Below are 144,179 nucleotides of genomic sequence, written 5' to 3'. Positions count from 1 at the left end.
GAATTTACGGAAGTCCACCGGCAGTGGTTTTGCCAGGCAGTGGTTGAGACCGGTGACTCGGTGGGAGCAGAAAAATTCAATTAAACTTTTGCAAGAATTTATATTGTCTGAGAACTGGCGGTGGCGGGTACGGGTCGTCCGTTTGCCTTATCTCGTTACCGTGGGTGAGAACGTGGCGACGGGTTAGGGGTGCGAGCAACATGTTGGGAATTGAAAATTAGTAAACTCATAGCGGCCGGTCTTTTGAAATAGATCTGAGTTCGTTTTTTTTGTTGTTGGTATAAGTTAAATAGCACGGAAGTCGTCTTAGGAGCTGGATGCAAAACCGGGGAAGCTTTAATAGATGGAATGGTCATTCTATTAAGATTTTGCAAACAAATTGAGCAAAAAAAAAACACGCAAAAAAAGCTCACTAGAATGCTATGAGAATGAAATATTAAGAAAATAATACATTCCGACGGGAGTTTATTTTCATTTCCCATCTGTGTTTTGTTTCATCCATGGTCTGCGCTTATCCAAAAAGCTAATAAGTTAATTTCGTTCCAGAGAATGCAATGCAAACAAGGGCGCAAAAGGAAATTGCGTAAATTCAGCTCTATAAAGAATGCAGTCCGCTTTATTCCTCCCAAGTGCATAGAGCTGGCTCCATGTGTGCTTCATTTTTATCGTTACGATGCTCTATTTGCAACACAACAAAAAGCAACAAAAAACGCTCCCTGTGAGGATGAGCAAGAGACAAAAACAAGCCAACAATTTGTACGGTTTAAAAAAAAAACAACAACACTGACAAACCATTATCCAATGAACCATTTGGGCTGTGTTCCCGGGTGCGTGTCTGCGTTTACGGTCCATCCGGCATCACACACACACGCAAACACACACCCACCGATGGTGTACCACCCCAATATCCCATCCGCAGTCGAAACCGTTCTCCATAATGATGTCGTACCGTTGGCCAATTGCCAGAACAGAATCGTGTCCACGGAATTTTTTCCGATGCTGGTCAATATTTTACCAGCCCTGCTGCCGCTGGGCCCGCCCGACAATCCCTGTCTGCACCCCTGCATTCAACGGACCGTTATCCAGGCTCGCTCGAGCACGATACGGCTTATGGAGAGGGAGCCTGTGCTTCACTTTTTTTTTGTTTTGTTTTTGCTTTGGGGTATGTTTTTGGGTTTTGTGTTGAGCGTTCTGCCCACTTTCCGGCAGCCTGCCCAATCGCGCGCGCTGTTGTTTGTCTCTAGCTGCAAGGGCTCATCCTTCGCGAAATGTCGATGCACGTTTTCGGCTGGTGTCGCCGGCTGAAGCCCCATATCCAAAAGAGGGCCACGCCAGGCCCAACTCTTCGGGGAGCTATTTTCGTACCCGTGTCATGCGCGACGAATGATTGCAGCATTATATTCAATAAAACATTTTACTGTTGAATTTTTTAATCGTTCTCGGGGGTGATTTTTCCTTTTATTTTATTGAAATAAAAGCGAATAAAATACGGCCACCCATTTGGCGGGCGAGAGAGAGAGAGAGAGAGAGAGAGAGAGAGAGAGAGAGAGAGAGAGAGAGAGAGAGAGAGCGAGATATCGAAGGCCTTGCAGAAGCGAAATTGAGGCACGATAAAAAAAACAGAACCGAACGGGTTGGTGTGGGAGAAGCATTTGGGAAATGTGTTGCATTCACAGGAAGGTTCGTGTTGTTGGCAAACGGATGATGAAAGTAGCTGAAAAAAAAAGATAAACAGTATACAAATCGAGACACAAACAAGGAGAGACATTGTTGATGTAAATTGTTTATAAAATTATTATTAAATATCATTTACCCATGAGCGGTTTCGATGCGTTGTAGTTGCAGGGTTGATAGTTTAATGACAATTTATTTAGAAAAGCATACATTTTCAGGAACAGCGATGTTGAATCTCTGTAAATTATGATGGAAAATGTAAGCAAAACTCAACGGGTGATAGTAACTGAAGGTTAACCAAAGCCAAAACTAGGAAATTTGATTGAAATTATAGAGAAACAGAAATATTTCAATGCAAATCAAACGACAAAAAGGAAATAGTTGATGGAATGGAATGGAATTGAGTGGAATTATGCATGGGTAAACTCATATATTTGTCCATTTTCTATTTATAACGCGTTTAAAAAACCAAACAATTTTCGATGAAAAAACATCTTTTTCCGACTACTTTGCTACTATTATGGCAGTAACCAAGAAAACCTACCAAAACTATCTGTAATTGAAATGTAATAGAATTTAAAAACCTGTTCAATAGGAATAGCGAGGATTTATGATGTAACATTGCATTTCGGTATCATTCAAGTGCCAGAAATATATAATTTTGACTGATAAACATATTCAACGTAGCATTGTAACAACAGTGTACAGAATTTTGATGCGATGTCGTTAATTAATTATAATTATATTGCGAATTTTGGTCTTTGTTTGATAAATAACGAACGTCAAATTCATTTCATTGGCTTTTGTTTGAAAACAATACCGGTGATAAAATATTCTGCTTTTTCTGCTAATTTTATAACGATCTCAACTATCCGAACATGTCTGTTCTGTGTATGTATCATGAAACGATTATAAAAAGAAAAGCCCCATGAAAAAATAATCTCTAATTACAATATCTTGAAGTCCAAATCCAACACGATTGATGATAATTATTGTGAAAAATCGTTGATTGTCTTGTTGTTGATGTTAACAGGATTAATACTACAATTAATACATTAATGCTACATTGGTGCGTTTACCTTAGTGCATTCCGACTGGTGTTTTATTTATAAAAGATATGCGGAAAAACTGATGCTAACAAACCCACTCTCCATGGCTGTAAAGTAAGATTTCATTCAATTGCAATCCCTGTGTTCAAATGTGCTTTACGTTTGAGATTAAGTGTAATTTATCGTGCCCATACACGCACGCTCTAACCGCATTTGTGCAGAAGTGTGTACGACACCGATGCTGCGAATGATGAAAAACGAACATTCACGTTTCGCGGGGGGATAACACCGAGACAGTGACCGGGGTCGAAAAAGGACCTGCATGAATCGCGGAAGCGGCAAACCAGGGTGGAGAAATATGCACATTCGCACGTATTTATCTTCGATCTGACAATACAGAATCGGGCCGGGCAAACAAGTGTGCATCGTTTGGTCAGGGCAGGCCAGCGCTAAAGGCCCAAACTATGCCCAGGTTCCGCGTAAGCTGGACCCTAGGAATTGGACGCGCTTCGCACTCCTCGACAAGCAAAACGGCACGATGCAGCAGGGCCGCAAAGGTTATCTCACCTGCCGCTCGTAGCAATGAGGCGGAAAGAAATCTCAACTTCAACGGTTCCAACAGTTATTGATTTAGGGCAGATTGGGTAGAAGAGGCATGCTGCAGCTGACGTGACGTGAAATGATTCTTCTGCAAGCCGGGAATTTTAGCATGTTTTGGGAATTGATTTTAGCGCGTGAAAAACTTTTCTCCATTCCCCCATTAATGGAGTGCGTTTCGGAGTGAAACGGCCTGTTTGGTACCGTAAGCAATCGATTGCAAGCCCTCCCCTGATTGGTTGCAGACAGCAAGGTTATCTTGCTGTGACGCACAGACACAAACACACACGGGATATCTGTTTATTATTTTGCAAATGGTGTCGGTGTGCATACGGCAGGCGATGGAGGCTGTGGAAGGGATATTTTTCCCTCGATCGCCTTGTCTGCATGTACATGTCCATAGGACGGCTGCGCTGGACAGAAAATCGAACGGGTACGGGCCGCTTCTCATTTCCACCCAGTTTCGGACTCTCTCTCTCTCTCCATTTGCGTGGCGATTGCATTATCAGAGAACTAATGTGTTTACTGCAACGTACGGGGCCCGGAGGGTAGTGAGCAAAATTTCAACAGCGCTAGCGTACGATAGAGGCTCCCGACCCGAGATGGTGTGATTGCTGCAGTGAAATTTGGAAAATGCTCGCCCCCCGGGGCGACTGTTGCAAAACTGTACTACAGCGTTCGTTCGTTCGTTCGTGCGTTCGTTTGTTACCGGGAGCTTTGGTGCTTAGATGAGCCGATAATGAGCGACGAACGTGTTGGAATGTTGTGTACCAGCGTGCGTAAAACGGCTCTCGCTACTCGTTGTCAACACTAATTATTGCATGGTTTGTAACTAATGCCCAAATTGTTACGTTGGAAACGGAATTATAAGTGTAAAATAATGATTATATGACCATGTGGGTTGCAAACTCTTCTTCGTTATCTACCTATTTATAACTACACAATTAGCTAAGGTCATTAAAATTACGTGGACATATTTTTTGATGGAATAGAACTCTTACATGCAAATATGATTTTGATAAGGGATCATGTAAAGTGCTAACAAAAAACAGGAAGCCAAATTTTGTTCAAATTATGTTGATTCTCAACGCAGCGAACTGCACTAGAGGGATTCACTTCGATCGGATATTTTTACATCTTTTAATTTTTGCTCTGCCTCGTCCAATAAAAAGCGTAAATTGTAAAGCTCTCCACAATCCAGCAAGGAATCAACTCTAAATCTAAATTTTTTCTAGATCTACCTGGGTGTTTGATTTTTCTCTAAATTTCTGTACCACAACACTGTCTGCTCAAGCATGCAGAGTGGTAGAAAATGATTTAAACAAATTAATGAATAAACAACGAACAAATAATAAACGAAATATCTTTAAAATATTGAAGTCTTAAGACCTGTTTTTAAATTACATCACAAACGTTCCTAGAAGTGATGGGAAAAGTTGTCGAAAACCTGGAGCCGACTCCGGTCCGACTAGGACAATTTCGGAAACGACTCGAAAGGATGCTTACAGCATTGGCTGGAGCCGTTCGAAATCGTCTGAAGCTGTTCAGAGTCGTTCAAAATTGAAGTCGTCTGGAGTCGCCCGAAGCAGGAGTCGTCCAGAGTCGTCTGGAGTCGCCTGGAGTCGTCCGGAGTCGTCCAGAGTCGTCCGGAGTCGTCCGGAGTCGTTCAGAATCGTCCGGAGGCGTCTGAAATCGTTCTGACTCATTCGGTGTTTTCCGTAGTCGGGGCCGTTCGTTGTCGGCCAGAGATTTGTGGTGTTTTTTTTTCGCTTTGCACTTCTTAAACAAACCTTTCTTTGTACAGACGGCCCCGGCTCCGGGCAACAACGAGACGATTCCGTACGACTCTAGACGATTCCGGCCGACTAATGACGACACCGACCGACCCTGGAGTCGCACTAGCTATAGCGGGAGTCGGAACAGATTCTTGGCTGCGCTCTAGAGAGCACATCACTAGTTCCCAACGTTGTTTTACCACACGATAAAATACTTGCAATGGGTTGCCATCGTCTTAAGATAAAACAAGATTATGTGTAGCACTCATAGCACTTCAGATAGTCTCTAAACACTTCAGTAAAGCCTCTTGTAACTACAACTTATGTTAATCCGGCTGAGCAATGAGCTTATGATTATCAGTAGTTGGTCCTGTTTAAACGTTGGACTCGTGGCTGTGTAAACAACATTTTCTATCCTGGAATTATCGATTCACCTCATTATAGATGTGAATTTCTCATTCAAAGGTTGCTCAAAAACTCATTAAAATATTATGAATGAACAGCTAGCAAAAAAAAATCTTTCAAACTAAAAAAAACGGATTATAGTAATACCAAAAACAACCGTTTCAATTTTCATCCTCACGAAACGTACAGTGTACCTGTTTCTCACACATAACGAGATGCACCTTTTTTTGCTCCTTTCGCTCCAATATCAACATGTTCTTGGTGGAATGTTCACCGCAGCTTCGCAAACCATCAGACCGCAGGGCTTCGATATACCTCTACGTTCCCTCCTGTGCGCATATACACACATACCACGGCAAAATAGATTGCATTTGCACTTTTGCACCGTACCTTCTACTGCCACCGTGCAGTCACGCTACCCCATAATTCGGAGGGTTTAGACGATTTGATTCGCCTGTCACCCCTGGAGCGCAACGAGATGTTTGCGATTTTTTGTCTATGTGTGTGTGAGTGTGTGTGTGTATGTGTGTTGGATCTAACACTCACCTCTTCCCCCGGTGTTCCCCTTATCGATCGCCCCGGTGTTGGTGATGCACTTCATCAATCTAATAGAAAAGCTATTGCCTAAATTGCAGCCACCGTGCCACACGAACAGAGAGTAGTATCATGCTGAAGTCCACCATTCCATTCCATACACACAAAAAAAAACACACATCGTCCACTGCCCTCGAAGTGAATCGGCTGTTTCGGCCCGAAACCCCGGTGATGGACATTTCTCATGTGCCTGATGGTGCGATGGTGCACTCGCGTTGCAACGTGAGCAACCGTCCGTCTGTCTGTCTGTGTCTTTGGCGAATGTTTTGGGATAGAATTTCAATCATGGCCATTTGCCGGCCCGACACGGCTACCAGTTCGGTGACACACACACACACACATACACGATAGGGCGCGGCAGTCGGTGGCATGTTATGGAAATGCAGTGCACATCTTCTTCTGGTCGCATCTTCTGCCATTTTCCCATGTCCCTATTTGATTGAACGCTTCCGAAGTGTTCCGGCCCGGCCCGTCGTCAGCCCCGGAAGGAAGAATCACACGCGAGTGGTGCCAATCCGACCGCCGGGCTTTGGCTGGCGTTTAGATCACCTGTTTTTTTTGTCGCTTTTCTTTTTTATTCGAGCGGGGAGAACTATCTCACCTTTCTTCCTTTGCCCCAGCAGCCCGAGTTTGCATTGGCGCGGCCGAGTGAGTGTGGACGCGGAACAAATAAACCACCGATCGGTATTTATGGTACCGGGGGCGGCCGGCACATCCTGCGAAATAGAAAAACATCACTTACATAAAACACACTCCACACTCACACATATGTGTGTACTGCACAGAACACTCCTCGATCGTTTCGAAGTCGAACATTTACCAAATGGCATCCATTTGCGCACTGTGGCGCTGAATGTGAACGTTCATTTTGCTGCTGTGTCTATGTGTATTTTTTTTACTCCACATACTCCTCTTCCGTGTTCCGTGCCACTGTGTGCTGCGAGAGCTGAGAGTGTTGCAGAAAAAAATGGGAAAAACAGCCCCACCCGCCGGAAAAAGGTGTACGGTTGCCAGACGGGATGGTAGGTTAGTGGTCGACGGGGCAAACCGCAATGCTCTCGTAATTGATGGGATTTATTTGATCCCACGGCGGATTACCCGGTACGTCGGTATTCTTCGATTTCCTGTCGACTGATGATCCACATCGAACGATGCGAACGAAACTCGGCCGACCAGACGGAAGCCACACCACAAACACACTCCACACACACACATACACTTCATATATTCCTATCGATTGGATGTTGATTTTTGATTTGTGCTGGTTTTTTTTATCCTTTCTCCCGCGCTCTGTGGCCCAGTTTTTTTGTGTACATGTGCTGTACTGGTAATGCTGGCCGGAAAAGCGCACGGCAAAGAGGAGTGTGTGTGAAACGGTGGTGTGCAGGTGTTAAGTGGTTCATTGTGGAGCTTGTCTTACGTTGATCGTTTATGCGTTCATCCTCTTATAGCGGTGGGTATTAAGCGGTGCGAATTGAAACTTAACACACTGCACACTGCGAAGAAGTGTTTGCAATTACACGAGCATAAAGACATGTTTTTTGGTTCGAGTTGGTATATTATTATCGCTAGCGATGATTTTAGTTAGTTTTGGTAGAAGATAGGCAGACACAATATTTAATATTCTATCTTACTCGAACTAAACTGCTCTTTTCATTAGGTGGTACGATCACAACTAACTTACGTGCTTTACTTATTCAAGGTTGCGATATTTATATACTGATTGTTATTCATCATTTCTCTACTCACTTTCCCTGTTTGATGGGTTATCAAGCCTTAGTTTTGAAGATATCATTTTGCATTGCAAAAAATGGAATCTTTATTGGTAGTTTACTGTTTTTGTAAAAAATTTGTATTCGTCGTACATGACCATTTGCACATGTTTTGCATTTAAATCATATACTTTTGAAGCAATTTTATATTAAAATTAACTGAAAGTACACATTTTTAGTTGAATACAATTTTAATACATTTTTTATAACAAAATCTAATGAAAATTGCATACATTTTCTAATAGTTTTTCAGTGAATGTTCAGTGTTTTTTGGCCTTAAGCTGTCTTCCATAATGCAAGCGCCTATTTATACTAATAAATAAATAAATAAATTTCCAGTGTACCAAAACGGGATGGCTTTTCTTACAAAACAACACTACACATCGTGAATAGTACTTCATGGATCAGAGGAGCAATATGAATTCTCGCTGCTTAAGCGATTTTTTAATAAAACAATCACAGTTCGAGCAAATGCTTACTGTACAATATGGCTCATAGATATGGTTAAATGTGCATAATTGACCTCAATAATAAAACAGTACAGGAAATGCAATGTAATAGCTTTGAAAATATATGTCCTGGAAATAAAGACAATGAGCAATTTTAAGCATTGAATTTAGGTCGACGGAATTTAAATGCAAAGATCACCATTACACTAAATGATAACTGCATATAGCACTTTAAACAATATTGTCTATCTTAAAATTAGTAGATTATCTTAAAATAATTCTTTGAGTTACATATTGGCAGTCAGATGCTTTCAGTAATATGTTTCAGTATTTTTATTTATTTATTTACTCGTTCGCCAGAACTATGTGTTTTCTATGATGTCAGTTTCAGTTAGGTTCATTGTTATTTAATAATGTAGGGTAGCCTAGGCTAGATGTCCTTTTTTAATAGATGAAAACAATAAAAATATTAAAAAGAAGTGTTAAAATAACAATACTAATTATAGTAATCATAGCTGATATTGTTATTATTTGAAAAAAAAAATGTATTGCATGGTCTTAAACTTCTTTAACACGATTTTTTTGCTAAATTTTCTCCCCATTCCCAGGCTAATGAGTATGCCTCCTACCAGAACACGCTCGGGCGCCGGTCGACGCTCGTCGGACCGTACACGCACATGAGCAAATACTCCTATCCGACGGACGTCAGCCTCAGCAGCCACTACGGCTACACGTCCTGGGGGCTGTGGCGGGACAGCCGCAACCTGTCCTCCTCGCTGTACGCGAAAAAGCAGAAGAACATCAAATCGTTCTCGATCCTGCTGATGTCGGCCGCGTTCATCGTCGTGCTGGCGGTACTGTGCGTCGCCGGGCTGGCGTTCTACTTCAGCACGTTCAAGGCGGATCTCAGCGAAAGTAAGTAGCTGCAAGTGTGTAGTCATTGAAAATTCCGTTGTTTTGTCTCAAAAGCAAGTGTATAAAAAAAGTGTAAAAAGAAAAAAAAAGATTGAGTAAGCAGTGGAATTTATATTTAGCAAATTATGAACAATTTCTGGTAGGTAACGGCTGTGGTGCTATCTAATAGCTTCTCTCTTCAGCATGAAAACGTCACTTTTTCCAGCACTTCCCGTACAACCATTCCCGTTACGCTGCGGATAGCACAAAACTGCACAAACATAATGGATCACATTAGCCCGCCCGTTGACAGGTGTGGGCAGCGTGAAACACCTGGCGCATCCATCGTGTCCTCTCGTGATATGATTCCTACAGTTGTGTTGCCCTTTTTTTTGTGATACCCCACTTCCGCGGTACGGTATACATGGGCTGAAACAACGGCACGCCACGTCCACTGCACGACCCATGCATGGTTGGATAAGTTGCAAAACTACTCCCGGCATTCATTATGTCATGCCGGGACTTGATGCATCAACTGATTTAATACCACTCCTTCCGGCAGCTCAAAGATAACCGTGGCACACCAGGGTTGAAGGGAACACTGCCCCTGGTGGCAGGCGGTGTATATGATGCTTTTTTGGTTCGGTTTTGTCCCCATACTTGTCTAGCAGCATCATCATCATCATCATTCCCATCATCACGGGACCCTGGCTATGAAGCGCATATCCTTTCCCCCCTGCTCGCTTTCCACGCGAGGGGTCTCTTTGTTGTGGATTTAATGATAGTCCCTGCCGGTGGACAAATGGCGGGCGGTACCGGTGCATTTTTTGCCAGTGCGCGTTTTGGCTTGCTCACCCACTACACTGCGCGGTAGGGGTTGTCAGTCTATCGACTGACCATCGGAATGACTTTTTTGCACACCAACGTGCCATCACACACACAAGCAGTGAGGAGGACCGGGGCGGTTCTGCGAACCATAATTCAACAGTTTTCCACCGACCGACGTCGGTTCGGGTCACCGAAAAACAAACTTTGCACTGGAGCTTAATTAAAGTCAGCTGATCAATAGATGAGCCGTTCTGTGATGTGTTTTTTGTGGTGCTCGTTTTTTTTTGTCGTGTTGCCCGTTGTCGTCATCCTGCGTGTGCTGTTGCGCACGGCAGAAGGTTAGCCAACTCGGTGGTTGGGCTGGCTGGCCGAATGATATTGTGCTGCACTATCGTATTATGCTCATCAATCTTCAATCAAAAAACCACAGCGACGCATGATTAAAAGCGAGAGGCGGTGTCCGGTGCGTGTTTTGGCGTTGTGTTTGCACAAGAATAGAACAAGCTGCGGGTGTGAGTGGTTTTACGATGTACTTGACTGTGCTGGAGTGTTGTTTGAAGTTCAGAGAGTTGTGGTGTTTTGTCGAGTGTTGTTGCATTGGCTGCACTTTTTGCTTCACGGTTACTGTAAAGAATTTTTACACAAAACATCATGTGTATTATGATGTACAGTCTGTAGATCGGTTAATTGGTTAACAATTTATGGTTCAATTAATGGTAGAGATAAGTTCAAAGAAGAAATTATTCGTTTTAATTTTTATATTTCGCATTGATTTTTACATTGTATAATATATAAAAAAGAATACTATATTACTGATTATGCAACACCAAAATACATAAATATATTTATCATTTTACCAAAAAATTCTCGATCGATGGGATACTTATGATTGAAAAAAGGGAATATATTGGGAAAAATATATTTGTAATCAAAACATTTTAAATTAAGAGATCATTTCCTTTGATGTTTTATGCTTACTGTGTTGATGTGAATTTTGTGATATATCATTCAAGGTGCCTAGAAGTACTACAGGTGGGTTCTTATCTAATTTTGGTAGCCATGAAGGATGAAGGTTTTTATGGAGAATGGCAGGTAGAGATTTTTGGTTCCCAAAGACATTTTTTGAACCTTAGACCTAACTATGACCGATCTGTAGTAATATATGAACCTTGATACAATAAAAAAAATCATTTATTGTTCACTTTCCCTTGGGCTCTAAATGGAGTTTCATGGGGATTAATACATTCATACTGAATTATATAATATTTTGTTGTCAATTTCAACGCTTTGATCTCAACAGTTTAGCTTTTCTTCATTTTTATTTTTTTGCTATTTTATCGAATGATAAAATTAGAATAAAGTTAAAAACTTTTGGGTTGGTTCGGTAGTCAGTTTCGTGAAAGTTTCGGCTCCAACAAGACCGAACAGGATCGATCTCCTACATGACCGTCTCGTAGTAACAAGGATTGATCATCAGGCGACGTCACATTAATAACGCTCGAAAGCCTGTATTAGAAAATAAGTTAAGGTATTTAGAGCCAAAAGAAAGATGCAAGATTATCACGGATGTTCAAGTAACGCTCTTCTTCGAAACGCATTCATATCACATATCTCGACAACACACTGCAATTTATCGAAAAGTGGTACACAAGCCGCATAAATACAAAACCGACCGCATATTGAAACGTAATTTGTTTAACCTCTTCCTTCCCGCCCTCCCGTTAACACCAGCAATTCTGGCCTTCGACTGTACGTTCCGGGTCGCACGGGGCGACATCTACACGACCGGGTTGCGCACGAACAGCACGCCGGTGTACCGGCAGAAGACGGCATTCTACGAAAAGCTGATCGAAACGTCGCTCGAGCGCAGCGGTCTCACCGTTTCCCGGACGGAAATCATGAACTTTGGTGACGGCCCAACCATAGCGCTCAGCTTCCGGGTGTTTCTGGACATGCGGAAGATAAAGATGTAAGTAGTTTGCCACTGCAGCACGCTCGCTCCGGTTTTGGAGAGCTCAAACTTATCTGCTGCGCCATTGTTTGTGATTGTGTAACGTCCACGATACATTCTAACTCCATGCACTCCACTTTTTTTCATGTCATCATCGTTGGCCACCGTGCAGCACCATCAACAACGTGGAGGAGCACATCCGGACCGCCTTCCTGAGCGAAGTGCTCAACCCGAGCTCGGCCTTCAAGAACATACGCATCGATCCGGACAGCATCGAGATTAAGCGGCTGCTCGACCAGGAGGTCCTAAAGACGGCCCTGCTCACCCGGCATGAGGTAAGCACTTTCGGGCGGCGGCGGCGGTGCTGCCACAGTCCGACAAACCCACCCTTGGATTAGATAACACTGATGATGATTTGTTTTTTCCCGTCCTCCATCTTTTTCCCCTTTTTCCTTCATTTGCTGCAATCGACCGACGCACACTATCACTCATGGCCACCGTGATGACGTTGCTGTATGCCCGTGCTCGCTCAGCCGGCGTTTCCGACCGTGGTCAAATCGTCGTCCGGCGGAACGGGCCCACCGTCCGACCAGGACCAGCGGCACGTCACGAAGAAGACGGGAGTAATCGAAAAAACTATCCACAAGTTTACACCGCGCGTCACGCCGGCCCCACCAGCCCGTGCCGGCGACGCCAGCAAGGGCGGAATCGTCGAGGCGGAATCTGACATTGACATGGATAATTTACCGGTTATACAAGGATCGTTTGAGATAACGAAAACAGATGCCGACATCACGCAGAAGCGAACCGGCAGCAGCAGCAGTACGGATCCGGCCGGACGTGTGCCGGTCGCTGCCTCGACGCTCAAACCGTTCGCCGTCAGCCCGGCCCAGATAACGATTAGGGGGAGCGACCGGACGAAGGCGACGGACGCGATCAAGGCGGACGGTGAAAGCCCATCAACCGGTGGCTACCGGTTCGGGCAGCAGGCGGCGGGCGGCGGCAAGCCAAAATATGAAACGGCAACGGCTAAGATTGAAAAAATGGATAAGCTGCACGCTGCAACGACGAAGAAAATTAAAACGACTTCACTCAAACCACCGTCCAGCCCGGTGGGTGGTGGTGGAGCAGGACGTCGGTCAACAACGGCAAATGTCGGTCGAAGCACCACCACAACAACGACAAGGTCACCCACCACAACAACTACCACTTCAACGACGACAACGACAACGACGATGGCACCTACCCAGCCCGTTCGTAGCAGGACACCTACGCAGGTCGGCAGTACGACGACCAGCCGGTTGACAACGCTCCGCTATCAGGTATTGCCATCTCAGGGCATCGGCTCAAACGAGCAGCCATCATCATCGTCCTCCACGGAGGACGACTCGGCGGACGACGAGGAGGACGAGCTGGTAGGCGAGCCGACCGACGCCGATTCGCATCTCCCCGTCGTGGTGGATGTGATCGGGCTGCCGGGCGACACCGAGAGCGAGCTCAAAAACGACACCCTGCTCGAGACCATCTTTCAGGCCATCCTTAACGACAGCATCCCGGGGGAGCTGGCGCCGGAACGGCGCCGGATCGGCACGGTCGAGCCGGACAGCATACCGAAACTGGACGTAAATCTGTTCACCTCCGCCCCGGTGCTGGATAAGCAACCGTGGCACCCAATCAATCCCAATCAGCAGCAGCAGGTGAAGGCCGACCAGCGCACCGGTCTGCCCGCCCGGAAGAAGCCCTCCCTGGCGGAGGAAATACTCTACCGGAACCGGCCGTCGGACATCGAGAGCGTGCTGGCGTACACGGAGAATCCCAACGGGCAAATTTACTACCAAAGCTACACCAACCCCAGCTTCGGCTCGTCCACGCTCGGCATCGAGCCGCTCGGCGTGGCGGACGTCCGGCCGTATCCGCTGCCGGTGGACAAAATCCACGAGGAGGTGATACCGGACTTTAAGTACCTAACGCCGACGGCAGTGGATGCGACCGAGCAGCTGCTCAACCTGACGCTGGACGACCAGCGGTTCGAGCACCTGGGGGATGGCGTGATTGCCAAAAAGCCGGACCAGTCCGGGCCACCGGATGAGCTGGCAGCACCGTCGGTGACGACGACGACGGAAAAGGTTGGCGACAGCGCGACCACTCTCCAGACGCCGATGAGTGGCAGTTCCGGCGAGGAAAGCCAATCGTCCGATGAAAGCTCCACCGAGGCTGATGGAGAGGCATCCGCGACGGAAGCCATCGATCCGGTACTGTCCGGGGGATTGAATGGGACGCACGATGAGGCACTGGTGGACGTGGGGATGGACCTGGAGTCACGCAACAGTCCGGACGATGCGGAACAGGCGGCGATAACTACAACGCCCAGTCCGGCAATCGTCACAACCGCCGGTGGATCAACGGAGCAGCTTGAGGAAGGCACGGAGCAACCCTCCACCACGACCCTGCCGACCACCACGTACAGCTCGAGCGAGGAGATTGAGCGGGACGCGGAGGACCTGCTGATCACCAGCACGACCGAAACGATGCCACCGAGCTCGGAAGAAAGTTCCGTGGAGCTTACCACGGCGGTTGCCCCTGCCAGCAGCGCACCGAAGCGGCCCGCCTACGTCGAGGTGGAAACGTTAAAGTACACACCCTCCACCCTGCCGCCACCCACCACCAACACACTGCCGGAGCTGTTCCCCATCACGAAGTGGGAGTTTGTGAACGGAACGCGACGCACCACGGCCGAAAAGCCACCCACCAGGAAGGTTTTCAACGAAACGCTGCAAGCCCTGGTGGTGGTGAACGTGCAGCACGATGGGACGACAGCACTGCCCCGCCAGCCGCTCACCCCCGACCTGGACGACCTGAAGAGCAACCGGCCGAACGGCACCACGCACCTGCAGAACCTGTCCGACATATTCGACACGCTCGCGTCCAAGCTCGGCATCCAGCCGGAGGTTTCGAGCAAGCTGCCGCCGTTCTCGTCCTTCGCCAAGATCAAGAACCAATATCGCAACACCGCCAACCGGACGGCCAGCCGGCCCACGACCACCCGGCCGAAGCGGAAAAAGAACCGCCCCACGAAAGTCCCGAGCAGCACCACGACGACGACGACGGAGCAGTACCCGGAAACGACGACACCGATGGCACGGGTCATTCCGACCGTCATTAACGACGAAATTGACGACGTCGTGCCGGTGATGCTCGAGACATCGTCCGAGCTGTCCGCCGAGCAGGCCGTCGTCGGCCAGGCGGAGGTGGAAGTGATCGATCCGAACCAGTACGAGGAGATGCTCAAGTCGATGGCGCTCGGGAAGCACGCCGGGACGACGCCCTACCCACCGTCCACCCTGGTGACGCTGCTGCCGGTCAAGTCTAACTCGGGCATCCGCAACTTCCGACCGAAAACGAAGCGACCACCGCCCCCGGTCACCCGCGGACCGCCCGCCGCCCCGGGTGATAAAACGGAGAGCAGAAAAATGGACCCGGCCCAGGCGCTGGGCTTAAAATTAATGAATGCAAATAAAACCGCCGACGGTGACAGGCGCGCGGCCAGCGGTCTGACCGAGCAGCATCCGGTGGCGGTCGAGCAGCAGCAGCAGCAGCAGCAGCAGCAGCAGGGAGGTAGTAATAAAAATAACACAATGGTCGAAACGGTGGTGAGGGCCAGCATGCGCTTCGAGTCGTAAAGCTAACCGCCCCCGGGGGTCGCGGCTTCCGGGTCACGGGGGAGCAGTTCCGTTTCAAAGCGTTCAATCTACGGCAGCAATCGCTAGACAGAGAGATGACAAAAATAAGAGGGAGAGTGAGCGAGAGAGCGAAGGAAGCAAAAAGGTGATAATTGAGTGACGGCAAACGCGCTGGCCACAATGAGCGCGGTCACAACCATCGTTGTGCGTTCGGTGGCTTTGAGGTGATCCCAAGCACAATCGCTCCCCAGTGGAAACTCATCCCTCTCTCTCTCTCTCACACACTTGGCCTGATGATGGTTCCAGGTTTTGGAAAGATAAACTTATGTCTGGGAGTGAGACACAAAAAACAGTGAGATTCGTTTTTAAGACTACATCGTACCGGTTTGTCAGGATTGTAGGATTTGCTAAGACTGATGCCCGTGTGCGTGTGGACACTGGACAGCTTGGGAGGCTTGGGCAGTATCTGAAGCCCCAGCAGGTTCCCATGGTTTTGTTTTTACACGCATTGGCACCGACTACAAACTTAAACCTCGATCTGCTAAGCACACTGGTTAGTGTTTTTTTTAGGAAGTAAGTAAATATAGGTGTAAGTAAGTTACCTTACGAGCAGGCGGGCGGTCGCGCGTACTGCAGATAATTTATTTCTAAACTCGAAACAATCGTGTACGCGTTAAGTAACACTAGCAATGGAAGCTGCAAGATCGAGAGATGACACACGCGTGTGTGTGTGTGTAATCTTTCTCTCGCAGGCATCTCATACATTTGTACAGGAGTAGCACGCACGCACGCACAGGGTGTGCTGCACTAGTTGCTAGTACAGGTGCTCTAATTTATTTTCCGCATCATGCAGCAAACGATGCATCTAGCAGGAGCGGGCATTATCGCTCCCTTGGCTTTGGATGCGATTTGTGAGGGATGGTTTTTCTTTATTTTATAAGCAAATGTGTGAAAGTGACAACAAACAAAAATACATACAAAACACGATATTGGAATTGAATTTTAACTTGTACTGCCGGGCAGGTGCGCTGTATTTCAGTAATAAAAATTGACATGAACAAAATAATTGATGTATTGTTGTCGATGGTGCATGATAAAAGGATTGAGAAACGGTTCGAATAGACTAACATAAATCAGGAATCAATTTCAATAACTAACTACAGACTGGTAGGTGCGCTTGGATAAGGTAATGTATTACGCAGATGTAACCCATATTGGTCCATGGGAGGTTTAACGATTCTAGCCAGCTTATTATAGTGGATTTTGACACTTGACGGCCGAAATCATTTCAACACTCCGTACATAACCACACGCCAAACTGTACAAGCCTAAGATTTTCTGCCTAGATTTAAGTTTATACATAATTACATATCAGACCTTCTACTGTACTTAGAAAAATCATCATTGAACAGCTCAGTAACAATATCTCCCTATCTGCCAATATACATCTTCAAAAAAATCTTCATCCACCATGGCTACCAAAATCTTAGCTAAGAACCTACCAGTAGTCTATAATATGGATAAAAACACCGATTCGTCGCAGGCTCGATCAGGACATTGATCGCAGCTCATGAGACATTGATTTTTTTTGCATGAAGCAGAAATATTTTGATAAGAAACGATAGAAACTATTTGATTTATTTACTTTCTTCTATTTTTTTAGTTACTAAAAGAACTATAATCCATTTTAAGAAGAAAAAAGGCTTGAATTGTAGTAGAGGCCAAAATTGGGAAGCTGCGTGGCTATTCTGTGGAATGTAGATTGTCCGAAATTAAGAGAAACTCACAAATTTAATCAATTTATTTAAACATTTTTCCATGTTTTTTTTTGGTATATTTTTGGTATATTGGCATGCTTTTTTGCACTAGTTCAGGGGTCTCCCACGAACTGAAAAGTTTGGAGACCCCTGTACTAGTTAATAGTGAGGATCTTAGTTAAACCAGTTTTTCGTTGAGTTGCTTAAGCAGCTGGTCAGGAAGTTGAAGAGTCAGAAGATTGGTAAAAATAAAAATTACTCGATCGCGTAAAACAACTTCTTCCATTACCGCTTTGCCACTTTTTTCAAATCTGGTGTTGGGGCAGAGAGGGCCTACCTTAAGTAGTTGTAGTTAATCTGTTTGATGAAAATAACGTTTCCCATTTACATTGTACTTTCTGAGTACGTGCTGTTTTTTGTTCTATGGTATAGCATATTTGTAAGTATTTGAATCTTGATCTGTTCAATGAATACTTTAGATTAATTCATCAAGCTTTTTTGAATTACACATTCACTTAACTTCTAGGTAAAACAGGATCAGTCATTTAATATTGTATATATTCGAATGAATACTTTTGAGACGCGCCTTCGTTCTTGGAAAATGTTTGAACGATGTTCCCAGATCCAATAACGTTACGTTGTTCTTCTACAAAAACAATTATGTTGAAATTGACCATGAGCTCAAACTGAAGCACAAACTTTTCAAATGAGTCGTGATAAGAATGGTTGGAACGTCCATAATTTTATAACTGGAATCAATCAACACACTGATGTACGAATAAATTTGTAGAATTTCAATATTTCCAGAACCATCATTAACTGTCAAGCTACCAAAGTGCACTTTGTTGCATTATTGTCAACTTCCAATTGCAATAGCGTACAGTGTAGCAATAATTGAAATGGAAGCGATATCCCCGACATTTAATGGATTCATTGGAAAATGATTTTCACATTTGATTGCGTTGTAAAAATTTAAGTCAACCTTTACCCTTGACGATTGACCCTGCTTTAAAGCAATGGTTTGTTTAATTCATGAAAAAAAGTACTCACACCCATTAGCCGACGCACAAATACGTACACATTCGCCCAATTAACCTCCAATCAATCTGTTGAACTTTCTTCGCACCCAAAAGAACTTCAGCTGTGTCCTTGTTCGGTGAACCGTTCGGACTGTCCATTTTTAGAACCTGGAAGTATTTACAGCCCTGCTCTGCACAGGGATACCAGATTGAGCGTCAGGATCCACTTCCAGGATGGTTTTGAATGCATAAATATTCGTCGTGCCGTGTGCCGAGGCCAGCACTCCATCGTTTGCCCGTTGCCCTTGAAGGCAATGCATGAATGAACTGAATCTTGAATGAAATGGTCGGATGAGCAGCTCCGACTCGAGTACGCATCAGCCTCACCAGTCTCCAGCAAGGGACCGACGGGACACTGTCAACCTCCCGCACGGGACGGCTCCTGTCCGTTCTCCAGCCGATAACAGGAATTGAATCGAGGCAGACGCAAAGCAAACGGACCGGGCTGGGTTTGGCCGCCGGAGATGCTATCAATAATTTAACACATTTCTTCGCTTTCGTCGGGTGTCAACGATGAAGCTTGGATAAAAGCTGACAAAAGTCACCGCCAGCAGTAAAATAACGCTTTGCTTCCTGGGAGCGGTCCCGTCGTCTGCTAGGCCCGGCGTGTGGCGGTGGGTTGAGGACCAATTCCGACTGGCTGTAATTACTTGGAGTTCAGAAAGATAGCAGTGAGTGCACATGGCACTCGATCCCCCGCGAGCCGTCTGCTCTCATAACCTTTGACCCTCGCTCCATCGCTTTGTTGGAGGACTGACTGCTGCGGCCCGACGGGGTCAAGCTCGGGCGTTTTATCTTTGGAAGAATCTTTTGCCATATTTCCTGAAGATTGCTTTTTTGCCCGCTCCCGCACCCTCACACTCTTACCACACAACTCCCGAGCAGAGGAGGGAGAGTCGCTTTTTGCATGGAAATGTTTGCCTGCTGGGGGCCTTTTATTTGCTTTCGGTGCGTATGGGTCTATTAATGACGGCACGGGCGGCGAGTTGATGTAGCAACTGAAGATTCATTTTGTGTCACATATAGGATCGGTATTGCTTGCCGGAAACTGTGCCGGCAGTACGAGATGTACTGTCGGTTTGATCTTCCCGTTCTGCTGAACGGCCGAGTGGATCGAGATTGTATTTACACTGGTATATGCACTCGTATCGTACAATCAGCTCACAGTTTAGGAGCGGCTTTTTTAAACGTTCCGGTACTGTAAGGTAAACAACATGTTTAATCCACACTGTCGAAAGGAATTAAATGAAAGTCTTGCAATAAAATGAAATCAACTTTCAGCACCGATGAAACGATATGTAGGCATACAAGGGATTCAAATAAAGTTCTTTTGAAAGGTGTATGAGTTACAAGAAACTAATGTAGATTACTAAAACTGATTTGATCTTCATTCACTATGGTTTGCTCCAAGCTTGTTGCTTTATCGATTGATCAAATTTGTTAAATAATTATGAAAAATATAATTTTTAATATCTCTACTTTCAAAAGCGTTGATCCAAAGGTTAGCCTCATATAAGACAAGCTACAACGATTTGCAGCAGTAGCAAATTAAACCATTCGATGGATCTATTTATTAGACTGCTCTCGTTCGAGTGATCCAAGTTCATAATGTTGTGTCGCCCTTAGTAAAAGGTCAATCGATTCAAATTTGGTATGGAATGTGAATAAGTTTTGATGGCGTAGATGTTCTTGAATGCTTTTAATTAGCATAAAGCAAGTATCAAGTCGATTTGTGACCCACTAAATTACGATTTTCGTTTGTGGTAAAACTGTTTCGAGAAGAGCGAACCTCAATTCAAATTGTGTGTTTCTTTCTAATAAAATTGGCTATTAATTTATGGATTGAAATTCATCACCGCTACAAATCATAATCGTTTTTTATTCATTTATGCATTTTAAGCCATTTAATTTAGAATACGCTTATTTTCTTTTTATTACAAGCTTTTCTCGAACAACCATTTTGGAGCTGGCAATTTGTTACTCCTTTTGATCGTGTGTTTACATTAGCACGAACACCCGCAAGTGATACAATACCGATTAATTCAGCTTATCGAACATTGACTCATCTAGCTTTTACGTTAGGCTTTAAAAAAATCCGCATTGTTCGATGAATTTATGATCTAAATTAAATTTAATTAAATAAAACCATCCAATATGGTTCTAATACAGCTATCAAAATTTGCAAGCCAAATATGTACTAAATTGAGGTTTCGTAGCGAGTAAGTACCCTTAACTTTAAACAGTTACTTCTTGGTAAACTACCCTTGTGATCAGTCCAATTTTGTCTAGGCCTTCAGAAATGTTTGGATCACACTAGGATGGTCTTGTTTCGTTCTTGAAAGACGTCTTTGGAGTGAAAAAGTAGCTTATCCTGCTACTTAATATCTAATATCTTTAGATATTGCATAATTAATCTTTGCACATTCGTCAAGTTAACAGGTTTTCTATTTTAGATTATTTTAAATCGGTAAGTCATTGTGGCGAGCAATGTTTATTTCACAACTCTAGTACCTTTAAGTTTAAACAGATATTATCATTTGATATTTTTCATGATGTGATAAAATGAACAAAACTAAACAAAACAATCCATTGTTGCCCATGATCATAACAAATAATTCTATACCTACTGAACAGTGCAGGATAAAATACCACTCCATCTAATATGTTCACTCGCTTCTTGTGCAAAATCGATCCTGGCGACGGCCACACTTTAAAAATCCCGACCTCAGCACCATACGTTCCTTAATCTTTCACTCGGTTCGCCGGCACTCACTGGCGGCACTAGCACTCCCGCTCTCGGATATGTATATTGTAGGCCTACATTATTTAGTAGGATCGGCTACATTAAATTTCATATTCATGACAAAGTGGTATTATTAAAGTTAATTACAGCGAATGAGCTTTTTAGTGCGTGCTCCAGCCCGGTTCGGGCCGACGCGGCAATTCCAACCCGAAGAGACATTTAGCCTCACTGCGTTGGTCGGTGGATTGGACACGGGACCGTGTAGCCGTTTTAGCTGATGCTGGGCACACTTTCCACACAGCTGCTGCTTGTGCTGTCTTGTGCTTTGTTGGATGAGTTATTAGAACGAAGCCCTTTCCCTTTTCGGGTTTAGTGCCGCTTTCTAGCACGATTTTGAATGCACACTGCCGGGCGGCACACGTAAGAAAAGGGCTTATTATGATGGTTCCGTTCTTTGCTGTGTAACGCTTTCTCGCCAAATTGGAAGGCGTTCTATCCCTCCAAGAGGGCAGGTCATGATGATCTTGGGTTAGAATTTATAAGACACTGCTCTCGGGTGGATGGGTTGAGTGTGGTCTTATGAGCTACTTCTAGTTTCCATTCAACCATACCATCAGCAGCTGGATGAACACGAGTTTGTCGGTGTTAAACACTACATGTCCCCAAGAATAAATATTTATAAACCCAACCTTACTATAAGTTGATTTATTTTCATACGAAATGGAGTGTTTGGAGTGCATTGAATCAATTCAGCCTTTGCGCTCCGTTTTTGAAGCCATTAAATCAATGTTCCATAAAGTTATCACTTGCCGTAAAATGTGCCAGTCAGAGTTAAAAGGGTATAATTGCTTCCCAAACCTTCAACGTCAGTATCTTTAAATGCACTTAGTCTTTAATGAAAGCTTTACCAGTGCAAAGTGCATATTTTTCATTGCAAATCGCTTTTAACGTTTTATTGTTTCAATTAGTGCATGAGTGATGTTGTTTTTTTTCTTCCTGGCGTTGCTGCCCACATTGCCTCGCAATGCTTTCGAAAGCTCTTCGTTTTGTTTGGAAGGAAGTGAATGGAGATGAATGGGACGTGAAAAATGACCTAAAGAGACAGTTTGTGAGTGTGAGCGGCTTCGAGCGTTGCTGTGCGTTTAAAAGCGAAGCTTTAATTCTGACAGATGAAAAAATGTTTCCATTGTTTTTAAGTTGCTAAATGTTGCCACCGGAAGCTATGTTTTAAAGACATCCGATTTTTTAAGGAGCTTGGATATAAAGATGTAGGGTTTTTACTAACCAGCAAAACACAGAATAATGTTTTACAGAAAAGGGTAGGGTGATACTCTGGATTCAGAACACACTTAAACTGGTTTTAGGAAGTGTCAGGAAAGAAGGACGAATAAAAGAAGAAATCTATTAAAATGAATCACATTTTTTGTTCTATTGCTCTCTGGTACGTTTTTTCATTCTAAGTTTTTAATTAGTTTTTGCATTTTTGACATGAAACTGGCTCGAAGTCAACCATCATCTATTCCGTAGGGAATAGTTTTTGTTTTCAGATGTATTACAAAGCTTATTGCTTACTCTCGGAATACACGATACAAACTATTGATTGTGGAATGTTCGTTTCAATTTGCCAACAAATGGAAGAGAACGATTAACAGTGTTCTAAGCTGTATCACACATCTGATATTTCTGGCATGTTAAGAAAGTGTTATCATTGTCCGAGATGGGTGCCGTTTAAACTATGCAACTTTAGAATTCATAAGACTGTGACTATAAAATGCTAGAATGTTTACAATGCTATCTGAACTTCTGATCAAACACTTATAATGTATTCAACGAATGAAAATAATTATATGCAATGCGTTCATCAAATTATATTCTAGAAAATCGTTCATTTGTGGAAAATTAGAATGCTTACGATTTTTGCTCGCTTTGGATTCTAGAATGTTCTTGGAAAATCCATATTTGTGAAATGATTTTCTTCTTTCACAAGCTTGTACAATCGCTGAACAATTTGCAGTAAAGAGTTCTTGTCTAAAAGTAGGACAGGGTACTATTGTTGGTGTGGAATATGGATGAGTTCCAGCATCGGAATCGATTTAAGATCATGTGCAGGCCCTGTATAGGTTCAGGATCTGTTCTAAGACCGATTCGGAAAAAAATCAGGTACATAACCGATATTAGGTAAGTGTTTAGTTAATGGGTAAAAGTTATGTGTTAGTTGTAGAACAGAATTTGAGATCTATTTTTGGCCCGCATTTGGGACCAGCTTCCGGTATGATATGGCCTGAAATGACCTACTCTGAGACTGAATTGAGTTTTATATAAATTCCACGTCTGCATTGGGTTTGTTTAGTATTACAGGATCGGTATGTGATCGGCATTTGTACAAGGCTTGGATTCCGTACTAGTTCCAGGACCAATATGGAAACGGAATCAGTAAAAAACAACTGACATTGAAAACGGTTTATGATCTGTTCATTCAGCGTTGTGGTATGGGTTTATGAACAGTTTAAGTATCGCTATGGGTTGAGTTTCACTGCCAGAGCTGGTATAGGTTCATAATCTGTTTCTCTTAATATTTAAATTTATAATCAGAAAATTTCTAGGAAGCTTCAGAAAATGGTTAATTTGGGCAATACATCATAGCTTATATTTTTACATCTGAAAGACATCGTTCATATTTACCATTCAATAGAATCCAATAATACATACGATAGCACATTTTTTGAAACGTGCTTAGCCTAGACCGGTTTTATTAAATGTTTGTTCATGTAAAAAGTAGAATCTATAATAATTTCTTTTTAAAATACCCGTTAAGTTGTGTTGATTGAACTTTATCAGAATTTTGAACCATGTTCATCACAGACGAAATAAGCTTTTTCCAAATTGAAACATAGCAATGGTTCGTTAGCTTGATGTGTATTTAAAATACATAACAATTGATCGGAATGAAAAAAGTAACCATCAATGTGCACGAACTGTTCACTGCGGTAGGAATGTTTCATTCGACTCAATACATTGCGACAATGCTAGATCATACAAGTATTATTCACTCTAAAAATCCAGTTTTTTTAAATTCCCATTTCCCTGTGAATGAGCACGCAGTGGTAAAATGCATTGTGGTGTCCCACTAGCTGTGCATAGCATTTTTCATACAGTATGTGTTTTGTTCCTGTATATGTCTCTCCTGCTTTGCTCACATCGACTACACCCATACAAACAGTCCCCTCCCCATATCCCGTCCTGACTCGCATGCAGGCTGCAGCCCAATGGGTCCCATTTTACGACTGAAAAGTAGCATTAAAATTCAATTGAAATTTGCATATTAAATTATTATGAAATTGGAAAACATATTTCCAATTTTTATCGCATTAATAATGAAAAATACTAAAATGCTCGCACCGAAGCGGAATGGTACTAGACCCTTGCCTGCCCTGCCCACGCTTGTCCTGTCCACCTGTCGACCCATGGCCGGGGACTGGTTGCTTGTCACCGCAACGCTACGATCAGGTGAAAAACGGCAATCGCGCGTTCGTCCGGGCTGATTATTTACTCAACCTTCGTAGGCGGCACGTGACGGTGTTACGCGTTACGAAGCACCAAAAGGGAATACACATACATACGCGAGCTGTGTAACGTTGGGCAATTTCAAATGAGCTGGCAACTAAAAACCCTTTGGACGCTCTCTCCCCCACCTTGGTCCTGCACTATTATTATTTAGCGGGTACGCATAAATGAACAGTGTATTTGTTTTGAGCGGTTTGGGCTGCGACTACACACCAGCATTTTAGACACGTTTCATTTGTTTATGTGTGCTTTGGTGCTTTGGCGGAAAAACCACCAGCCCACCCTGTTTTTGTTCTGCTGCTGCAACTGCTGCTGTCGATGTTTCCCTTCCGTTTGATTACAGCTATTTTTTCACGCCAGCTCGCTCGAGTACGGCAGTTGTGCAGTTGGGCATCCGTGGGTGAGGAAATGATTGGTTTCTGCGCGCGTGTGCGCTTGATTACGTGCGCGAGCAAAGCAAACCCAAAATGGCACAATGGTATGGCAATTGGCTTAATAGCGCTCGGCAAGGGGAATACAAAAAAAAAACATCCCTGACAGCGAAACCAGCAATAGTCATAATTATTATTGCAGCTGTTGACTTTCGCCCGTGGAGTGGTGGATTCGCGGGGCAATGCAAGAATGCAGAAGGCTGCAGCTGGGTTGCAAACTGTGATGCGGGTCGGCTGTTTAATTCGACTGTTTTTACGGCCCCGAACAGTGAGCAGACCCTGCCCGATGACCCACCGGCGGAAGTACGGTGGGCAAACTGCTGTTGCTAAAGGTTTTGCATTAGCGCACTGCCACAGCACGACCGACAGCGCCGTAATCAATGATGCGTTGCAAATAATCAAATTTATGCATGAAAAATTTGTTATTTAGATTGAGCCGGGTTCTGTTCGGTTTGGAGCTGGGCGGGAATTAGCTTTCCCAGGTTTCGGCTCGATGTATGTGTGTGTGTGTCCCCTTGGGAAGAGTGGCCGGCATTTGACCTCACTCCGCCCCAAGGGAGGAACGGCAATAACATCCGGGACTAAAGTGATCCACCCGGCTTGGACCCGGAGTGGACTCGGAAGGCTGTTTTCAAAATTCTCGGCACGCCTGACTGCCACGGCTTTGCTGAAGGGAGGCAAAGCCGAAGGGAAGAGATACAAAGGGAATCGACCGTATGCACCCGATCGTGCGTCCGCGTGTGCACTGTGGTGCATTTAATTTTCGGCTTTCTTTTTTCCCCGTTTGTTCCTCGGTACACTTGATACTGCCGCCCGTTCCGTCCAAATGTTTTCCGGAGGCTCCGTACGGCGGGATGATGATGAATTCCGAAATCAGCCGAATCAGCACCGCTCCGCGTACCCGATCGAACCAAACTCACCTGGGACCTGGCTAGACCCGGGGTGATGGGTAGACTCCGGCCCGAAGGGGGTTTTATAAATTTTCCGCCTAATTAGATTACGCTTCATTTAAATTTGCAATCCGGCCATCCATTGATTTCCACGGGCACGGCGGTACGGGCTGGCGGCAAGAAGAAACAAAAAAGTGGATGAAATTAAGCAGCAGCAGCATTTTGCGATGGTATAGTGCATACAAATTATCGCCGTAGCCTTCGAGTTGCGGCCGCCCCGGGAGGTTTGGTCCAGTTTTCGGGCGAATGAAAAAAGTTGATTTGTTGGGATTGTTTGCTGAATGTTTTTTTTGGAGAGAAAAATTAATCATACTTTGATAGCAAAGCATGATGGAACACATTTCAGTAACTTCCTTCGCATACCTTCTTGTTGCTCATTACAGTCTTGGGGGTCTAATAGGTCTGAAGAGTTTGAAGTTGTTCACAGTTTAGAGGCGTCGATTATCAAAGTTTAGTAGTTTAAAAAAGCTGTGTTCAAACCCTCAAGCCTTCTCAGGTTGGGCCTGCCAATCGTAGAGATCTTTTAAAATTTACTTTCTTTTAGCGTTTAGTTTTAGTTGAGTTCAGTATTGAGACTCACTCAATTGGCTTGTCAGTTGTGAGAGAGCTGGGCATTATCAAAGTCAGCAAAGCTTGGCTTGTGCGTCGCATGCAATTGTTTACTGATCTAGATCATCCCTCTTTCGAATGGTTTCGGAGGTTAGTTATTGTATACTTTATCCCGCAGAAATTTAACAGTAGTTTTCATACGAGTGTAAAAAGCATATACATATAATCAAATGAGCGATTCTTAATGTAATTGAATCAGATGACCATTCCCTATAGATGAGCTGACCAGCATTTATGAAAGCCTGTTGTAATGAGCAAAATGACTCTATTTTTACTTATCACACGTAGAATCTTCTGAACAGTTAAGCGCTCAGTAAATGTTGAAGGTCGATTATCATGGATCCTCACTAAGCTTTAGCGATTTTATCGTTACATTCGAAAGAAAGAGTAACTTAGTACAACCGGCCTATAAGGATTTCGAGAGACTTATTAAGAACCACGCACTGTCGGATAATCAATCCTTTTTACAGGACTATGGTCCATTCTATTATATTCTATTCTATACATGAACCCACGACGGGCATGTTGTTAATTCTGGCGAGTTGACGACTGTTACGCGGGACCGATCCAAGAGGCATGAGCTGAATCTCCAAATAGATCTACACTTTGACGAGTATATTCTCTTTCTCAGCTCTTCAGCATAAAGTAGTTATCCAAACCACAAGTTGGAACAAGCTATTATTATTGAGATATTTAGTTTTTCAAGAGTAATCTGTAACGAAACCGTTGCTCAGGCAAGGACATCTCAAAATATCGGATTTTTTTTTTATCTTTTCAGTTTACAATACTTCTTGAAGCTCTTAATTTATAGGAAATTAATCATTAATCGTAATTTAAACATCCACTGTTTATCGAAGGTAAAGTATGATGGTAGCTGAGTTGCGCGCAAGGATGCTGGTTACCAACCGGTCATTCTACAACCTGAAAAATCAGTTCACCTCAAAGAACCTGTTGCGACGGACGAAGCTGGGACTATATAGCATCTACATAGTACCGGTACTCACATACGCCTCTGAGACATGGACACTGTCCAAATCTGACGAATCCTGCTAAGCCGCGTTCGAGAGAAGATGCTCAGAAGGATACTTGACCCCGTATGTGTGGAAGGACAATGGAGGAGCCGCTATAATGACGAGCTATACGAGATGTACGGCGACCTCACTGTCGTACAGCGTATAAAGCAAGCCAGGCTACGGTGGGCTGGCCATGTTATACGCATGGAAACGGACGACCCAGCCCGTAAAGTCTTGTTAGGCTGTCCACAAGGACAGAAGAGGCGTGGTAAGCCCAAATTGAGGTGGTAAGATGGCGTGGAGGCGTCTGCCATTAAGGCTGGGATAATGGACTGGCAGACGAAGGCATGAGACCGTGAGCAGTTTGGACACTCCTGAGGCAGGCCAAGACCGCAAAGCGGTTGTAGCGCCGGATAAGTAAGTAAGTAAGTAAAGTATGCTAAAGTAAGATAGCTACATCTGTGAAGATTCAATTCAGCATGATTCGGATTGGGATACATTCCGTATTATAATTTTGTGGATGAACTTCTCCTCTTCTTACAATAAGTATAACACAATCTCCTTTTTGTGATCATAACTTTTTTGTTTATTTATCTTTTTCTCTGTTTTAATATTTTCAGTCATTCGATACAACAACTAACAACAACTTGATGCAAATATCGCCAAACGCGCCACCTGTGGTCGTTCATTTCGCCCCGATCGGTAACGGCTCCAGCCAAATGCACGCACACATCTTCCCAGTCCTTTAGTCAGTGTGGCTGCATCTGACCGGAGCAGTTAAGGCTGCGATATTTCTCGATCCATGCAGCTCGATTGGTGCATCCGAATATTTCAAGATTTTTTTTTGTTTTCATTGACTCTACATTCCCAATTTTTGCGCTTGCTTGCGTCTGGGTCAGTTCTCTTTTGGCAAAGCCGGCTGACTCGCTGACACACTGGCTGGGGCTAATCTTAAACAGTAAAGCGTTATACATAAACACGAGTCGCGCGAAACGAAGGACTCTTTCGATCTTGCGGACGGAGCAGGTAGCGACACCCGTTCAGTCGCGGCACAACCGATTCTGTTTGTTTGCTGCAAAGCGTCACGAGGCAAGGTATATGTACTTCTTAGAATTAAGGCGAACAGTTTATCACATCGTCCGGATTGTCGGTCTGGCACGGGGGATCACGCATCACCGCCCTTTAGTGCGATTCGTAGTGCTGCTGGTGATGGTTTTGCTCCTGCTGCTGGTACTGCTGCTGCTGGTGAGCGTTGTAGATCTGCTGCTGGTGCTGCTGGTACTGGTGGTACTGCTGCTCCTGCTGGTGATGCAGCTGCTGCTGCTGCTGCTGGTGCTGCTGGTGCTGCTGCTGCTGATGGTGCTGGATCTCCTGATGGTAGGCAGTGTGGGCTGGCGCCTCCTGATGGTACACAACCTGCTGCGGTTCCGCGTGGTAAGCCAGGGCCTGCGGCTGATCGTGGTAGTATTGTTCCTGCTGGTGCTGCTGATGCTGCTGTTCGTACTGGACGAGCTGCTGCGGCTGCTCATGGTGATGCTGCTGCTCCTGGATCAGTTCCTGGTGGTACTCGGCTTCCGGCTTCTTCTCGCTCACGTGCACCGGCACAATGACCTTCTCCTTCACCGGCACTGGCACCTCCTTGTGGACGGCAAACTTCACCTCCTTGTAGACGGGCACTGGGCGATCGATCGGCACTTTCACCTCGTACGGCACCGGCTTCTCCACCGTGTACGGGAACTTCTTCTCGACCGTGTACGGCACTGGCACTGGGACCTTAACGGCAACCTTCACCGGGCGTGGCACCTCCACCTCATAAGGCTTGTCCACCGGCACCTTCACCTCATACGGGACCTTCTTCTCCACCACCACTGGGTACGGCTTCAGGACCTCCACCTTGACCGGCTTCAGGACGTCCACCTTGTACGGCTTGTCGACCGGGACCTTCACCTCATACGGGACCTTCTTGTACACGGTGTACGGTTTCGGGACGGCCACCTCATACTTCACCTCGTACGGCACCTTCTTCTCGACGGTAACTGGGACCGGCACTGGGACCTTCACCTCGTACGGCACCTTCTTCTCCACGATGTACGGCTTCGGGACGTGCACCTTCACCTCGTACGGCTTATCGACCGGGACTTTCACCTCGTACGGGATCTTCTTGTACACGGTGTACGGTTCCGGGACGTGGACAGCGTACTTCACGTACTCCTTGATGTGCACCGGGACCTTCTTCTCCACCAGGTAGGGCTTCGGGATCGGTACCTTCACCTCGTACGGCACCTTCTTCTCGACCGTGTACGGGAAGTGCTTGTGCACGGTGTACGGCACCGGGTACTTCTTCTCGATCGTGATCGTCTTGATCGGTTCCTCGTACTTGACGTGCTGGTGCTGGTAGTGGTGCTGCGGCTGTTGGTGATAGTGCGCCTGCTGCGGCTGATACTGCTGGTAGCCGTGCTGCTCGGCGTATCCGTGCGACAGGTGGCTCCATTCGTCCAGCGATGCTCCTCGTTTCTCTAGACGTTGAGAATCCTTTGACTCAGCTTCTACGCTTCTCTGTTCGGCCTGCTGCTGCTGCTGCTGCTGCTCGGCAGCATTCTCCGCAGTGGCCAATGCCACCAGCAGGGCCAGGCAGCATGGGATAATGAACTAAAGAGAGGGAAAAGGTGGAATTCGAAGGGGAACCATTAAGACATCTTGTTGACTGTTTGTGTTGGATTGGTCTTATGCAAGAGTGATGAAATAAGATGATCGTTTCGATATATCTTTTTTCTTTTCTTCAAACATCTATAAACTGTCATAATTGGCGCCAGCAGCAGCTGTTACATGATCGGACGAGAAGGAAAAACCTTTCACATCGGATCGAAAACCCCACAAAATGCCATAACCATTCGATTCAGGGGGAAACAAATCTCCATAATCATGTTGAAAACGAATTCGCAAAACTCGAAAACAAAAATTTCAAACCATCCGATCAAATTAGTGCTCGATCCGCGCTGAAATGCACATCATTTCATAATGCATAATTGCAACTGCTCGCGATTGGATGCACATTCCGGAAGCAATTCCTTGTACGCGCTGCTTCGGTGTATGTAAAAACGTGGCAACGTAAGAGCGACCGAGTGCGATTTAAATTGTTTCCACTTAGCCAAACTAATGTGGGGCACCACTTTCGATCGAATTTTCACCCGGCCCCGGGACGATGTTTCGGCGGTGATGTTTTGCGCACAAAACAAATAGAGAGACTGGTGGAAGCTGGTGCACGCTGGTGCCCGGCGATCAATCACGATTTCGATTTTTACGGCCCATTCGATCACGTGCCCCCTTTCGAAAAAGGGGTTCATTATTATACACGCGTTATGGGCGTGTGTGCGGAATGGGAGTTCAAGCTTACGCGTGGGGCAAAAACATGACGCGCTTTTTTTGTATGAGCCAAGTAATAAGGTACGGCATGCGTTTCACTTTTTGCTCTTCTTCACCCTTCTTCGCTTCTCTATCGATCACTTGATCATTCTCGAATCGCAATAGCGTCCGAATCGATCGAGCCAGGCAGGAAAGAAAGTGAAGACACACACACGGAGAGACGTTGAGTGCCGTTAGGTTTTCACTGGTTCTGCAATTATCTTATCAGATGCACCCCCTTTTCCCTACGCCTGCTGTCCGGTAGTTGAGCGTAGAATGCTCGCCCGGCCCTGCTTGGAGCCACTTTCACGCATCACCCCCAAAACTCATCACAGCTGATGTTCACTGCTTTGCAGTAGATTCACCACAAACTCTTCAATATGAACCTGTACACACACTGTAGTTATATCTCTATATATTGTTCACAAACTCGTTCACGTACCATACGCATTGTGGTGCAGTGTCGATGCTCGACCCAAAACGCGCTGATGGTTGCGTACACTTTATCTTCGCACCAAAAAACTACTACCAGAGATAGCGAGACCAGAGAAAGAACTGATTTTCGAAGACGCCGGCCAGTGGCTTTTATACCGCGGAGTGGAGTAGGAAAATTAAGATTCGGGCAAGTCCCCCTGCCCGAAAGGCGCCCAAGCGGCCAGCGACCCTCTCGCTTGGTCGCGGCTCAGTTCGGCAGCGAGCTGTTGTTGTTGTTGCTGCTTGTTGCACGGAAGTGATGCGTGAATCTTCCAAGATTCGGACACCGGTGGATGGTGGTGGTGGTAGGCTGCAACAGCACCGAAAATGATTTCAACCCAACGCCGTTATGAAGTTCACCCGAATTGTAGTCGTCGTCGTCGTCGTCGTCGTCGTTTCTTTCCCGTGCGGCCGTTTAATGACGCAAAATCACTGACGGATATCGTACACGGGGGGTGTGTTAGGAAATTCGGAAAAGCCCCGCCAACCTTACGAGGAGCCAGCCGTGTATCATGACGGCAAATAAAAGTTACAAGTTTAATCAACTTTTCGATGGAATTGGTAATTTTTTGTTTGCTGTTGTTTCGCAGTGTGTAGTTGCTTCAATCCCTGAAAAGAAAAAAAAAGCATCGTAAGTGCTCTACATTATTGGGAAGGCGTCTCATGGATGGCTACGGAAGGGTTTGCAGTGTGTGCAGGTGGATATTGTACATGCAGCAAAGGTGAGAGAAAAGTTTACAACCCAACTTCATACAGGTGTGGGCCCTCGTAATGCAGGAGAAACTTTGGCTACGCTTTTAGTTTTACTTCTCGCTCGGTCGGTGTTTGGTAGCTTCAGCTTGTGCTGTAGCTGAATTAATAAGCTGACATCTCTGTTTGAACGTTGGAACATTTGATACATTTCATGTATTGATCTTGATTATGTCCATTTTCTTCTTTTTTTTGGTGTGTGTGGATTTGCTTTATCTCACAAGATCCATAAAAAAACATCCAACCCAGCACACACGCTCAGCCTGAAGGCACCCTCTCTCCGCTACCTAATTCGACACGGTTCAAGGAGCAGTGTGAGTAATTAATCCACTTGTGATGTTTTCGAAATCTTCGATCGGGCCGGACTTTCGGACACTCTGTTGCAGGGTGAAAATCAACCCACAACAAAACAACTATATCATCAAGGTGCCTCTTCGACTCGGTCGGTCTGTGGCCTCGCCGATGCAGCCTTGTTCGATAAGACTTGATGACCGGAATGAAAGATTGCACGGTTGCACACGGTCCCAGAGGTCATGTGGCGCAATGGGCAACGGTGTACGGGGTTATGCAATAAACCTAATGGGTGTGCAACCGAGCACACCCCAAACGCATATTATTATAAAGATTGACCAGAGGCTTGAGCTATGCTACATTTAAATCCCGCCATACATTTAGGTCGATTTTTGCCGTAACATTATGATTATTTTGCCTAACCGACATGAATAATCATCACATCAGGTGGGCATGAAAGTGAAAGACTGTTGTACTACATTGGTTATCATGTAACTGGTTGCACCCTTTCTGTGGTTGTCTTCCAAGGAATAACCAATTGCGAAGAAAAAGGAGAGAGTTTGCTATCAACGTACAACAGGAAAGATTAAAATTCATTATAAACGCTCAACGATACCGTCCTCCTAGCAATCATAGCAAGCCATGGTCGGGAAAAGTGTAGCTACGACACGGCGACAACTCAACCATCTTCCTTCAGCAAGTGAGTGTGTGTGTGTGTGCGAGTGCGTTTTGTCCACGCCCGGGAAAGCGAAATTCATCCAAGCAAACTTTGCAGCTCATTTTAATCAGCCTCAATGGGGTTAGGTTACGCTTTGGGCGTGCGGGTTTGGTGCATGTGCGCGGGCGCGCGCCCACCTGCCGGCCTGAAGTCTTATTTACTGTCATAAATATTCATTGTCATATTTGGCATTTAGATTGATGCTAATGTAAAATGTTTGCAAACTAACCCCAAAGTCCCGGCGGGAGGGTGAGCCGTGCAGTGTACAAACTACATGCAGCTTCCACCGACAGTTCAAGCAGTTCAAGGAGCCCAAAGAGAGGGCGGGGAGGAGCATGGAGAGTTCGTAAATCCCATTTCCGCTGCCAACTGTGAGTGATGCAAGGGAATGGGGAAGAAACGTTTCATTAAATCATAGAAGTTGATCATTGTAGTGCCGTGCCACAGTGACGCGAGCCTTGTAAAAGGTGAGTAAGCGAAACAGACACCTGAGTGCAGTTCATTCCGATGCCAACCGGACAGTGCAGTGCCGGGGATCCTCCTTATCGCCGGCTGGCAGAAACCGAACCAAAGCCCATCGCACAGTGATCAGTCGGCGTGAATAGTGGCGATGATACCGTACGTATCGTCTTCTAATTGTGTGACTAGCGGGCGTTCATAAATTAACAAACAACGAAATCCGGATGGCAGAAACCAGGGGCAGCACGGGGCTTAGCAGCTGACGATTGCATCGAAACCGGGCTGCAAGGCACAAGTAATCCATTCCGTGTACACACACAGAACACTGCCGGTACGCATTCAAAGATATACTTTATGTGACTGTACACATAATAATCAGCGCGTTTGTATCGATTCCAGGTGCCACAGTGAACCGGCTGAAAGGTCGGTATCATGTATCATGTCGAGTGGGGCATACGAGTGGGACCGTTGAAGCTGGGCCCCTTTCCTGGCGCTGGACAAGCGTTAGCTTTCAATATTTAATTAACGGAGTTTCGTGTGGATGATCCGTACGCGTGTGTCAGTGTTTGTATCGGAACGTTTGATATGATGCATTAAGGGCCTTGCTTCGTATGATATCTCGTCACCGGCCGGTGCGTTCCGTAGGTCGTTCGGGACCGTTAGAAGCCGCACACCATCCCGGAAGGGCCGGAGTCTTGGTGTGGTTCGGACGAGCTCGGACGATATCAAAGAAATCATCACACCGAGCATCGTTATCATACACAGTGAGAGATAGAGAGAGCTATCAATGTGGCTTATTGGAGCCGGTGGATGCAATGTCGTGAAACGCTATTGGCGTGTAAATAATGTATGATTTATGATTCATTATTTAAAATACTTCAATATGACACGTGTGTTTCTGTGCGCAAGTACATCCAACAGTGCGGACGCTTTTGATTTATCCTGCTGAAGTAGGTATTGGAAAACATAATTGATACAGGGGCATTGATAACACGGAGACACGGAGCATGTGAGCACAGTGTTTGAGAGGTTTACTTGAACAGATCTTGATAACACCTCAAACCTAGTACCGATACATTGCGTTGCTTATCACGTCCTTACAATCACACCTTCAGAAAACATGCTTTTCGATTCAAAATCTCGATGAAAAGCTTTCCCAAATAACCTCCCACCCAGCTGGCAAGATGCATTGATAGATCCAATTGTACCACACCCTGGTTCAACATTTAGCTCCAAAAGGCATCACCGAATCTCGAGCTACGCAACCAACCAAATCCATTCATTCCGGTTAGTTTGTTTTGGTTTGCTCAAGCACGCTCCTATGCTCGGGGAGGCACGAACTGGAAGAAAAAATCAAAACAACAGATTTATGTGCCTCCCTAATCACATGTAATCAACCATGGAGCGACGGATAACGAATAGATAAATTTCCCGAACCAACTGACGAAAAGCCTAGCCACGTTGGGGAAACCTATACACCTTCCAAACCGTTCTAGTATGCCCAATTGATTGGTTGCTCCGTGTCGGGTGTATAGCTGCGATGTGTGCGAATTGTGTGTTGTTTGAGGGAAGACGAAACCCGACCATGGAGCATGGAAGTGAGTGTATATAATAAATTCTTCCCTCAGTTTAGGTATCCCTTTCCGTAACTGGGCTGATTTGTATCGGGGAATGGAACTGTCAATATGTAAGATTTCGTAAGATCCTTTCTCTCCGTTGCCTCACATCCGTCCGCTTCTTGCAAAACCCATCTCCATTCCATTCGAAGGCCAGGGATGTCAGTTTAAATTTAAGGATAATAATTTTTCTTTCTTCTCCACTTTTCTCATGATATCGTTGCACGAGCCGGGCATCAGTTTTGGGAGGTTTGAAAGGTTTTCGGACGTGAAGAGTGGGAAAAGAAAAATGCTTCCCGTAACTTGATAACATATCAACAAGGTTGCATATGTGTTGTTTGCTCCATTTGCTCAATCTTTCACTCATTTCACACACACACACACACACAGACACGGGGCGGGTGGGTTTGGGATGCTCACGCGGAAAGGGTTTTTGCTTCGAGTGATATAGGCTTAGAAGCGGACCGGCGCTCAAGCCGCTTGGCCGGATGAATCGCTTTCGGAAGCGAATTTCCAGCAAAGCATGCCGATAGAAAGGCAGAAGCGGATCAATGTCATCGCTTGATGGAAGCATGTAATCCGACAGGGAACCCCGGCCGTTGGCTAACTGGTTGAAATTGAACTTTTGCTAGAACACCCTCCTGCCTCCCTCGCTGATTTGTTTAGACAGAAAATGTAAACTTTGTACAAATGTGCAAGCCAGCAGTGAAGAAAATAAATTAAGCTCCAAACTTCATACGGGCCAGCAGTTTCAGGATGTCGAATGATGTATGGGTTAGTTTTGGCGAATGTTTGTGCTGGGACGCACCGGTTAGAGAGCGATCAAGTGGAAGATGAGCTCTGGTTAAACTTGCCGGCGCCACTTATCACTCATTGGTTGAGACTGAGTTGGATAAGTAAATGCTTGGGATGCTCCATATGACTACTCTGAAATTTATCAATCAGCTAGTGGGTATGGTTTGTTGACTTATATGATAGTGGAATCCATTGAAGACTAGGTTAATGACAGATATTGATTTAAAATTCCAGGAACACTATGGATGTTCAGTTCGTAATCAATTCCATCCCGCTATAAGTTCAGGATAAGTTACAGGAACAGGACATGTATGGGTGCTGTAGAAGTTCCTGCACCAGTATAGGTACTGTATTAATTCCAAGAATTGTATAGGTTTAGTACCAGTTCCATAATCGGTATGGATTCTTGGACCACTCGTGGACCATTATGGGTTCAGGATCTGCTCCAGTACCGGTACGGGTTCAAGACCTGTTACAGAACTGGTATTAAGTTTCGGATCACTTCCAGGACTGTTATGGGATAGGGATCAGTTTCAATACTGATATGAGTAAAATTCTTTTAAAAAATTACAGAATTAAAATGAGTTTGTACTGAATTCCAGGACCAGTACGGATGCTATCAGTTTCTCTTTATGTTTCTGTTTGATATAAGATGCATATGAAATTTTCGTCATTTTTCCCGTAGCCGCTTAAAATTACCATGTTAGTTTACTTTTATTGGCGCCCTTTCCGTTTTAAGTTCGCATGCTGAAATTTCAGCCTGTCAGCTGTTTGCATTGTATAGCAGTTTTCGAGCCGCTATCTAAGTGGGTATAATATACAGGTGGGCTTGTCCCAAGGTGTATGAATTTATAAGGCAGATTTTAATCGCTTCTGCTTCAGAATGAAAATTTTAGTATTCGTGTATTAGTATTAGTATTTTAGTATTAGTATTTTAGTGTTTTCAGTATTCGTCAAGCCTCCAGAAAGCTTTTTTGAACAAAAGTTTTCACCCGTTATGTCAAAAAGTGATATTCAAATTTGGTTATAAAAAACATGCTATGGACCACCTAGACTACATACATTTTGATTCTAGATTCCACCACCTAATCTCTTAAATGCTCCTTGGGATAAATGAAAACACCACCTTGTTTTGCAATTGTTCGAGCAGGTACTCGAATCTAATTCTAGCTTTGAGGCTAGAATAATCTAGACTGAAATTTTATTTATTCATTTATTTATTTATTTATTTATTTATTTATTTATTTATTTATTTATTTAGATACAAATATCTGCCATAGAGGGCTAAATAAAGGTAAACTTACTGACTAAAACTTAAAATTAATGATAACAAACAAATACTTAAATCTAACTAGACAAACATATACTAGACAACAAGCAATTTGTAACACAGCCAACACAAGTAAGATGAAAGAATTAGGATGGGCAAACAAAAAGTGAGTCAAAGAACTGAAGAAAGAGGGGGCGCAGGGATTGAGGGGAGATATGAAAATCAAACACACCAGAGGCACTGTTGAAGCGTTGGAGGGATCGAAGAAACGGATCATTGGTGCCATAAAGCGTTCTTCTCGACGGAATTTGAAGGAAATCGCGGCGTCGAAGAAAGCGAGCAGGCGCGTACAGCGGTATTCTGTCAAGTAATGAAGGATAATCAATTTCGTTCCCAAGCAAACCGCTGATAAGCAAAGCTGGAGAAGCAGAGCGACGATCGTGCAGGCTCTTCAAACCAAGCATGCGACACCGGACTTCATAAGGGGGAAGAGAAGCACCCGATTGCCCTAAAAGACGCCTAATGGCAATACGGGTGAATCTGCGTTGAACGCTTTCAACCCTTTCAATCCATACCGAGCTGACTGGGCACCACACAACGCTAGCGTATTCTAAAATAGGGCGGACTAAGCTACAGAAAAGTGCTTTAAGGCACATAGGGTCACGCACATAGCACAAATCATTCCTAATACACTATTGGCATGGTTAATGATGCGCTCAATATGTTGATTGAATGACAACTTTGCATCAAAGAAATTGTAGGCTAGTTTTGTGTGTGTGTGGTATGGAGTGTTTACATGAGCCGGTCTCGTAGTACAGTCGTCAACTCGTACCACTTAACAACATGCCCGTCATGGGTTCAAGCCCCAAATGGACCGTGCCGCCATACGTAGGACTGACTATCCTGCTATGGGGGATCAATAAGTCACTGAAAGTCAAACCCACAAGTAGTGTGGTACAGGCAGGCCTTGACCGGCAACTGTTGTTGAGCCAAAAGAAGAAGAAAAAGAAGTTTACATGATTTCAGCCTTCAACTGTCAAACTCCATACAAAAAACTGACTAGAATCGTGAAGGGCCCCATTGTTTGTTATAAAACTCATATTCAAAGCGCATGATGTAAATTTCAGAATTAGTAAATGTTATAGCTAGGCAAATGTGGTTGCATATAACAAAATCAAAAGCAAAAAAAACAGAAACTTGCATGACTTACGTCCCATGCAATGTATTCTACACACAGTTGTTAGTTTCTTAATCCTCAATGGTATAAAACTATTTGTTGTTAATTTTTATTTCCCCTTTCATCTGCCAAAACCCCAATACTCGTTAGAAAAGGCATACAAAAAAAAAACACATACACCCGTTACTCTTAGAATTAATACTGCAAATGCTTATGCAATACAGGCATCCATACGACAACACATTCCCCGTCTCCCCGAGGGCATTGCATGGTAGCACTGCATTAAGGGAGGTAAGCTTGGCGAAACCGCAACACTACTGTCATCGCTAGGACTTCTTCAAACGGCTTATGAGTGGAACAAAGCAGCACAAATTTCGACTGCTCGTTACCATTGCACCCATGGGAGACTCACGGGTAACGAACCACCATCACCATCGCCAGCAGGAGGATACACGTTTGCAAATAAAGTCGTTTTGGAGCGCTTGCCGACCGGCAGCGGGTTATACGGGCTTAATGTCACCGGAAAGTTCAAACTACCACTAACACGAACGATATAGTTGGTACAGTTAACCGCACACCCGGTAGTGTTTTGCAATATGTACAGTGGCAGAAATAGTTCGGACAGTATGCAGCCGGTGCTGCTGTGCCAATAGCTGGCACTGGAAGCATATTTAAATTAAAGTTAGCACGAAGGCATGCAAAACCAATGGCAAGCATTAGTGAGTGGTCGAGGGTGAGGGTGGTCAACTGATTTCGAGGTTGAGAGTTTTTACGTTGAAATTGGAATCAACGAGTTTTATGACAATACATAGAGGATTATATTCATTCAAATTATCACAACAAAATTCCCAAGTTTACTACTCTAGTTTCCTGAAGTCTCTACAACTTTGGTCACTATTTAATTCATAGAAGTACAAATAATAACGTGTATTCGGTGAGTAAAATTTAATATTTTTTACTTACAAATTAATAACCATATAAAACAATTGATAGACATTCTCACATTACAATAATGGCGGATCACGACCGATTTTTTTAAACTTTATAAACCAAGGTACAAAGAAAACTAAAAATTAACATGTTTGGATTGTTAGTATCGTCAGCTTAATGAACACTATTTTGCTTCAATTTTATACAATGGTTTTTCACAAGAATTTCTTGTTTACGGGGGTTATTATCAATAGGGAAAAAGATAAAATATTCAATGTGAACGCTATGATTCAAACATTGAAACACATTTCCTGAACATAAAACTGTCTGCTTTGCAAATATCAAACAATATTTTGTTATTGATTCATTTTGGTAGGAACCCCAATTATTAGTTGTAGTGTTTAAATTACAGGGTTTTCCACGATTTATTGCTCAATTCAAAGATGTTTGGTTCGTTCCCATAGTTTATTGGTATTTTCCGATTGGATATCAATACAATTGGACCAAAAAATTATGGGAAACAACCAACAAATCGTGGGAACGCACCAAAAAAATATGGGAACCCACCAAAAATTGATGGGAAACCCTGTATTAGTTTTTTTAATTCAAACATCTATCTAATTCATCAAGTTAATCTTTTAGTTCTAAAGTTCTTTGTTATCAGTTTATTTTTCGTATTTTCTACAAATTTGTGATTAACCACTTTTTCTGTATAATTCACTTTTCTTTTTTAATGTTAACGGTGCCGTGAAATGAACTTATTTCACTTAAACCATGAAAAAAGGAGGAAAATTGTACACTGGCTTTATCCATTCGTTCCGTAGTGAAGTACACTTGACCCGTCGAGCAACGAGAAACACAAATATTTAATTGCTGTAATGATAGCTGTTAGCTCTCGGGAACACCACTTTTGATATTGATCTGTTCCTTCGTCATTGCAATGCAATACCTGCCCACTCAAGCCCTATCAGGACCGAACGCACGGAAGAGCACCCATACAGGGGTATCGTATCCAAAGTGCACTCACATTCGGGCTGTAAATTCGAATTGTTCGAAAAGTTCGTGACACTCGTGGGTTTGCCGGCTGGATGGATACGACTTTATCAATTTGCCGTTTCGTGCGGTTTTCCCTTCCCAGCACCGCATTTATGCAAAACCGCACACATGCACAGTTTGGCAAACACCGCAGTGCCCGATCATTGACCCGATCTTGACAAACTCTTTGGAAAAACCAAACTGGCAATGGTGGTGCTGCTGCTACCGGTGCTACTGCTGTCCCATCTCCATTGGTTACGAACGCACCACTGTCCTACAAAAACGTGAAATAGAGATGTTTTTAAACGTCTGTGTGAGATCGTTTTGGTTTTTTTGATCCCACTGTATGTCATCTCTCTTAGTTTCGTTATTGGGGGACTCCCTGGCTCCCCACAAACCCTGGCACAAACCCTGATCCCTGACGTGACAATGACGCTGCATACATGTCGTGTGCATGTGCATCTGTCAGTACTACCAGAGCCGCCCTGGCAGAGTGCACTTTGCACGCCGTTCGGACGCTGAGTAGGAACTGTGCAATTAAACTGCAGCCTGATTCATGCTCATGAGCTTCCCGGGCCCGTACCCGGGACGGTTGGCTCCGGTGAGTGTGGTTGTAACATTTTTAATTTACGGCATTCCTTGCTCGCACCGGTCTCCCCGGTAGATGAAGATGAAGTTTCCGGGCAAGAATTTCCTTTTTCGAGTGGCGTGTGGACCACCTTCTTCCCTTCACTCCACGCAAGTCACATTACTAGCTGGGTAATTGAAATATTTGTGGTTGCCGGTAGCTGGCAACTGGCTTCAGCTGTGGCTTCGGGGACACCGAGCAAACCGAAGCTGCACCGGTTGCAATTTACAAAATGCGAATCACACCCTCACTCTGGTGAAGAACGGTGGCACGCGGTAGTGGTGTAATGATCTATGACAGGTTCATTAGAAATGATTTACGGTAAGTGGAGTTTCTCGACGACGAACTTGCTCCTTAGGCCTGATCTGAACGGGTGTCTGTCTTACGGGCGAGGCTACCCCAAACGGGGATCGTGCCGTTGCTTGTGGAAAAAAGGGCCAAAAGGGCTGCAAACTCATCCGAACGTTTAGTCCGAGGCGATGTAAAACAGAGCAGCGTTATCATGTCCATTTTGGATGCTTAATCGATGGAAGGGAGCTTCTGTTTACTTGCTGAAAAGATGAATGAAAGGCTAGGGTAATTTATAACGTACATGACACCTCCGTGTCAAACATGGTGAGATTGTATTATGCTTTAGTTTGAGGATTACTTACGGTGTCTGGAAGTTGTGATGTGTCTGCAATATATCTTGTGCAGAAATATGAAGGGACAGTTGGGCTGGTAATGGTTTTCAATAGAAAGTCAATTGCTGATCATGATAGTTGCAAATTATTATTAATGGTCGATTCGCTGGCACAGTGTTATTTCTTGTAATTCCCGAAAGAGGGCGACACAGACAGTGTTTAGTGTGGTCAACGTCTATCACTGATCGGGTTGAGCATTCCCGAAGGATCCCGATCTAGGCTAAGCGAAAGATGCAAGGGAGTGCCCCCCTCAAAGCCCACGACAAGTGACGGATTTTTTAGCGTCTCTAACAAAAAATAAATAATAAGACAGCTTAAAAAACGCTTGTTTTAACTTAAAAATATTTACCAACTGGCGAAAGAAAGAGTCCTGTTGCCGTGTGCAACAATAGTATTTATTCTAATGATATCTTTTCTTTCGCAAGGTTGTAATAGATGCTTGTTTAAGACACGTTTTATTTTATCAAGGATTTATTATCTGCATCAGATTTGCTTTGTTTTTACATGGGAAATTTTTAAAATTTCCCCACCGAGAGTACGTTACACTCTGAGCTACTTGACGTGACGAGACTGCAGCAGATGGCCCTCATGGTAGTGTGTGCTAAAAAAAAATCAAGCATTAGAACCTTCACGCACATTTAGTATCGCGCTAGTACATTTCGTTGATTCTTTCTTCTTTGCTGTAGAGCTCTCTCCCCTTTTTTCTTGCCATCTGTCTCTCTATTCGCGTCTTTTAAATGTTGCTATCATCATCAACAATTTGACGATGCTGATTTGCTTGCTTTTAGTTTTGGGAAATGGATTTTTCATTCGCTCTCCGTTTGTAGTCAGTGGCGCACGGAGCAACTGTTAAAAACTCTATTACGTGCATGCTATCGATTCGCTCCGTGTATTGTTTTGCGGATGAAGTTGAAGTTGTCCTGCGCGTCTCCTCTCTCCATGCACATGAGCCGTTCGTCTACTGCTACAGATGCGTCTTTATAGGTAATGTCTAGTTTGTTGCCCCAAACTCATTGCCCGCAAAATGTCCTACGTACGTGTGCTGTGTGTTAGTATGCTAAGGGATAATAAAAGGTCATCCGCTCGGGAAGGTGTGAGAGGTGTCTTACTTTACATTTGGTGGCATTTTTCTAGTGTTTTGCTGTTTTTTTCTTCCTTTTCTTTTCTTTTGCAGACAAGCATTATCGATGATGGTGCAATTCCATCCTGCTGAGTGTGGTGTGCTTGGAGCGTCAAACAATAATGGCTCCACTACGACTTGTTTGTGTTTGTGATCTTTTGTTGTGTTTTATCTCAATCCTATCGGATCGATCGGTTCGGTGTATTTCTATAAAAAAAAACAATTCTATACTACTGTCACTAAGTGCGTTAGTTGGTTTTTGCTATGGTACGATCGTAAACTCTGCAGTGACTCTTATGCTTAAAACAATTTAGCAGCTTTTGCCTCAGTTTGCTTTCATTATCTAAAATCTTACGTTCGTTCATTATCTAGTTTCGTTAAATTTTTGCCCACCACTTTACAACGTTCACATCCAAATACAAAACACATTTAAGCAACGATAGACTATGGTTAAATTATTCACATCAGTCCTGATTGGTAGGGGGCTACACTACATAACAGCAATTAAATATCAAATGATAGTAAACATGTATACTAAAACTGATAATACTATCTCATTTATCTCATGTTGCAGGAACAAATAATCCTTTCCTTATCAACTATAATGTTTTACTTTGTAAATGTCTTTTAAACTAATTATACCGGTTAAAGATTTTTCTATGTTTTTGGAGAAAATGGATACAGATTGTAAGGATTTCAACATTATGATTAGTGTTTAATTCGATTTTCACTTTTAAATTAAACTTCTTTAAACTTATTAGATTCACCCAACTTTAGATACGTTCCAAAAAAAATGCAAATAAGTCATACTATCAATACTTTCATCCTTTCCTGTAGTTTGCTCTTCGTTGCCGTACACATTGAACGTTCCTTACAAATTGGCTACCGTTATGCTTTCTTGCTCATTCAATCACGCTGATTTTCGTATAAAAATATATCACAATTCATTCGTGTAGTGGATGCGTGAGTGTCCCGTACGTGTACGTCCTTAACGCGACTGACGAACTGGTTTCTGCTCTCTTTAGTAATGTGTTACCCTTCACGTTTTATCCTTTTCTTAGCTAATGCTTTGCTCAGAGACACGATGTATTTGTAAAAAACATTTTTTTTTTTTGGTAAAAGCAAATAGGAATTGAATTCAGGAAATGTTTGATGAATTCTCTCACTTTTCCCTTCAGGCAGATGGCATAATATAATGTATCCTACCTGTATGCTTATGCCAAGGTTAGACCTGGAGATTTATTAGAAAAAGATATAAAATCAACCTCCAAAGCGAGAAGCCTCAAAATTATAGATGGTAAAGGAAAAATAAGTATAAATATACTAAAACAGACCCGCGAAGAAAGATGAAAAGAAGCTACAATCTGCTTCTATTTAAGAAATGACTCCAATTTTTAACCTTTAGTGTTAAGTTGGCAATGATTAACTCTATACTTTCTGCTCTCAAAATTTCTTCCCATACTAGATCTATCGCTAGCATGATACAGTTGATGCAGTTCGTAGAACTTGCTCGCAACGCTTGACGTGTAATGCGATGCACTTCATGGGGCAGGATAATCCCACTGTGAATAGCGTTCACTTCACAACAGTCGACATTTACTGTGGGGACGTCATTTTCCACCAACTAACCGGCCCCGGTCTGGCCCCCACCCAACATGGGCTACACATTGAACCTGCGTGTTATAAAAGGGCGTCAAGAAGTACGGAGAAGTGTGTGTTGTTATGTGTGTGTGACAGCGAGAGAGAGAGAGAGAGAGAAATAGAGGGAGAGATAGAGAGAGAGAGAGAGCAGTGTGGATTAGGAAGGGAAGTGACGGGATCATGCTTCCTTGCTGATGGTTCATTGAAGCGTGGCACACCCATGATACCGTCTGGCACGGGCTGGCATTGAAATGAGTCCTGTAAGGTCAAAATACCACCACCACCACCACTACCACCACCTAGGGCGTCAGGGTTAGGTTTTGTGCTGTTTTGACAATGGTATTGAAGTCAAGCGCCCAAGCCCACGTCCCTTAACGTTGCCCGCCCGTCCCCATCTCAACCAAACGCGCCAGGATTACTCTGCCGTAATGAGTTTGAGTTTCGCTGTCTACAGGGCTTTAATATTTAATATGGGGTGTGTGTATATATTCACATTCCTTTTTTGTTTTGCAGGCACAAAGTTTAAGGGCTCCCGAGTACGCCAGCATTGCAGATAGTTTACGGGTGTACGACGCGAATCACACGCAGCAGGTTCGTAGGTTAGTGTAGTGCTGCTCCATTCCTTCCGACACCCGGGCCGTCGGGTGACTCGTTCCCTTTCCGTACGGGTGTCAGCTTGACGTAAGGAAATCAACCGAGTTGTTAAACCACTGTTGGAAATTTCCATTTCCGGTCGATAATTTGTTGAGCGTTGTTTGTTGCACCGCCTTTGGGAGTTCTGTACCGGGCGCTAGTACAAAGCACGCTGCATGGGTAGCGTAGGAAACAGTGTGTAAACTGTTTCCCATTGATGTTTTGTGATGCATTTATTCAGCAAATTAGTGCTCTTTTCACTTTGGAAAGTGGTTGCAGGCTTACGTCGAGAGCAGCGGTTTGTGGTCCTGATTTGGAGTAAAGTTCCTTGAATCGTTCAAGTTCAACTAATTTACATGCAGTGATGAAGTCTTCAGAGTACGTTTTAATATGCCTTGGTTTGGGGTGGAATATTTCTCCACCTTAAGTGTCTTTGTCTTGAGCACTGTACGATAAGTGTGGATAAGTTCTGTACGCTTGTGATAGTATGCACCACAAAGAGAAATAAGGCCACGCTTGTTGCTATAATCAACAATCAATCATCATTGCGAAAGCATACTGAAGTTTGTTTGTGCTGTTTTCGAGTTAATACTTCAATATTAAGTTTAACTAATTTCATAAATGGATATAAAACTGAGCTTTATTCAAACTAAACAAAAGCAAACTTTTATATCGTTCGCATACTGCGCAATAATTTGTAGACCTATTAGCTTCAGAGTAATGGTTCGGTTCTATTTTGTGTTGTAAGGTAGGTTAGCTCAGTCTTAGGAACAATATTGGGAACTCTTCCAAACATATCCCAATTATACCGGAACTTAAACTGAACCTGATAGTAGGACTTGTACCTCTTGCATACCGTCTTGTGCAGGGCTGCAAACTAATTCCGGAACTGGAGCTAAGACCGGACGTATTACAGTCTTGACGTTATGTTGGAACATGCATTAATCCCGAGCCTATATCGGTCTCAATCCTAAGCCGGCATTTCCCTCAAAAGCGGCCGCAGCAGTATCCTAACTTGTTGTTCTACGACAAAATGATTAAATAGAATAATGTTTACCAACATTTGCGATAATGGTTTGACATGGAAACCGATCAGGGCAAACGTTCAAAGTTTTTAAACGCACTCACTCGCACTCTCACAAAACCCCCCCGCTTTCGCTCAATATCCACTTCATCGAAGCACCTTATCGTGGGAAATCACATCCATTCACAAAAGACGGAAAAGACATGGCTCGGAACAAAGCGTATACTGGCACGCACGGCACGCAACCGCACACCGTCGTCGTCGTCGTCGTCGTCGTCTTCGTCCTTTTGCCTTAACAACAACATTCAAATACACGCGTACCGCCCTACACCGAACAACCGCAATAGATCTCTCTTTCTCGCCTGACCTTTCCCGGGGTCCAGCAAAAGCGTCCATTGTGTGCGGCCTGGTTTCGTGACTGAATGATTGGCAGGAGTACCGTTTTTTCGTACTTTCTTCCATTTCCCCCATTCGGCACAACAATGGATATGGCAAAGGGAGCATAATTTAGTTCTCCTTTCACTGACACGTACCCTACAATCCCACGAGCGCTCGTTCAGGGTGATTCGATTAGGCCGGCTGCGGAAGGAACCTTCCCTTGCCGAATGAACCACACATGATGGATGGTACGCCAAGCGTGCGGTAGGGGGGAATGGAGGCTCCAAAAACATCCAAAGATTAAAATTCACTTCGCTCCTTACGCGCCACAGGACTCGATTGCACCGGGCTTTTCCAGCGAGAGTTTTCAGTAGAGTATCTGGAGCATATATACTCTCACACACACACACACACACACACACACGTCTAAACCACATGTAGATGTCGGTTTTTACGATCGATCGATCGGCGCGCGACATGTCTGTCAAGGTGCGGTCGCTCGCTACGGGTAAAATGATTCATTGATCGACGCCAACCCTCCTGACAGGCGCTGGGCTCCGTTTGGAGAACAAAAAAAAAGGTAAAACCAAACAGCCAAACCTCTAGTCTAGACCGCGCGTTGGTTCGGAGCAGTTTCCTCTCGATGTTCCCCCCACCGACAGGAAGTGGTTCATATTGGAGATTTACCACTTTTTCTTTTGCGCCCATTTTCATACCACACCACATTTAGCCTTCAACCGCCACCGGAAACCCATCACCTGTCATTGTCACATCACACAGCCTTCACACATGCAAACCGTACGTGGCGTGGGGCAAATTTACCCCGTACCAATGGCGTGGCTGGTGTGCCATTTCGCATTCGCGGCAAATGTGCGATAGCATTTGGGGCAGACACACACACACACACACACATACAGGCTGTCGTCTGACGCAAACGTGAAGTTTATCAATTGAGAAATTTGTCGGTGATTTGTATTAATCAGAAATGTGACGCCATGCCACACGGTTGACAGCAATGGAACGGTGAAGCGAAGGGCGAAAGGAAAAAAAGAACCCCCCCCCCCCCCCCCCCTGTGACTGTCAACATCACCGTGCAAAATCGGAAGAAAATGAAAGTACAATCATCCACCAACGCGGTACGTGGCTCGGTCGAGTTGAAACGTTGAAAAATGATGATGGTTTGCACGATTTTAGGCTTTGCATGTTTTGGGTTTTCCTTCATTTTTCCTTCGTTCGTTGCCGCGTAAAAGCCAAGCTCGGTTCAACCTGACACCGACAAAGGCTCATATCGATGGTGTGTGTGTGTGTGTGTGTGTCTTACGCATGATCGAATTCTTAAAGGACGCCCGCCATAAACGGGACGCCACACGGAAACACACACGCGCCGCCGCTTGATTGATGGATGGAAAAGTGTTTTTCTTTGCCATTTGCAACCGCAAACCGTTGGGTTCGAAGGGAAGGCAGCGAACACATTATTCATTCATTATAAAACAATTCCCACTCCACTACGGGTGCACGGACACTTTCACCCCTTCCCGCGTCGCAGCATCTCGAGTGCTCGAGTACCTGGGACTGTGTGGAGAAGCGTTTTTTTTCTTCTTCTTGTGTGCTGCGCCATAATTTCGGTGCCCTACGCAACGGTAAACACGACGCCGTTCCGGGGCCTTTCATAATGGATGGAAAATCCATTTTCGAAATTTAATTATACTCACTGCAACACACACACACATATGAGGAAAACGTGCACGACGGAAGTAAATAGGAAGGTTTGATAGGTATGAAGTTATGAAATTATGTGCCGCTAAACGCCGCTGTCAATTGGGGGATCATACCGCAACACCGCACAACGATGTGTGAATAAGGTGTGGCGCTTTCGTGTGTTTATTGGGGGGTGGCAAACGTCGCTGTGAAAAAAGGGCTGCAAGTTTGCTTGATAAATTAAATAAGTATCAGATTGGTGACAACAATCTGCACCATCAATCATTGTTAGGCGAAAGTGATGTGATGTGGTAACAGTGTAATAGGCGAAATAATGGTCCAATCAGCCTTGGAAGCCCATCATTCAATTTAGGTGGGCAGGGAGGACACGTTTTGGCAAATGCTATGAATACTAATTAAGGAAATGTCCAGAAAACTTTCATATCGGTGTCTTCGGTCATTGTGTGTACTAAAAATAAGATTTATTCTGAAATAGGAAGTTTTGATTATGGGTTGGAAATTCGCTAAATATAACATGTTATGTGTAAATAAAACATGAAATAATTGGTTTCTTCATATTTCAATTTTTGGAATATGGAATATGCTGGAATATGAAGATCTTCTAGCCAGTCTTGTTTTGTACCCGAAAAATATGAGCTTTAGCAAATTAAACTCTTTCAAACAGAGATGTGCACACTAAATAGAGAGCGTGTGAGTTGAATCGTGCAAGCGAATATATAGTTTCAACTCAGCACGAAGAGTAAATGTGATTCTATTCACTTTTGATTCTGTTTTTATGGCTCAAACATTCCGCCTTTTATCAGAACTTATTAGGGAAGAACCCAACAAACAAAAACGAGTCCCTAGTAAGAGCAGAGAATTAGTTAGTTATTGTGAGTGATTGGAGTTAGAGTGAGTGATTTGGATGCAAAAAAAATAATGAATTATTAGTCCAATCGTTATGTGGTACAGAGATTTAGAAAGTTAGGTACCAAAAGAGCAAAGTTGAAAGGATGTTTGATTTTCTTTTATATTTAATTGTAAAGAGACTTTGAGCCTCAGATAGCGATGTTTTAAATGCATTGTTTTGCATAGATCTGTAAAGAGTGAATCAATGATTAAAATCTCTATTGCGACTTCATATTAATTGATTGATTCATAAAAATTAAATGATATTATCATCTCTACTTTCAAATCCTTTTTATAATTATTGTTTCTTTTTTCTCCATATTTTTGCGTGTGAAGTTATGAACAAAATTCTGGAATCCAGGTTGTTAAGAGAGTTTAATTTGGTGGTAAAGAATTATTTTTTCGCTGAGGAAATGAATTATTTCTGGTTTGGAGCATAACACATAACATTTCAACGTTTTAATTCTTCAGACACCCACATTACATTAAATGGTCATCTTCACTTCCATGCTGTCATTGAATCTATGTGGCTTTTAGAAACCTTAAAAAATGCAACAATCTATTATAGTATTCAATTAGCAGTTAAATCAAAGTTAATTATCATTGCTTAGTGGAATCACCGAAACAACAAGAACAAAAAACAGTAATCTACAGCAAAACAGTCCCATATACAGCGCGCTTCTACGGGCACAAAATGGCAGTAAAGTGAACGCGAGCGGCTCGGAAGCAATGGCAAATTAATTAACATCTCAGCCCATACCCCCGGATAAAAGCCACGGCCGTGCGGCTGTGCGGCCGGCATTATTATAATCGTACACACAGTGTGTGATAATAATTGTGTGATCATTATGAATATCAATCAATGGAATCCTTCCCCCGATGCTGCTATCTCTCTCTGTCTGGCTGTCTCTGTCTCTCTCTCTCTCTTTATCCACGTGTGCACGAACTGTGCAAAACTCCCGGTCCCATTCCGAGCGTCCTGCTCCCCGTACGACAAGGAAAGAAATGGGAAAGCTTTGAGGGGAGCGAGGTTTGTGTCCCGTTTGTGTGTTTTCGTAATTGGACTGAAAATTGCATAATTATGTCATTTCGCTGTGATCCGACACACATTATCGCGCCGCAGGGGGTATTGGGGGGGACAGGATGTGGGTGCTAGCGTGAGTGCACTACGGGTGCAATTCTTCTGGTCAGAACGGCGAGGTCATCGGGCCATCATTGTTAGCTGATTGACGGGGCGAAACGTGTCGGCTTATCAAATTCATTTGACAGGTTGTTGGCGCTTTTTTTTTGCCCACCCACTCACTCACCCGTGGGTATGGCTGAACCATTCAACCGTTTGTATGTACTGTTATGGCCTGTTTGTGAAGTGAAAGCACTTTCCTTACAATGGCATTATTCGCTGCGGTGAGCATATAGGTAGAATGTTTATCTACCGATAACTGCGCATTGTAACAGTTTCGCACAGGTGTGCATTGGAAGAGGTTTAAGCGGGCCGTAGCTTCAATCAATGCTTAAACATTGAACGAAAAGCAAATGAAATCTATAAATTATGTTAGTAATATAATGAAAAATAAAAAGATTTCAATACATCGTGTCCTTCGCATTCATAAACTTGCTACTTTAAGCCTCCGATTGGTTCAATTTGAAGGTACCATTACCTTCCTTTCTCACTCGAGTGCAAAACTGGTGCCCGAAAACTTAATATCCTACACTGAAGCTCCTACAATCGTGATGGAATGTGGTTTTGATTGGATGGGTTTCTTCGTCTGCTTGTTGCACTTTTTTTGTGTGTTAATATCTTACTATCGGAATTCATCAAAACGTGTGAGATACTGCGCTCTCTTACCTAGGTTCGTTTTGCTCAATTTACACATTTTACACATTGCGGGGAGGTTTCCTTGTTTGTTTGTTTTTTCGTACCCTACTGCTGCCATTTATCTGTGCTTAGTTCGTAGGACAATTTGTTTTTCTTAATATTTTTTTTCTTCGTGTTCTATATTGCTGTCTGTCACTCTCCGTCACGCACGCATCAGTTGGGGTTTTGTTTTATGTTTTGTTGATTTTTGGCTGCCTATATGCGTGACGTGTTGGAAATGTGTACTTCGTACAAAACGGGCGTTTTTGTTTTTTTACTTTGTTGTCTATAATTTACAATTCTACTACTATGTACAATCATGTACCACCAGTGGGACGATAAAAAATGCTTAAAATGAATGAACGTTGTTGTTGTTGTTACTGCTGGATGGCGTCGGTGCTGCTTCAGCACATTCACCCATCCGATGTCAAACATTAGTGAGCCTTAAATTGGCTTAGCAGTGGGCCAATAGGGACAGTTCTTAACCGATGCTTACCTACTCCTTGGCGCGTTGGCACTACGCGTACACATGTTGCCGCGGGAAGATAGTGATGAACCAGGGGAATGGAGAGGAGGGAGTGTATTCCGTGCTGTTACAAAGGGATGTGCGGATGTCCGGGGATGGGGGATGAAGCGCTTTTTGATACTGTCAGCCGAACCGAAATTACAGTACCAACGTTCGTGATTTGTGCAGCACCACTAGCAGCATGTTGAGACACAGCAACATAAACCGAAAGCGCAACTTCAACGCTAAACTACTCAGGGCACTGGCGTGGCACAGCAGATCCTCGGGGAAGATCTCCAGGAACGGCAGGCGCTTCCCGGTGAGCGGATCCGTGCAGGTACTCCTTTTAGCTCGCTTGAAACGGAACAGGAAGAGAAAAATGGAACGTTAGTACATCACAACATCTGAAACAACTGCTTTACATATTAACTATAAGCTTCCAAGAAAACCTCAAAACGAAATGTAACAAACTCCCATTTAACCCTTTTCAATCTCGGAGTAAAATAAGTTTTAAATTTAATGACTTGTGAACCGTGGGAACGCAAACAAAATGATGTTTTTGGTGAAGAGTCAATGAAAGTTTAACTTCCCAAAACTCTTCTGTCGAACTCTTGTGAACCTGTTCCCTTTCTGTTCCTATCCTACTAGTGCCATTGCCGTCGATAAGACATCAACCTTAGCTTTGCTTTGACAACAGCAGGGAATTAGCAGGGAGCCAGGTCGCCAGCCAGAAGTTCTTGGACAGAACTTCCACTCCGAAGCAAAAGGTAAACAAGCCGTGCAAATGTTGTCGTCGTATTGTGTGTGAGAGTTGGACAAACTTTCCAACGACGCTCACATGCTTTGCCTAATGCGTTGGCGAAAAACAGCTGGACGATGGAAACAGTGCGGGACGATTGCACCGGGTGAATGGGAATGGAAAACTTTTGCTAAAAGCATTCGAGCTAGCGGAGGCAGCAATCTTGGCCACTGTTTGGTGCTGTTCGGAAAAAGAGCAACGCTCCAATCCAAGAGCGACCCGGCTAAAGACAGGGTGAGAGTGATCGTGGAGCACTAACGTGGTATACATTTAAACGAGTGCGGACGAAACAAGCGGGACTATGCAGCTGACCTAAAAGGTGCCTAATTTTAGCATCATAACGTATGTCAACGGTTGCGTTCTGTATCACATACTCACAAATAGTATAACAGCTGTTAGCACGTTGGTTTGGATGTCGAAAAGCTTCCGGCAAGTTTTGTGTACGAAACACATTGCTCCCGGAGTGTGTCTACAGCTGGGATGGGTGTTCCAAAAAACTAGACTTGTAGTACATACACACCAACATCCATTTAGGAGCACGGTAGCAACAAAGATGAACAACAATTTCCTTTTCAGCTGCTATCAAGATTTTCCTTTTCAGGGGTAGAGTGTGAAAGCTCAACGGAAGATGTTGAACCGAAGTTCAGTTTCAATGCAAAGTCACTTACAAGCAATGGGCGAATTTCACACACTCACATAATAAAACATCGTGAAACGTCAACAAAAGCAATGAAATCGCATCAAATAAGTTAAACAATTGCATCAGCAGCATACACGTTTGCCAACATTGTTGCTCCAATCGTTCGGTGTCATTTCGGAAACGGAGAGCTTTGCAACAATTATTCACCCACAGCTTTCGTCACGTCACGGTACGGTGTTGTTAAGCGACTTCAGCCAACATCCGGCGCTGTTTATTAGCGTCTTCATTAATAAAACACTTGCAACCACAAGCACCATCATCACCACTAGCGGTAACAACTACAAAAAATGGGGGAAAGCAATATAACCACAATGCTAACTAGCTGCTGCGGCGACAGGGCGAACTTTCCCGCAAAAACGATTCTTTGAAAGCTCGAAAAATAAAGCACAAAAACGCATCATCAAAATAAAATGGCACCAGCGCAAAAGCATCATTACACGGAAGCGGGAAGCATAAATTATGGATGTCGTTTCGTATTAATCAACTTCCAGAATAAAAGAGTGAATGGTGCGCAGACAGGGGGAGCGAAACGGCACCGGTGGTACTGGTTCTATCCGAACAAAAACACAAAGTGTGGCGCCAGATTAGCTTTACATTTTGCAAGCGCTTTTTCTCCCCCCCCCCCCCACCCATTTCCCCGTTGCCGTGCACCCAGTTTGGTCTGATGTTGTGTTTTGTGCTGAACGGCGTAATTACGACAAAATACAACGATTGGCTTGGCGCGCCGGAGTGAGACTGTGTGAGTCGTTAGAGCTGTATGTTTTTTTTTTTGTTATCACAGTGCAACCAGACACCAGAGCATGGGGTGGAAAGAAACAGCACGTCATATCGATTTGCCTTATCGCGGGGCAGTGCTCGCCCCAGCGCTGCAGATGATTGAAGAACCAGCCAACGCTGTAATTAATCAACTCGCTACAGATGCAAAGGGTCCTTGCGGAGTGGGTGAATAGTGGCTTGGCTTTGGCACAGTTCCAGGAATACGAAGTTTTGGGTTCTGGAAGTTCCGACTGTGGTTTTATTTCTTTGGAGCGAAGCGTAGAGCTAATAATCAAAAGTTTACCTCTGTTGTAGAACATGAACGAAATCTCTCTGATTTTGATTTCGATTGATCAAAGAGATTATTTATAGATTGCAGTGCTTCGAAGAAATGAAGACTTGCTGATAACTGGAGATTTAATTTACGTAGAACCTCACCAGCTTAAATTACGACAGCCAAAATACGAGTAAGAAAACTATTTCAAAATTTGTACCAAAATGCTCTATTACTTACACGAATCATCTGCTTCATTTCGTCCTTAGGAATCAAGTTGACTTGCGCCGTCTCGCGCAACCAGCGCCGCAACCAGTGCCCCAGCCACACCAACCCGCACTCGCACTGCAGCGGATTGTTCGACACGTCCAGCCCGCCGATGACGCTGCGCGTCCCCACCGCATCCCACGAGCTGGCGTTCGGGTAGAAGCTGTCCGGTGCGAGCGCCGCCAGCAGATTGTCCGACAGATCGATGCTCAGCCGGGGGATGTACTTCAGCGCGTAGAACACGCCCGGCGGCAAATCGTTCACCATGGTGTTGCGTATCCGCAGCTTCAGATCGTGGTTCCGCGCCAACCCCTGGAAGGCATTGCTCGAGATGGACACCAACCTGCGGCCCGTAATTTCCACCACGTTTAGCTTCGTGTTGGCGTGCATGCGCGACGTAAACAGCCCATCGCCCAGATGTTCGTCGTAGATGGTGACGTACAGCTCCTGCAGACCGCGCAACTTCGACACCAGCTCACTGAAGTTGTGCTGTGCGCTGATGCGCAACTTTTTCAGATTGTGCAGCTTGATGAAGATGTCCGGGTTCACGATTTTAATGTCCTCGATGAACAGCTCCTCGAGCCGGCGAGAAAGTGCAAAATCGTGAAACGAGATCTTGCGGATCGGATTACGCGAGATGTCTAGCACGCGCAGGGCAGGGGGTAGATTGCGCAGCAGGTTCGAGATGTTGTTGACTTTGTTCTCCTGTATGTGCAGCTCGCGAAGGAAAAACAGCTCCTCCTGAGAGTCGATCTCCTGCAGGTTGTTGTTGCTAACGTCCAGCGAGGCGAGCTGGGGCAGCGCCAGAGTCGGCAATCGATAGATCCCCGTCGACCGGAGGCTCAACACTCGCAGGCGCGGCACATTCACGAACAGCTCGCGGAAGTTCACCGGCATAAGCTGATTGTAGCTCAGATCCAGCACTGTCAAATTGTTCAGATTTGCAAACGCATTATCAGGGATGAGTTTTATCAAGTTTCCAGCCAGATTTAGCTCCAACAAGAACTGTGTGCTGGTAAACATGTACGGATCTAGGAACTCCAGCAAATTGTTGTCGAACTGTATTGAACGCAGCGTGAACCCAATGTCCGCGAATGCCGTTGCCTGCCACGCCACAAACTGATTGTTCGAGAGGTCCAAAAACTCGATGCGCGTATTCAGGAACGTATCGCGCGGTATCGTACGCAATCGATTGTTGTTGAGGCGCAGCAGGCGCAACTTTTTCAGCGGTGAAAACTGTTCAATCTGCAAGCTTTCGATGCGATTGTGACTCAGATCGAACTCCTGCAGGTTCATCAGCCCGGCAAAGCTGCGCCGCCGCAGTGAGCTGATGTTGTTGTGCGCCAGGTTCAGTATTTCCAGTATCTGCAGGTCCCCGAACGCATGGTTGCCGAGCGTGGTGAAGTTGTTCCAGTTCAGGTAGAGTATACGGAGCGAAAAGGCCAACGCACGAAACACGGTCGTGTCCTGCAGCTGGTTGTGGCTGGCATCCAGCGAGTACACATAAAGCAGTGAGTTAACGTCTCCATCCAGAAACTCGATCGCGTTACTGCTAATGTTCAGCCGCATCGGAGTGGTTGCGTTCGACACTTGGCGAAACACTTTCAGCGACAGTGTGGCCAGCTCGTTATGCATCAGGTCCACGCTCAGCAGGCTGGGTAGATAGCTAAACGCTCCTTCGGTTATATTTTGCAGCGCATTGTAGGACAGATCCACGTACGTCAGGTACGGCAGATCGTGCAGTGCGTTCTTCTGCATCGTGCGCAGTTTGTTCGACGATAGATTGATAATCTGTATTAGCTCCAAACTGTCGAAGGTTGCGCTCGGCAAGTCTTCGAGCTGGTTGAACGAAAGATCAATCTCCACCAAGTTTCGATGAATGTCCGACCGGAAGAGCCATCGCGGTATGGCAACGATTCGATTGAACGCCAAATTGACGTACGTTAGCTGTCCCAACGTTGAGAGTGCACCGTCCGGCAGCGTCTTCAGATTGTTATTGTCCAACCCGAGCCACATTAGTTCAGTCAGCACGGCCAACGCTTCGCCCGGATACTCCTCACGGTAGATACCGAACGACAGCTCCAGAATCTTAAGCGTCGAGGAAACATTATCAAACACATTCGGATGGACGTAGTGGATGTCGTTAAAGCTGAGACTGATCTCTTTGATCGTATCCAGCCCATTGAACGCACCATAGTTGAGGCTCGTGATCTTGTTGTTGCGCAGCAGCAGCGTCTGCAAGTTCGAGCCCCAGCCGGCGAACGCATTCTCCTCGATGTCTGCGATCTTGTTGTAGCCCATGTTAAGGTACGACAGCTCGGTACAGTTCGAAAGAGCGTCCACCGGGATGGCGGTAAAGTTATTCCCGCTCAACGACAGCACCTTCAGCGTAGTGGGCAGCAGTGCCTCGGGCTGATCGGGAATGTGCGTCAGCTCGTTCGACGTTAAGTAAAGATAGCGCAACCGATTCAATCGCCCAATGGCGGCCGGCACCACCGTCAACCGATTGCGCTCCAGATCCAAATACTCCAAGCTGTTTTCCAGCGAACCGAACGCACCATCGTCAATCGACTCGATGAAGTTAAATGCCAGCACCATGTGCACGATGTTCAGCCCCTGGAATGTGTCGGCCTCGAGGTGGCGGATGAAATTTTTATCAAAATTAATTGCCTTTATACGCACGCTGCCGTTGAACAGCAGGGGTGGCAGTTCCTCCACCAGGTTCAGGCTAAGGTCGAGCTTCTCGAGCCGTATCCGGGTGGGGCCGGCCGGGTCGGGGCTACCGTCCAGCTTCGCTATCAGATTATCCTTCAGCGACAGCACGCGCAGATCGTGCAGATGCTCGAGGAAGGCGGTCGGGAATTGGGAAAGAATGTTCTTGGAAAGATCGATCGTTACCAGCGACTTGGGGAACGTGTTCGGGCTGATGTGCGCGATACGGTTCGAGCTGATATCGAGCCAGACGAGCTTTTTCAGCTTGGCGAACGGTTTGATGCCCTGTTGCTGCAGCCCGTTGAGCGCCGTGGCACCGGGTTGTTGCTGCTGCTGCTGCTGCTGCCCCATCCCTGGCGTACCGGGCGGGTATTGCGAGAACTGTTTCGCGTTGATAATCGATGCCTGCGAGTTCGGTGCCGTATGGTTCTGACGCTTCTCGTCGTGTGTGTAGAACGATACCTCGGAGATGGAGTTGCCCGAAATGTGCAGGCTGCGCAGCGAGTCTGCCAGCCCGCCCCAGTTCCCATCGAGATGGTGGATGTTGTTTCTGTTTTGGGGATAATGATTCGGGAAAAAAGAAATCATTAGACGGCGCTGTCCATTGTCAGTTCCAAGTAACGTTGGATGTAAAATTAGTTTAGCATTCAAATATTCCAGCCTTCATCAGCATGTTTCGGCAGAGTTGATTTTAACGTGAATTGTTTGCAAATACGCGAAGGATCATCTTCTCAACAAAAATAAAAAAAGAACCTCAACAATCAATCAAACTTCACTGCAGTGTGAACGATGTTGTTCTAGTAAACATTCTTGACATTCAATCAATCTGTTGAAATTGTGGGCAAACAGTTTCTTTGTGAAAATAAATGCAACCATCGAAATGGTTCTTAAGAGGTACCTTAATTTCAATTTGATTGATTCCTAAGAGCCACCCACAGTCTTTCGAAGCGTCAAAAAAAACATTCAAGCAGCTTCTGTTTGGCGTGCAAACAAATTCGTTCACACGGAAATAATAAAGGCCCAAAAGCGCTTTGTGCGCCGTAACTTCAGAAATGGTGTAAGATTGGTGTTGGTTTTAAACGCAACTTGCGTTGACCAGGTTTGAGGGGAAAAAGTACTGCAGTGAACAACAAAAAAAAAACTGTATAACGCCTTCGCACAAATCCAACGCAAACCAAAAGAATTGAAGCTGCGATAAACCGCAGCGCTATTTTCGCTCCCAAAACGTATCCCAACCAAGCACGCCCATACTTACCGCTGAGCTACTAATCGGCTTAACGTGTGGACATTTTTTAGTGAATCCAGCGGTAGTCCCTGTAACTGATTGTCGGACAGATCCAGTGACACCAGCGAATGCTGCATGAAGCTGTGGGAAAAGAGAGATAGATATGGAAGCAAAAAAAAAAGAAAGGATTTAAATTGGTTGTCCGACGGCAGGATGAAGGTAGACAGCAGCAATACGGTGTGCACATAAACTAACATGCGGTGCACGTTAGAAGTAGACTCATTCCCCTAAAGTATTTGCATCCTGCCCGCGGGCCCTGCGGAATCGATCGAAACAGCTGCAACCGTCCACCGGCTGTCAACCAGCTGTTGTTTCTTTTATTTCGTTTCCACCGTTTTCCGATGTTCCGGGTAAAAAACCGTTTGCCCTCAGCTTCCGAGCGGCCTGCAAAGGCAACCGCCCGGAAGAGTGCGAGCGGGTCATGGTGCATGAAACGAAACTAAATTGGAAATTGTTTTTCCTACCGGACGAAATCAAATTTCCCAATCCATTTGTTTGACTGTATGCATTCTCGGCTTTTCACTGCTGGCGATAGCTGGGCAATGTTTTTTTCTCTCTTTCTCTCTCTCTCTCTCTCTCTCTCTCTCTCTCTCTCTCTCTCTTTCTTACCCCGGACACGTCTCTGAGTGGACTGGGCCAGGACCGTTTAGCCGTTAGCAGTTATATCCTCCGTTGACCTCAGCCGCTACATACACCTTGACCAGTTACTGGGAGGGGCTGGGGCTGGAATTTTGTCTTGGCCCGTGGGCTTTGGCAGCAAAAACATGTTGATGCGGGCCGGCCGATAAGAAGATGAAGCTAATTCAATAGCCTAGCATTTGATGGTATTAGCCGATGGTCGCTGTTTCGATGCTTGGTAGTGCCCGGTAGGGATAGGACGGAAATAGACATAGAGCCTCAAACCGTGTTCGTGCAGCACGAACAATGTTCGAAAGTCGATGGGTCGAAGGCTCGACTGTATGAGCGTGATGAGACAGAGGGATAAGTTTAGAAAAATCAGCCCTATCTGGTGGAGATTTAGGAGAAGAGGAGTTTCGGGTTCGGTTTAGCGCACTGTAGACGGTATCAGTAAATTGCCGGGAATCGAGTGAATTGGGAGTGGGCAAAATTAGAGCAATGCCACTTGATTGCTGGTTTTACACAGAATGGTAGAGAACATGTTTCTGGTTTGAGCGGACCACTCATCATTTGTGAGGTAGCTTTGTGGGATGTTTGTGCATCGGAGTTGGAAGTGTCATGTTACACAAACCAATAATACAATTTCCAAAAATCGCCCATACAAGCGAGGTTTAATAAGGAACTGTACATACGTCGTAGCTTTTCCTACGAGAAGTCATAATTACCACTGGATGCTTCGTTCTCTGGGCATTAATTGTGATCGTCGATTTGAATCCCTTTCTTTGTTGCGATAAATACAAACCATCCAACATTAAATTCCATGAATGATGTGTTGAACGGTACCACAAATTCGCTGTAAAATTGTGCATAGAGCACAAAACTGCACGATATTTTCGACATCCATAGCCAAAAGCCTTCCTAGTAGACACAGACACACACACCGCAACAACAGGGTATCTCATCCGCATGAGTGGCTTTCGAATCAAACCGTACACGGATGAGTCGTTTTTTCTTCTTCTCTCTGCTCTGCTACCATGGTAGAAGTGCAAGAACAATGATTCTCTACGGGACGAAAAACATCCGAGCCTGTGTGGACAAACTTTGTGGGACAAATGTGGATCAAACACCGGCACAGACACTGCTCTGATGTACTAATAACACAAAACCATACCATCATCCTGCTCCTGCCCAAACTCGGACCCTTTTTTCACTGCTCTGTTCACAACGATTTTCCCAACCACTCTGCTCGTCTGCATCCTTTACAATGTGGAATTTCGTTGTTTTCCTGCACATTGATGGGCGAACATCGAACACCGGATCGGTTAAGTGCAGACCTGAAGTGCAGACCTCTGTGCCGGCGAGGTGAATTATTAATATTTTACATCTCGCTCTCCGGTGCACGGCGGCATCTTCTGTCCGTCGTGTGACTGTAGCATGTAACAGGGGGTATGTTTGTGTGGTTGAAATGTTCCAAAATTAAGGGGGGCCGTTTTCGAACGGAACGGGCTATAAATTTTCCATTTAGTAAGCAAACACATACATACACATACAATTTTCAATCGTTAGGCGTTTGGGCCGGAAACATTGAAAGGCTAAAGTTGTGCAGGCTTGCAGTACTTTGCATGTTGTATGACGTTGTTTGAATATGTTTTTTTTTTTTGCTCATTTAGTTACCACAGATTGTCCACAAAATCAGGTAGTTTGTAAAATTAGTTTTATTAATTATTCATAAAACAAAGAAATTTGTTACAAAACAAAAACCGATATTTTGGGAATTTGTAATTGCTAATATTTAAGAACCATTTTGCCAGCTACTAATGTTTTCGCTCCAAGTTAGCTCCATTACGCTGTTGTTCGACGTTGAATGCGATAAATTTTTAATCAGTGCAAACATGTCACTTGCTTTTGCAAATTTATCACGTCACCGGTGACAGAAAAAGCTCATTGACAACCATCGGTTGCCATTCTCGATTCGTCTCGTCGCTCTCTCGTGAGATGGCTGTGAGATGGCTGACACCAGTGGGGCACACTCGCATCCCCACCATCCCGGATGCGGATCCAAGCGATCCGGGGTGCGAAGGTTTTGTCTAATTTATCAACTTACCACAATCGGTCTCGACCGGTACCGGTTCGCTTCAGTAAATCAGTTTTAATTCTTCCACCGATTCGTTTGGATTTCCCCGATTCCACTTCTCGATAGGGGGAACGGTTCGGCAGTGGCAATCTGGCACCGTGTGCAAAGTGACACCCGACAATCAAAGTGACGTTCGTTAAGCTGCCGAATCGGTTGCCGATTGCCGTACCAGTCAGGCGGCGAAACGATGCGTCATTTTCGATTGTACGGATTTTTCCACTGCCAGCGGCAGCAGCACATACGCTCCTGGTGTATCGTTCTGAACGGCGTTCTCCCACTCCTGCCGGTCCTGTTTTAGGCGGGCTGGCAGTGCGAGATTTCCGTTCGATCTTTTGCACAATGCATAGGGGGCCTTCTTTTTCCCAAGCGCCCATCACACAGCAAAACGGAGGCAAAGCTTAAGCGTTAGCGTTAAGGCAGAGTGCGAACTATCCGGTGGAAACGATTTGACTTTCGTGGCTGTACCGCCGTCTTCTGGTGTGTCTCCGGAGAGCGCCCGTCTGCTGCTGCTGCTGCTGCTGCGTCATACAGTACACAGCCTGTTGGTGGCGTCGACATCGTCATCGTTGTCATTGTCGTTTGTCATAGTGCACTTTGCGATGGAATTTTCATCGGCCTGCCATTCTTGTAATGGAAATGCAGTGCCCGCCAAAGGCACCAGGGAATGCGCCCCGATCCGCTGTACTCGAACCGTAGCATCATGATTGCGATGCAGCTTGCGACTAAAGACGGGTTGGCCTTCTTCGTAAGAAGTGGTCCTGTCAGTATGTTCTGGATCGTTGGAGGATCATTGTCATGTAGCAGCAAAAAAAAAAGGCGTGCAAAAATGTTTTGCTGCAAGTTATGGCAAAGCCCCGTAACGATGCCCCTCTGAGGCTCGCTGTACGACGAGTCAGCAGAAAGCCGGTCGGTCAAGCCTATCCAGGGCATCATCGTAAAAGCTAGCGGAAAACAGCCCGCCAGCTCCCGGCCCTATCCCTATCCGAGTGCCCTTTTGTGCTGGGAATATTTTCCGCTCGAAAAGTAACACACCGCATCATGCAGGATCAGGAATGGGCGAACGTGGCGGCACCGCCAAGGAAGCATCGGAAGCATTGTGTCATACTCCATGGTTCCACGGCACTTCATGGTGCCCCTTGGACGTGTGGCATGTGTACATTCCTCTTCCTCAGCAGCAGCGCCGGCGAAACGTCCGGGAAAAGAAAGCATCGCATAATATATGCCATCATATCTATTCATGGTTTTTATGCAAATTTAAATTGTATTTTAAATCTCCTTTATTTGATATCGCCTTCGCCTCCACCCCTCACGAAAAAGGCTCGGGTCGGTGAGCTGTGGCCAAATTGGCCAGCCCGCATCGGCGCTGCGGTTGGGCCAGCTTCGGACCGAAGATCAACTATGTTTGATATTATGGCCTCCTCCTCCTGCGCCACACCGTGCCAGCACCTGGACTGGTCGAGGAAACCCGGTCGGCATAGTTTAAGACGTGTATGGGCGGAATGTTGAGCCCCAAACCTTGGAGGCGCACTGAACGACACCCCAGCACAGTCGGAACGGCCAACTGGCCGACCGATTTGTTCGCCGATCCGTCTATGGAATTTATCCTTCGCTCTTTGGCTGAGTGTGTGTGTGGCTGTGTGTCTGTGTGTGAGTTACGAAGAAGCCCAGAGCGGCAAAAAAAATCCCGCTTTATCCCCAAAGCGTGAACGGATTTCCGTGGGCGCTCGCTTTGCCTGCTGCTACTGTCGCATACCTTAAACATCGTGATGGAACGATTTTCCGTCCCACGAATGCCAAATCGGGGGACGGTCGTGTGCTATCGTGGAGGGGTTCGTTCGGTTTCCATGCCCGTGTTTTTGTACCAGCAAAGCATAAACGAGCTAAAAGCGGTTGTAAATTGACAATCGACGACCGGCAAATTGAAACAGACCGAAGCTTTCGTCTTTCGGGAAAACGCGCAGTCAGTGGAACGGCTAGACGAGCTCGGGAATCAATTCTGCTGGCTAGGTTTCTTAGACATGAGCATATTTTGCTCTGCTTTTTTGACTAGCTATGGCTTTTCTATAAAATAGCTCAGTTGAATGCAGAAATAAATGGATTTAGTGCTTTTGAAGTTCATGTTTGTATATTGTTAATTTGAAAAATATCGATGAATAGCCGCAACTTGGAAATTTGGGTGAATTTTATTCATTGTTATGAATTGGCGATTGCATAAATACACAAATTGGATGTTAGTTACCTTCATTTGACCAAAAATTTACAATCGGTTTCCAAGTTACACGGTGTAAGCGTTCCTAAGCTATTCCCTTTACCCAAATACCCGCACAGGTTTTTCAGATTAAAGGATTTAATTTAAATCAAAAAGCAATATAGTTTATATTTGACAGTTTTTGAAGTAAATTGTACCACATTGTTATTGTAAAAGACGCTTAACTCGGGAACTGACTGTGCAGATAAACTTAAGACATTATTTTCCAGAATAAACCTTACTAACTTCGCACTCAAACTAACTAACTTCGCACGCTAGATTGTACTGAACCGCACGCTCATTTTGGCATCAGTCTTCCTTGGGAATAATTAGAGACGAGGAGCTTAAATGTATTGTATTCACCGACTTCTCCGACTGGCAACATAAGTCAAAGGTATCGTAAATAACACTTTAACTGAACAAAGCAATAATTTTCTAACGTTCATCGTATTCTGGAAGTGAAATCAATAAAAAAAATGGACAATGGAAAGAGTTATTATGAATCTGTTCACTTGTATTCTGCAAAAGGAAACAAGGCTTCGTCTACATATTTACCATCTTAGTCTTTCAATACGGTTCCATTTTGAACCAAATCCAGTTCCAAGAAATGCAAAGAATATTCAATAGCACCGGTAAGATTAGTTTTGGGGGTCTTGGCAAACATTACTCGCTCTGGTTCAAACTGCGATGAAACAAAGGAAACCCTATCAAACAATGAGTTTCCTTTCCGAAAATTGCTACGGACGTTTACCTAAACCGTTTTCGGTCTTGTGGAGTAAACATTGCAAGAGTCAGACGCTCCACTGTTATTGCTACTCAAAGAGCTGGTGAACGGAAGCTTCCTGGAAAGATAGTTCCGAGAATCTTCCAAAGCTTTGTATTCTGCATGGGTTTGTTTGTGTCTAGGTGAAGAAAAATGGCAATTTTGACTGTTGGCTAAACTTCAGGAACATTACGCAGACACTAAGCGGAACTGTTGCATATTACATATTTAATAAGGCAAGTTGTGTTATTTCCTGGAATCAGGATGCCAACGCCCAGGCGTTTTAATAAATCATAAAAACTCTGGTCACTGTTTAACAAAAGAGGAAACTTTGAGTATAATTTGCAACATTTGGTTTTGATAACCAATAATAATTGTAGAAACTATTTGGTACTTAACAATCCACAAACGCGAAAAACAACCCCTTTTTTGGTAATTGCATGCAGAAACAGTTTTAAAACAAACATAATATCCAAAAGTGTTTGCATCGCTCAAAGCTTCTAACTTATTCTGTAAACATAGCTTCCAGGTTGAAATGCAGTAATGCAGGTTAAACAACAAAATCGCACACAGTCCTTTATCCAAATAGTGTCAGGCGTTTTTTTGCAGCACGGAATTTAATCTCTCAAGCCGTGTTCCTTTCATTCCGATGGCAAACAGTGCATTACTAATCACACCGAGTGCTGCCGAGAGTTCTACATTGTCTACAATGAGAAAGTCCCTCCCACGGTACGCAGTAAACAGAGCACTCCAATCCAACGTGCGGCTGCCTGCACTTGTCTGTGTACTTGATAGAATATTACAAATCTTATTCAATCCCCTTCAACCATGAAAACTATTGACCGTATCATTTGTGGAGAGTTTGAGATGAAACACTACCACTACTACTACTACTATTGCACTTTCTATGACACTAGAGGATGTAGCAAGGGGTGAACAGGACCTTTAAACCCTTTAAAGCAATGCGTCCCTCTGTTCCCTGTCTCCGGCCCGGCCCGCAAACGGGTCATCGAAAAGTTCGTTTCCGGTGCGCATGCATGGCGTACGTTTGGAGCGTACTCACAGCGAACATCAACAACTTCGTCACACAAAGGCCTTGCACTTTGGAGATGCTATCAGGAACTTTTTGACCACGACGAGGTGCTGCCTTTTCCCCATTTTTTTTTTTTTTTGCTTGCCCGCTCTCCCTTTGCAGTGTTTCCTCCCCGTTGTTTTCACTCTACCGTGTCGAGTGTTCCTTGATTTACTCTTTCCGTTATTTGTGCTCCTGGAGGCATTCCAGGCTCTTTGACTGTTTCGCTCTTGCTGCTGGGTGGCTAGCTGGCTGGCTGGTTGGCTGGCTGGTAACGCCTTTCCTTGATTCCCATTTGCCATGCCATGCCGCACCCGTAAGTGCCGAGGTACAATTTTGTTTCGATTCACTTGAGTGAAGCTAACTGCGTCAGACCATGCGCACGGAGAGATGAAAAATATGAGAAGAAGAAAATGGACTTTTGTGCTGGGAAAAATGCATTCCTTCCCTCCCCCCCCCCCCCCTTTTTTTTGGTGCAGACTGTGAGGTTGTGTGCGCTCTGTGAGTTTGCAAAATTTGCCTCGTCTATTTTTTTTTTTTATATTTCAATTTTCGAACACGGCTCCTAGAACGCGCTCGGATGCCCTGCATGCCGCACATTTTCCGAGGGCAGAAAATAAAACGCCCCGTGCAAAACGAACGGCCCATAACAACGGAAAAAGTTCATCATCTCCCCGCCAGGCACCCCTACGCCACGACATGCAATCTCTGAGTAGTGTGCGGGGCCGTCCGGCAGCGTTCGAATTCGTGCCACTCGCAGTCGCAGGCCAGGAGAGTCCTGCTGCACCAGAAATCAGAGATTGTACATCTTTATTGCTTTACAATTGAAAAGAAACTTCGATTGCCTCGCGGAGATAAGATTTATACGAGGTTTTTCCTTGTTGTCGTGCCCTTTCGGGTTTAGCCGGGGCTGGGATGGCACTGGGTCCTCGATCGGCTTGATGGGGTGTGCGCTTTTGTTGCGGATTGGATTCTATCCTTGCGTGCCGCTCAAGCCAGGTTTACATGCTGTGTTCCTCGATCGACTCGACGTGATTCGTATTAATGCCAACGAAAAATAGAAACGTTTGGCATTCGAAGCGAGGGGGTGGACTGTGGCGTCTTGCCGCGCCCCAGCTGTTTCCAGCTAGGGGTTGTTCCCATTGCATCGCAGGCATCGGGGGCAGTGGCAATCGACAGCGAAAATCCATTTTTCGTTGCCTTTGCTCAAGGGATCCGTGCATGCGAGACGATGTAACGTCTCAACTGGCATTAAGCTTGATCCCGATGCAGAGAGCGTTCGCTTCTAATGCAGCATCATTGTTTTCCATTGCTTGGTTATGGGGCTGTTTTATTTCTTTGCACATGACTTGCTGTCTTGTTTTCTAAAATAAATTCCTTTTTTACGTTTCGTAAATGTTTTGTTTGATCATTAGGGAATTAGTTTCGCTGTCGCTTATATAAATTGAGTTTATGTTTAAACTGTAAAAAATCCTTTGAGAAGTGAGACACACTTTTGTGAAATTTGTTCCATATGTTGTATGAGCTGGTCGTGTATTTCATGTTTTGTTTTATTTATCTGTCCAGAGAAACATTTCTTCAGGTGGATTGAATTTCACTTGTTTTTTGTTCTCATTCTCTATTTTCATTCGTTGGAGAAAAAAAAATAATTTCCAGTCGTTTTAAAAATTAGGCTTGATTTTTAAGCTTTCCAATGACGCTTTTTCACGAATACAGTATATAAATTACACGTTTTGTGGGAGCTGATGATTCTACCAAAAGTGTAGCTAAATTCACCTTATCATCCAAGTCCTTTATATGAAAAGTTTAGTATTCCTATAAGAGTGCGGTTTGAACAGAGCTTGTTGAAAGTATTATAACGGAATGCTTTTCATTTCTAATTTGTTCCATGAAGATCGTTGAAGATAATGAATTTTACGTAAATTTAAATTATAGCTATTTGATTATTTTCGGTTCATATATGTTGTGGGCAGACGTGCTGGGTCGGGGACTTGATGCGACAGTTAGACTGTTGCTGGTCGACATTCTGGAAACGAAAGGGCGCTCATGCACACTATGACGCACACGCTAGCGAGGATTGCTAACTGTGTGCAGAGTGCATCCAAGCAAGCAGTGTGTAATAGACTACCGGTCGAGCAGGGCTCTCGGTAGGGGTCAACGGTGTGGCTTTTACTTTAATTCTTTGTGCACAAACATGTTTATTTATTATATGTTCGTTATACTGATTGTAAATAAACCAGTATTATTACAGACATATTTTTTTAAAAGTTATAATTAATGTAATTTTAATTTTTTCTTCTATTAACTTGCAATGGACTACTTATGACAAAAAATAATTTTCGTATTTTTCCAACTATTCATATACATCCAAACGATTTTTGTGATTGTCTCCTTATTCAATGAATTAAACAGTGCCCTTATTTTTGCCCATTTTTTGTTCTAATTTCTCAAGATGTGGCTGGATTGAAAATTCTTTTATTCCATTGAAAAGGTTGTTTCCTCTGCTCCTCGATCACCTCCTAACGCTCCACCCGGTTGGTTCGAGCGGTACATTTATGGTTTACGATGCATTTACTTTGATTTTTCCGGCCCTTTCTATGCGGTCTCAAACAAGAAGGGTAGAACCAAACCAACGAAACGTGCGGTTTGCCACTCGGCGGTAGTGTGTATGTATGTATGTGTATGTGTGTGTGAATGTGTGTGAGCAACCCACAGCGAAACGGAAGTAGCCCGCCATGACGTGGGCCGGAAGTGTTTGTGTTTCTGGTGTATGATGTTCCTTGGCCCCGGCCAAACTCGTACCGTGGCTGTTCTGGTCGGTAGCTCTACTGGTACACTAACACTGCACACACGCGTTGGTTCCTTACTACAAAGTATTAGCTTTCCTTGCGCACTGTACAGCGCGAAGCATAACGTACGTGTGGGCGAACGCGGTACAAAACGCGGGCAGAAAAAATCCTTCCGCGGACGCCAAAACCTTTCCGGGAGCAGAGTGCATTAAGAATATGCAACCTCCCCCTTGACCCGACCTCGACCGTGCATTGCACAAATGGATCGAGTGCATTAGCGGTGCATGTAAGTCATGTACATTGCCGTGACAGTTTGACAAAGTTAGTGACTGCTGCGTCAAAAATAATCACGTCAAGCAGTTTGAAATTAGCACAGCGTACGATGCACACAAAAATCCTGGTAAAGTCATTTGCACTCTCCATCTCCATTTCCGGTCCGTAATCGTAGTACGTATCAACACAATAGACTAAGCTTCTGTGCTGCGTTCGGTGCAAATCGGAATCACGCTTGTGCGGTAATGTACGATTTTACCGTAAGTGATTCTGTGTGTAGAGTGGCAACATTAGCAAGATAGGGTAACGTGCGGTAGTGTTATACACCAAGCAATTTGCTGGATTTGGTCTTGGTGGTATTTAAATAAAGTTGATATATTTTCTATGATAAAAGATGAAGTGAATTATTTTACAAGCTGGCACCACAAAATTAATTTAACAATATATTCATTTCCTTATTCAGGTACCAAAAGACAGAAACTGAGAAGTGGCCAGTATTGATAAGGGATAAATACAAATGATAAATAAAGAGCTCAAAACAAAGCGCAAGAGGAGCGAAAAACTAAGCTATCAAATTAAATAAAACTTGAAATTTTGGTATTTTTGTATCTTTCATTTCTATGATCTTAATGAACAATTCGCTGAATTTAAGGGATATTTTGTAGTATTTTACAATCACATGCCTAGTAATATATCATAGTGCACCAACAGTCACTTATGTCGAACAATGAGAGCTTCCTCAAAATTTTTATGAACTTTTGAGAACGATTCGCTTATATTTGTAATTTAGAAAAGGTTAAACTAAAAAAAAAAAAATTACATGGAATATATCTAAGCCATAAAGTTTTCCCATATCTAAATATTAATTTTAAATACGTTTTGATGCAAAAAATTAACGATTTTCATAGGTAAACAATGCTTTCTATATTTTAATGCTGTAAGCAAGTACTGCCGATCATATATTCTCTTCTATTTCATTTATTCATAAAGTTTTTATCATTTAATTATAAAAATAACGGTCAAATTGAAATTTGGAATCGCTTGAATTTGACTCGAAAATAAGCACAACACGAAAAGAGGAAGAAGAGAAACGTCATTCTCCATACAAAATGTATGGAATACCCGGGCATGCTGGTTGCCAACTTACGTGGTAAAGTTAAAAAAAATCAAAATAAAATACTTACAGGCTGTTTAAAATTACAACTTATGCACCAAAAAATCAGAAATTAAAAGTTGGGAGGCTACGTAAAATTTCAGGTCAATAAAAGCAATGAATAAAAAATGATTTCAGTTTAAAGTTAAACAAATACCCGGGTATCCGGTTGCCAACTTAAAGGTTAAATATGATAGCATTAGTACAGTATTTTATAACAAAAAACACACAACGTTACGATTATAGTCAGCTTTTTAACGTGGAGTTTGACAGTTGGAGGCTGAAATCATGTCAACACTCTATACAAACCCACACATAAAACTCGCCTGCGATTTTCAGTCTAGATTATTTCAGCCTCAAAGCTAGATCTGCTCGAAAAATGGCAAAACAAGGTGGTGTTTTCATTTATCCTAAGGTGCATTAAAGAGATCAGGTGGATACTAGAATCAAAGTGTATGTAGTCCTCATATCATGTTTTTTATCACCAAATTTGAGCGTCACTTTTTAACAGTACCGGTGAAAACGGTTGCTAAAACAGGTTCTGATAGCTTGACGTATACTCAAAAAACTCTTAAAATTTTCATTCAGAAGCAGAAGCAATAAAAATCAGTTTTCTAAACACATAAACCTTTGGACAAGCCCACCTGTATATTATACCCACTTAGATAGCTGCTTGAAGACTGCTATACAATCCAAACAACTGACAGCTTACGAACTTAAAACGGAAAGGGCTTCAATAGTAGACAATGAATAACAAAAACTTGGTAACTAGGTTAAAATGGTAAGCGTTCAGTTCAGATAAAATCAGTAAAATATGAGAAAACTAGTTTACTGCTCTGATTTGTTGCACCAACATATCCGTGTAGAAAAGTACCTCCAGACACTTTTAACACATTCGGCAAAAAGTTCACATCTCTAGTGGGTACTACTAACACCCCATCCATTGGGGTTATCTCGCATTGTCCTAGTCGAGGGTGCTCCCACGAATCCGAAATTCAATCTGTTACCGTACATGATACCATTTAGAGAGCTTACTTAAAATAAAACATAACATACATAACTCAATTCCAAACCCCCGGATTCCAAGCTTCTCTATGATCCGTACCTACACCGGTAAGAAGCACCGGCTCTGAGTATTGCTGAGACTCTGAGTACCAATGTTTTGCTTTTAAATCATAAAACTTAATGCAGAAAGTGCTAAAGATGCATTTCAGTAGGTTAGCTTCATTTGCGAACCAGCTCACACAGATATATACACGCACACACACACGCTCAAACACACGACATCGGCTCCAAAATGCATCATCCAAAGACATTGTCGCCCTCGGCCACCCAACAGCTCGTTGTCTTGTGCCAAAGCGGGGAATGCCGTGGGATCAACGAGCAACTACTATCTTGAGCATTACTTGTGTGCGCAGTTGTACAGCAGAACTTCAGTCCAATTTTGCTCCGCAAACACTTTGAAGCATTTACGGAGAACGAACTGGCAGCGCTGCCGGGAGTGACTGCTGTACGGGCGCGCCCGTGCTGATGTGTGGATGCTAGTGAGTGAGTGAGTGAGTGTTTGCAGATGTTTTTTTTCTCCACCATTTTCCATCTTCTTCTTCTTCTTCTTCTTTTTCCACTTCAATTCACGTTTTATCTCGTCCGGGACATGGCCAGCATACGTACCGAGTGACAGTTTCCGGCGCTGCAACGACGAACTGCGCACATACGAAACGGTGGCGGAACGATTCAACACGAAATATTGCTAATCTCTTATGGCATAAAACTTTTCTCAAGCGCTTCCTGCTGCTGCTGCTGCTGCTGCTTCTTTGCAGAGTCGTAGAACGTACAGACGCGTATGGACGATGGTGGTTTGTGTGGTTTGTGTGGGCGAATAAATCGCACTATATGGCACGCTGGCTCGAGCTCTTATGTTTATGCAGCGCCCGTTCTGCTCCAAGTTGCTCCAGTGCATTCTTGATAGTTGTCTACGATTGAACGTGCTATAATAGTTTTCAAATGGGGTTTTGTGCTAAACAGCCATTTAGAAGCCAATGAACGGTTCAGCAGAATCGGCTTTAATCGCTGGGAAATAAACTGTTGAAATCCCTGTTTGCTTCCCGATCCTGGTGGCTGCTCGCTTCACTGTGATACAAAGTATTAACGGCCAAATTGGAGCCATACTTTTGTGTGCTTCAAAATTGTTTCTGTTTCGGAACAAAAATCGATACTGTACAGCTTGCCAATTTACAAAAAAATAAAACGCTCCATCATTCGTTTCTGCAAACGGTTTTGATAAGTGTTTCTGCTACCCAAAGCGCTTCACGAGAGAGCGGCTTCAAAACTGCTCCACCCTTAATTTATTATCCCGCTAATTGATGGCTCATTGCGAACAGTGCGAGTCAAACAGAGAAATTGTACGGGAAGGGAAGACGCAGAACAATCGCCCAAGACGCAAGCACCGCCAAGACGCACATTATAAACAGTGGCGGGTCAAGCCTCTCCGAGGCCCTAGGCGTTATGGTAGACGGGGCCCCTTCACCAAATCCATCGCGGGGGGGGGGGGTTTGGTGTACGAATCATACACTGCAAATTGTATAAGTTTGCTGCAGTTACATTTTTTACTGAAAGCTATTAAGTAATACATGGTACTGAATATCAGTAAAACAAATTACTGAAAATGCAGCTATTTATTCTACCAAAACGACACGTCTGAGCTTCAAAGGAAAACATACTGCGAAGCCCACTTGCTCGTGATGAACAAAAATTTGATTTGGTAACCGCTTACAGACACCCCGATAAATTTTAGGTGCGTATTCGGCCAAATACCCATTATACCAAATCAACAAACTTCTTTCGACAAAATACAATTCACATCTGTATAAAACTTTATGAAACAGAGATGAACATAAGCAGAATGGACTGCCACCCGCGCATCAGTAAAAACCCCAATTTTAATACTTTTTTCGCCAATTTTCAATCGATAGTAATGACTTAACAATCATTAATATCAGAAAGGCTTTGTGGTATGTTAAAATTTTGGGTACTGTGGATACTGTTTCGAAGCGGACTTTCGACACTTGATCGTCTAGGCCAGGGGTTTCCAAACTACGGCCCTCGAGAGCCTATAATGCGGCCCGTGATGATGTTGTAAAGGATAATGTAAATATCATATATGTTTGACAGTTTCCATCATTTTTTTAAATTTTTACTAAACCAAGACAAGAATCAAGTTACTATAAAAGAAAAATGCAGAACTTTAAAACATTTATTAAGTATTTTCTTGTCAAAACAAGTTTTAAACGTTCTCATTACCAAAAGTAACGCGTAAATGGCCCTCAACAACGATATTTACGAAGAAATGCGGCCCGCGAACTGAAAAGTTTGGAGACCCCTGGTCTAGGCGATCATAAAAACCTGTAGGACGTTGGAGTTTAGAGGGCTTACCTTGGGTAGGAGGACATAAGTAAACTCCTTAAATGAGAAGTCGATAGATGATGGATGGGCTTAGTCCTATCCTGACAATCCGAACAAATCTGACCTGCCATGATCGTTGTTGTTGGTTTTATCTATACTCAATAGAAGTTAAAGGTCGGAAAGTTATCGTTTTCGCTAAGCTAGTTACGTTTGTCTTTTATGGACAAGAACGATGGTTCTAAACGATATTTTCTTTCCTACTTTACAATTTCCAGCTCGTGTTTCATAATACGGACGATTTGATTTAAAATCGTCATCGTGAGCATAACATGAAAACAATATTTTGCTTTTACGTTGGTTTACCTTTACAATGAATACTGAAGTACCGTCTGTCTTCGAATTACGGCCACTTCATTTTCAATCGGTCAAAGCGATAACTTCTTGCACGCTGGAAAAACAATATTTTCATTCGAAAGTAACTGGAAATACCTTGTATTGCAGTATGTTTGTCTCAAGTAATCCACGGACCACAGGTTGGAGACCACTGCTTTAGATCAGCTGCTTTCTAAATGATCGAGCGGTGAGGGCCAGGAGAATGCATTTGTTTTACACATATATTATTATATTATTACAGTTAATACACAAAATGATATGATATTTATGTTATTAAACAATGCGATTGGTTATTGGTTTTCTTAGATTATTATATCATCCAAGCAAGTTTTAAATTCATTTTATTAAATTACAATAACTAAAATTGATTGTAAAGATTCTTCAATTAAGAGTCTGCAGCATAGTGTGCAAAAGTCATAAAAAGCTCAAAACAATAAAGCAAAATCGCAATATCGCTTCTTAACGTACCCTTCCTTCCATGTTTCAAATTGTTTTCTAGGATATATCTGGAGATGGTACAAAATAGTTAACAGCTGAAAAATATCGAGACAAACGTACAATCGTTCAGTACTATAATGAGGCCACGGACAAGTAAGGCCAGGTCAGACGAATTGATAGTGCATTTCTTAAAAAAAGCTCCAAGAAAATCGTTGCATCCTTAAAAAGCAATAGAGTGTAACCATTGTTCTCGTAAAATCAACAGTTAGGTTTTTATGGAATTATTCGTTTCTATTTTCTAATTTCTCCTCAAATTTGACCATATTGATTGGTCCGACAATCCATGTTATGGTGATCAAATTTGGAATAGTTCAACGATATGAATTGTCATATTAAAATATGTTCAGTTAATTTTTAATAAATAGGATATTCCTATCTTTCAAAATCGCGTAAATATTTTCTCGGGCCTGACTGCATATTGTGGTGGGCCGGACTTTGCCGATAGCTTAATTAGTTCAAATTTTACGCGATCATTCATATCGATATTTCCTTTCCGTCGACCCTTCCAAATTTGACCCAAACCCTTCAACAGCTTGCCTTTCCACCATCACTTCGTCCAGTCCACAATTTTAACTGGGGCCCCAAAGGTTAGCCGGGGCACGAGTTCTTAGTTTTTGCGTGATAACATACACACAGGCCAAATTAAAAAACGCACACATCGACATCGGAATCGATTCTTGAATGAAACCTCAACAGATAAAAAGAGCGTGCTTGGTGTCAGCCAATTTTTCTTGCTAATTTCTCCGGTTACGAACCGTTGTGTTGAGATCGGTTTCGGAGCCTTTTAATGTCGTATGTGCATGTAGTTTGCGTGAGCCATCTCTTGTGACGGATATTCGCTTTACCCAACTCGCGCGTAGCGTTCAATGCATTTGATCCAACGCTTTGGGCCATCGATGATGAAATGATATTGTGTTGAGCTCTGGGCATGTATCGCAGCGTTCTACGCTTCCAACTAAGGTGCACATGGTAAACAAAAATATTGCACATGTTAAAAAGGCAAATGTTTTCTGCTTCTGATAGTAAAATGCTTCTGATAAGTAAAATAAATATGCTTCTGATAGGTCTGGTAGTAATAGTAAATCTGATTGTAAACATAACCCCCGGGGGAAAAATGGGGATATATTAGGTTGACAACATCAAATGGAAGGGGCCCCTCAATCGACCGAATCATCAACGGGGCCCCCAAATGGCCGAGGCAATGGAGATTGTTCTTCGTATTATGGCTGGATGTAGATGCATCTGTAACGGTTTTTGGTCTTGTTGTATTCGCAAAAATTGAAATAGTCGATAAAAACCATATATAAATGAACATGGTCCATAGGTTCCTTGAGTATTTTTATACCCTTCCCCCCTTCCTTCTAACTGAAACCTTTCCCATTTCCCCTTCTCTTCGGTCCACAAACTTGATGTGTTCGATTAGGGCCAAGAATGAAAATTTTAGTTTTTGCATTAAAAGACACAATCCACTATCCCAGGCCAGGAATGTGAATACCATTTTTCGTGTGAAACAGCTGTCTGCTTTCGACACAAAATCGCAAAGCGGTAGCAGGGGCCCCGTATACAAGAACAAGACGGTTCATCCCAGCCAAGAGTGCACACAATGACATCGATTTAACCATTTCTCGAATGAGACCTCAACCCACTGAAGGACCGTTGACCAAACGATCTTCCTAGACTTTTTAAAGCAACGCGAGCTTGGTGTCAATTTTTCCTGCGAATTTCTCCGGCTACGAGCCGGTGTATTGAAATTTTGTTTAGGGGCCTTTAAATTTTTGTCTGTGTATGATTTGTGATTGTGGCTGTTTCAACGGGTTTTCTTTGTGGTTAAACGCAGCGCTGTTCTGTGTTCCGTGCATTGGATTTTAGCAGCAAGTGTCTCCGCGTTTTTTTGGTGAGCTCGAGCACGGACCATCCACACCAAGACACCAAATGGACGGGGCCCCTTATTGATGGGGCCCCTAATAGACGGGGACCCTTATTGATGGGGCCTCCTTACCGACGGGGCCCTTACCGACGGGACCCCTTCATCGAAGAGTCCACATAATCGTTGAGGCCCCGTAAACCACCTTTGAGTTTTGGCTTCAGTATAGCTGTAACGGTTTTTTATTTTGTCTTCACGCAAAAAGTTGTATGTAAATACAACTATGTTCCTTTTTCGAGTTCCTTTTTGGACATATGAATACCACCCCTTCCCGATTTCCCCTATTTGTCAGTTAACCACAAAAGTTGAGTAGGACCCCGCGTGAAAATTTAAGGTTTTTCGTTAAAAGCAGGCACGCTCCACGATCTCAGGCTTGAGATGTGAATACCATTTTTCGCGTGAAAACAGCTGTCTGTTTTCGGCACACATCTGCAAAACAAGTATAGGGGCCCCAGACAAGCGCAGGCACGTTTCATCCCAGCCAAATTGAAAAGCGCACACATCGATATCGATGGAATCGTTTCTCGAATGAAACCTCTACCCACTGGAGCACCGTTGCTTGCTTAATGTTAGTCAATTTTTCCTGCTAATTTTACCGGCTACGAGTCGATGTATTGATATTGTGTTTCGGGGTCTTTAAATTTTTGCTTGGGTGTGTTGTATGATTGTGTTGTGTAACGGGTTTTCGGTGGTAGTTAAGCGCAGCGTGCTGTGCATTCCATTTTAGCAGCAAGTTGCTCTGCGTGGTTTTGGGTTTGGGTGCTCGTGCACAGGCCACCCACACCAGCAAAAATTAACGGTTTCTCGCTCTGTCCAATACTTTGCGACAACGATGATGAGGTATTGATTTGAGCTGTGCGCGCATGTCGCAGCGTTCTTCGCTTGCGACTGTGATGCAAGTATTGGCAGATTTCTTAGAACATTTAATGTGCTGCTTTGAGTAGTATGGGGCCCCGGTATTTCGGTTCGGGCCCTTGACAAAATACAGTGAGTGAAGCGATGGGAAAAATGCATTAATTAAAAATGAGTCTTTTTGAAATAGATGGTAAAAGTCCCATCCAGGGGGGGGGGGGGGGGGGGGGGGGGTAGAATCGATACGAAGTCGAACATCCACAATGACGGGGCCCCCTAGATCGCCGGGGCCCCTGGCGGCCGCCCAGTCCGCCCACCGTTTAACGCGCCACTGATTATAAATCATCTGCCAGCGCAAATAAAGCACATTCCGTCGTTTCATCGTGATTCGTCGCGGTACAAAATACCGCCGAAGCTTAATTTAAATTTTACATCCTATTCATAACTCATCATGAACCGCCGTCGCAAAGCGATTCCGGCATCCTTGGGGCCTTCTTCCTTTTCGCTCTGCCATGGGCTGGCATGCTTACCTGGGCGCCCAGTTTTCTTTGTACGTTTCGAGCGAGCCAGACGTAACGTTTCTTCCCGTCTGTATCCGCTTTCCCCTAAATCAAAGCGGTCCGCAGCTCCGCTCGGCGACAACGGTGGCGGGAAAATCATTATAAACTAACGATTGAAATTTCGCCCGCCTGTGTCAAGGCTTTTCCACACTTCTGAGTGTATTTGTGTGTGTTTCTATTTGTGTATGGAGATTTGCGGTTGTTGCCATCAACCGGTAGCTGCTGTTCATTCATTCATGCATTCCTTGGGTGATTTTTTTCTTCGGTTCTACGTTTTCCATCTGCTTTGCGCTCCACGTAATCGATTGCTCGCCATAGAGAAGGTGTTTTTGTATTCGTATTACACCACGGTGGTGGTGGTGAAAGAGCATATCCTTCTCGCACTACCACTACCAGCACTGGGTAGCTCATAAACGTGCCCTTCACGTGGACCCGTGGATATGCTGTGCAGTGGTTCATTCTTTCGTTCCTGCTGCAGCGTAACGTTAAAGCGTGAAAAACAGTTCCACAGCTCCAGGCTGGGCAGGAGTGGGGTGTTGCAGAGATTGCACAGGGAAGGGCAAGGCTCGCACCAAGATTCGTTACTGGGGCGTTGGTGGCGTGCTCCAGCACTCGGCGTGTGGCCCATCATCAATCATACCTGTCCGGCACCGGCCGGGAGGGTCTGTGCTGTGCTTCGCTGTAATTTTCCCACACTCGGCAGGGGCATGACTGGAACACCGGATGGGGCAGGACCCCACCTGTGCAGGCGCACACACTCATTATAACCTCCCCGTTTTGTGTGTGAGCGTTTGCGAAGAATGATTCCGTCCGCAGCGCCCGGGTATGGCATTGCTGCGGCACACTGAGACTGCGGGGAAAAACTCGCCTGGCAAGGTTGTCGTACTTCTGCTTTCAATTATCACCCGGACGATGAGGGATGACGAATGGTCAGCCAACGTTTTATCCGGCATCGTTTTAGTTTTTTTCAATATTTCATTCCGTTGCACCACGTCCCTTTCGCTCGCTTCGCTTTGCTTCGCCCCTTTTGAAAGCACCCGGAAACCCCGGAAGCACAGTTCGTCGCTACTGCTTGCTAGAGGTTTAGGGCGTACGGTCGTACGTTCGAACGATCCTGTGCTCTGGTACAATGTATACTAAAACGTAACCAGTGCATGTGTGTGGATGTGTGTTTACTTACTTGAAGCTCTTTTCCGAAATGTCCTGTATTTTGTTGTCTACCAGCTTGAGCGACTCGAGCCGCAACCCCTGGAACGTTTCGTCGTCCACGTTGTGGATGAAGGTGCGTGACATGTCGATGTGCTTTATCGTCCCGTGTAGAAACTCTGTGTGGCGACATTAAGAAGAAGAAGAAGAGAAAAAAAGGAGGGGAAAATGATTAGCCCAAGTGGTGGTTGATAGCACGATATGGTTAATGGTTGCGGGAACAGGCCCACAGAATGGAGAGGAACAAAATTAATCGAAACATCGGTCGGAGGAAAAACAAACTTTGGTTAGCATTTAGATTGAGCATCCAGGTAGGAGGCCGGAAGGCAAACAACAATACAGCGACAGCGACAAACGATGAACGATTTACGGTTTCAGCGATCAGCGTGCCGGAAATAATAAGTCTTTTGTTTCGCTACCCGGGTGGCGCATTTTGTGCTGTTTGTCTTACCCTGTTTTTGGCTGTTTGTATACTTTGTTCAACGATCAGCGCCTTCCCGAGCCGAGTGTAGCAAAACATCCATTAAGACGACGCATTTTAAGCGACGCTTTAAGTGTTTGTGCTTGGAATGTGTTACACGAATGAACGCATGAAAGGAAGGGTGGTTTGTTTTTCTCATCGGAAATTTAATTCGTTTTAAAACGAGCGAAAAAGGCTCAACAGGAGATTGTATCAGCCATTGGAGGTTGTCAATAAAAGTGCTGCGCGTTCTCAAAGCCAGCCACGGTCTGCTGTCCTCAAATGTCTAAATACATGCAAGCCATCCACTTGCAGCCCCTTAATGGCTATTCGGAGCAGATGGTTCATAGGTTGGTGCGTGTTCTGTTCCGTCAGAGTGAAGGTTCACTCCATTCTGCTTCATTCTAGCCTTCGGTTGGCCACCACCATCGGAGCTGTACAATAGTTTTTCTTTCCTTTTTCCAACGCAACGAAACTCCCGAGGCAATCACCACTATCATCATCAGGCTGGCCATTGTCATGCCAAGATTGGTGGTGCTGGAATCTTGTGCTTGCTCAGCTTGCCGTAATGATTTGAATCTACCTTTCCAGCGCTTCGATGCTTCGTGCCCTTGGAAAGAAGAAAGTGGCAGCAAACGGAAAAAAGAAGAAGCACCACGTCCTCCAGCCCAAGGACGTAACCGATTTTCCCATTATCACCTCAGCCGTACCGTCAGAAAGGTCTGGGCTGGTGAAAGGTTTTGTCCCGATCGAAAGATGACCCGTGCCGTGCCGGGAGCAATCTTCCCGCCGCTCCGAAGCTTAACGAGCCCCACGAGGACAGAACACAGGCTTATCGTCGGTTTGCCACACGCTGTCAGAACGGGGCTGGTTGTCGCTCCCAACACTCTCGTTCTCTCTCCCTTTCTTCCCCTTTCTCTCTCTCTCTCTCTATCTGTGGAAGATTTAATTTTTCATAATCCTTTAAAGGATGGATCGAACCGAGGCCGTCCGATTTCGAGCCCGTCACCGGCCCCGCTTATCAGCAAGCAGATGGTGAATGATGGCTCGGAATCGTTTCCCTTCGTCCGTACCGCACCTGCCGATTGGTTTGAAGAATTTCGAAGCGAAAATTTAATTTTCACTTCAACGCAACACAACACATTTGCGAGCGCCAGCTTCCGCCTCGGCAGAGCGGCTGCTGCGTGTGCTTTTGAGGGGGCGGTGGCTCTAAACAGTCGCTGGGTGTCTTGTCGGATTCTCGGAAGGACACGGTCTGCTGGAAATAGAATGCGCAATAGGTTGGTGGTTTTTTGCTCGTGGCTCGGGGTAAAGCGGAGGAAAAACGCAACCATTGACAATCTTTCATCTGTGACAGGTACGTAAATACATTTGGTCGCTTGTATTTTCCACTCTCTCTCTCTCTCTCTATCGCTGTCAAGGAAGCGCTGTTTTGCTGTGTTTCATTTAATTTAATGGTTCGCAGCAGTGCATTTGCGCGTCACTAGGTTTGTGAAGTCTAGGTTAAGCTTAGTGGATAGGATTTCATTTGGCGATGGTGATGAAATTGGATAATCATTTCCGCTTAGTTGTTTTCACGCGACGAGAAATGGGGTCTATGTGATCGACATTAGATTAACGGAGGGTGTTGTCATGGAGCAACGAACTTTGAAAAATAAGTTTGAAATAACGGTTCGGATAGGTGATGTGTTGAGCTGATTGATTAAATTACAATTACAGCAATGGTACAATGTCCAATCTTAATCTAATCCATTATAAGTTAAGTTAATCTACTCCATTATATCTTAAAACATTAGAACATTCATGCTCTTTTCGTTAAGCAATGCGATATCTCATAAATATTACAATTCATCTTAACAAGATCCCACTCGCACTGTGCTGATATTGTTTCATCAGATTTAACTAATTGCTCAGATTAGTCTTAGCAAACGTATTAGACGTGCAAATGACATTCTTCATTCATTATATAGCAGTAGCTGGTAGCCGTTTGGCATGTCGTACAGCACTGCCCACTTCAGTCAAGTGGCTCACTCTATCCCTTTTCATTCAAAATGCAACTTTCAAACTGTCTGTATGATGCATCCCCAACTGCCACAATAGCTGTACGTCTTCAAGACCGAGAGCAGCAGCGGCAGCAGCAGCAAAATTGTCGCAGAATGTTTGCAGCAGCTGAACCGTAAGCGTGTCAGTTGGACCAAATTCCTGCCCCCCCCGCTCGCGCTCGTTGCTAGCCGTGGCACAATGTAGAAGCATTTTGAGCAAATAAAAACCAATGGCAAAAATCCGACAATCAAAATGTGCAAGTGCACCAGCACAAAACTAGTCATCCACAGCACAGGACACCAGCTGCTCGTTGTGCCTCCCCATGTGCGGCGGAATGCATCTTTGCTCGGGTTTGCCGGCCGGGATTTTTAAGGGGCGGCAGGAGGAAGCTCAACCACAAAAACCGACAAACCGAGAAGCTATTCATCTCTTTTATCTCAAGCTGACAGGACACAAACACACGGGATATCATTTGAATGGGAGCGAGCAAGTTTAGCAAAGTCAACCCCGAAAGTGAAACTAAGCTCCGGTCTTTCTATCGGAGCTGCTTCTGCTGATGGGGAGCGCTGACATTCTGGCACCCGATGTTTTTCCCCCAGTTGAATGCTGAAAGGTGGTAAAGATTCGGGGCGTGCGATGCAGATACTATTTCTGGCAAGTGGTCGCCCAGGGGAACAGCTGGCCAATCTTGTGCCCTTGCTGGGAGCTAGTGAATCAACAGATTTTAATCGGATCTGCACTGCCCAAGCGTTGGGATAAAATCAACTTAGGGCACGGATAAGGAGCTTCTTGCGAAAGGTCAAAGATGTAGGCTATTTAACTGTTTTGAATGAGATGACGCGGCAGTGCAAAGGCAATGTAATATTGAGATGAGCATGCAATATTTTATGTTGTCTGTTTAAAATTTATATTAAATTTGTTGTACGTTCATTCTAGATTTTTGTATGTTTTTGCTTTTGAACTCTGTATTTTGTACACAATGAAAAGACAAACTATTTTTTCTACTTCAACAGAAATGTAAGTTCTTATTGATGCACTGATGTATTTTCTCATCATAATTTGTTCCAAAACGCATAATTACGCCTAAAAAATTAAAGTACCTTACGGGTGAGTATGATTCTAGAGCTAACTATTGTTGCCACGTGAAAATGTGGCAATGTATGCATAATTCTTCTATCTGGCGTAAAAACCCTACGCAGACATGCTTGCCTATACAGGTGCTTTCGAAACTTGTTTCAGTTCAACGCACCACGGATAGTCGTCTGTTCTTGCTACGGAGGGACGGCCCATATGAGAATTGAGCCCACGACGGAAATGTTGTTTAGTCATAAGAATTGACGACTGTACCACGGGCCAACCTCGCATGCATAATTCAAAACTTTAATTTTAACCCGGTTCAGCCGGTCTCATAGTACAGTCGTCAACTCGTACGACTTAACAACATGCCCGCCATGGGTTCAAGCCCCAAATGGACCGTGCCGCCATACGTAGGACTGACTATCCTGCTATGGGGGAAATCAATTAGTCACTGAAAGCCAAGCCCACAAGTGGTACAGGCAGGCCTTGACCGACAACGGTTGTTGAGCCAAAGAAGAAGAAGAATAGGAATTTTAACCAAAAGGTTTCAAGTACTGTGATGTTATTTTATTTAAAAAAAATTACTTTTTTATCTGACTGTTGGAATTAATTTTTTTTTCTAAGAGAGATAATTTCTTTCCATGCACATTCTTTGATAATTACACAAAATAAAAATACATAATTATTCAAGTTTACTTCGAAAAATAAATCTACGACCTTGCGAGCTGCCTTTCGTCAGTTGTCCGCAATTTTCGCCACGGCGGACGAAAATGCGTGTGGGTATATTTTTAAGATCAACCTTTGATTTCTATCGATACATCATGTTGCTCTAGAACATTTCGATGGGACGCAGCTGGGGGAGAAGTTGGACCCGTTCTCAAACTTGTCCTAACGTAATTCAGCCGTAATTCACATAAAATGGTCGAATTAAGTTTATGCGTCCTTGCTTGCCGCTGCGAAGCCAGTGGACACGATTTCTAGTTCCTGACATGTTTGTTCATGTTCACAAGTGCTATTTCTACGTTTCACCGTCCCTCGGACTTTATTTTCAATTTCCTTTGGAGCGTCAAGTCGCTCAGAGTCATAGACCATTTGGAACTGGTCTTTCTTTCGATGCTCTCATTGTTGTCCAATAGTGTCAAGATGTTGTAGATGCCGGAATAGGCTTATACAACGTCCTATTCCGGTTACAGCACGGACACTGTTTTAGGCACTATGGTGTGCAGTTTTTCGATCGCGTATGGTTCTTAACGGAGTTTATTTATTTATTTATTAATTTATTTAGATACTAATATCTACCTCAGAGGGCTAAATATAGGGAAATTTACTGACTAAAGCTTAAAATTAATGATAACAAACAAATACTTAAATCTAACTAGACAAACATATACTAGATAACAAGCAATTTGTAACACAGCCAACACAAGTAAGATGAAAGAATTAGGACGGGGAAACAAAAAGTGAGTCAAAGAACTGAAGAAAGAGGGGGCGCAGGGATTGAGGGGAGATATGAAAATCAAACACACCAGAGGCACTGTTGAAGCGTTGGAGGGATCGAAGAAACGGATCATTGGTGCCATAAAGCGTTCTTCTCGACGGAATTTGAAGGAAATCGCGGCGTCGAAGAAAGCGAGCAGGCGTGTATAGAGATATTCTGTTAAGTAATGAAGGATAATCAATTTCGTTCCGAAGCAAACCGCTGATAAGCAAATTTAAAATTTTATTTTAAAAGTTTATTAAATAGCAACCGTATTCAAGAATATTTGGACGAGCTATTATGCTATTATTTTGAAGGCTATTCTTACAGTTGAGATAACAAACCGTGTGAACAGTTTGTTTGTAATAATTATAAAGATGTATGATACCCACCACGTTTCACTTCCTTTGTTATTAGCACTTATATTACCATGTACACCAGCATCGCAAAACAAAAAATTAAACAAGCTTACGATTACTTTAGGCTCAGCACAAACATAGGTAAACAGTCGTTACTACTTTGCCGCATTCTGTCACATGATTCATAATCTTCCCATGCAAAAAAAAAACAAGCATGTACTCCCTGTCTCATACATCTGCAAGCTTTCTTTCGAAACGAAGCAATACAATTTGTCCGCTCTTAGCGAGTGCTTACATTACGGTGGTTGCCTGCCCTGGCTCGCCAAGGCGATAGTGTCATGCCCGAGCGCGTATAGTTAGTAACGACATGTAGCAACAACAGTTTTTACAAGCTCGCTCGAAACGACCAAAATCACAAAACACCATTAGGGTCGGCGAAACGAGTTTCATGTTTGGTGAAAGACGCCACCGTCGTCGTCATCGTAGTCGTTGTCGTTGCTTGGGTCTCGTGGAGATCCTATTTTCGCTTAATCCTCCGGTGAAACTTCGTAATGAATTAATGTATTCAGCAGGTTCACCGGGATCAGGCAGAATGGGTAGAGACGACCGGGGGAACCTGGGGGCGCCCAGGAACAGGGAGGCTGGCAGAAGTTACTTTATCTTCAATTAAACTTTTTTTTGACTCAAAAATTTTACCTCATTCTGGTTCGGCTTGACTTTGCCAGCTTTACAACACAGAAACACACACCCACGTGCGCTCTGAGATGAAGCAAAAGAAAACTGAAACACAAAGAGGCACATGCACACACACACACACACAAACACACACACACACTCACAAAGAAAAAACGCAAAGAAAAGTTTCGGCACCGTGCAGCAGCACTCCGGTGAGACGAATTCTTACGGGATTCTTAACCGGTAAGATAAGACCTCCAGAAAGGTACCGCTACCACCAGCCAAAGGTACAGCCAAATACGACCAGCGAAGGGACCGGGGCTCACTTCACTTTGGACGAACGGTGAGTACCAACAGCGCGATCGAGAGATTTGGGTGGGCCAAGACGGTTGTTTGCGGTTTTTCGGCTGCGTGTTTTTGTTCCTCCATTGGCGTCACTACATTTACCGAAATGAAAGTTTAAAGTAGTCAACTGAAACACGGACACGGGCATAAGGAATGGTAGGGGGGAAAAAAAGAAGAGAATGAAAAGAAATGTCGGAAGGGCAGATTGCGCGAAGGAAAAACCTTGTATAAATTCCCTTTTTCATAAAGTTCTCAACCTTGATGGAAATTTAAAAACCCTGCGGACATACCGAGTGGAGGAGGGAAGGGGCAGTGGATACAAAATATCATTCCCTTCATTCTGCCTTCCTCCTCCCCTCCACACCAGCACTCGCGAGGTCCGGAAATTTCTTTAACCGGGATCACCGGAGCTTGCTTGTCAGCCGGCGGCACTTTTTCGGTTTTGGTACTGCGAAAGTTTCCGCGCAAGGGTCGTGTGATAGCATTCCGTGCATTTTCCACTTCTCTGCGCTCACTATCTTTCCCCTTACGACGGGCCCCAAGACACCAAGCAGCAACGATGGGGAGAAAATGGCTCTCGAAAATCTCTGCGTACGCAAACCGAATCGTGATCGCGGGGTTTTGCTCGAGCTGAAGACGAACCGAAATCGAAAAATCCTTCACGAGGGTGGGGTGGTCGAGCTGTAAAACACACTCACACACACACACACAACCCCGCCGAAGGTATGGGAAACAAATCGATCCAGTTTTAATGTACTTTCGCAAAGTGCAATAAAAATGATGAATAATTAAATTCAGACCCTGCCCGCTGGCCAGAACGATAAGCTGCCGGTTCGATTCCACCACCTGATGAGTGGAACGGGGGAAAGGGCGATCGGTCACAAAACTCGCCATTTTCTACCGATACCGATTAGCCACACGCTTGGGAGCGTGCTGTGTGATTTGGGTCTTTCAAAAACTTTCCACTCATTTAATTGCGCTCACTAATGCTCGATTTGTTACAGCAAATCGAACAACCACCGTCCGCCGATACGAGCGAAGGTGCTTTAAGTGCACCAGCGTGCCGCGCCGTTATCTGCCCGACGCACCCGGGCTGGGCAGAGCGAAGATTTATGGATCGCACCCCGTATCTCGGGACCGAGAGTGTTGCCGAGCGATTTGCGTTCGATGCTTAACGATTCGACGATGTTCGACACGGGCTCCGGACGGCAACGATGGGCTGTGGCTCATGCTCATGGTCGCTCGTAAACGGTGATTAATACTTCACTGCAAGGGCGTGCGTTGAATTGAAATCGCTGCCTGGCTTTGTGTTTGACATGTGAAAAAAGGGCTTCAATGGACTTGTTTTGGATTTCAGCTTAAAATTATTGACTGATGTTTTTTTTTTCACAGTCTGATAGCAAATATAAATTGAATTCAGGAATGGCTGCAATCAACGATTTGTACTTAAAAATCGTTTTACACAAGCTGTACAAAGGGCAGATTCTCTGAGATTAATAAAAGCCCGGCCTTACACCATCGTTTGTTCGCTTCATTTCCTATGGCTTCACCAAACGGTGCGGTTAGACACTTATCCCTTCGCAATGAAATAATTAAACATAACGCGCACTGTCATGGTCAACAGTTGGCAGCTCCTGAGCTCAAAATGCACACCAGCTCGAAGCGCTGAAGTTTTAGTGCGTCGTATCCAGCAGCAGGTTCCAATCGGTGCGCCGGTAAAAGTGCCAGCCGAGTATGCAGAGGTGGGGTTCGCACACAGTTCCCGGGTCGATGTGGATTGTCACAAAACACTACCATTAGACCGACAAGGTTGTGAAATTAGCCTACACCGTTTCTGGTGCCTCCGTCTGTTCGAGCGAACGGACACGATGGTGGCGATGGAGAAAGGTACATTATTTGCCGTAACATCATGTTTACACGAAAATATCCTTTTCTTCGGCACCTCGCGAACACATGGCAGCACTTTGGCGTAAGTGTGCGTGTGTGTGTGTGTGTGTGGGTAAGGTGCTGGGAAGCATTTCCCGCTTCCCGTGCTTGGTAAGGCAAAATCTTTCGACCCAGTGTGGCCAACCTTTTGGGTTTTATAATACCAATGGTGGCAGTAACTCGGGAATCTTCCCAAGTAGCAGCTAGTTTTGCATGGTTGTGCCGGGTAATGACTGTGCCGGTGACGACACCCAACACCATCCCCTGTGCCCGTCTCTCCCCGCGTGTACGGGTGGTGGAATTAGCTTTTGCCATCAGTTAGTTTCCAGGTTTTACGAGCTGCTTTTTCAACGCAAATATGTTTACACTTTTGTCCCGCTGCTTGACAGTACCGACGGGACGTTTTGAGCGAAGTTTAAGGTTGCCTTAAAGCAATGGGACGGAAAAAGGGGGCCGCGACGGTGAAGGTGTGGTAAGCTCGTGTGGGATGCCTTGGGCCGTTTGTTGCGCTCAAGGAAATAAAGAGGTATGTTTCATGGATGGACGGACACACACACAATTCCTAGCAGGTTGAAAATGGTGTTGGGGGTTTGACTTTGTTGTTCCGAGAATAAGACGAAAATGACAAATGAAAATACTTTGCATACCACTTTAAAGGCAGCAAGAAGAAGAAAATGATGATTATCACAGAGAAATCAACTCTCAACACACAATGATATTTAGCATTTAGTCTTATACTTTTACAAACTCAGAAGGCGGTTCATTTTTTTTAAATTAGAGCTTTTTTGTAATTCTAACGTTATACCACTTGAAACGTCCGTTAATGGGTTGTGTTGGTAAATAGGATTATATGTAAAAGTGGTTATTTTACCGTCCTTACTGAGTCATCTGACAAGAAAGGTAGAAGTCTTGAAAACGCTGTGGTGCAAATTACAGACATGCATCATGTTTTAATCAACTTCTTCTCATCCAGCACCTGGCCTTATCACTGTTTCAGTTTGTATACATTATTGCCATAATGCTCTAGTGCTAGGCTCTGATTATAACAACAGCACATACAGTACTTACACTATCAACAGGCTAACTAAATTGATGGTACACTCTACTAAAAATGTTGGTGAAAACCCCATAATTCGAAGTAAAACAATTGATGGAACACCTATGATCGAATGAAAAAAGTACCAAATTTGAGGTCACAATTTAGTTTGAATAGTTATGAACAAGTTCCACTGTCCTTTTCAGGCTACATGTAAATAATGAAAAATAATCTGCTTCGACCATCATGATCTCCGTAAAACTCAAATGAAATTAAAAATTAAAAAATGCAGGTGTATGAACTTTCTTGAAGTTTATTGATTGAAATTTTTGATAGTTTCCGGAATTTAACAATAACAATTGAAACACTTGAAATTTTCATCAAAACGTCCTTCAAATTTCATGATTTTTTTCCAATATTTTTAGTTATATTGTTGGAAATCCACATAAATCCCTCAGATGTAGAAAGTTTGCTCGAGTTCAGTGGATTTTACCGAGGTCCATTTTGAACAAAACGATATATGTGTATTTAGTTCAAAGGATTTCTTTGTTATTTGAAACAAGTTTTACATCGTATACTGTATCAGAAATTGAAAGAAAAGTCAAGTACTCTTCATTGATATTAATTTCAAGAAACCAAATAGTTTTTCCATTTATGCTTTCATGATTCCCTCATTCTTAATAGTCACAAAATTTCAGTAAACATTATTCGTTGGTGACTTCAGTTTTGTTGAATAATTCGAACATTGATCCAGTTTGCAGTAATCAGTATGGATAAAGTGCACTAGCTTATGATGAATTATTATAGCCTTCACTTCAAAAGCCATTCTTGTACACAAAAAAGGTATTTTTTTATTTTTTATTTTATTTTTATTTTATTAATTGCTCGGCCACGTTGGGTTACAGCAATAGTGCTTACTGACTATAGTATACAATTATTCACGAAGGAGTAGGAAGGAGTTTATGGTACGGAAAAGGAGCGAAGACGGGAACGGTAGACAGGATAGGATATGTTGAAATCGAACAGATCTGAAGCATGGAATGGGATGGGAATTGATTCTTCAACGTGGGTTTCTGATCTATCGCTGTTCTCCTCACAGAAGCGTTAAGTGCTCGTTTCTCCATCATATATAAAGCTCAAGACAACTTCTCTTCGAAAATGCGAGCTTTGCTTCAAATAACTAGAATGAGATCAACAGAGAATCAAGTTTTCTATCAAGGCCATAGAATTATTTACCAATTTCTACATAACGTCAGCATAATTCATGCCCCTTCTCGAGTCTTTGCAGCTTTTTTCTTTTATTGAGTACTATTAGTGGCACCAACACCACCGATGGCCGAAAGCCGCCGAGCACTCAAACAGGTGTGGAACTAGAGTGTTGGAGAGGGGGAGAGGGAGGCAGGCAACGGTGAGATAAATAAATAAACAAGAGAGAAATAAATAAAACTTTGCCCGTCACGCTTCGGCCATGTGTTTCATCAAAAGCCGACTAGCTTACCGAGGCGAGCACAATCGGAAATCCATTAGCAATTAATTTCCGAACCTCCTAATTCAATTCAGACAAAGGCTCCTAATCTTTCAGCTTAATCTCACTTTCGCTTGCGGGAGCTCGCCCCGTCCGATGCCCTCTCATCATCCGCCAGTCATCATGCCAGCCATTCCGATGCGATGCCGTGCGGTTAACCAAATAAACGAGTGCACGGTCATACCCATTCGGAACGATCATTCTAACTTTGCCACTCATCTTTGTCTGCTATTTGCGTGCGTGTGTGTGTGTGTGTGTGGTTGTTTTTTCTTCTCTGCTGCTGGTTCAGTGAATGTTCGCTCGGTAAAGTATCCCGAGCTTTATGAACCGAAACAGCTACTCCAAGAAATCACACAAACAACTCAGACTCGGCAATTTCTTAGCCGGCATCTTGTTGCCGAACGCGGGTAGCACCACCAAACCGATGGCTGGAACCGTTGGGGGAGTCACAAAACTAAATAAATAAGTAAACAATTCTCTAATCTGATTAGGCGGGTACAAACTTTTCCGGCAAAGTGCGTACGCGCTCGCGCCCGTGTGTGTGTGTGAATGTTTGTATAAGCTTTACGATTTTTCCTCCATGTGCTCGCCGTTTCGCGAATTACGAGCACGGCCAAGCGATCCAATTTGAACGCATGTGCTTGAAATGTGTGTGCGAGTGGGTGTTTGTGTGCTTTTTGTCAATAGCTTATTAGGTTGAGGTCTTCCTCGAATGCTCCCCACGCCTCATGCTGCTACTGAAGACGATGGTGATGTTGGTCCATCCGCAAAACCATCGCTGATCCTGTGGCATCTGGGCGCTCGAGTGAATCACGATGGAAGAAGCTGCTAATCACGCGAGAGCCACCCCACGCGCCCTCATGTCTTGCGAGAGTTTAATAGTGCTTGAGCGGTGTTGGAGCAGCTTATGCGAGCCGCCGCGTTCATGCAGGTTATATGCTCGTCCTCCTAATCGAGTGTCACCGTTGTGGTATCGGGTGGTATCGGGAGTGATGGCGATGATGAGGCGTGATGGTGCCGTGCCAGTACGATGCAGCAAGGTGCTGATGATGGGCTACAAATTATCTGATTAGGTGTGGTGCGGTCGGAGCATGTGTGGATGGAAGCTAATAATAAACAACCACACACAAACACACATACAGATACACTTGAGATCGGCAAAAGGTGAACACCACACAGCACAGCAGAAAAGTCGTAAAAATAAATATGTTTTCTTTCCCTCCTAGCAGGTTGGAGGACTAAAAAGGTACCATCGGTGTTTGTCGATTTTCGCTATATTATGGGGCTATAAAAATCAGTCAACAACCGACCACATAAAACACACTTTCCTTTCTTGGAACAGATGATAATTGGACTTTGAGTGATTGATTGCAAAGAAATCGAACATAAAAGGCATGTCTGGAAGATTGTGTTAGCTTTTTGTTGTAAAGAAAACACTAAACATATTACGTATTGGAGGAACTGGCTAACAATTTAATGAACTCTTTTGGCCTTTTTAACTTTTTCCTGGAGCAATGTAAGTTGTTATTAGTACCAGAAGAAACAAACATTTTAGCTTTATTTTCCTGCAACATGCCACGCAGTATGACTTCAATTAAGCTTTTTTGTGTGTGCAAAAGTATGCTCAATATCTGAACGATCGAACAAAGGGCATATTTAAACGTGGCAAACAAAACAAAAAACGAACCTTTGCCACTTTACCAAGGTCACCCTTAATGCAAACGATCGCAAATATCTTGGTGCTATTTTTATGCAAACCACGGCTAGCGAACGTTGGTGACCACGTGGCTGAAAGCTTTATGTACGGATCAATTAACATTGATTACTGAGATGGAGAGTGGTGCACTGTAAATCACCCTTGACCTCAGAGCTACAATTAAACAGCACAACACACAAGGTGCGGTAAGGGTGTGTACATAAGGATCGATTTTGTGGTCTTAAACAAAGCTTAAGGTCAACGGGTTGGTAGCCTTCTCATGGTAAAGTAACGCCTTCTTATTCTAATGAATAGAGCTGAGTTTATATAAAGCATATAATTAGTGGAACAAAAACATGTTTCTTCGTTGAAAAATATAATTTGGCGTAAACTTTTAATGGAAGTGGCATTAGTCATACAACATAATGAAGTCAGTAAATGTTTTTAATTATATTTATTATTTTGATATTATTTGATTAACTTTGATTGTGACTCATGTCGCTTTATTGAGCCCAATTAAAAAAACCTCTGTGAATCTAAAATTTTATAACTATATTACTTTATTCCAATTTTAACAATAATGCAATTGAGTGCAGTACTGGGCGCCTCCATCGAATGCAGCCTTTGCTGTGAAAAACCCCGAAATACTTTGACTGTGCGAAAGCGATACCTCATTTCACTTATTTCCCTCCATCTTACCCCGTCAATTGGTTGAACATTTTTGCCAACCTTCCACCACTGATTCCATTGAAGGCGGCACCCCGGCAACAGTGCAAAGTGAGATACACCACGCGAAACCAACAGAGGAACCAAATGTTACTTTCATTCCTGTTACTCTGGGGCGCCCTGCCAAAATGTTCCCGCACCTTGAAATGACTCGCACGTGCTCCAAAATTCAGCACTAAGTTGCATGTTTAATTCACTGCCATTTGCCACGCAATCCACTCCAGCGACAGCTTTTCGGTGTGCACTGCATTCACTGTTGCCGTGCCGGCGTTGCCAGTGCGCCACCAGGAATGTTCGCATTGTCACCTACGGAAAAGTGTCCTGCTTTTTTTTTTTTTTTGTTGCCGCTCCACCAGGTGTCATTTCATGCTTACGCTGGCGTTCTGAAATCAATTTGCCTAGAAAATGAATTCCAAGAACCTCCTCTACCCAAGTGGCGGGCCGCACGTTTTCCGAATTTGTCACGAGGTTTGCATGCAAAACGGGGAGGGGTAAATGTAGGTGGGAGGACCCGCTTTTAACAAGGCCCCGTGATTTAAAATTTGCCTCGGAATATTTCTAATCCAGCGCTCCGGAGCTTAATTATCGTGCCATGATGCAATTATACAATCATGCAAATATGGTTTCGTCGTGTCGTTTGTGTGTGTGTGTGTGTGTGTGTTTACCGCCTGAGACACGGACCACCAGTTACGGCCCGGCCAGTTCCTTTGTGAGCGTGAGCTGGCCTTCCTTGTTAAGCCGTTCGCTTTGGCTTTGGGAGTATTGAGATATTTGCTTTGCATTAATGATTATCTCCATTTCGAGCCAGTGACTTTAGGGGGAGGTGTTGGACGGGGTAAGAATCGTTAAATAATTGCTTTGACCGTGCTGTGCGCTATTAAGCGTCGGTGTGATTATAATGGAACGGGCTTTTTCCCGTTCAAATTAAAAAGTTATGCAGCCGCGTGAGCTGATGCACTTTTTGTACATGACCTATATATGGCACGAATCGAAGCGTGGAACATTTTATGTTTCTGAGAAGAATGAGAATCGCTTTATTTATCATTCCTGTTTTGTACGGTTGAATTTGTTTGTTTTTTCCCGCAATTTTTTATTAAAATAAGCCATAAAAAGCATTAAAATTGCCAACCAGTACTAAGTTTTTTTTTTTTGCAATCTAATTGCCCACTCACCAAACTAAATGTTCCTAATCGATCGATTGTGTTTGTTTTTCAAGGTGCTCACGTTTGTTTGAGCAAGCTTATCGCTCATTACATGCTGCGGCTGTTTTTTGTGCTTCTCACTGCAATGACCACAATCAGTTTCCATTTTGCTTTTACCACTGCACAAAATGTGCTTAAATGGGCTCGTTTTTATTGTGTGTGTGTCTCTTATTTATAGAGCCAGTTTATTTGCAGGCGTAAGTTTATTTGCACGGTGGTGCAAAACGTGGAGGCAAACAAACTTCCATCTATTTTTGTTTGCAGATCATCCACACGCAAGCTACCAATTTAGGATAGCTGCAGAGTTCAAATGCCTTAAACGAAGGTCAGTGTTTATTTGTGTGCAAAGGTGTGCAAATAATCGTAAATAAATAGAGCTGGTTACTATTTTTCGTTTCTGCTTTGCGGATGGTTTATCGGAAGAACGGATAAAAATAGCTACCTATAACTATTTTGGTGATTGAATTAATCACTTTGGTGTACGGTGAGTGTGGCAACTAAATTAGACAACCCGTAGTAAAAGGGGCTAGGCATGTTGAAAGTATTGTAAAAACATCCCTTCGCTGTTGTTTCATTGTTCACAACAAAAAAAAACAATTATTCGACCCATGTAGCACACTCACAATGTAAAACTTTAACCGCTCGCGCAAACATTCTGGTAATATCAATAAAATTAGCATGCAACATGTGAGCACGTGAGCTACGTGAACACAAAGTTGTTGTGCTAAAACATTGTTTTCGTTTACTCACAGCCACACCCACCGTCTCCCTGGCCTACTACTGACGCAGCGAGTGACACAACTTGTACGTAGTAGCGTATCGCACGTCTGGACGGCATCAGTTCACACCGTCCCATCCTAATGGGCTTGCTGTATCGTTGTTCGTATCCCAAAATGCTGCCATGTGTGTGTGTGTGCGTACCCAAGCACAAACACACACACACACACACGGTGTCACATGTACAGCTATCGCGGTTGGCGGCTGATAGCGATCATCATTTTCCCCGGCCAGAAGCCTCCCGGGAGCCGTTCGGGGGCGTTATTTATGCACTCCAGGGGAAAGTGTGTCACGCTTCTTAGTTGCTTCCGGGCGGCGGCGGCCACGGCTTGCACCGGTGGCCCAAGCAAAGATCCCAAGATAATAGTGTGCGCGCTGTGTGGTGGCTTCCGTGATGTGTAATGTTTTTTTGTTGTTGTCACTTCTCCTCCGTCGACTGTCGCTTCGTCTACGCGTGTCGCATTGATGGGGTGGGGAAGGTCGGCATTTTCCGTGCGACGATTAGTGTGCATTGCTTCCGCCCTTCGGCTGCACGTCCAGCACCGTCGTGGAGTGGAACACTTAACGGGATATACAAATTATAGGTGTTACTGGTTGTTGCCAGGCCCGGTCCGTCCGGCAGCCGGCCTTCACTTCAAAGCGGACGGCGCTGTGCTGTGGATGAAGCTCAAACAGTCTAATCGTACACTTAGTGTGATTAAATATTTGCATACCCAGAGGTCCCCAGAGCGTCCAGCAGAAAGGGGACAGCATTTGCATGCCAAAGTAGCCGGTGGGGTTCAATTGTTTTAAAGGTGTTTCGATAAATCAGCTTAATGGTTTCGAACGAAGCACAATTGCATCGCAGTGTGTTTAATAAGCTTTTGAAAGTTTTTTGCGATAATTAGCAGTAATTAACCAATTGTTTAAAGTAACAAGACCAAGTGGAAATTATGTGTTAAAAACAAAAAAAGGGCAAAAATCGGTGCGAAACATCAATCGATAATTCCCAGCTATTTGAACCACTTTTCTTTGCTCATTTTCTCAAATATCGGTCCATCTGTGCGCAGTGTGGAAGAGACCACTACTATCAATAATTAAATGCACAACCCCGTATTAAAGCAATCCAGCATTTTCTCGAGCCCTAATCTAATCCACGTATTGTGCGCTTAATTCGAGAAACTAAACCAAGGCCAGCATCATTATTAAACTCAACCAGGCAGGGTACGCGCTCGTTTCGCTCAATCTTCCCGTGCCCATTCCGAAGCACGAAGCAATGCTAAGCATGGTCCCGCTGCAGGATGCTATTTCCCGACGTTGTTGGCACGGAATGCACGGAACCACGGGTCGGGATTCGCCCGCAGGATAACCGTGCATCCTTTCCGTACGGTGCATTCAGCTCAGCTGTTTTGGCTGGCTGGCTGGCATGAGTTGCTTACGAAACACACGCGCGCCACGTACTGGCGGAATGTTTGCCCGAATGTTTCACCTACAGCGCATGCATGCGTCGCAGTCAAACATAAATAGAGCAAATGCCGCACACTCTTGTTGCGACCGCACTCGTGAACACCCGCCAACCCGCAACTGCCTCGGGTTGGGAAGAGAGTGGGGGGGGGGATCATTTGCCGCGTTTATGCGTTCCCAGTTGCTCCAGTGCGCCAACATCTCCGAGCAGGGACCGTGCACGATAAAGAGTGGGAAATTAAAGAAAAATATTTTCCCAGATGAAGAAACTGCCGGTCGGGCACACCAAGCGTGCATTCCGTCCCGTCCGTTTGGGGGGGGGCCTTCAAAAGCCTCGGGTTTGGGGTTAGGTTGTTTGTACAGCGGAGTGTTTCTCGAGAAGAAGCACACATACACACACTGTTCAGGTAGTGGCTAAAGACGCTACTAAGCGCAACGCGGCTGTCTTTGATTCGTGATGTTTTGAGAGCGTCTTCAAGGGAAGCAGCAAATTAGCCTTTTGCACAGTTTGAAACTACGGAGGTACGGAGAAATAAGCAATGATTTTCTTGTTTTATGCTTGCACGAACATTGCTGTGCCTGATGTTAACTGACACTGTTTATTCTTACTTTGATGGTTTTTAACAAACGCAGTTTCATTTACCTTTAGTTCGAAGGTAAAGTTAAATAAAATACGTTTAATTTGAAATTGAACTTTATCGATCAAAGAGGATCGGGAAGAGTAAAATTAAATAATCGACCCATTCAACAGATGAAAAATTGGATTACATTTTCCATTGACCTGATCCGTTTTGTTTTCCCTATTGCTTCTCGTTACGCGCACTGCTTCGATTTGCCCTGCACGCTGCCGGCCCGTGTGAATGGTTTCCGCACGTTTCCAATAGCAATATCACTCCAATAGGTACTCACGCCCAGGATCAAACAGTTCCCCAAACGGTTACTAACAAGAATTTTACATTGTATCTTCCCTGCCCCGTCGATATCACTGGTTCGATTATCCGCTTCTACCTGGTGCTCTCCATTCGACAGAGCAATTGTAGGTGGCCCGTAAACGGTTATACCTTTGTGCTGCCAATATTCCACGAACACTTTCGCATCCAACATTCCTATTTGCGTAAGGATGTCGATATAGGGTTGCAGTTTATGTAATCCGTTTTGTAATTTCATGTGAAACGTGTGGAACACAATTGACAATACATTCGCATTGAAGTAAATTTTTATTCGATACATTAATATGATTATGAAATACAACAACAAAGAGTTCTTTTTTCTATGCACAGCCACCCGCAAAGTCCTGGGAGTGTAGATGCACTAGACTTAGTTACTAAATTTAAACAGCAAAACAGTTTGATTTTTGAACCCAAATTTTGAAAAGATCATTCTCCGCTCTCAAAAATCTCTTCCCATAATCCTATGCTATTATGGTACGTTTCAGCAAAATAGCATTCAGAAATCGTTCAGCAGCCAGCTCCACTACACAACCCAGGAAACGCTTTCCTCGCTTTGCATTTGCCTGAAACAATCTCCATTTTTCGTTGCTTAAGCACGGGAAATTCTCAATGTCACTCAATCAACACTGATTGTAGATTGAATTTTGCAAACAACAATAAACAGAAATAGACTCCGGGCGCTTCCGGAGCAAAGCCCCTATTGACAAAGAAGCTGGCACTAGAGTTGCCCTCAAGTAAAAGAAACAAGTGCAACAACAACAAAAAACGAATGAACAACGGACGGAACCGGCACCAGCAGTCAGTAGCAAAATGAAAAGCGAGCAAAATATGAAACGGCAGCAGCAGCGGCAGCCCGTGCTGGCACTATTTCAAAACTCTAACCTTAAGCCAGCGGTGCAGAGCGGTACAATCTCTGTTGGCGCGACCGCAGCACGGCAGACCACGCTCATCGAATGGCAAATTGAACAGCCTCGGAAACGGTTTCCCGTACTTCGTAAGTTGCTTCGCCTGGGGGAGACAAGATATGCTAAAGCGAAACCAAACAGGGCCACGCGAGCACAGCCAGCACAAGACAAATGGAGCCAGCACGCAATTGGTGCTCGGATGCCCGTCTCTTGGATGTGGTCCGGTGTTCTTGTGGTGGAAGATTCGGCTCCCGTGCCCAACACACACAGCGCACACAGAGCGCGATCGTTCGACGGTGCGCGTGTATCCGGGGCCAAACATTAAGCCATCCCCGGGAAACATAAACGAAGCGCTTTTGTGTGGTGCTGTTAAAATATGACGCTCAAGACACGCACCACGATGGTGAGGTGAAGATTGGGGCCCTGAAAGCTTTAGCAGCGCACAACACCGATTGGAGCTGACCAAATTTTCGCATCATAAGACATTAAAACGTTTTTCAATTACCTAAACCCAGCACACACACGCACATTGGCTGTCTTTAAATCAAATGATGAATGATCCTAACCTTTTAGCCTAACCGATACTTTATTGACGGTCTTTAAGGTGTGGAAATTGTTGGTAAGTTTGCTCGAAACAGGCAGTAAGAAAAAGGAAAACAGCCGAATAATTTAAACATGTACATCCAGTGAAGTGGAAGCAAACTTTTAACCCAATCCCAAAAGTGTCGTAAAAGAAACAAAAAGAGGGCCATGGGCAGCCGCTTTAGCCGCTGTGCTTTTTCCTTCTGTGCTCTGGCACACATTTCTTTTAATCCCCTTTGGCGAAGGTCTATGGGTCAACATGTTTTTACGAATCCTCCGGCGGCTAAAAGGGGTGAAATTATGTGATTTGGGTCGAAGACGTCCGTTGTCATCAACTTTTACCGTAGGTTAGTTTTTGTCGGGATTGCTCGCCGTTCCCACAGCAGTGCACACCCTTGGGCTGATTGCTTTCTTGGGCCGCGGGATTTCCTTCCGACCGCTCCACTGCCACACCCGCAGAATGAGATAGGGGCCCAGGTACTTTAAATCAAAAGCTGTTGCGCCGTGCCAGCGACAAGAGTCTGCACGAGCGGGAGAACACAATTACGGGAGAGTCAGTTTTCATCTCAATAAAATTAATGACACGCTCCTTGACGACACCTTGAGCCGGGGCTGTGTAAATGAAGTAAATTTAATATTGACTTTGTTACTTGCTGGGTGGTTTGCCTTTTTTTTTTTTGTTGCCGCCGAACGTCGAAACAAATGCCCTGCGCTTTCGTGGGTGGTTGATTCACTGATTAAATTGTCAATGAAACAAGAAAAAGACGGGCCCGGCACGAAGCCACTTCCAAATGCGCGTCGCATTAGCGTCCGGAGCCGTCCGAGTGTACTACAGAGGGCGATTGTTTGGTCGTTGGAACGTTTGAAGGCGGCGCGAACACGGGGCGAACAAATCGGCAACAAGATTTATTGTTTTCTGCCGGTGACGCTAAGATAGCGGGGAATAATTGAATAGAATTTAAAGAAGCGTCATTTCGAAACCGTGGCCCTGATGCGTTGGGTCGTTGTAGCGTAAAGCATGTTTGATAAGTCAGCCCTAAAGCGATGGTTCAAGGGGTAGTACTTCAATCCACTACGCGAAACAATCGGGTATGTTGGATTTGGTAGGTTGAGTCATTGTTTGAATTAATTTACAGCAAGATAGCATTCGGCAAAGAAGTGGCTTTTTTTGCTTTTTAATGGAGGTTCAACAGTGCTTTAGTCCTGTGGCGAACCTTTCTTTGCTTTGTATTTGTTTTACAATGGATTGCAGAGATTTGGATAACGTATAATCAATTCTTAACATATATTGATACTTATAACCAGTATCCTATTTATTTGCTTAAATATTTAATTTATTTAATAGCCATTTTCTACATTGCTTAAAATCATGCTTTTCAAAAGGTTTTTGTCTATAGCATTTGTTAAGCCTTCAATTATCAAAATTATATAATCAATCATCTTTTTTTCATTTTTCATTTCATTTTTCATATTATTAATATGATTAATTGATGAGGTCATGCTTTGTTGGTGTTATATGGAATTCGACGTTGACTATTTGTGTAAAAAAAATCCATACGTTTTTAATCATTTTAATTCCTAATTGTATGCTCAAGATCATCGATGATTCCAAATTACCCTCCGTTTTGAGTTGAGTTTCATACCAAATTGAAATTCAAGTTCTTCAGTTACTATTTTTTCACTAACCAACATAAAACATGCTTCGTTGTTTTGAATTCAGTGCGTCCATTTCAAGAACGTCTAAATTCTGTTCCATTTCAAAGACGGTGTTATGGATTCTATGTGTGGTAGGGGAAGCGATGCTACATTTTGTTTGTAAATGTCTTTATCTGTAGGATTAATTGCATATTTACCACTTCGAACACAGAGTTTACAGTCCGATTTAAAACGTTTAACTTGTTTATAACAATCGTTTTTTTGAATTGCCACCGCTGTCTAGCACTTGATCACATGTCAGCTGGTGTAAGCTATACAGTACACTTTTTTAAATATTTTTTTCTTGTTTTGGAGGAACGTGGTACAATTTAATGACATAATTTTCATCTTCGTTAGCAGATTTGGCACAGTTTGTTGTGGTAGTTCCAGTGTACAACATGGTAAGTTGTTGCATTTTTACCCATGGTATTTCATTTGACCATATAGTAAGTTTAACTTCAAACAAAAAATCTAAAATATATTCGTTGTTTCGTTTGTTTCATAAGGAACATTATTTCCATTCATATTGCATTCATAGGGAATACAAAAAAGGGCACATTTAACGCACAAAAAACAACATCATTGCATGCTAACTCACTTATCACGGACTACGCAAAACAGATTGCGGCATGATGTAAAAATAAAATAAAACACAGAATACAAAGTTTTTATTTTGTTGTAAATGATTAACCCTTTTCATGTTTCCCATTTTGGTATCATGCTTTAAATACACCACAAAGCAAAACAACACGTTTGTGTGCGTGTGAAGGCTTGATAACTACATCCTACATCTGCCACTTCACAAACCACAATTGGACGTTTATGCTGATCGATCGATCGATCGAGTTAGGTCCTGGGATGAAAGCAGGTCGTCATAATAAACGCTCTGGTTTTTAGAGCCTTTCGCATGCTGCTCTATGTAGATGCGTGGAGGGGAAAACACGTGTAACAAAAAACCAACCAACAGCAAATATCAGTGCGAGGAATGATATCGCATTATCGAGGCGACCCATCGTTGTGGGTCGATAAAGCACGGTGGAAAACGATGCAAAATAAAGAAATCACTGTGGAAAGTGTTGAACGAAATATCATGCATCATGTTCACGTCCATGGAAAACCTTACAAAAGCGTGGTGTTTTGCGTAGGAAGGATTAAAAATTCCACATGGTCGGCTCCCTGTGGTGCGTCCGATATGAATCAAAAATTATGGTTTCATTTTAATTTTTGCTTCCTAACAAATGCTTTACTAAATATTTGTTAACAGCTAGTGGTCACGGTACATTATTAATTATTTTAAATAGCTGAAAGTCCTATCAAAATTCAAAACTATAGCACTACCTCTAAATGGAACACAATTTCCGACGCACCGTATGATACATTTACCGAATACTTTCATCGTAAAATTTGCCTCTTTCAACACCCAGTACCCTACGGATGTGTGTCATATTAGCTCATCCTTAAAGCCGCGAAGCGAGCATTGCACGCAAATCGTGGTCACCCCGATGCCATCGATTATTTAAGCCACCAAGCCGCGTGGTGAGAACTTACGCATGCAGAGCGCTACGGCCACCGTTTCCGGACGCGAACGTGTTCCACCGTCCACCGTCAGTCGGTCTAAATCTGGTAACGGAGCGCAAAAATATTCCAAAATGTCATGCAAATATTTTCACTGCTTTATACATATTTATAAATGTGTTCGCATTGTTTGTTTATTTATATTTTCATTCCACCCAAAGCCGCATGAACCTTGAATCGGCGTACGTGTGTTCACATGAGCTTCAAACCGCCGAGGGGTTCGCCGAGGGGTTTCGCCGAGGGGTTTCTCCGTGAGGACAATCACGTGACAGACGAAAGCACCGACCGGTGCTGATGCCTGTGAATTGTGTTTATGTACACAGACTTTATGTATTGACTTTTTTTTATTTTGGCTGCGTGTGAGTGTGTGTTTGTGGTGCTTTTGTGGTTCGTTTTTCGGGTGGGACAGCGTGCTCGGGTGTGATACTAGTTATTTTTTGTTGATTTTGATGTTGTTGCTGCTGCTGCTGCTGTTGTACTGCGAACGCAGCTGTATTTGTTATTAGTGTCTGCGTTGAAAACGGGTTGGGCTGAGGGGGACCTCTACCGACGCGTACACATGCAATCATTAACCGACGTTGCAGGATTTTCAACAAAGGGTTATTATGGTTGCGTTGCGATGATGAATGGCTTAAAGCTCTAGTCAGCAACATAACGACGCTGGCAGTTCTGGCGAGCAGTTCTACTACAGGCTAACAAAGCACGAACACAGCAGAGGTTAAGTTCCATCGTGGAAATAAAATTCAAAATTACAGAAAATATAAAAGGTTGATAATAAATTAAATAATTTAATAAATGGAAAATACTTTTTAAAATTTTAAAAAAATCATAAAAAAGAAAAGAAACACAAAAAATTATTGAATCAAATCTTCAATCATTCAATATTATTGTAGTAACGCCTGAATGTATGCAATTGTTATTATATCAACAACAATATTCCCTTTACAAAAAAACGTCCTTCGGTTGCTGGATTGCCTCTCGGGCGTTAGCTTCTGCAACATACACCCTTCAACTCCTTCACATCTTCAACCTGGCGTAAGCTCCAAAACTGAAGTGTTGAAAGATTTGAAAAGCGTAGCAAAAACCAGAACACTTTCAGGCATTTGGGTAGTTTGCAGGGCCGCAAAACATTTGCCGCCCGACTGCAAGAGGATCATGGCACCTTTGGCACGCATCCCTATCCACTTCAAAGAACAGGCCGCTGATAAACACACCGGGTAAACTGGTAAGAAAACTCTGGAGGCAGAGCAAAACGGAACCAGTTTTCCCCCACTGCACTCCCGCAGCATTCTTTGCATCGTTCCGTTCCATTTGATGGTTGTATCTTCTGCTGGGCGGTATTTCCCCTCCCAATGGTCACCGTTTCGTCCTCTTTGTCTTGCTTGCTATCTCTCTTCAGTCAAGACATTTTTAGCGGAAAAACGGAAAGAAAAGGACGCACAACAACCCAGCAGGAAGATGACAAAACCGGTTAGCTTTGTTTTCCGTAACTAAAAGCATCAAACCATTTTCACTCATCCCCTCCACTCGGTTTGTATCCGCGGGGCTTAGCAAACGGGGTTCCCAGCTTCCCATTTTTGTTTCTCTTTGTTTTATTTCTATTCGCTGTTTTGTGATAGCATTCGAGAAACGTTCGTTTGCCTTCGTTTGATGTTGCCGGAATGGAAACAAAAAGAACAACCCAGATAAGCAGGTGGCTGGCTGGCTGGCTGGCTGGTTGGCAGTGTATTGCCAACCATTCCATCCTCCCATCCCCCCAAACACCACGGATGGATGGAAAAGGATCAAGTTTTGCCCTTTTCCGTGACAATGTTTGCCGAAAGAACCGAAGCAAGAAGATGTTACCTGAAGCGCCCGATCCAATGGAAAAAGGGGAACAGATAGCATTGCTAGAACTTGCTGCACATTACATAAATTTGCTTTTATTCCCATGTTGTTTGCCCGCCCGCCCCGGGTGCCGTAGCTTCCGTGCCAATTCTAAACTTCGACCGGACCATTTATAACCGTGTAAGGTAATTCGGCGAAGCAAAGCCGTACACCGGAAATGGGTCGGACTAAAAGTGCAGCGTGGCTTTTTTCCCCAACCTGCTTCTGCCCGTCCGTCACTGAATCGGTGGGATTATTTTGTATTGGAATAAACAAACCAGCAGCACGGCGGGGCATAGAGTGCAAGTGGCGCCGTGTCGTCTTCATGTCGTCGTATATTTCAACGCCCATTTTCCCACCTTTTATTTCAAACATACACCGTGGGAACGTATATCACGTTTCGCACCAGTGCCCAGTGTGTCCGGGCGTCCGACGTCCCGGGTGCTCCCCGGCGATCGGAATCACCTTCTTTATGGTGCATTTCAATATTTCATTGGCCATACTTTACCCCGTTTTTACAGCAGCTAATGTAGCTCACAGAAACACAAGAATGTTGGCACTGTTGGGCGGGTTTTTTTTGCTCTTCCCCTGTAGCGGATATTTGCTAATAATGTATACGCTATGGTCTGGATTTGATGGCCGGTTTGGGCAAAACCGGGTTTTTTACGAGACAGTTTGATGGAGACGCTTGGTGATGATTATTTACTGTGATGAGCGCGCACAGCAACAAACAGTTTTTAAGGTGTGATTACGGGCTAGTTTGTTGCTGCCTAAAGTAGTATAGAGCTATTTAATAGCTTTTTTTGCGGATCTATATAAATGGTGTAAGGGTGTTTGGAGTGTCAAACGAAATGCGAATGTTTCGTTTATTTATTTACTTATTTATTTATTAACTAATTTTTTTTATTTATACGTATTTATTTATTTATGTATTCATGTATTTTTGTATTCATGTATTTATTTATTTATTTATTTATTTATTTATCTATTTATTTATTTATTTATTTATTTATTTATTTATTTATTTATTTATTTATTTATTTATTTATTTTATTTATTTATTTATTTATTTATTTATTTATTTATTTATTTATTTATTTATTTATTTATTTATTTATTTATTTATTTATTTATTTATTTATTTATTCATTAATTTATTTATTGATTTTTGATTGATACATTTATTTGTTTGTTTTGTTGCAGGATTATTTTTTCATAAAAATCTTTTGCGTTTTCAAGGATATGTTTTGTATCGTAATCTTCTTGTATTCTTCTTGAAAAATGTGTAATAACAATCATAATTCATCTGTGACATTTGTAGAAACACAAACACTGTAATCTTTTATCTGATTCATGAGCAAAAATAATGGGTTTTTAATCGTGTTTTGCAATTACAGTCTATTGCGTCAAAGTTTGGCTGTAGCTTTCCTATTTTTGACTCTGATTAACCATTTTTTTAAACTTTTTTTTACTCTATTGTGTTCATTTTTGCCGGTAAGTCAACTGTTTTGTTGGCAAATTATAACAATAGGTCTGAAACTTTTATGGTAAATAATTCAATTTAGGTTAACTCATTAATAATTTAAATGAGACAATTACACAACATTTGCGTGTGTTTCAGGTTTTAATAATGTTTTGAGACTTTATTAAATTGAATTAGTTAAAAAAGGGGCCGGTCTGGTGGTACAGTCGTCAACTCGTACGACTTTAACAACATGCCCGTCATGGGTTCAAGCCCCGAATACGTATGACTGATTATCCTGCTATGGTAACAATAAGTCAAAGAAAGCCAAGCTCACTTTACCAGTGGGTACAGGCAGGCCTTGACCGACAACGGTTGTTGTGTCAAAGAAGAAGAAGAAGTTAATAAAAAAAAAACAAACAAATTACACGGCGCTGTGTTTGCAATGTAAAATTTAAGAGATCATAAATTTGCTACAATTATTCAAAAATTTATCATTATTCCTTATCCATTATTCACAATAGTAAAAATTTATTGACTTATATACTAAAATAGAGAAGTTAGAGTCAATAATTGATACGCACTGTCCAAAATTGAAAAAATCCCTTAAAGGCAAAAATTGTTAAATACTGTCAAAAATTGATGTCTTGGAGCCAAAATTTACCGGCAACGGCTGTAATGAAACATTATATGTCAGAAGAAATCAACTAAATTTTATAATCCATTTTAAACAACCTACTACATGTTACCTCGAGTTCAATCAACCATTTGATATGTGTTTATTTTTTGTGAGCGATTTACGTCACCGAAATCAATCAAACTGAAGTCGGGAAATAATGCAAACAGCCAGCAAAATTCATTTCCTTTGACTAATTTCACGCACCAATGAACGCTCCCAACCCCAGCAGCCCCAGCGTATGACGTAAGCAGCGAACGAATCAATAGTTATATTTATATTTTTAACCTCCGTGTTTACCTCATTCCAAAATGCCAATTGGTACACATTTGCCAGCGCAATGCACGACAACCTTCCATCCTGCGGACCGGCGCGTAATTCGACATTTTTAACTTCGACAAATAGCGAGCACGGGTAAAAAGGGCAACAGTCACCATACGTTGCTTCATCATCCCAGTGTCAACCACTCGCCCCCCCCCCCCCTCTTCTAAGCCAACATGCTCAAGAAATGATTCGTATTCATGTGTTGCAACAACATCGATCAATGCTCGGTGCTCGGTCGCAACGTGTGCCCTGTTTTACGGTGAAGCGAATAAACAGTGCGCGGCTTTATTCATTCCTTCAGCTCTCCTACTCTTCCAAGTATGCCCGGGTCGGTGGGTCGAGGGGGGGGGGGTATGTGAGGTAAACAAATAGAGAGTCAAACCATGCCCGGGCGCTTCCGTCCGGGCACAGGAAATAACGAGTTGTCACCACTCGAGCACACAGGTTTGGTTTGCACAAATTGCGGTCTTCCATTTTTGCCACTTCGACATATTGATCGTAATGATGCGCCATTTCAAACCACACCTCAGCTTGGAACCGAACCAGCCTGCCCCCGAGATAGGACGGCAGGTGGGTGCACCACCCTGTCAAGCACTGGCCAGCGCTGACTTTCGCCCAGCTATAATTTGATTTCTCAGCAAAACTACAGCCATTTTTGCCCCACCTGCTTCCCCACACCGCCCTGTGATGAGCCATATGAGGGAAAAAGGTGCAAGTGCCCCATCACGGAGATGCTTCAAACAAACGGACCCGTCACGCTAACAAGACTCTCGAAAAAGGGAATCCAACACTTACGGTACGCGTGCAAGAAAAGGTGGCGCACCAAGCGTGTGACGCCACCGACGCGCTCTGTTCCGCACAAGTCAATGAAGGTGGCTGGCGAAGAGAGGAGGGCAAGGAGTGCAACAGCAACAACAAAAAATCGCAACATTACAAAATGTCAAAATAAACAATCCCAATCCTCTTATTTGCAATGTTACTTGGAAATGAAAGCAAACGAACGCTCAGCAAAAGAGCGCTTCCTCGAGAAGGTTGCAGAAAAACCGTGGGAGGAACGAGGTTTGGCCATTCAAAGCAAACGAAACGGTGCGGGGATCGTGGTTGGGTGGTGGTGGTAGGACCGTGAACAAAGTAGTGCCAAGCCAAGAACAAGAAAGGACCGGCCACAGAAGGAGGGCAGAGCAGGGCCGCGGTGGCCAAGAACAAGCAAGAAGTTCGTGCTAAAACGAACCCCTCAACCGAATGAGCCCAAAAGTGGGCTCCGTGTGTGTGTGTGTGTGTGCCTGTATCTGTGCAGTGCTGAGTTGAACCTACTTTTTCACAGTTACACAACGAACCATGAAGTGGAGATGTACCCCGGTGTACCTCAGCTTCCCGTTCTAAACCCGTACGGAGCGCCGGAAGAACCGGGTGCGAAGAGGGCACTTTCGCTCGGAGAAAGATTGAAGTGCGACTAGCTTGTTAGTGATATTTGCTTAAGGTTGTTCGGGCGAACAGGAGCCGACAGGAAGTGGAAGACCCACAGGCTCACCTGCGCTCTCATCAGAGCGAGAGAGAAAGAGAGAGAAAGAGAGAAACATACATACACAGCAAGCCACGAACCCAAATTTACTAACTCACGCGAACACGGCGGTTCCTATGAATGCGCAACAAGAAAGTGCGAAGAAAGAAAAAAAACACAACAGGTCCTCCGGGGTTCTCTAGGGAAGCGAAACAAGAAAGAAACCCATCACGCCTTGCCGTCCGAGGCGAATGAAGCGTGTCGACGTGGATGGTCCTTTCGCAGGACGCCTGCGACCATGCTGCGTTACCGGTACCGGGTTGGGCAAAGCTGGGCCTATCAGTTGAAGGTGAACAGAATTTAAATTCACCCTGCTACACCGTTCCGGTAGATTATCACCGACGCCGGTGTGGGAGTTGGGTGTCCCTTGCACAAAATAAAAGACTCCTTACCTTCACAAAAAGCCGACAAACGACGTAAGCGAACCACGGTACGGATCCAGTGACGGCAAACTACGCTTGCTAAGGTCAATATTTATTCTTCAATAAAATTCCGATACGCACGGCATCTTTTGCTTGCCCATCGTTTGGGCCCCTGTTTTCCAGATCGCCAAATCGACCGGCTGCTGCTGCTGCTGCGTGTCCGGCAGGGTGCGATGAATAAACATTGCCGACAATAATTGAGAGCCGACTTTGACTTTGACCGAAAGTGGTTGTTCTTGCTTGTTTGTTTGCATTTAAAATGTTATCTTAACCCGGTTTCGGAGGGGGTTGACTCGCCCCCACGCACATACCACCTTCCACCCATGCCCCTCGACTAAACGAACACGAAGAGATTTGTTTCGTTGGGATTAAGCAGGTGAGACGAAGGGGGGGGGGGGGGGGTGTAATGGGCTTCTCCCTACTACTTACCGGGAAATTTGTACAGCGACACCTCGTTGCAATTGATCTCGAGGAGTGCGGTTTCGTTCGGCAAACTCGCACACCGGCACATGGTGTTGATTGGGCACTCGTACGAGATGTCCTGATTAGTGTACATGATGTTTCGATTATCCAGCTTCCAGCCGAGCGTGCCGGTCTGTATCACAGCGAGCAGCAGTATGCTAACGAGGTCCGCGCAGGACCGTACGGTGGTCGGGATGCCCATGGTGACGCTATTCGCTGTAAAGGGTGCAGGATGAAACCGATAAAGTAGATTAGAATAACGTGAACGGGAATTGAACTGTATCAGTAGAAGAAGAAGGATAAAAAGCAAAAAGAAAAATATACACACAACTCTTCCACCACTGTGCAATAAAACACGTGCGCCAAACTTTTCAGAAACACAAATTCACTCGTTCCAGATAATCTGGGTGCGCTGGGTGGAAGCAATTTCTCTACCCCACCTTTCATCCCAGTCTGCTAACAAACTCGATACCTAGCGATCCTTGAGTCTACACGTACACGTACACGCTGCATGATAAATGTAACCCATTTATCATGTTTGCATGGGAGCTAAGGGAGTGGGGTTTGGCGATGGAAATGGGGCAAAGGTGGAGAAGAGAATAAATTTCAACCTCCATTGAAGCGAAACCCATCAGCAAAGGAAGGAAGGGAGCAATCTCCGCATTCGTAAGCATATCACACGTGTGGAGAAAGTATCGTAGACGAGTAGAAGAAGAAGAAGGAGAAGGACTAGAAGGACGAAAAAAAAACGGTACATGATTCCAAATGTTTGATGTTCGAGTCGAGAAGTTGAGCTTGACAAGAAAAAAAAACAACGAAATGTTCACCCAACACACATTTCAACTGTGATCAACCCTTCAACCCCCTTTGGTATGTGTGGTTGCGCTCGGTGAGGGTTGCATGATCGGTGCGTTTGATGGAAAGTTTCTCAACAAAATTGAGCATGTGTGTGTGTGTGTGTGTGTGTGTGTGTCGTTGAGTTCGATTTTTGTCATTTCCAGCTCGAAAACTGCGCAAAAGTTGCTCAACCCAATTACAGAAGTTAAAGGCACATTTTAAATAGTACGCTGCTTCGGCGGTAACTTTAACGCTTACTCTAACAGCATGGGTGTGAAGGGCTGAAGGCAACGGCGTGGTCTCATTTCGAGTGCTATCATTTAAATTGATATGGTTCTTACCGTGCATTAAGACGCCATAGAAATGGTTTGAGTATCAAATAAAATCATTACGGTCTTTGTGCGCGGTCTTGCCCGCCGACGTTAGCTTCTGCAAGCTTTCTCTCTCTCTCTCTCTCTCTCTCTCTCTCTCTCTCTCTCTCTCTTTCGCTCTTATTCAACCATACACATACCTTGTAGGGCCACTAATGAAATCGATGCCTCGAACTCGTCCGCCCACCCAATTTTCCCATCCATCCGAGCACGCGAAAGAAACCTCGACATGCGAGGTAATTAAAAAAGAATTTCCCTGGGTGAAATACATGGCAATGGCACAGCAACCAAACGAAATGACCGGAAACTGCTCCATTTGCGCAGCAGTGCGCAGTGCAGTGCTGCCGGCGGGTGGGTGGTGTTGCTGGCTGGAAACTGTTGAAAATTGGGAAAAGGAAATGTTTAAATAGTTTCCAGCGAACGTTCGTGAGGCAGTAAATTGAGCGCTGGCATGAAACTGTGGCCAGCGCGGTTTAAAACGAGAGGCAGGAGGCTCCCACGAGATTTAGGACGAGAGCATACGTTCGATTTCGGTGTTCCGTGGTTGTTTTTTTTTTTTGTTCTTTTTACCATCCTTTCTCATCACTGTGCGCGCCTGTTCGTCTGTTGCCGCTTGGTGCTTTTTTGTCCCTTTTCCCCTTCTTTGAGCAGTATTTATCAGCAAAAATGGTGATGCAACGAGCAATGAGAGCCGCTCCGTGAAGCATCGCCCCAAAAGCAAACTAGGTTTTCCTTGGTCAGAATTCGGTGCAAGCGACCTCCAAGCGCACGGGCAAAGGTCCCTGTGCTATTGGACCTTCGCTTGGTACACCAAAAAAACGAAAAAAAAAAACTAAAAGGCCTGCCCAGGAGACGGACACGGAACAATTTTGCCCATCCCGTTCATTTGCACGGGCAAAATTGTTAAAATATTTATTATCTCCCTCGACGACCGACATTGCTCCGGCCGTCGGCGGGACCGCGGCGCATGAAAGTATAACAACGGAATGAATTTCAAATTAATGAAATCCTCTGGATAGGGAATTTTTCACGTTCAGCCTTGGCTGCGGGATAAATTTGATATATTGCTGGCTAATTTCGATGGGCCAACAGCAACCGGCCGGGTGGTGCCGGGTGCTGCTTGCTATGCGGTGGCACGGTGTTGTCCGTACACTCGGGCACTAGCAGCGATGCAAAACCGTGAATTTGCGGTTGCTGGGTGGTAATCGTTACCGTTGTCGTAAGAGTGTTGAAAGAGATTTAATGAGCCTGGGCTAGCGAAATAATTCTAGACAGCGAATTTGGTGTACTTTTATTGGAAAATTAGCCCACTCCAGACGTTTAGTAACGGGGCTAGAGGGTTAAGACTTTGCTACAGTTAGCACCGTATCATAGTGGATGAAGCTGGACGTTATTCATTGAATCAGAATGGCAGTTATGGTAATCACTAATTAAACAATTGCATAATACCTTAGTTTAATACAGTAGAACGTCGATTATCCGGTCATCTCGGGACCGAGCGGATGCCGGTTAATCGATTTCCACGGATAATGGTCTAAAAAGTGTCAAATTAATATAAAAAATATAAAATTCACTGGTTTTAGTAAGAAGTAGATTTTATGAGCCAATAACAAAATATTCAAAAATTGTCTTTTATCAAAAATGAAGTTAAAAAATATCACTAGACACATCAAATGTTTTTGCTAACCCGATCATCACTGAAAATGTTCGCCACGATAGACACAACTGTCAAATTCATGAGCACGGTAATATTAATGTTAACGTTACATGAAAGGTTCACTACATTTGCAGTTCAATTTGTTCTACAAAATAAAAAAAAATCCAAATTTGAAGTCGTTCATCAGGCATTGCAATTCATCGAAATTTTATGAAATGAGTCTTCGAGCTGAAAGTTACCAAGCATGTAACTGGAAACGATTGTATCTTATAATTATGTTTGAAGTTTTGGTTTTATCAATCATGACGATTTTTTCAAAAGATCGTGACGTGCGATAAGAAAATAATTTCAACGCATTCTTCAGATTACGAACTAAAATTTGTCGGTTCTTAGCTAACTTTTTCGAACTTAGTTTTAACGATAATCAGGAAAGCCTCTATTGTATGTCTGTCTGATTCTGCTAAGAATAGATTGATGCTTCTCGAATAGAACTCAGATTGAAAACAAAAGCCGTCGACTCTTTCTGTGACATGTACCTGACCACTTTCTCGATCCCTAATTCTGGTGATAGTAAAATCCGTCATGTTCATGGCTAAAAGTTATCGAAAACCAAACAAAAAAACGGAAATTAGAACAGTAACGAGCATCCGAAATTTCGGCTGACTTGAGCATACAAAATGAACACAGATAGACATTAAGCTCACTATCATGTCCTGTTCGCTTCCCAAACAATAGCTCAGCTTATACCCAGCAACACCCTTGTCAAGTCAACACCACTATGTATCCTACATTCAAGGAAAACTCTTAATAGAGCATCTAAATTGAACGAACCAGAACAACCTGTAACAACGTCGAACTACTTTTAAAAATTGTAGCTCAATTACTTTTTGACTTCAATTTTCATCATTGCGCCAAAATGCTGTCTGGTTATTGACAAAAAAAAAATTCTACCTACACTCAAAAGGACACACTCTTTGTCGAAAGTAAAAGATTGCGAATTGATGTTTTCAATCCATCATTCTTGAAATTAAAAATCGATCAATCGTCCTGCTCAGCACCGTGTCCTTTCACAGTCACAATACTCTCTGCTTCCCATTAATCACACCTATTAAATCAATACACCCTTTCCTCTCTCGCCCCTGCAGTCGTTTTGGACGGAATCAGCAGAATGAAACAAACCAGCAAACAAAAAAAAAACGGATCTCAAACTCATGAAAAACTCCGTCTCGATTTTAACCATAAAACACGAAATGGGCCAACTAAACGCGCGCCGAGCACCATCAACTGCACACATTATAAATCACACACCCCAAGTAATGGCGGCATCCGGAAAATTCCCCCCCCCCCCCACAGCTAACGTACCACAACAAATTGAACATAACTTTGGTGCCGTTTTTGAGCGTCTTTAACGAGCGACCAGCCCGAGACCGGCGGGCGTTCGGCGTGCCATTGCACACAGCAGCAATCGCCTCGTCTTAATTCTGACGTACGATGGCGCATTTTAGCATCACACTATGCTAACGGAAGCCGAACGCGTTGTCGTCGATGCTTACGGTCCCTTGCTTTGATCAAAAGAAAGCCAGCAAATTCTGTCCCGCCCCCGGTACAGTAGGAATGTGGCCGTGCGAGGGGTGGAGAAACCGTGCAAAAGCTTACCCATCCCAAAGCATTCGAAAAGCAATAAATCACGTCCGACAATACTTCAAGCACGTAACACCCAATCAGACGTACCTCAGCGACGGATGCGAGGGGTAGGAGTAGGTAGATTGTGACTTTTGGGTGACTTCGTCCTACCTAGGCGCGGGGCGCACACCGCTACTATTTGCGCACCAAGGGGAACAGGACCGGCACGGGCGGGACGAGCCACGACGTGATAAATCCTCGTCAGCGTTATCCCCTACGCCAGACAGCGTTGGAGTTTCGTACCATTCGCTCTTCTTTTCTGCTTTTTTCGTGAGCGACCATCGGTACGGCAAGGAAATGCAGACGACGTAGCGCGCGTAGAAGCGGCACAACGTCGAGCTGATACATCATCATCGGATCAAATCTCTCATCATGGTTATTACTCGCGTCTACTTTCGCTTAAGCCGTTTCACCTTTTCCGCAGCGCCGCGAGGGTGCTTTGTGCCCGGATAACATCCTCTTACGGCACAACGGAGCACGGACATCGTTATAAGCGATCGGAGGGTTTTTGGTGAGTTGCTTTCTCGATGCAAATCGTTTCCTAAGATCTTGCAGCGGGGATTTTTAACGCAAAAGCTTCTGCAGCAGCAGTGGCAGTAGCAGCAGTGGCGGCTGGAGCAGGTTGCAAGATGAGCGCTATCATGTTTATCTTATCACGGTGGGATCGGGAAAACTCATCCTACATCAAACCCATCCTCGAAAGGTACAACTGTGCAGGATAATCAATCATGTCGTTCTGCTCTACTGCGTTACGCTAAAGGGGAAAAGCCTGGGGAGAGCTGTATCGAACAACAAGTAGTTGAATATTTTGGTTTATCTTCATTTACCTTGAGGTTCTCAAACAGAATATTAATTTGTATTAATATGAAACTCACTGAAATTTACTCAAAAATAGTGAATAGTTCTTGAGTGCATGTGATGCTTTTTAGTAAAGCTTCCCATTAAAACAACCAACACGTGTAACATTAAATTAATAAAATCGATTTAAGCTACACGCCCATGAAACATCGTCAAGAACACAGGAAAAAACGACTCTCTTACTCACACGCCGTCAAATTAAAGCAATAGAGCCATTTCAGCGTCACGTTCCTGGGAAAAATTGTCAATTTCAACGAGCTTTGAATTCCAAACCGAAGAAATTTCTCTCATCCCCCCCTTTGACTCCTGCCAATGCGGCCATCGTTCGGGCTTTCATTTTGCTAGCACGGCTCGGCGAGGCGTTCATCTTACAACCTGCTTCTTTGAGTCGCTGCCGTTACCCAGCATAAAGCTTACACACACACACACTCTCAACAATCGCTCTCGAGTGGGTCTCTTCGAGTGGCGAAAATCGTTCCGGCGCTTTAAGCAATCGAGTCGATCGAAATGGAATTTTGTCCTGATTTTCGTCACTCGAGCGGCTACACATTCAAGTGCGAACAGAATCGCAGCGGGGAAGAGCCCATTATTATATCAAAGAGCAAGCCCGGCAATAATTTCATCGTGAAGTGGCCCGCTTTTGGGTGGGCCAATCGTTGAGGCACGCCCGGGCGGATGGCGATGATACGGGTACTGGTACCGCCAGCATCGATCTAATGCTCGGCCCGTCGATGCGCGGCCCCTGCAGCAACAGTTAGCGTTTGTTTGTTTCATAAATATCATCGCATTAAATTATGAACACACTCATTGTGCACCCTTTTAGCACGCGCTTCAACAGCTCTCGAAAGCAGCGAAGCACCTGAGCCTACTCGCACTCCACCCTCTCTCTCTCTCTCTCTCTGTCTAATCTGACTAGCGCAATCCAATAATGCTGACGCGGGCAGCGCTTATCCAAAACTGAAGCCAGGCGGCGGGAAATGCCGGGCAACCGGAAACCGGACATTATTAATGAGACAGAAAAATCGATTCAAGCCAGCCGCACGGGACCGAAATCGGTGGGGACAGGAGCTCCATTTTACGGCGGTGGCAATGGTCGCTTTACGTTTCGTGCTGATCCAATCACAGGTGGTTTCGCACCGCCACACCTTCGCCATACAGTGGGCCCGTGCGTGGCCGCTGGCAGCACTCCAGCAACAGGGACCGCACACACACACACGCGCGCGCCGGTACGGGCTGGAATGGTTGCAAAGCGTCTGTTACAGGCACGCACACATGGTGGTTGACGCTGGGAATGATTTTTTAATTGAATTCAATCGATTACCCTGGCACGACCGGTCCACCTCGGCGCGGCGCTGGCACGCTGGGTCTGTTACGCGTGTTTTTCCCGCTGCCTCGGTAAATAAACTTTGTACGCTTTATTGTTGCTTTGGTTTTGTTTTTCCTCTGTAAAATGACCGATGAATGAGTGGGTCAACTTTCCGTAAAGTGTTTGAAAATAATTTAACGTAATTACTACAAAAAAAATGCCCAGGACACTGCATCATACCGCTACGAGGGGTATTTGTGGCGGTATTGAAGGCAGCGGGCAAGCTTCCTTGTTCACGAACCGTAACCCGATAATTAGCGTCGATTGACAGCTTCCAACGATATCAATTAGTGGTGAGATTGCAGTGAGGTTGTTGATGTTGAATGATTGTTTGTGAAGTAAAAATAATCGATAAGGTGTTACAATTGTTATTGATGTTAGCGGGGGCATGACGCATGTGGTGTGGTAAAGCACATGGACCATGTAGCTACGCGGTTACATTTGTTTCACTATTCTTTTGTCTACGTGTATAACTAATCCTGCTTGTCACTATTGAAAAACAAAAACATATGAAAAATCAATTATTACTGTAATCAGCCTTCGCACGTCTCGTTCCTGACGCAATTAACACAGATGGTGCAATACTTTTTCCCATCTTTTTATGAAGTCTTCAATCATAGCTTTGTGCTGTGGATAAACAACGGGTAATTATATGGAACAACCCTCACGCAGAAGGTTATTTTCTTTGGAAATATTAGGCTACAGCAATTCATCAGGTAAAGTTTAAATAATAAATACCTATACTAGGTTTTTCAGGAGTTCTCATAGCTATGGAGCACTTTATTGACTCATTCTTACGTGAGATGAACTTAAAGTAATGGGAATTGGACTCTATAGCACGCTTGTTGGACAAATCCAATCGCAAATTTGAAAGAGCCTGTCCAAAAAGGGTGCCATAGAGTCCAATTTCCATCATATGAAGCTCATTTCCAGTAAGAAAAAGTCAAGAAAGTGTCGCACAACTATGAGAACCCCTGTAAAACCCTGTAATAGCTAAAAGTATGCTTAATAACGAAAGGAAGGGCGTATGAACTATTACCAATATGTTGCTTCATTCTAATGAAGTATGTAGCATGAGACTGTAACATATTAGGCGAAAAAAACATATAATATATAGCGTATTGAGAGTTTAAAACAATAAAATTAATCGTAAAAGTTACTTCAACCCTCCAAATCCTTCGTTCGTGCAAAAAAAAACCTAATTATTGCCATGATATTGAGTAAAGTATTTTCAACTTGAAAAGATAAAAAACATAAGGATTTTTGCTTCCTCGTTCTGTGCAATAAAGTATCCAGACATCTTGTTAAAGCCTTTTCACCAACCGTCCCAATTATGGCCGCAAAGGTAAAAATACGCTGAACAATTATCTTGCCGGTTGGTTGTTTTTTTTTTTTTTCGTTTCTTGCTCGTTGTGCTCCATTAACACAAGGGGTGTGAAATTAATATTTCAAAACGCCAATTAAATTGCGGTTCATAAAAATTCAAATATTTATATCTTCTAAAAATTGTGTTTTTGTTCTTTTTCATGTTTCCCCCGCGAAATCAAATTCAAAAGCCGACAAACCACGGCACATCCCCTAGCCCGAAAGGTGGCTTTCTTTTTTGCCTGCCATAATTTTTTTTTTCAAGCTTTGTACCACCTTCTTTGCTTCGTTGCTGTTATTATTGCAACCACTTCTTTTAGCTACTTGGAAAGCCACGAAAGGTAGCTGAGAAAATAAAAATCCCTCCATCAAAGACCATTCATGACGCACGTTTTCGTATTTTTTTTAAATATTTTTTTTCAGTCAGCCGGTCCATTCTTATCGTACCAGCGCTGCCAAAAAACATCGTTTACTGCCAAAAATAGACAACTGAAATTGCATTGAAAATGGGGCCAGCGCCGATTCGTGCCCGTGAACGGTGGCGCTCGGGTAGCATAAAGCAAACGCCGCCCGAAGTAACAGTGTCCGTGCGAATGAGCAGAACTTGTTTAGCAGAATGGGCGTGCTTGCTAAGCTTTTGGCTGGTATCGGCAAAAGTGTGGTTTGATTCTTTTTTTTTTGTGTTTCATGTTTGCACCTTTTTTCTTTGCCGTTGCTCGATGAAAGGTTCTCGCACCAAAAGGGACACACGCTTCAAGTGATTCGGTCCTGTTTATCAGACCCCGAAAAGGTCTGTTATGGCTGGGAAACGCACCATACTGGTACGGGGGCTGTATTATATCGGTCGAGGGGTTTAACGAGAGCATAAAGCGCCCAAGACACGAAAAGAATGGTAGCGCTCGCTCCGGAAAAGACAACGGAAAATAATTTTGCATTTTAATGAGCGGTCCTTTCTTTTCACGCCTCTCGGGTGGAGATGGTGTGCGATATCAAATATCTACGGGCTTGGGAGCTGATGCAGCGTGCCGGGTTTCCTGGCACGACAAAGAAAGAGTCGCAAAGCTGGTTAAGCTTGAGCATACCACGAAACGGTTTTATCAAGTACGACAAACAATGTGTTTTGCTTTTAAAATTCATTTGAAAAGCAATTATTTTGATGCGATTTTTCAGTAAATTTTAATTCAATTTCACTAATTTCTTCTTTGGGTATTGAATACTTTTGCCTTCTTTTCCATCGAAATTATAATGAACACCAAGTTTGGTCTTTTTATCCTAAACTTAAGTAAATTCTTGGATCACAAGCATTAAATTGTTCATTTTTGTTCCAAGAAAATGTAAGATGATCATCCTCTGCTTTGATTTGTTCAGTTGGCATCGTTTGCACAGTCTAGTTAGTGCAAAATATAGCCGTGATTCATCTTCACTGTTCTTCACCGACAATACCCACTGGCTGTGCAGCCAGGTCCCGCATGCTACTGCAACGTGCAACCACAACCATCCAGCTAGAAGCAGACAACCTGCCCTCACAGCAACTCCAAATCCCAACTGTCTTTTAACTCTTGCACCAAGCCGAAGAAGTTTCTGCCCGGCTCACCCGGAGATACTTCACAACATAATGATGATGCTGTATGCAACCCGAGCACTCGCTCGCCACAGAGTCACAAATGCCTGCGACCATTGGTACGGGAAAACTACACGGGATAATGAGAGTAAACAAACGTATAATAGCTCTGTAATGGTCCGTTATCTTGCTCATATCTAATTTTCCGCTACATTGCATACACAATCTTTGCCGGCAATCGGTCGTGCTGAGTGCTCTAATTAGAGAGCCGATACGAAGCGGAACTCATGGCGAGGGAGCGAGGGGATGGTTGGCAAGGAGATAGTGGAGCACACGGGTTTGTGTGTGTGTGTGCTGTGCTTTGTGCCCAAAGGTACACCAATGTCTCCGGGAGCGTTAGCGTCATCGTAAAACTCATTAGAGAAGCACACAGAATGGGGTGGTGGCAGGGAGCTTGTGTGTTTGTGTGACCGTGAGTGTGTGTGTGTGTGAGCCCGAGGCCAAAGGAAAGCCTTCCCGTACGCAGCGACTCCGCAGTCGTAGGCGGGCTGGGAAGGTTGCAGGTTTCCATCATCGCTCGATGGCTATAACCGTGCCCGCCCCTGGCCCGCTGAAGACCGGCCCACTGGGGGTTGCCGGAGACAATGCGCAGCGTTGAATTGCTTACGCCTGAAAGTGTATCTCATGGTTCACTCTCGCCCGACATCACCCGAGTCGCCCAAAGCCTGCATAATGGCAACGTTAATGGCCAAACGATCTAGGCCACACGCGGACACGCAGGGATGCACGAGATCCCTGCTGAATAATTGCATCACCAGCTTTCGCCTACCCACCACGCTTCACCTCGCCGAACCCTTCCCAGGTCTCCGTCGCTAGCGCGGTATGCGTTTCCATACCGGGAAAACCGTTGATTTGAGGGCATGTTTTAATCAAATATTAACCACGCATCATCGTTATTGTGCTACGCTCGTAATCGAACAAGTGACATCGAGCTTAGCGAGGCGTCCGGTGTACCACAGACCCAGGGCCAGCCGAACATGGCGGATTTAATTGATAATGTTTTCTGCGGTGACATAATGTCAATTTGTGGGTTCCGAACGGTGCGGCCTATGCATCATTCAGAACCGTACTTCAGAATGCCTTTGTCATCTGCGTGAAGCTTAATGGGGAGTTTCCATTGGGTGGATACGATAACAGGTGTTATTATAAACAAACATACTTATACTAAGTGGTATAACATTTATATTGGGAAAATGTTTTATAACAATGAATTTCAACTGAAAATATAGATAATCATTTCTCAATTATCACTGTTAACTGCAAATATTATAGAAAAGAGTTTAAGCTAATTTTGAAGTTCTTTTTTAATTAGAACTTCTTGTTTCGGCACATCAACCACTGTCACCTGCCTGTGTCACTAGAGAGGCTTGGCTTTCAGTGACTTATTGATTACTGATCGCAGGATAGCCAAGTCCTACGTATGTGGGCAAGGTCGTTTAGAGGCTTGAACCCATGATGGAGCTGGTGGACTCGTATGAGTAAACGACTGTACCACGAGACCGGCCGTCAGAATTAATGGTCAAAAACTGATTAATGGTCAGTATAAATGATGATGATGATGATGATGAGACCCACCTCTTACCCCAAGACAGGTTTGAGAAGGACGGCAGTATCTTTGCGATAATATAACTTTAAGGTAGTTTTTGAATAAATGAAAAATATACGCATAAGTGGTAGTATCGAACGACATTCAAAAGAATTCACCGAGTCATACACATGCCTAAAATGACCAACGTAGTTCGAACAAGAAAAAAAAATGGATAACTCCATCGAATACAATCAGGGAACAACTGTGACATGCACAGGGCCAGATCCACTACTACCAACGCCGGCTCCAGGGCACTACCTTCCGAAGCAGGACAACGTAATGTATTGGAAATTATCAGGACACAATCGCAACATGCATATGGTCAGTTCCGCTGGTACCGACGATGGCTCCAGGGCACAGCCTTCCGAAGCAAGAGAACCTAATATTTCAGAAAATGACTACTTACATTCATCAACGAGTGAATCCCACGGTGACATTCTAGACTGCGGGGAGACAGCGAACTCTCCAAAACTAAATCCGATTGTCCACTAGTACGCCCGCATGTCTCAAACTTATGTATCAAACTCTTATATATAATTTTTCTAATTAAGCTCAAGACGACAAGTGCAGCTGTACATTATATAGTGACATAGGACTTCTACACAAAGATAACATTACACAGTTTTTGTAACATATCCCGCTCACCTACATTTGAAGGCTGGTAAGCTACTCGCATAATTTCTAATCAGAACTGTAATAAATATTCTATTGGAAATTTCATGGAGATCAGAATCCAACTGTACACTTGTATACACCAAAACCTATGTTCCACTCAAATAACAGCAACAAACTCAGCATCACAACTCATTTCTTCGCAAAACGATCCTCCCCGGAGGCCTGCGCAGATCTTTTCAAAAGCTCACCTTAAATCTCACCGGAAATTGTTCAAAAGAATTGCACATTTCTATTTCCTCTCTATCGTAAATACGTTCTCCCACTTCAACAGTGTGCAAACCGAATACCACCCCCTTGGTGATAACAAAAACACTGACAAACTAGCATAAATGAGAAGTCAAAAATCAGCTGAATAATAGATGACACCATAGGTTCAACTGAAATCCACAGATGATTCGTTCACGCTCTGCACCACGTGCACGAATGGCACATGAAGCTAGTGGTGCATTTGCGATGAAAAATGAAAATGCATTATTTGCATACAAATTCACGCCCTCCCCCTTTCCCCTCTGCTCCCAACCTTTCTAACCTTCCCAAAGTCGGTCGTGAGGCGAAAGTTATGCCATGCCATGATCGAGGCTCTACCTTCCTTTTCTTACCCGTAGTCCCTGCCGCGCCGTGCTAAGAAAACCCGAAACTTTGCAGCTGTGTGAAAAATGGCCCCGTGCACTGTCCAACTGGCTATCACCGGGTCTACTCCCGGGAGTCTACTTTATAAAACGGAGCCCAACGTTCGAGCCACGTGTCGGGTGCCGAAATTTCGCCAGCCAAGAAGGTAGTAGCAGCTGGTTTTCATCGTTTAAAATAAATGCATCCCATTTTCGGCAGCACTTCAACGGGGTATCGTTACTAGCCCCTGAAACAAGGGCAGCAGACAGACGCTGGCCATCGTATCGGGTAGCAGGACCTTTGGAGTGCAGTGTTTTAAGCATACCGGGAACGTTTCATGAACTGTGGCTGCTGCTGCTGCTAGTAGACCCAAGAACACATACGCCCAGTGGCGGCAGCTCGATACTTGAGCGTTCGTTCGTTCAATCCTCGATCGACATTTGAATTATTGAGCTATTTGTTTCCATTTATATGAAACAATTTTTGGAAACCGATGTTCTCCATCCTGCCCGATCGGTCGGTGCTTTATTATCGCCCAACTATGATCGATAAACGTTTGCCAATCTGTTCTCGAGCAGCGGTTCGAAAGCAAACAAAAGAAAAACTCATAATCCTCTTACATTTTCAAATATTCAGCTGCTCCAGCTTGTACCTATTCAAACAGCAATTCTATTCTATTTGTTTCTATTCTTTTCCCCATTTTTTTCTCTCTCTATCTTTTGTCTTTACATGCACGAGCACTTGTGCGGTAGGAAATCTATCCATACATCTTAACTTCTCACCAAAAAAAAAAGAGACTTCATCTATCCCAGGTTCAGTGTTCCGGAAACACGCTTCCTTTTCTCCACCGAAACGAAACGGAAATGGAGTATTTATGAAGTCCTTTTTACCCCCCCTTCACAGGTATGATTTGCATTCATGTGTGGCTTTGAATTTTGTGAAACCGTGTAGGTAGATATCTGGTATGCGCTAAACCGATTATGATGCCTACTTTTATTGTGTTGTGCGGAAATGTTTCGAAACTTTTGCTGCCACCAGCAGCCGGTGGCATGCAAAAACCTGTGACTGTGCCGGCCCCCCCTCCCCGGTACGACATTTCTGCTTAACTAACTGTTTTGCCGTTTCGCTCAAACGATACTTCCTGGTTGGCCAGAGCCAGCCGCTGGGGCGGTACTGCTATCCACCTACAATACCACACACTAGCACAACGGTTCCCGTTAGTTTATATGTTAGTAAAATGTGTTGTGAGACCTAGCATCAAGGTGCTTTTTGCAGCACTGCCCGGGCACCAGTTGGTTTCACTGACCGAGTTTCCCTTCGTCGTTGGTATCGGGTTCTATGTGTGTGTGTCTGCCAATGTGTTGGTTAGTAGGACCAGCGCTACACTTAACCAGCTGTGGGTTCGGTTTTTGTGAAATAGAAAATGTATTTACATTATGACACGTACTTTTGATAATTATTATGTGCATAAATTAATTATCCCTGCGCATGGCTGGGTGTGGGGATAGGGAGGTTTGGGCTTTACAGGAATCGTATTATGCAAATTTGCTGTAGCAGCTTTTGTTGCCACACGGCAGACAGCTGATACGGTTATCGAAGGATCGGTAGCGTTCGGTGCAAAACCTTTCGCAGCAAACCGAAAGCCAGGGAACCTCACAAACACGTGCAGAACGCAAATATGGCACAGGGTTAGAGAAGAGTGTGTCAATGTTTAACCAAAGGGGTAACAGGTGAGAAGACACGTTTTTTTGTATGATTTTCAGTCGCAACAAAACAAGGATTTTCATTTTTTTTTCGATGGTGTGGGATTTTTTTCAAATTCTCATTGTTTTGATAAAAGGCCCAAGTTGTTGTAATGGAACAAATATTTTGCTAACAGAAACGTACAGACAAGTTTTCTTTAATAACAATTAACGCAACATAAAATACAACAAAATTCAAAAAAGATTGAAATTCCACCAAAGATTGTCAAAAGAACAAAAACAGTTCCTAGAAACAAAAGCAAAGGCAGATGAAATGTCAACTGCTTGAAATACAGCAATAGAACACATCTATGTGAGACCAGTTAGAGTGCAAATGAGTGTAAATTTGCCCTCAAGTAAGAATCGTTTATCCCGAATATTCCTGGAATAACTGGCTTGTTATACCTCACGTTTTGCACCAGCTCTAGCTGGAATTTTCAATTCTAGTTGTCGATGCCATAAAACAGATTCAGTAATTATTCGTATTTTGTTACCTTCCTATAAACAGGCTTCTAATACAACTATGGTAATCAAACTATTATTATGAGTGTAGAACAGTAGACTAAAAAATATGTTTCTTTGGAAGTTACCAATGGTTATTTTGATAACAAGTGCATGATGATGTAATACTTTTGCTTTTGAAGATGACTCTAAAATGTTTCGATTCTAATAAATGATGCGTTACAAACCGAATATCACACGTTTTAAGGTGTCCAAAGCATTGGCAAAGGTCAAAAGTAAATACTGACATTAACATAAAAGTCAAACTGCCACAGGTAGCGTGGTAGCTTTTCCACAACATTACTCCATTTGATTAGGCAACGAATTGACACGTGCCAATACAATTGATCCAGAATGCCCTTCTCGAATGCCGGTTGGTCCGCCCAAACGAACCAGCCAAAGGTAAACATTTGAACAATTTCCCTAGGCATCGCCTCCCATTGCAAATCCTATCGTGTTGGCCTGTGGTAATCCCACCCGAAACGCCCCGTTTCTTAAGAATCTTTTGCTAGATCTACTCGCCAGCCACCCGGTGGATATAATTTATTAGCCTGATTTGGAAATTCAGTGTTTACTTTTGCACTGGCATAGAAAACCAATCGACCGACGACTGCAGGCAACGCATAAGTTCCGAGCCAACGATTCGGCTGCCTCCCGCAGTATCATGTTAATTTAACTAAATGCTCGCTCAGTGCCGTTGGCATCCGGCCTAGTACCGCCCTGTCTGCGTTGGCAAGTATTCTACCATCCAGCCTTCCCGCAGGACCCCGAGGGTCGGGCTTTCCCTACGCTCATTTTCCCAATGACGCTGCAACAAATTAGCGCAAGAGCTCTCAGCGAATAAAAGGAATGTTTTTCACTTACTCACAGCGGTAAAGTAATTTAAAATATTGAACATCACGTGCCGTGTTCCATTTACATAATTACATTTGCGATAGGGACGCCCAGCGCCATTTGCGTCCCGCGGTGTGCGCCCGTCGCTCAAGTGCAACGTGCGTTGCGGATATCACTTGTACTGCCGCATTGCTCAATCTCTACTAGCTTCTTTTTTTTCGATCCACAAACCCCATTCCATTTGAAGGATCACGAAAGGTGACACAGGAGTTCTTTAGCTGCTACTGCTGCTGCTACTGCACAGTTCCATTAGTAGTTTGTCCCATCACCCACCGCGCGGTACGCTTGTCGGTTGGATATGGGAAAAAGGTCGCTTTTTTGTGCCCCCTCGTTTTCCATTGCCACTTTTCATTTTGTGTAACTAACATCCGTCAGGGATAGAGCATCATCATTCGATTTTCGAAATATCCCATCTACCACCAGCCTACCCCTTTTGCAATCCTGTCACTGTTGAGGGTTGTAATATACCTTCAGGAAAGTATAAGAGCAATCCCAAGCCAACCGGCCCGGCCCAGGGTCGCCGGGGAGCAGCATGCAAAAGTTATATCAATTTATTTGATTAAATTTTATTATTTCATTTTATCTTTCACCACATACACATGAGACCCAAGTGATCCCGCTTCGGGCGCTTGAAGCGACCAAACCAGACAGGATCACCACCACCTCTTAATGGAAGGTTAATATTGCCGGACGAGACAAAATGGACGAATGAGAAAGAAAGAAAAAAAAGGTAAAGGCGAGTAATAAATGGAAATTCGTTAGCGGATGCTTTGATTTCAGGTCACTCAATGTCACACAGGTAGCAGCGATGAAAATGTAACAAAATGAACTGAAAACTGAATTTCCTGCAATAAATAACAGCATGAGGTGGAGTCGACGCGATGTTAACTTCTGATGTCATGTAAATTAATATCATTTTTTTTACTCAACATCATTTTTTAGTCTTTTGACATTCCACTTTAAATCTGACAGTTCCATGAATATTATGATATTTCAACACGATATTCAACAAAAAAAGATTGAATCGAAACACTTAACATGTTTAAAAATGGAATGAATCATTTTATTTTATTATTTTAAAATCTTTTTATCATTTTTTTTTTGTTATTTTCGTGTAAAATTTAAAAAAAGCCAATGTGAACGGGTAATAAAAATAAAATAAATCGTATGATTCCTTTTATTTAAAACATTTTGAAAACTTTTTTGCAGCGCATTTTGGACTAACGTAAAAAATCCACTAATATTTCCTGTGCAAATAATCTTTGATAGAATGCTTCGTTTTCACTCACTTTTGAGGCATTTTACTACCCGTTTTGTTGAGACATAAAACTATTTAACTTGTTGAACATGCCACTACTTGTGATGGAAGTTTGAGGCTCTCTCATTTCTCTGAAGTATTCTTGTCCGGTTGAAGGTAAAGATTTACACAGATGATTAACACCCAGGCGCGTGCGGAAATCCACCGCCCCAGCCGCTTAATAATATCGTAAACCTGATACCTTATCGCTTTGAGTGTGTCGTGAAACAGCAGCTACAAAATCAACCCACAAAAAAAAACCAAACAAATGAACGCGTCGAGGGGCGAGATTTAAGAAACAGTCAGTCCAGCGATTCTATTGGCGTGACACGGGTCCACCTTCACCCCCGCGCACGCCGGACAGTCAGCACAGCACAAGCGCGGCGAACAAGGTTCTAAAGCGGAAAAATATCAATATTGACACAGCCATTTCTGTTTGTCCTAATGGATTTCCCGACTTTTCCACGCTTCCTTTTGGGCTGCAATTTCTGTCGTTTCGAGCGTTTTTTTTTTTTTTGCACTGTTTTGCAATCGTCAAGCCATCGTTGTTTGTTTGTGTGTAAGTGTGTGCTTAAGCTGCTTTCGAGTCCATACACAGCTCGCGCGGCCCGTAGTGGCCGCGGGTGAGGATTTTGATCGTTTTTGCTTGCTTTGGCCTATCCGGGGTCCGCAGATAGCCGTTCCAAGCGACAAAGGCCTATCGCAAACAAAGGCCCCGTCCGGTTCCCGGGTCTTAAAATCTGTAGCCGCATCCGCAGCGACACATGGAAATGGTTTCCGGTATTTTTCGAAAAAAGATAATAATAAAGTAAAATAACAAGGGCGCGCGCGCTCGCACCACCCAAGCGGAGAACAAACAGAACATTTTTACAAACCATCGTGTACCATGTTTCGTGCACCGGAGCCATTCAATTAACGCCCCAAGGGGAAGACTTTTTTGTATTTTTGTATTTTTTTTGGCGGGCCAGTTTGTCTGTTTGCCAGAAAGCTGGCAAGCATGCGGCGTAATATGGCATAGTAGTAAGCTGCGCCTGTTTTTAGTGTGTGAGTGAGTGTTTTGTTTTGTGCGCTCCATGTGGTGGTGAGGGGCCGCATTTTTTAATTTAGTTTGGAATTTATCATCCACGTACGCAAACATGAAGCGAAACAACGGGCGCACGAAATAAAATTCTATGTTCCTATGCGCGCTCTACGCAAGCCACTTCCGTAGCAGGCCACCGCCGCGCTGGTCGCCCAGTAAGCCATTACAATCGCGCAAGTTCTAACCATGCTGGGACATTCGATGACGCGTGTGGCCCCGTTCCCACCCCGTGGATGGGGTTTGTTAACCAACGGAAGGTAAATTTAATTTACAAATGAAAATGACATTGCAGTACCGGTCGGAAAGTGGACCACCGCGCAAGATTCGCGTTTGTTATAAAACAGATTTGTTAAGCTAACAGCATATTCAATTATCTTTGCAATTCAAAGCGAATGGTCTAGTTTTTATTATTATTATTCAGGTACACTTGTAGTGTTACTGCCGGTTAGGAATAACATTTCCTGGTAGTTTTTGTTTTGCTACTCTCAGTACCAACGTGCACAGCATAGCCCACATTTGCTCGCGTTGACTAGTCGGCATGGGCGCACGATGGGAAATAAATTTCCTACATTTTGCTACTGCTTTGCCAAAGCGCATAGCAACAAGCATGTGTTTTGGGTTTTATTTCATTTTCTCTTCCCCATCTCAACCGCACAACACGATTGGCCTTCGCCGGTAAGCCGTAAAAACGTGAAGAAATGCAAATGACATTGGCCGCGCCAGTAAAAGTGTCAGTAAAACCGCTTCACCCGTTGACACTCAGAAAAGCGGCCCTCGAAAGCCACATACTTGACCTCTGACTCGGGGAGGAATATTCGTCAAAGTAAGCGTAAGCATGAGCCGAAGCCAACGCGCATAAATAACGCCCCCAAAAACACCATCAACACCGTCAGCGCGATGACAAACCGGGCGCTCGAGTCGTTTGTGACGTTAACATTCAGTGGAGCTAGAATTCCTATCGGTTGACAAATATAACGCCCGAACGCACGGCGATACAGGTAAGAGGTACCGCCACCAGTACGACAGCCGAAAATCATTATCCACCACCAAATCGTTTGCCGCGGAAGCGGCGTGATGCTTTGGTAATGTATGTGACCTCCCCTCGAGAAGAACGCTGTGCAATGTGAAACATACTTTAAAGCTTGAGAAAAACAGACGCTTCTGGGTGGCTTTGGGCGCATTCATTGATGTGTTCGGTACACGTTTTAACTGCGAAAGGACGGAATGGAAAGCCAGTAAAAAGACATTCTCTCGCTCAAACGATCTGCGGGCGACCAATGTCAATGTTTAGTGCTACCGTTAAGCGGCCCCTTAAAACGAAGCGGAATGGAATAAATAGAGGAAGAGGAAAAAACAGTACAAAAGCACAGAGCGTGCGAAAAATGTACATAGCGTTCTCCCCCCCGCACGGTCAGGTGAAAGCGGAAACATCGCCATAAAACATAATGGTAATATTTCCCTTTTCGCCCGAAATACAGTACAGTGCCGCAAATATTTAAGCACTCGACTGGGAGGAATTCGTCCAGCGCTGCCGCTAAGAGTAATGTGCACACACATACATATTCTAAGCAGCAGTCGCTTGAGGCTCGGGAGGTTGTGGTTTTTTTGTTTACAGCCCTCCAGAAATTATTCACCACATCCGGGCCGGGCGATGGGGGCGCCTGGTCGCTGGTTCCGTTTGCCGGTTGGCAGACAACACCGGGGTATGCAAAGTGGTCGCTTTGTGCCCCATGGGAAGGGCCCGTTTGTTCGAGCTGCAAACCAGCGCATTACCGCAACGGTCGGTCAAAGCAATCAGACATATTGAACGTAAAAGAGCAACACGTCAGCGCGTGCGAACGCTTCGAAACGGAAAACATCAAAAGCAGAAGCATTAAATTTCCTCGCAAAGCGAACCGAGCGCGTGATGGGTTAGGTAGAGAATAATGATCTTTGGTAGTAGTCCCAAACGTCTGTTCTTGAGATGCAGCTAACGCATAACTTTGTTCAATTGTTTCCCCTGTAAAAACAAAAGGTGAACAAACCCCCGAAACTTAAAAAGCTAATCCATCATTATGGCCATGTGTAGCCGTTCGGTCGCTCGATATGTTTCGAGCAGAACATACCACACACCGTTACCGTTACCGAAAACTGAGTCCCTCCATCATCCTCCTCCGCTACCACTACCAAAAACAAACCGCAACGAGACGAACGTTTGATGGACCGCCCTTCCTGTGTGGGGCTCGGGAAATAAAATAAAACCTGACCGTCATTCACATAGCCGGTCGTGTCCCCCCTCCTGCAGGGAAGTGAATGAAAGCCGCCGAGGTCGAGCAGCAAAATAAATAAAATTCGAGCCAAATATTTTATGTAATGGCATTATGTGCGAGTTTCGTTATTTATGCATCCTCGGGCTCCATCCACCTCCCAATCCTCCCGTGTAGGGTTTGGGTTTCGATTCTGCTCACGATAACGACCGCACCGTAAAGGTACTGTTTGTGTTTCTGGCACTTACCGTGGATGCGGCACCGTGTGAGCTAGGGCACCGAAGTGCGCAGCATAAAAGTGTAGTTGAAAGCTCTACCGGGTACCGTATGTGTGTGTGTGCGCCTTCATGTTAGGTATCGCCGCGCTTTGCATTTGGAAATTTTCCAAGCTACCGAGAGCTAGCGGTGGAAGCGAAACCGAGAGCGGGTATCGTTTTGATTTACATAATGCGTAGGAACTGGGTTGTTACGGTGAAAATCTGATTAAAGGGGATGGATTGTTATTATTTCTTAATCGGACATCGTCTTAGCGCGCAAAGTTTCGCGCGACGGCGTTAAGCAACTGAGCAGCAGACCCCGGGCTGGCGAACAAAGCGTTTTGGTTGGGTTGTCATTATTCATTGCTGTTTCTTGTACAACATGCTTGCTTTGTACGTTCGTTTGTTCTCACATTTTTTGATATATTTTACACGCACACCTTAATTAATAGCACTATACATCGGTGAGAATGATGCGATATAAATTGGTACGTTTAAGCTTTTTTTCTAATGCGTATTAACAATCTTGAAACAAAGCTCTAATGTACATGTTTAGCTCATGTTTCGAGAAAAAAGACTTATCTATTTGTCCGTCATGATATAAAGCCCCACATGGATCAAGCCCTCACATCCACCATTCTCCTACACGGGGAGCAAATGCTCCAAGAGTGCCAGACTATAAAACTGCAGAAGCCAAAACTTCTTTGTTTCACAGAGGTAGTACAGTATTACAATAGAATGCCACAGGCAAATAATAAATGCTGATTTTTTATCTGGGTTTAGAAAATTTCGCTCTCTTTTCGTTAGAAATAATGCACAGGTACTCCCTGAGCCTCGCGTTATATCTTATGCGTGGACTCAGCTATACGCGATATTTTAAATTTGACAGTTCCTTGAGCAAATGGTACTTATGTTACACATCAATTGTCAAATGCAAATCAAATTCCCTTTAGTCAAATTTAAAAACCATTCAAAAAGGTTCGTAATAGTAATCTTCAATTAGAATCATATCAAACAATTAATTTAGTGTACAAATTACATGTGAAATTACATGAAAATTGTTCTTATTTCGGCTGGAAACCTCAAGCTTCAACTAACGCATAAATTCTTGATGTGCGGTTTCTTCTTGGTCCACATTAATAGCGAAAAACGGAGACAACCTGTAATTTGAATGAGCTGTCAATTTTCAACTACAGAAATCATGATATTTTTATTATCTTGTCTTATTGTATTTTTCCGTGTAATAAACATCATTGAGATAAGTTCCTATAAAATAAAAAATAATTTTAAATATTGAAAAGTTTTTCAAAATATGGATGTATAGTGTATGAGACTACAGTGAATAACTTGTAACACCTTTATGCTTTTGTTCAAACATCTGATCGATTTAAAATTTCCTGTTTTGCTAATGAGTTCTTCCAAGGTTGTAAAAAAACAACGCTGCTGAAGAATTTTTTGATAAACTTTTGAAGCATAGGAAATTTCATTTTAATAGTAAATGTAAACCACTATCCTTTACATCTGTCCCATGACAACAAGTAATAATGTACGTCATCGAAGAATAACTCTCTAACTTGTATTGCTAAATAAAGTGCATCAATCTTGCTTGATTTTAAATGCCGTTACATGTGTTTAGTGAAATAAGTTGGAATATGGCATTATACACATACAGTTATCAACAGTAAATATAGCTAAAATATCACCGTTTGACCAAGTGATACAATAAAAAATAGATTTTCTCACTTTTTGTTGAGCTATCAATTAAAACAAAATGATTCATATTTGAAGACAGTATCGACTGATACTGGGAAAAGCCCACAATACTTTTCATTTCGAAAACTCACCCAACTCAAAACAAATCAAACCACAGCACACAACACACGCTCTGCCCTAAAACTCCCACCAAGAAATGCCGAAAGAATGCAAAATCGCACCCAACTACACCTGACAGATTTTACGACATCGCTTTATTGCTACGTACGTCCTAAAGCGTTCCAGTCCCACCCCTGTGGAAACTGTAAAGCGAATGTTACGGCAAACGATATACATGTGCCAACCCGCGTGAGAGATTTATAGAATTCCTTACGGTTTTTTGGGGGTTCATAAATTTTATGCATGCACTCAAATTTATGGGGCAACGCTAAGCGTCCCGAGACAGACCGCACACGGGAACGCTGCGAGGAACGACTTTTCACCGGCTGTGCGTGTGTGCGAAGGGAAAGAAGGTGTAATTTCTGCACAGAGAGAGAAATGCTTGCGAGAAATGCTTCCATTTCGTAAGACGGTCCCATTTTACGGTTCAGAACGAAGATTCAGCGATGCGTTAGTATTACATTTATATGACCCCAAATGAGCGCTTAAATAGTCCTGCCCTTGGATGATGGGTTCTGTTTACATGAGTGAAGGTGCATCACACTGTGTACCAGTACCGTCAGGAAGATCTGCTGGCGATGTAGATGAAGTCTTGCTGACCTTGCGCTTTTACCGTTACGAATGGCAATTTGAGTGAAACTTATCGTAAGCTAAAACCACAAGATGAAGAGTGAGAACAGGATTTCTGCAAAAATCCTGCAAAATTGCTTCCTACTAATAAAAAAAATCCTCAACACATCAAGTAGAACCTCACATTCTAATCACAGATTTCATAAAAATCTCCGATAATAAGACACAAATATAGCGCGAAAGTAAATCACACTTCTCATTCTAGTTGCGCCACGCAACAGTTAACTCGGCTTAGCTTTACGATTCGTTGGAGCGCCCGTTAACAGTGTACGCTCTTCAGCTACAACAAGTGAAGTCAACGTTTAGCAAACAACTGCGCACAAACACAGCTCTTGAAAATGCCAGAAAATTCCTCTTGCCGGGAAATAGGGTGAAGTAAAGGTGGCAAATACCTTAACAACTTTGCACTGTCGCAACCTCCGGTGAAAGTTGTTTGTTTGCCGATTTTTTTCCACCTCGATTTGTTTTTTCGCAGACCGTTTTATTTGTTGTACGGTTTTACGGTCCTTTTATGATTGCACAGCAATACGACTGGTTCTGGCGGTGGATTTGGGAAAAAAAATTACAACTTTGAAGTTTTGTAAAAATAAACAATTTCCCTTACGTGAAATCCACGCTTTCAAGAGAAATTGTGCTTCTGCTGTTTGTCGCTTTTCATATTAACTAAACGGAACAACCATACAGTCGAACACGCGGACTGCTTGATATAAATGTTGGTTTAAAAACTTCCCCACTTGCTTTTATTTCAATCGTACCGAGCAAACGCTCTTTCCCTGCGACAGTTCCACCTTGGTTGTGCATCAACCGCGAATCACACCATTTCCGCATGCACAACCACCAAGAGTCCGTGCCCGGTGGTGCCGAATGTGGCGTTTCCTCTTTTTTTTTTTTTGCTTTACTACACGGTGAACGATTTTCTTTTTATTACGTGCATGCCACAATTGTTTTGCCTTACTTCATTCGACCGCGTTGGTTGGCGAGCGAAAATAAAACAATAATGAACGAGGTAAAGCACTGTGTCCGTTCCAGCCCGTCTCGGGGGCAGGGATTGCTGCTAGCGAAAAATAAATTACACACCTGCAGATTCGGTTTCTCCCATCCCTTCACATGGTCTCAAATGAGCCTCGCCCTGGTGGGCAAAAATATCTACTTCGCCGAAGACGAGAAACCAACTGCAAGGACTGCAGCTGCTGCTGCTGCAGTCTTGCTTTTCCCGCGTTGAGTTTTCGCGTCGTTTTTACACCGAACAACACCACACGTTGGCCTCGCGCTCGCGGTCAGAGCCCGCGGGAAGTGGGTAGTTCGTTTTTCATTTATCTGAAAATTTATTGTTGACTGAATTTTCACCAGGGACTTCACGAAACGCGTGAAAACCATGGCAAGCGTGGAGCGCGGTCTTGTCTCACTAGGAAGGCTTGAAACGGCGGCACACCTACAGAAGGGAAGAAAGGAACACACTAACAAAAAGCACGAAAAAGCACACACACACACCCCAACACCTAAACAGCAAACGAGCCACGAAGTTACCTAGGACAAGGCTTTTACGCTTCACGAAGTCGTTTGGTGTCGTTTCGGTGTTGGGGGTTTATACCTTTTTTTTCGTTTGTTTGTTTGTATTTCTGTCTGCTGCAACGAATCTACCGTACCGCGACGGGCAGCGATGCCGAACTGTGCCGGCAGACGGGTTTGTTTTATTGGAGCCACTCGTTTACATTTACCCAATGACAAATGTCATTCCCACTTTCTACCGCAACGGAGAGAGAGAGAGAGATCGGTGGAGTTTCTTTTATTATAATTTAACACTTCAACGCGGGTTCGGTGGCAAAGAGCGATAAGTCAGTGGACTCTGATTTACCACCCGGTGTGGCCGATGCACTCGGTACGGTCAGGGTTTTGGGGGTTTCCGTTGGTAAATTTTACTATTATGCTCATTTTATTTACATTTTTTTTATGAGCAGTGCATACATATTTTTGAGTTTATTTATTGAAAACTCTAGATAAAAAAGGGAATTGTTTAATTTTAAGAACTGCTACTAAGTTTTCCAATCAACTGGTGGAAACAAAAAATATACAATGAGTAACCCGGAAATAGCACATACAAAACTCTGTCACTGTGGCTCACTTTCAACTGGAGGGTCGTAACACTCACTGATGACCACTCGTTATTCTCACGCTTATCTCATAAAATCTTGAGCACCCCCCCCCCCCCCCCTTTGCTCGCGGAGCGCTCGGAAAAGCTTGGTATAAATCCACGAAAAGTAAAGTTATTATCAACTCCTATTCCTTAGGCCTCTCTTTAGCAACAGCCTTCCATCGATCCGCCCTGCTTCTCCATTGCCGACGGACCGGGGGCTAAAAACGATGCCAATTTCTTCTACGGCGGAGAGTGTCCGTAGGCGATTGTGCTGAGACAATATGGCAAAGTCGTAAAACAGGATATCGCGCGGGGCTTTAGCGGCCGCGTGCCTTTCGATGCAATCCAGCGGCAACAACAACAACAACAACAACAAATCCGGCACATCACAAGCACAGGAAACGGCATCTCTGTACTTCCGTTTTATGAGCACGGTTTTGCTTTCTCGCCTCGCACCCCCCAAAGCGAAAAGGGCCCTACTATTGATTTGATCTTCAGCTGAAAGCAGGCAGGCTCGTTTTAGCCGGCGTACTTGCTGACTCAACAGATATTGTTGGGGGAGATTTGTCACTAATAAAATTAACCCACCCCGCCAGTTTTGAAGCGCCTTTTGTGCCATTCTGGTTTGATGGGCACGCTCCGCTAGGAGTAATTGAAAATATGTCAAGAGCCTATTACGGGAAGTTACATCAGCAGCTCAATCAGGTGCTAAAATACAGCTTTATCGTGATATGGAAATAGGATCAATAACAAGGAAAAGGAGTCCATCGGTCTAAGCAGCTGAACGATAATATACTATTAGCATCATGCAATGTAAGGTTCTATGGAACTAGAATCGAGAGGATTGATATCTATCACCGCTTTACACATGTTCTTGAGGTTTACATGCCTCTCTATCAGTCTAAAAACTGCTCTAGAAACCTATTCGATAAATTTATTTTCCTTAAAAAAACAGATTTACAAGAACGAACATTAAAGCTATTACTTCAAGAAACCATAATACACAAACATAACGATAATCGATAGTGATGCTTTTTGTAGTTGAAGCAATTCTATCGATCGTTCCTTTGGCACATGAGCTATCACCAACTCATCTATAACTTTTTATGAGTACAAGGCCAAAAATAGATGGAAACTAAACTGAAAGTAGCTGTAAAAATAAACGGTCTACCAGCAAATAACTTCCTAATCCTCCTGTTAATACACTTACTTCCTACCACATGTGTAGGCTTTCTCAAGAAAAAAGTTGGCTGTCTGTGGTTCAGGAAGTTCCTGAACTGTGGATGAGAATTTGACGAGCTACCCATGCTTAGCTACACATCTACGCGATCAACACCCATACCAAACTAAACAGAAACTATGAATTGAGCAGGAATGCTCGAAAAGTGTTGTGTTAAACGGCCTTCTAAAATGATTCCCCCTTCCTAGGGACAATATTATTCATTTCTATTTCTGTTTGGGACCAGTAATTTTGCTTTATTAAATCGTAAAGTTCATCATTCGTCTATTACTTTGTCTATATAAAACAACAACACAAGCATGTCTAAATATGTGATTGCTCTTTCGAGCATATTACGATCCTCTCCTATATTCAGTTCGCTTTTCCAAAACACCTTTTTCCGGTTGGGGAGGAATAATTTTCTCCCAGAACAAACCTTCCGTAACTGCACACCATTTGAATATCTTCAAACTTTGCTCGGCTCTCCCGACAACACCGCTACCATTGCAAACGGAAGTCTGATTTATTAATAAAACTTTCGCTACGAATACGAAGCCGGCCACCTCCCCGGCAATGATAAGCCACATCCGCATCTTTGCAGGGAGAGAATTTATGTAAAAATAATGACCTTCCCGTTTGGGTAGTCAAGTTTTGCCTCGGGTCCCATATGCCGCCCGCCCGCCCAGGTGTCCCCGGATATGTCCACTGCAACCAAGTTCCCCAAGTTCTAGGAAACAAGAGCGGCTCATGTTCAACAGCTCACGTACGAAAGAGGGTAGACACCGCCGGTGCAGATGGTTGGCCTGGCTTGTGGACGGTGGAAGTTCGATTGCATTTGGGCGAGTGGAGGGACTAGGATTAGTGCCGGAAGGTGGTACGACTTTCTCCCATTGCCTTCTCATTTCGTATTCATATTTTCCGCCTGTCGCTACGATTCTTACGTTCCCCATATGAAAGGCGCTAAACTCCGGAAGTGCTCGAAGGACTACGATGGTACTGTGCTCTGTTGTTAGTGTTTTTTTTTTCTTTTTATACAATATTCAAGGAGCAGGAGGTGATTTTAGTATTATATTTTCATATGGAACGATTCTATGAAACTGGCATTGTTGTATCATATTATTCATAACTATTTTTCGTTTTTTTAGCTACTAATGTATGCAAGATTATTCATTTAAACCTTATTTAGCTTCATTTCATTTTATTTCACGAAAGTACAAAAACAAATAAAAAAACGTTTAAAAGTAACATTTTACTCAATGCCAATTCAATACTTTAGCACAAAAGCTCATACAAAAGAACCAAAAAAGCTTGCAACGACCATCCCACCCAACAGTCTGCTGTCCCGGTACCAGCTGTTGAAAATCGATTTCAGCTTCCTCGACAGCACAACTGATTCTTCCGGCAGTAAAAGGGCACTTGTATACAACCATCGAGTCACGCTGTTTCTCACGGTACACGGGCAGTCCAGCTGGAGCTTCCTGGAGACTACCGGGGAGCAGTGTAGAATGTGATAGCTTTCTGAAGCACTCTTACATCCATTGCCAAGAGCTCTCTGCTCACTAAGCCCCTCTCGAAGCGCCGAACGAAAATTGAAGCCCAGCGCAATGGCTAACCTTAGCTAGGGGCTGCCAACGTTTGGGAAATGGGATCGTTCGATCGAAAAATACAGGTACCATTACCCATAAGCCCCACAACCAGAGCCCGAACAGAAGATGAAAGTGATCGATAAACGCCTCGGATGCATCACCTTAAGTAGCATTTGCAGCACCGACTGCATCCCGGGCCAGCCAGCCAATGTGTTGCATGTGGAACGGGAAACGGACAGTAGCGTTGCAAGCTAATCCTTACCGAACACTAATAGGCTACACCCCGGGATTAAGATAAGAGGAGAGAGATCTTGAGCTCAAGCAGTGCAAAACACGCTGTGAACTCATTAAAAGAACCATTTTTTTTTTACTTTTATACGTTCAATTATCGGCTATATGAGCGTTCCTTGTGTTATTCCATTGCTTCCAAAAATTTGAAATATTTCACGTGTTTTGATAACGAAAGTATGAATTTAAACCGTTCACTTCCCTCGAAGCATCACACTTTAATGCCAATCGATGGGACATCAAACTAACGAAACCATCCTGTATTGATCCTGCTTTGTAGCAGCCCTTTTACAACCAAAGCAAAGGCACGGAAAAGCCCGCATCCACCAGCACCGCCGGAAGCTAGGTCCTCTCGCTCCGGTAATCCTCTCACTATGGCAGTGCTTAAATCTCTTCAGCCAGGCTCGCTGCTCCCTACCAAAATCCATCACCGTCTAAACTTTGCAAACGTATAATCCCTTCCAAATCTCGGCCGAGGTACCACCGTTTCTCAAAACCTCCAAACGGTGGCGCCCAGGAATGGCGAAGCAGCCGCTCAGGGCATAGCGACAGGTCGACAGGTTCACAGTGTAAACTTTTCCTGCCCCGTTTCTCCGCACGGCGTGGCGTGGCCGGCACCATCCGCCTACCCATGCCGAAACACACACACACCCGTGTCTTGTGATCTTTCAGTCCCTAACTGGCGTGTCGTCGTAGCCGGCCGGACGTAGAAGAGCGGTATTATTTGTTTGGCTTCTCAATACACTTAATCTTGCGCTCACAGGAACACACTGGCTTACCAACGGGCGGAGGCGAATCGCGCGCACGTCGCCTGTCTCCGTCTTCCCCGCTTTCGCAAAAACCCTTTCACCGTGAAGCCGTGAACCCCAAAATCCGGGCTTGAAGTGACTGTAATCAAATTTACCTAAACTCAGTTTTCAACTTATTCACGCTAGGCTCTGCCAGGCCCGCTGGGTTGCTGGGTTGCGCACCACCAGATGTGTCTTGTAAGATTTTTACCGAAAATCTTTAGATAAGCTGATGAGTTTTCTATTTGCTGCTCAACCATCGTTGCCATGATTAAATTACCCCCCCCCCCCCCCAAAATGGAAGCGTGAGGCTGCGGCTGGAAGTCGGGGGTGATTGGGTTTCCAAGCTATTGTTTAAAGCTGCCCGAGGGAATGAAAGTTAGCGTTGTGGATCGGTAAAATAGCGCAAAAGCGCGGCGCTTTGTCTTTAATTTATATTAATTTGCAAGTCAAAAGGAGGGCACGCTTTCAACGCTCGGTCGCAAATATTATTCAAACTGATTTAAATACATTTCATTGCGTCGTGGAATGAAGATCAAGCACATCACTGCAAAGTTTTGAAATGTATAAAAAGCAACTTTTTTTCGGTGTTTTTTAATCCAGCGCACACACTAAAAGCATAATATCATTGTTTATCTAAGATTATCCTAAAATAGCACTATTAATCCTTTTTTTGAGCTTGTAGCAACATATCAAAGACCGTACGGATCAACAAAGGCGCACACGGGTTCGGATTTGTTTGTTTACTGTGGCTTTTAGGTCACGATAGTATTATTTTATGGAGAGCCTTTTTTTCTCTTTACTGGTTGCTGGTGTGTTCCATGTGGTTTATTTGGTTCCGTGTACCACTGAACTTCAAAGGTTATGTATAGCTGTGCGCTCGGTTTCATGGGGCTATCAAAAGGGAACCGAATAAAATATGTTTGTAGCATCGTGCGGCAACCATAGATTGAGGATGAAAGAACACAAAAAAAGGAATCAAAACAAAACAATCCCTTCAGGTAAAGCTTATTATGGCTGTAAGTTGGGTAAAGCCACAAAAACACGTTACACATATAAGTGGAAACAATAACAGGTGTTGTGTGTACCTGGCGATTTAACAAAACATTGAGAACTGAGGTTGATTTTAATGCAAATGCGATTACAAAGCTCACAAAAGCCTCAAAATAATTCAAACAATGTACAAATTACCTATCTGCCATACGCAACATCAAGCGTAGTTTATTTATTTATCCACCAACATATGTGTCTTGCACTCTTGAGGCTGTAACAAACTAAGTACTTAAAACCTATCCTACACCTAAATCCTAAATTATTCCCCTAACATCTCCCTTGATCCAGTGTCACCAAAATTGAAGATTAATAAAATGTTTTCTTTAAATGCGTTGGTCGTTAAATTAAAATCAAAGTGATGGGACCATGTAGTGAATTGCCTTGTCATAGCCAGTAACGGTTCGTTGTATCCATATAACGTACGCCTGTTCTCGCCGACGAGTAAGTTACGAGAGCGAAGAGGTCTCGATGGCGCGTAGATATTGATCTTCTCTAGTAAATAAGGGACGTCTAGCTCGTTTTTCAATATTTTGGGCTACAAATACACATTGATTAACCTTAAAACGATGTTCGAGCGTCTGTAGGCCAAGCAGAAGGCAACGCGAGCGATACTTTGGCATGGCTGTAAGTCCTTTGAATTGGTCGCATTTTAAAGCAAATCTTGTAAACTTCCGTTGTATTGCTTCTATTGTGGTAATCTTCTTCTTGTTCTTCTTCTATTTGGCGTAGCGTCCTACGTGGACATGCCTACATGGGCTTTGGAGACTTAATTCATTACCACGTAACCGGATAGTCAATCCTTACTACGGAGGGACGGTCCATTCTGGGCTTAAAGCCATGACGGGTATGTTATTGAATCATTCGAGTTGACGACTGTACCACAGGACCGCCCCTTGTGTGTGTTAATCATCGTTACATTCACGGAATTGTCGAAAAATAAAACCTGGGAGCTTGTATGCTTTGTTAACAGACTTGTCAATATGTAAACGGAAATTTAAACTAGAGTCTAGTGTTACACCTAGGTCACAGACTTCCTGGCGACGATCTAACACACTGCCTAACAACGAATAATTATACTTGATCGTTTTTTTAGTCCATGAAACTTAATAATGAAACATTTATCAAGGGCCAACTCAAGTAGCAAACCCATTTATAATAATTTGAAGGATGATGCAATCGTTAGGACTCTTAACCGGTAAAAAGAGTTTGACGTCGTCAGCATACATCAAACAAGTATCGGGCGGCACACAATACGTTAAATCATTAATATATGTAATAAATAGAAAAGGACCTTAGTTACTACCTTGCGGGACACCAGAAGAGCTAATAAAATTCTGCAGTTGTTGATTGTTGAATTACAAATTTTAAATTTTGAACCACTTTGTACAGGTATAGGACAATTACTTTAATTAACTAAAGACTCTCATTCTTACCTTCCGCTTCTTGCTGACTTCGTTGCAAGCTGTCTCCACCTGCACACTCTCGCCTCTCCCAAACAATAATCCTAATCAAAAGCGTCAGACGAATCCCCGCAAACTCAGTCGTTCAGCAACGGCCCACTGCCATTGCCTGCTCGCTGTGTCTGTTTCCCAAGCTTCCCCCAAAGAAACGAGTCGTCGATTTATTTTGCCACTTAACGAACCGGAACAGCGATGAAAATGATAGTCATGATTCAATCAGCATTCACTCACACCAAAAGCTCCTACACACACATGCACACACAAAACAGACCACCATAACAAATACGCATTCTTCTTTCCTCTGAACAAATCACTGCCGTTGCTGCTGCTGCTGCTGCTGCTGCTGCTCGTTCACTTCTGCCGTGCAAACCGAACCAGGCCCCAAGCACCAGTACACATGTCGGACACAGGCAAAACACACCTTTTTCTATTGCTTCATTAAAAAACATGCACTACACACAAACACACACACACAATTCCACAAACGCGCACTCGTACTCCCAGCGGAGAACACTGAACCGCCTAACCGCAATCACACTCGGGCTGAAAACCCTTTTCCATCCAGCCACTGCACCGCCGACACCGGTTGGGGATGGCGGTGTAAACGAAGGAAAAACAACAAGGGGGGTTTACGGCCACTGCTTCACCCAAGCAGCCCCCGCTCTCGCTCGACTGCACCGCAACACACTCGCAAACGGAAATCCTGACGCGTATTCCCACGCCGCGCCGTCGTGTGCCGGTGCCCGAAAAACAGCGTGCAACATTAATTTGGTTTTGCCTTTTTAGAACGTTTTAATATAACTTTTTTAATTAATTTACTTCACAATGCACACACACACACACTGGCACTCTCACATGTACCAACATACACTTTTACACTACTCGGAGGGGTTGAACGTTTCAGCACAGGCTTTCGGCACGCTTTTTCCTACTTTCGAGGCTGACGTGATCGGCGTGGTGGTGGTGAGTGGGTTTTGAGAGCTGTTTCTCACTGTCGGCCACGGTGCCGAAAACCCGAACCAACTTCAGGATGTCCAACTTTTACCTGTTTGTTTTTTTTCTGTTGCTTTGTTTTTCCTTACACACACACACACACACACACACACACACACACACACTCACAGTACTCCGGAGGTCTGGCTTTACACTGTACACCCACCCTGCGGGTAAGCACTTTCCCCGGGAGCGTTCGCTCTGTTTGCTGCCTGCTTCCTCAAGCTTTCAAGCTTATTCTTTTATTCAACACCGCCATCTGCGCTGGGAAAAAGAGGAGAAGAGGAACCGGTACTACATGCAGACCTTCACTACATTCAGCAGAGCGAGCAGACACACACACACAGACACACGCAGAGTGATATGATGGATTACTTTTCCAAAAGCGCACGGTGCGAATGGGTCAGGATCGTTTCCCCCCCCCCCCCCCCCACTTCCCAGTTTTTTACCGGCAAAATCCCGGAATCCCTCAATCCCTGCTTCTCAAACACACGTGCACATGTGCTATCAGCGTACCGACCGCATCACACACGATACAAGCAAAATGGTAAGGATTCATTGGTTCGTACACGGATGAACCGTTTGTACAGATACACAGACACACCGACACACATTCAGATCAACTTCCGGCTATTGCGATCCACCATCCCGGAAGTATCTCGCATTCAGTAAAAGGGTCGCACCGGCCTGTTCGGGCTGCCGAGGCAAAGAGATTGATGATAGTACGCAGCGACGACGGATGGAGGGCGATCCTTTTGCTGTTTTGTCTCCGCTATCCGCTGTTCTGATTGTTTATTTACTTTCTGCTTTTAACAAATTCACCTGCTCTCGGTGCGTACGTAGCTGCAGCCTGGCGACTGGCGGATTGCATACATTCTGGGGTTTTTCACCTTTTGGGGGAGCTTGCAATGCTCGCAACGCCTACGCCTTGATCTCCCATGCTGGTGGTGGAGTTCGAGCGCCGCTTTTACGTTGTGCGTTGATTTGACCTAATTTATGGCGTGTGTCCCTGTAGGTCCTTCCTGAGACACACACACACACGTACATAAAAAATGGCAAACAACCTTCTTTTTTTGTCAAGAACGCAACGCAGAAAAGGATGCCTTACAGCACACACACAGCAAACGATGTTCATCGCTTTGCCGGTCACAGATTTATTCTCGTTTGAGGTTATGGTTACGGTGTCCGGGTCCTTGACGATTCAATTTCCTCCCCCTTTCCCCTGTGCACAACGACCCACACACACACGGCAGGAGCGGAATTTGAAATTGGACGTCCTCCATCAACCCTTAAACCACTTTTCCCCTCAGTTCCACTTTGCCCTGCGCTTCGAACGGAAGAACAAAGCCGGACAAGGACACGATCGATACACCTGCCTGCCCCCATGCCACATAGTAGACCTGCGTGGGGAGGCTGGAGCAAACCCTAAACCAGCCATAATTAGCTTTGACGGCTGTACGGACGTCTACCGGAATGCTACCGAAACAACGAACCCGGGTTTGCGTGTTCGCTAATCCTTTCTGCTGAGCTTCGCAGGAACATGTGGCGTTTTTTTTTCTTTTGCAAAATTCTCGCAGCATCTATGGCAAAACCGGGGACCGGGGGTTTTTGGGAGGTCGAAAAAGTCGAAAATGTCGGAGAGTATCCCCCCGGCCTGAAATTCAAACCCAAAAGTGACAGCGCTCGCGAAAGAACTGGGATCAGGGGTCCGGGTCTTGTCACTTGTGCCGAGGTTTTGGAGCCTGCCAGCTGGGAGGACAGCGCGAACGGACAGATTCGTTTACTTATTCATTAAACTAACTAACGGACCCCCGGGCGAGGGCCTTTTTTGATGTGCATCGCGTGGGCCTGCACACATACAGCGCCAAACCGCCTCCCCACTCAGTGTATGTGTGTGTGTGTGTGCTTTGTGCGTGGCAGGTAGGTTCATCCTGCCATCCCTTACTGTCAACCTGTGGGGCTGTCTAACCCCCGACACTGCCTGACACGATCCAATCCAATCCAATTCACGCTGAAATGGCAACACGAAATGCCTTGGCAACTCCAAACAGGTTCCGCCGTTGACCGGCTCTTCCACTGCCGACAGTAAGAGGAGAGGTAAAAAGGAGGTAGGTAGGAGTTTCCCGCCGCTCGCAAGCTGATAACATACGCCAATACGCACGCAACGATCACACTGAAGCGACGGAAGTGAATCCGAACGAACCAACCGAACGGAAGTGGTACAAACACACACACCCACGCACACATACACACAAACAACGGCACACACTCGCTTGGCTGCGAACCATTCCACGTACGGGCTCATCGCGACTGCAGTGAAAATTGCACCATTTTCATCTGCCCCATCTCAGCAGAGCCAACCGGTTCCCGAAGCGATGTGAGTGCACGTGAGTGGGATGCACTGACGTCTCGCGGTTGCTGCTTCGTCCGTACGCTTACCCCCTTACCCCTCACCCCTCCACGAGAGAACGAGAATGTAGCTCATAAAAGAATCATCCAGCGATCGAACACCGAATGCCAAAGGAAAAACACAACATCCATCGATCGCGTCGTAGCAGCGCTAATTTGTCGGAATAGGAAATTGGTTTCATTTTTTCCCAAATCACTCAAAGGCGAAAAGAAAAGAAAAGAAAACAACAAATCCTTTCAAACACACACACACACACATACACACCGTCACCATGCACTTGCTGTCTCCACTGACCTGGCGCACGGTTGAAGCACGGCGCGAAATCGATCAACACACCATTAATAATGTACCGCAGGCGCGTAAAATTTCCCAGCGACCGTATTGCACCGAACCGTCGGCAATGAACGTTAGGGCCGTACTGGAAGCCTCGCTGGGCGGCCGTATTCTACCGGCAGGTGACTACCGGGTACTCACGAGCCTTCCCCATGTGTACAACACTCCCTTCACAGGATGGGAAAGCGAGCCGCATCCCTGCTCGGTGAGTGCCTGCCACGACGGTCCTTCGATGCGACAAAACGGCTCAGACTCACCGGCTCGCCGTCGGGTGAAGTACTAGAGCAGCAGCAGGTTTTCCACCGGCTGTCGGCTGCTGCTTCGGGTTCGGCCCCGTGCTCGGTGAAAAACGTTCGGGTCACTCACCACAACACCGCTTGCCGTTGCGTTTCGCAGTCGAACGAACGGTGGAAAAACCAAAAAACAGAAGCCGGCTTTCGGCTGGCCATCCGTCAATATGTAGAGTGCCAGCCCGCCGCCCGACCGTTGCTTCATCCCGCAGCTTCCCGTACCGTGTGGCGCACTCACACACACACACACACACACCGCGAAAGTAGCATGAATTGTTAACTGTCTGCTAATTTATGCGAGTCTGTTATGATGTTAGACGATCAATTGATTCTTATTTCAAATTACGTGCCTTTTATCGAGCGCTCATGACTCCCGCCACGCGGTGTCCGTGGAGGGGAGGATGGGGGGAAGGGGGAGGGGCGGCTGATGATGTGGAAGGGGCACAGTGACGGGGAAAAATAAACCACCGAGTGGCCGTTCTCGTGCTTTTGTTGTGCGCCGTACAAACGGCCCCACGGAGCGTAATCAAATTTGGCGACTCGCAGATGACTTCACGGTTGCGCTTGGTTTGGTTTCGGCGACACCGCGTGTTGCTGTAATCTGTTTTATTCATTTAATTATATCATTACGGGATATGTTGCACTGCTAATCAGGTTTGCGGTCAACAAGTCAAGACTGTTGTTTGCTGTGTGTTGCGATTGGTGACGCAAAAGACGTTTACCAGACGTCAAGTGTTGGATTGAC

General features: G+C 44.1%; 3 protein-coding genes and 1 long non-coding RNA gene across 17 annotated transcripts in view; 2 read left to right on the top strand and 2 right to left on the bottom strand.

The window, feature by feature from the left end:
• Positions 1-16,725, top strand: part of LOC121596862 (mucin-5AC) — a 55,708-nt gene extending 38,983 nt beyond the window's left edge. For all 7 annotated transcript variants that reach the window (XM_041922192.1, XM_041922190.1, XM_041922193.1 and 4 more), the window contains exons 3-6: positions 8,924-9,230; positions 11,769-12,006; positions 12,161-12,323; positions 12,522-16,725. In XM_041922192.1, coding sequence (XP_041778126.1) covers positions 8,924-9,230; positions 11,769-12,006; positions 12,161-12,323; positions 12,522-15,668 — 3,855 coding nt within the window. In that variant the 3' untranslated portion in view covers positions 15,669-16,725. The remainder of the gene's footprint in view (positions 1-8,923; positions 9,231-11,768; positions 12,007-12,160; positions 12,324-12,521) is intronic.
• Positions 16,726-29,098: 12,373 nt separating this feature from the next.
• LOC121597300 (cytadherence high molecular weight protein 3-like) lies at positions 29,099-31,775 on the bottom strand (the record flags this gene model as incomplete). The annotated part of the gene is made up of 2 exons (XM_041922948.1): positions 31,659-31,775; positions 29,099-30,463 (listed from the first exon to the last, which is right to left on the bottom strand). Coding segments are annotated over exons 1-2 (1,374 nt in total), but the record flags the coding sequence as incomplete, so codon positions are not given.
• A 1,662-nt stretch (positions 31,776-33,437) lies between these two features.
• On the top strand, positions 33,438-35,168 carry LOC121597024. The gene is made up of 3 exons (XR_006005364.1): positions 33,438-33,820; positions 33,884-34,239; positions 34,308-35,168. It is a non-coding gene; the product is annotated as an uncharacterized LOC121597024 (long non-coding RNA).
• Positions 35,169-43,199: 8,031 nt separating this feature from the next.
• LOC121596445 (protein artichoke-like) lies at positions 43,200-143,222 on the bottom strand. Of its 8 annotated transcripts, none has more exons than XM_041921412.1 (7): positions 143,148-143,222; positions 139,382-140,660; positions 107,698-107,946; positions 78,458-78,602; positions 58,569-58,679; positions 54,575-57,863; positions 43,200-52,159 (listed from the first exon to the last, which is right to left on the bottom strand). In XM_041921412.1, exons 3-7 carry the CDS (start codon positions 107,930-107,932, stop codon positions 51,965-51,967), a joined length of 3,975 nt encoding a protein of 1,324 aa, XP_041777346.1. In that variant the 5' UTR covers positions 107,933-107,946; positions 139,382-140,660; positions 143,148-143,222; the 3' UTR covers positions 43,200-51,964. The 8 variants fall into 8 exon arrangements, with proteins under 8 accessions (XP_041777346.1, XP_041777343.1, XP_041777342.1 ...); XM_041921409.1 differs by having other exon boundaries at positions 139,382-140,665; positions 143,072-143,217; XM_041921408.1 differs by having other exon boundaries at positions 139,382-140,665; positions 143,076-143,217.
• Between the last annotated feature and the right edge of the window lie 957 nt (positions 143,223-144,179).

This window comes from Anopheles merus, chromosome 3R (genome assembly GCF_017562075.2).
Source record: "Anopheles merus strain MAF chromosome 3R, AmerM5.1, whole genome shotgun sequence".
Lineage (NCBI taxonomy): Eukaryota > Metazoa > Arthropoda > Insecta > Diptera > Culicidae > Anopheles > Anopheles merus.
Note: the sequence above shows the minus strand (reverse complement) of the source record. Positions and strands in the feature narration are given on the sequence as shown.

Bases quoted from the DNA above. Each gene is read 5' to 3' on its own strand.
- LOC121596445 (XM_041921412.1), bottom strand. From the start codon at position 107,932: ATGGGCATCCCGACCACCGTACGGTCCTGCGCGGACCTCGTTAGCATA. The intron at 57,864-58,568 runs GTAAGTATGGGC...TCCCCAAAACAG, and splicing joins AGCCGATTAGTAGCTCAGCG to AAACAACATCCACCATCTCG. The intron at 52,160-54,574 runs GTAAGTAATAGA...TTCCGTTTCAAG, and splicing joins AAATGAAGCAGATGATTCGT to CGAGCTAAAAGGAGTACCTG.